The sequence below is a fragment of the Telmatherina bonti genome (genome assembly GCF_933228915.1).
Source record: "Telmatherina bonti genome assembly, chromosome: 1".
Taxonomy (NCBI): Eukaryota; Metazoa; Chordata; class Actinopteri; order Atheriniformes; family Telmatherinidae; genus Telmatherina; species Telmatherina bonti.
Genome location: NC_136619.1, coordinates 10,642,026 through 10,786,204, shown reverse-complemented (window position 1 = coordinate 10,786,204; position 144,179 = coordinate 10,642,026). Strand labels below are relative to the sequence as shown.

Below are 144,179 nucleotides of genomic sequence, written 5' to 3'. Positions count from 1 at the left end.
TTTAGCTTTATTGATTTCCCATTCATTAAGTTCCCCAGGTCTTGTTTTAGTTCATTCAGTACACCTGTTTCTTGTTTGGTTCCCCAGTGTATTTATACCCCTCAGTTTCAGTTCTTGGTTGCAGGATCATTTTGTTTGTTTGTTGCTTTAGTCCCTTTAGTTCCAATAAATCTCCTGGAAAGCTGCATGCCTGTTCCCTCGTCTCTGCATTTGGGTCCACACCTTCACCATCCCCTCCGCCTGTTGTGACACAGTGTGTTGATAATTTGGTGCCGTCTAGCTAAAAGTTGGGAAGTATGTTTCCTCAACATGGCAAAAATTGCTCCAGTAACGTACATAATATCTGCGTGCCATCAAAAGAAGTCACAAGTCACATAGTTTTATTGTTTAGTCATTGACACGGCAAATAAAGGCTTTATCTCTAAGTCTGATAAAGAGTGAAGTCCTTTAAAAATATCTATGACCTAATACTTTATTCATGTAAAAAAAAAAAAAGAAACATGTATCAGATATTAAAAGTACTGTTTAAAGAAAAATATCAACACATCACAATCTAAGTGCTGGAAATAGAAGCAATTTTCTTTGCTTTTCTGAGTATGAGAAGGTGAAAACTGCATGCTTAGTTATTTGGTGGTGTGTGTGTGTGAGGTTCTGAGCGCTCACGCTTGCTAGAGCCCCCTCAGTCCATGTGACCTCTCACTGCTGGCCTCCACCTTTGGCAGAACATTTACATGGCGTACCTGTTCCTCTTCAGGTCAAACACTTTACCAGGGCTTGTTAATGTATGAGCTCTCTGCTATAGAAAATTAGAGAAAAGTCCTGTGTGTGTGTGTGTGTGTGTGTGTGGGGGGGGGGGGGGGGGGGTGCATATGATCACACAATGATCATTAAAGCACCGCGCTGTTAGACAGCATAAACAGTCATTACCTCGGGCAACAATTGAGTCATAGTTTTCACAAGGATTGGAAGAGATATTAGGTGGAAGTCTGACATATTTAAAGTCAATCCCTGGTAACAGTGACAACAAAACAAATTTGCAAACTTTTTGTTGCATGCATTTGCACACACACACACACACACACACATCATAAAATGTCCACCATCAAGACCTAGCATGCCTTGATGCTTACAGTAATTTAATAAGGTTGCTGCTGACAGCAGCTTAGTTCAGAAGGAACTGCTCTGATCTGAGAGAAAGCTTCTTGTCCTGTTAAATTTACTGCTGACAGATACATATTGAATTTGAAAGTTAAGCTTATATGTTAAACAAAGACATGTGGCTTTATACTGCAGCCGTGGGAAGATTCAGCATCTTTGCTTTGTTTAACACGAAGAAAGAAAAAAATTACATAATAACAAAATGATATCAGGATTTGTTTTTACCTTCGACCGAAAAAAAGTTTTTATACACAGGAGGTCAAATATTTGTACCTTCACATATTAGCTTTACTTTGTGGAGGATTGGAAAGAAATAAAGTCATTTTATCCACTTTGATAAACAAATCAAAAATTAGCAAATTTCAAGAATAAAACAGTTTTGGGCTAAATGGCTGTAAAATACACAACTTCTCCATAATCAAAGTGACGTTGAACATTTTCCCAAATTAAAACTGCAACTTCAGGAGACAAATCTTATACAGTCAAACTAAAGCAGAGGATCCATGATGATGGCAGGAAACTTGCTAAGCTGTGGCTGTGGGACTTCAGCAGGTTGCCCACTTGTTGCAGTGTGGGTGTTTTGTTCCCATCATCAGTGTGTGTCTTGTTCCTGAGCAGGTTCACAGGATTTGCCATTCAAGAACATGAACTGGAGACTGTTTTGTATGTAACAAATCCAAAAACACGTTCCTTGTCTGGAACAGGGGTGGAAAATAATAAATTCCATTTGCTCATGGCCATGGCCTTTAAAAAGTTCCTGGATCCAAACAGTGATCCAGATCACCACCAAAATTAAACCTGTTCTTCCTTTTCACATTTCCAACAACTGGCAAAAATTTAATTAAAATCTGTTCATTACTTTTTAGTTATCTTGAACACAAACGGATAAACAGATAAATGCCGGTAAAAACGTAACGTCCTTGGTGGAGGTAAGAAAAAAGCCTTGGATCACGCAAGGAGCAAAACCAGAGGGGGAGGAGCCAAGACAGGACGCCACTTTCACATCTTGCTAGCTCCCCAACATTACCTCCCCCAGCTTTAATTCGGCTTTAAGTTAACTCTGGTCGTTTAGCGCATGCTCGTTCCGTTGTCCCGTCCCGATGACGCACATGTTCCGCTTGTTGTTCTGCTCGGTGTTTGGTAATCTATCATCCTTCTCCTTCTCAGCTGCTAAAAAAATGTGAAGTAGTATGCTCGTGTCGAGCTGCTGCTTCAAAATTATAATCAAATTAAGAGAAACTGGTTCTTATTATGTAGTTTTTGTTAAGAATGAAAAAACGAGAAGCAGGAATCGTTTATTTCCAGTAGACATCAATACGTCATGCCCTTCCCTGTCCAATCAGAACCTTTTCCAACCCACCGATCTAAAAAGTATTTTAGCAAAGACGTGTTTTCATGTAAACTTGTTGGAGAATAAAGTTAATTCGGAATTATTTAATTTAAAATAAATTGCAAATAAAAAACAAAACAAAACATCATGTCACTGTACCCTTTATGCTGCATATCACAGATGGTTCATGTCCACTGCTAGTCAAGTTTGACAACCATTCATTCATCTAACCGCTTAGTCCAATCAAGGGTCGCAGGGAATCTGGAGCCTATCCCAGCAGTCTTTGGGTGAGAGGCAGGATACACCCTGGACAGCTCGCCAGTCCATCCCAGGGCCACGTGACAAACAACAACTTGATGGGGAATTTGAAGTGATCATTCAACCTTGTCTTTGGATGGTGGGAGGATGCTGGAGAGAACCCACACGTACTACGCCACCATGCAGCCCCCAGTTTGACGACCAGTGAAAGAAAAATGCCCAGACGTGAATTGTCACTCCTTAAAGTTTATTAAAATGTATATTATGTTGGATTGGATTTATCCGTAGCCTTTGTGTACATCAGGTAACTGAAGTAACTCAGTAATTTTTACTCGACTACATTTTTAGATGGGTACTTTTACTTTATTTAAGAAAAAGTAAAGATAATTTTACATAATTACAACTTTTCAGTTTCTCCATCCCTGACCTGGAGAATAAACTTGTGTACTAAAATAGCTTAGTGTTTCGTAAACAGTTGGCTGGCAGAACAACAACATCACAGCTAACCGTCCTGTCTCGACCTCCAGCCACAACAAGGCTGCAGATCAACAGGGAGTCCTCAAAAGCCTTTTTAATACTTGATGTTTATTATTGAGTTAATATAGGCGCCTCTTGTGTTTACACTTATGTTTACCAAACATTCTGTTTATGTTTATACTTTCAGTAATGCCAATCATTCCTCTCCACAATGTCCTTTCTTCAATCAGTGGTACTGCAGCGTGAATGGGCGGGTCTTGTTCTTTATTGAATAATTGATTGGAAGTGATTGGTGGTATGAAGATAAACACAGAGAAGTGTATAAATGTTAATACGAACCTGTTTGGATTATCGATTCCTGTGCTGGATTATTGAATGTGAAATGTTTTCAATATAATCATGTTTTGTGAATAATTCTGTTGATTGATTCTTTTCAGAAATCTGTGGTGATTGGCTTACTGAATTGAGAAGTTGATGCCTCAGATATATATAGGAGGTGCTGCCTGGTACGCTGGTTGGTCTGCCCAGGGGAAACTTGGCAGCTGTGGAGTGTGCTCTCTAAAAATAAATGGATAAGTGATTTTCTACTCTGCAGGTGGACAGTGGTATTTCAGGATGTTTTACTTTGTCCGAAATTACTTATATCAATACAAAATAGTCTGATTTAGACATTTCCTGAGATTTCAAATAGGTTTTAGATACAATTTTTTAAAGATGTCCAGATTTATGTGCATATCACTAGATGAACTGCAGTACTGCAGAGTTTAAGGCTTTAGCAGATATGTGCCATATTGTATTTTCCTCTCATTACAATGTGAAAAGAGAAAATTTATGTGGTTTTAAACTGTTTTATCCTGAAAAGAAGGTTTTAGTAATTAGTTTCTGCCAGTAACAAGTCTTTCTTAAAATTGTCAGAAAACCAAAAGTGTGTTTGTAATCTTTTTTTCTAACAGAGTTCAGTTCATAATTTAAAAAAGGGTTAATTGTCTGCATCGGTGTGTATCCTCATCATGCAGAAGCATCAGACCTGAGATGATGTCACGTCTCGAGCTGGAAGATTGTCATTTTGCTTCAACGCTGTGCACTCAAAGAAAAAGAGGAAGAGAGATTCAGCTGAGCAACAGAATGTACGCTCATTCACTCCAATCAGGGCGGAAAATTGAGAGACAAGAGACCCCCTCCCTGTTGGACTTCCACCCAACACACACACACACACACACACACACACACACACACACACACACACACACACACACACACACACACACACACACACACACACACACACGCACACTGATGATGCCTGGCTTCCTGTGGCCCTGGCAACAGTTGAAAGTGGTCGGTGGGATCAGAAGGTCCAAGTTAAGCTTCTTTTGTACAAGATGACTAGAGAAGCAGGATCGCCACTCTGATGCTCCCCGCCACTCAGCCGCAGTGTGGGCGGGACTTGTTGAAGCAAGAGCTCATGTGCGTGGTCGTTGCCTTTCTTGTCATTATTTACTATCGTCGTTGTTTGGTGCTGTTGATATGCTGCTTCTTTGTGGACAGGAGGTATGATCTTAAACCATGAAAATTCTGCAAAGCTACCTGCAACGTATCCGTCACAGTCAGAAACTATTAATGTCCAGTTTGCATGATTCTTCAGAAGAGACTCAATTAATGTCATTACCAATAAATGAAACTGTCCGCATCTCCAACAAATAAAGAATTTTCTAAAAGAAAAGAGCTGCTATAACCAATATTTTGATGTAAATAGCTGACATAATGACATACAGTCAACACATAGCAGGTGTAAGTTTTAATGCAAGGGGAACTTCCTTTCACTCTCATCCTATCCTGCCATTATGTAAAGATAAAATCTAAAAAAATGTTTTATTTTTCGAGTTCTTGGTACTTGAAGATGAAATTAGTAGGCAGTTTGTAGAGTGTATTCTACGGTTCACACAGACATGGGCGGTGTTGAACATCTGAGGGAGGAACTTAATAGTTTATGACATCATAAAAAATGGAGATTTTAAAACAAGCTGTTTAGATGCTTAAAGACCGCTAAAAACTATTTAGTCCTGGGCTTGTTTTTTTTATGGGAGTTGTTTGTCTGTTCATGACTTTAAACGCTACAGGAGACCATTTTGAGCACTTAAAAAAGCGATTTTTGCATCCAATATGCCCTTTAAAGTGAAGCTAGCTACTGTTGATGTAGTTAGCTAGCTGTTAATGAGCTGATAATACATCAAATCAGAGATGCATGCTGGAGGTAAAAGTGTGGCTGTCAGACCAATGAGACCAATGGTTACATTTGAGGAAATGCTGGGATTGGTTTAACTGGTTTTTAATGCCCCAAAGTATCATAAACAAGATAAATGGCGAGGGGCAACCATTCAGGTCATTTAATAGCAAGAAGGATTTAAAAGTGCAGAAAAATGAAATTCATTTGAAAACTTTAAAAACTATGGATCAAACAATCAGGAAAATGTAACATTAAAGACCAGTTTGGTCTTTTAAGCTATAATTAAACCACTAGATTAACCAGCAAAAGGGACAAACCATAGAAGAAGTAGAAAACAGGAAGAAGAAACCACCAAATAAAAAGCAAATGAAGTAGAAGATGATGCAGAAGAAGCAACAAAGTCAACAGCTTTTGAAGACACGCTGTGTGAGAGTGTCCACATCCACAGCCACCCACCAATGTCAAAGAGAGGAAGTAATCTCTGAACTCAGCACTGCCCACTATGAGCCCATGAGGGCTGCGACATATGACAATGATTTAAACCAGGGGTGTCAAACTCCAGTCCTTGAGGGCCGGTATCCTGCAGGTTTTTGTTGTCTCCATGCTCCAACACACCTGACCGAAATCCATGAATATGTTGACAAGAAGCTGCTGGATCCATTTGATTTGAATCAGCTGTGTTGATAGAAGGAAACAACAAAAACCTGCCGGATACCAGCCCTCTAGGAATGAAGTTTGACACCCCTGCTTTAAACCAACATTGGCATTAAGGGGAGAATAAGCCTTGAAAGTACAAAGTTTCATAAAACCAATAACATCTAACTGGTTGTATTTAAAAAGAAAGCAGAACACTGACTCCACTCACAACTACCACCACCTGCTGCACTCTTTTTTTTGGTTTTAGACATTGATCAAACTGTAGTGACACCTTTTTTTTCTACCCCACTACTTATATAAAATGGCTGTTAATTGAAATCTAAATATTTTACAGCAATGTCTGTGTTGTATTTTTTCTGATTAATAAAGTCAGATTACAGCAAGTGGATGTCACATCTGAGAATCTCTACTTGAATGCTTATAATCTCACCTGAATTCCTTCTGGTTTTTGGTCAATTATGCAGATTATTTCTTTAAAGTGACGCCTTCCTCGGCTTCTCTTCTCCTGCAGGTGTCTTGAACTGCAGTTGGAATAATGCTCCATTGTCTCAGTGATGGTTATATTACTTTCATTAGTCGAGCCTACGAAGGATTATGTAGGAGCTTGGCAGCAGTGTGCATGAATGAACTCCAGATCTGCTTCTCTTTCTTTGATACTGATATTAAACCACTTTAAGCCCAAATCTCTGGAGATGTGAAGCCTCCCGCATGTGGTAAAACTGTACAACCTGAACGATTCAGGAACTTTCTGAACATACACCAAAGTCTGCATTAAAATATGCTGGGTTTAAATGTTCACTTTTTACTTCACAAAGTGATGATGTAAAAATAGTCACAGTAGTAAACAAATATGTGAATGTAAGCGAATCGCTGCTTGTTCATTTACAGCTGAGAGCTGCAAACGTTGAATAACTGATGAGAAAAAACATTTCCACTCTTTCCAAAATGACATCTGAACAAATTATTGAGTAAATTCATGACAAACTATCCTTCCAACAGTGGAAATCAGTCCCCACTTTTATTAGTGTTTAATAAGCATCAATAGATTTTATTCTACAGCTGTATCTTGATGTTGCATCTAAGCTGCCGTCATGGTGTGAATCAATGTGAAACCTGACAGCATTCAAGACAACATTCATGGCAGTTTGAATTATTATGAGGAAGAATGGAAAGTTTTCTGTAAAAGACAGCAAGCTGCTGGAATTGGATGATTACAGTAAATATGTTTCTTTTTATTTTGAACTGCTTTAGAATATGTTTGTATAATGACAAATATCCCAGGTGGGACTCTCATTTTTATATTAAGACACAGCAAAAACACTTGTTACACTATCTGCAAGCTGTAGCTCATCCACTCCTCAGCCACTTTTTTAGGTGCGGCTGTTTGTTAACGCTAATCTCTATTTATCCAATAAATGGGAACAACATAATATATTCAGTCATGCAGACATGATCAAGACAACTTGCTGAAGTGCAAACGGAGCATCAGAAAGAAATAAGGGTTTAATGACTTTGAACGCGGCACGTTTTTGATGCCAACAGGTTTGTCTTGGTGTTTCTGAAACTGCAGATATTCCGTAACACAAACATTCATTCCAACCGAGGTATGCACGTACATCTTGTTAGTCTACTCATTGGCCAACATGGCTGCCATCTTTTGAAACCCATTATTTTAAACACAGATTTCATCTCTGCCTGCATAATGACTTGCTGCCTTTGAGTTAGATTGCATATGGTTTTATGATGCTGCATATCAGCAAACTGGAAAAATGCTGAACAGCAACTTTATCAGCTGATGATTAAACAACTATGATATAGCAGTTGAGCCTGTAGGACTGTCGAACAAGGACGAGGGATGGAAAGTCCTCCATTACACTGAACACCACAGACAGAGGGCATAACTTAAATGTCTATACAGGCTCAGAATGACTAAGTGTACAGTGATGTCTCCTTTTTGATTCAGCCAAGCAGAGCCACATAGCAAATATAAAAGTCCTTATTGTCCGCAAAGTAGTTGGTGGACTAACAGTCAGTGCTTTGTTTTCTTGTCGCACAAGCCTTTGATTCAGGTCGGTAATTTGTGGACAACATGTACATCCTGTACAAGTCAGCACTGTTGAAGTGTTCCATGCTCTCACGCCAAGTTTCATCAGCATTTGCAGCTCCCACATTAGCTCAGAGTGTTGCTGTATCTGCCAACCGTGAGAGGCCATTCATGTCGCTTGATGATACGAATCAAGGTACTCTACCAGTTGTAATTTACTGGGATCGCTTGGTAAATTTATACCAAGATGTCAGGTCAGGTCAGGTAATTTTGTTTGTACCCGTTAGTAGAATTGGTTTGGAGTTGGCTTACCAACATTAAAACATACAACACAATAAATATGCAATTGCATAAAAACATTGCTGACACATAAAACATCATCATCCCCTCAATGTCATCATACCTCATGTGAGAATGCCTTCAGATCTGATCAGAAAAACATGGCTTGATGGGTTGATGTTTTAATGTTTTACTGCTAGAAGACCAAATTTCCCCGTCTCGATGATGAGCACCAAAACACTGACCATGCCGAAAACATTCAAGCCAAGCAGTAAGAAGGCGGAGAGTGTGTCCTTGGACCAGGAAAATGCAGATAAACGCTTGTAGCTAAGGGCTATTTTGATATTTGCTTAATTGATTTTGAGGTTCTTCTGGCTGAAAAGATGAAATGAGTTGCTGTATGTTAAGTCTGTTCAGTTTGGAAAACCTGCTTGTATTTTCTCCTGCCAGCAGAATCCACTCAGCTTCATCACCGACTTTCAGAGAACTCGTTGTGCTTGCCGACCCTAAAAAAGCCCAACATGGTGAAAAGACTGCATGGTGCAGCAATATCCTGCTCTATATTGTAGTGTTGGGGAACAATGAAGCTGGTGTATATGGGTGGGGGTGTAATCCCCTTTGAAATGATCTCACCTCTCTTCAGGTCACTTCATCACTGAGGCGCTGTCTTTTGTCCTCTCCTCTTACTCGCTGCATTTCCTTCTGTGTTTTTCTTTTGATTGAAAAAGCAAATTGGCTTACTAGCCAATGAACACACACACACACACACACACACACACACACACACACACACACACACACACACACACACACAATCACAGTAGTTAGAAAAGAGGAGACAGAAAAGTCAACATTGTGGTTCCCTTGGAGGACAGGGTGTCAGGAGTTTGTCTTTCCACATTGTCCCTCACTGGAGGCCAGAAACAGGGGAGGGTTTTACAGCTTCTCATGGGGCTCTCGAAGGCGTCCAGGGGGTCTGAATACACATGGAGAGGGTCACAGGAATCTTCTGTCTTAATGTACCTCAACTTTTTTGACTTTTGGTTTTGGTTGTAACAGCATCATCATTTCTCTGGAAGATGCATTCCATTAAAAATACACAAGTGGCAGATTAAAGTAAAAAAAAGAAAAACAAAACCAACAGACAAGCTAGCTCCCTGTGATATCCTCTTTAGATTTGTCTGTCCTGACAATTAAACACTCTTAAACATGAAATGAACGACGTCCCTGCGGTCCAAAGCTCGGCCGTACCCTCGCTTTCCTTCTACTTTGTGGCACATCTAACAAACAAGAAATCCATATTTATAGATGCATCAAAGGATGGCCGTTCGACCCTTGGCTTGTCAGAGAAACCACAAACTGAGAGCCATGTGCAGAAGTTAGAGGAAGAGATTATCCTGAGGAGAGCTTCTAAATACAGCAGGGCCCCGTCGCGACTGGTTGCTGAACCTGCTGGAGTTTCTGCTCCTGGCCACTTGGTGTATTTTTACAAGAGATGTTTATCCTTAGAAATGTTGGGCGAGCTGTAATTGTGGGTCTTCCATTCGTCTCTGTGTCTGTTTGTTGATCTCTTGGGGAATAAGAGAGGTTGTGGCTGCTGACCACTAGCTCAGACCGGCCTTAGCTGCTCACACAGTTTCTCCTCTGGCTGATACAGAAACGCTGGTGAAGTTGCACCACCTCTGACGTGGTCTGGGTGCCGCTTCTGTTCACTGGGAGCATAAAAGGAGAAAAGCTATTACTTTTCTTGAAGCAAGTTTAGGTCAAAATACAAAATGTAGAAGCAGTATGACAAAACTGAGTGGTTTTTTATGCTTTCCATCGCTCTGACATTAAGTCAATCTAAAACCTTCTTTTTGGTCAGGTTGTCCCGTAGGGCATTCTGGTCAACTGGTGCAACTCCGTTTCTCCATAAAACATCCCCGACAGAGCCGAGAGATGTGTTGTTGGGTATTTGATTTTATGACAGATTGTAGAATAACTACCTTGGTAGATGTTCATGAACTAATCAAATTGTTTAAACAGCTCTTTTAAATGAAGGATGAGAGCCGAGTCACAGTTGAGAACTATTCTTTTATCTACAAATGTGCCACGGTGTCATCATAAAACACACTCCACACATGATGCATCTGTAAACAGAAAGTACTGTTTGGAAACTACCATTAGTTCTAAACTGTTCTAAAATCTGCACTGATAGCTCAGTTTATTCCTGTTTTTGTTCACATTTTTACCTCTATTTATTTTTCCTGTTTTTATTTTTAAATTTTGGATTATATATTTTGTAAAAGTTTTTATTTTTTAAAAATTATTTTAACATATAATGTGATTTTTTTTGCTTCATGAAAATATTCTTGTGTGTAAAGGTTTGTTGTAGATTTGATTTGCATGGGAGTTAATTGTACTTAGTTTCTGTTGTGCGACTACGTTATTTGGTGAAAGAAAATCCCAACTATTGATTTCATTGTCAGAATAGTTCCACCTTCACCTTATGGAAGGTTCCGATAAAATCACAGGCCAAATTAAATTATGACCAAAATTTCCAAATAATTCCCACCAACCGAGTATATTGGGGAGCATGCACATTTGAAGTTTTCTGATCCATATTTCACTTTATAATTGCTACAAATTAATCTGTCCTTAAATTCTAAAAACAAATAAATTTACAAAATATAAGAAAGAGCCAGCCTTTTGAAAGAAATTAAAACAATGACTCCTCAAGATCCACTTCCTGTCAAAGAGCCATAAATCCCATCTTAGTCCAAGGTAAGAATGTAGCAATGTCACAATGAAAGTTAAAATGATTCTGTCATCACATTTCTGATGCCAGCACCACTCCTGCTGCTGCATGACATGAAGTTTATGTTTGCAGCTTAACCCTTTCATGCATGAATTATTAAAAAAACACAATGCAACATCTTTTTAAATACAGTATTTTACCTCTACAGACACATGCAATGATAATTTTTTTATTAGTGATATTTAGAATTGATCATGATTTATCATTTATTTAATATATTCTATAAATTATTTATTAAGATATTCATATTCTTAATTATATTATGTAAATCTTTTATAAAATATAGCTCAATCATTTTCTTTTCCTATTTATCACAAAGGCAAACTTGTGTAATAACAATGTTAAATGTTAAGAATGGAAACTTATTGGATGACTCATTAACATCCACTGAGGGGATTATTAACATAAAATACCATCCTCATTCATGCAAGAAAAAAAGCTTGTAAATGGGTGTCCACTACATGGCCACTATGCAAGAAAGAGTTACTGACATCAACAACTGGGAAACCTGACTAGGACAAAGCTACTTGGTGGGTGAACTTTACCCGATTCCCTTGGGAACAGGGAACACTGGATCAAACCCCATCCTGCATACATTTTTCCACAATCTTTCCCCTTTGCTTGATATGCTGTGTAGAACGAGTGTAATTATTCAAGAAAAATTTCACCATTGACGAAACTAAGCCCATGGTTTCTGGTGGCCTGAATAATATTTTGAACAGATCACTGCCTGGGGGAAGGGGACCAAACATCCGAACGCTTTGTCTGACATAGTTCCTAATTTGTAAGAATCTAAAAAAAATTACTTTTAGGTAAATTAAATTTGGTCTGTAATTGTTCAAATGAACACATTTTTTTTGTTGATATATACATTTTTGATCGACTCTACCAATCCGGCTCTACTCCATGAAAGCGGAATCCATAAATGAAGGGTGGAATGCATGGTTATGCCATACTGGCGCATGCACAGACGTGTTGGGTAATTCACAAAGTTTTCAAATTTGTGACCAAATTTTCTGAGAGTGCTGTATGATAAAATGTTCTCCTCTGCCAGAGGACACTGGCTGTATCCTAATACCCTCCCGAAGCCATTTATTAGATTTAGTAGTTTAGGGACAGAATGCTCTGTGTCTCATGTAAAGATGGTAATATCATCAGCATAGAGTGATAATTTATGATCTACCCCCCCAGTCGATATGACTTTGACTAATGGGTTTTCTCTGATACTGATGGCCAGGGGCTTGATCGCCAAGGCTAATAGCAACAGAAACGGATGCGACCTCTCTTGATTAGTAATGATTGAAGCAGAAGGATTCAAATAACCTAAGCGTACCCATGAAACAAAAGATTCTCCCAAACCAAATCTCTCCAGGACTTTAAACAGATATCCCCACTCAACTTGGTCAAACACCTTCTCAGCGTCTAAGTCTAAAATTGCCTGTTTTGAACCTACTGGAAATTTATAGTATGTAATATTTAAGACTCTTCTTGTAATAAAGAAAGAGTGTCTATTAGGGATAAACCCAGTTTGATTCCTGTGTACAATTGATTTAATCCAGACATTCAATCCACTAACAAGTATTTTAGTGAAAATCTTACAATCAAGATTTATCACAGAGACTGGACAATATGATGCTTGCTTGGAATCATCTCTATCAGGTTTTAATAAAAAGAACTATGCTTGCATCATACAGAGTGGAGGGAAGCATTTTTACCTCCATAGAATGAGAGAGAATTCTAAGAAAGAGTGGGGAAAACTTTTTGTAAAATTCAGCCCCAAACCTGTCTGGCCCAGGGGCTTTTGCGCTAGGAAATGACATAATAGAGTCCAAAACCTCCTTAATAGTTAAAGGTTGATTTAAAGTGTCACGTGATGCTGGGATATCCCTGCACAAAGTGTCCACATTCCCCTGGGCCTTTGACTTTCACAACTCTTACACAACCAACAAAACATTTATTTATTGACTTAGGAAAAGTAATGTCATTCCCAGACCTGGATTTAATCCTATCTATCGCCCTGCCATTTTGTTGCCCATGAAGTTGTCGGGCCAAAAGAGTATGCGGCTTGTCTTCAAGCTCAAAGTAGCGCATGCGTAATTTAGTTTCCATTTCCTGTGGCCTTTAACATGAAACTGTTTCATCACAATGTTTTTTTATTAGGTTATCATTCATAGTAGTTATATGTATTGATGGCATTTATCACCACCATTCTGATTGAGCTATTACCTATTCACCATCTCGCTTCGTCTGCTGTATTTCTATTACAGTTCTTAGCAAAAGGATAGTGATACTTTTAAAATAAAAAAAGAAATACAATTACAATGTACAGATGTTTCCACCGAATAATGTTTAGCACATAAGCACCATTTCTTGTAAAATCTCGTTTGTGGATTATGCCAGGTAGCCAGTCAGCGGTTTTGCTTTGGTAAATGGAAACAGTTTTTCAATTAAACTTTTGTGATATACTTCTGTATCGACATGTCTGAAAAATCCCCTCATGAGAGCGTAAAAAGTTGGCAATATTTTAGAGGTTTTTCGAAACATAGGTGTTTCCATTGCCAGTTTTTCATTGCGATATTTAGGTTTTGCACGGTTCTAGGTGCACATTTAATATGCGGCCACCAAGTTTAAAAGCCCTGTAATGGAAGAATTTGCTATAAACACATCCTTGGCTCCTGCTTGTGCAGGTGTGCGCAAGTCTCAACCCCCCCCCCTCTGTAATAATTTAGAACAAATAAAATTTAGAAAAATCTTGCAAATCAAACTTTTTATGAAAAGCTGAACTTAAATAGGGTCATTAAATGTCCAATGTACATGTTTAAAAATACAGTCCTTCACCCAGACATGACCTGGATTAATAGATACGAAGACATTCAAAATGGTAAGTAATAATTAATTTACATGGCAAAGCAGCTCGTTGGTCATTGCTTTCTGTGTAGACCTGTCCTCATACCTGTAATAATCACATCTGGTTTCCCTCTTTCCAACCTCTTGTCAACATTCTCTGTAATTAGAAACAGCTTCACAGGATTTTCAGATGTATTGTTGAACTGTGTCAGACATCTCTTTGAGACTTTGCAACACATTGACATTTGCAGCATATGCTCTATGCTGGAAACCAGTAACACACATTTCTTTTGTTTGTCCACATGCAAAAGAAATTCACTAAGAAACTGAATGCATCAAGTTAAATTCAGGCTCTGTGGCATCTTTATTTACTGCAGAGGATGAAACATTTTACGAATCCCACAGTTAAAAGATCCTTTCAAAGTGGGATCCCAACAATATCTGTCCATCAAATGGGAGAGGGGGGGGCACGTATAACAAGTGGCAGTCACTACAGACATGTGTTCTGTCACGTCCCTCTGTGACCTGAGTTATTTAACCTCCAAGACAAGAGTGAGGTAAGGGAGTATGTGGGACACCAGGACTGACTATGGGAAATCCCAGTACACTGATGGTGTGCCAGTAACCAGTGGGCCATGTGATGTCAGCGATGGGTCTGGGGTGGACATGGATGTAGAGTTGGCAGGTGGTGCACCGCAGATGGACAAAGATGAGTGCTTCTAGTTGTCGCATTGTTTGTAGCGTGGTGGAAAACACAACACTGTAAGTGTGTTACTCTTGGCCAGACCTCATTATCCCAATGGCTCTGAAGTGACTCACTGAGGCAGACTTTATCTATCGCGGGTTTCTCACTTATCTCCTCTCTTCTTACCCTCATGGGTATAATCTGCATGTTTAAGCTAAAACGATACTCCTTGAGTTACTACTATTCTGTTATAGTTGTATAATTGTTCACTTACAGGTTATAACCCTCTTAAAATAATGGAATAAATCATTTCTAAAGGTTTTCATAATACACAATAAAAATTAACCAGAAGGAATTAATCTTATGTGGTTTTAGAAAACCTTCATCAAATCAAATCAAATCAAAGATACTTTATTCATCCCTGAGGGGAAATTCAGAGTTCAAGCCAGGTCGCCCAAGGTCAAACGTACAAACATGAAACATTCATGACAAAAGGGCAAAACAGAACCGAGCTAAGCTCAGGCCATGCAGCTATTACAGCGCTGCCTTACAATAGATAAGAACAGAGATACAATAGGATCTTAGGGGGTCGAGGGCAAAAAAAGGTCATGTAACTCCGGGCCGCGCCAGGAAGTCGCGGTCCGAAATACAAAGAAAAAAAACTTCATACACCTCATACATGCTTTAGGCATTATTTTAAGAAGGTGACAATGTATCACCACAATCCGAAAATAGTTGCAACAATGAGTAAAATGTAAATGAACACAGAATGCAATGAACTGCAACTCTTGTGAAAAGATATTTGATTCACAACAGAACATGGAAAACACGCTGACAGTGAGACATTATTAAAACTTGGAATGCAGGCAATAAAAAAAAAAAAAAAACTGGAATCCAAGTTTCACTTGGAAGATGGAGGAACATGTTCCAGCTGATGGAGTTTATCATTGGCAGGTGAATAACATCACATGGTGTGAAAAAGAGCATCTTAGAGAGGCAGAGTCTTTCAAAAAGTAAAGGTTAATAATAAATAAGGTTTTTAACCTGTTAAAAAAAAAAAGACGTGGCAACAAATTGTTCAGCAGTTTCCAGAATAATGATGCTCAGTGTAAATCTGCAAAGACTCAATATTGACTAATCTTGTCCAAGTCTAATGTCATGAAGATATTCTGAGACTCTGCAGACATCTGAACAGAAAACAAACATGGCTAAAAGTCTGAACTGTATGCAGTCAGGCGGCACTGCATTAAAAACGGTTTATTCACACCTGAATGTGTATGAAAAGAATATGATTGATGTTTATATGACTTACGTCCCATCACTCCCTGGATATAAATTTCTCCACATCTGATATGACGGGAGAAATCTTAACCTGGAGGCTAAGGGCAGCTCCTTCGTTGGTGGAGGGGCTGAAAAACCAGTGGGTTATGGGCAGTGGAAGCAAGTTTAAGGCAAAAAGTAAAACAGGAATGTCTCAAAAATAGAACCCACACTAGATAGGTGAGTTTCATCGGGGGCATTTAGCATTTAGCGACTACTTCTAGTGATATTGGAGACTGTTGTTGAGTAGCGTGAAAGTATGTGTAGTTTGTGATTCTCCGTTAGATGCTGTGGCGGCTGCGTTGGCCCCTCCCCCATCCAGAACATGGCATCCAGCTTCAAGGGCAGCTCCCGTAGCAAGGGGGGGGACACCTCTGCAGGAGATGAACCCCTCTGCTGCATGACCAGACGGGAGCCTTAATGCCGTCTGTTTTACTGTATGAAATGAATGCATGCTAGAGAAAACTGAAGCTGATAGTTAAAGTATCTCAAATAACCCTTTAACTTTAGGTCTCTTCACTTTTGACCAGGAATATTTTTCATTTCCTTTTTTATGTTTTAATATTAAGTGTATTTCTCCAGATATCACTAAAGCTTGAGAAAACAATGTTAATGTCTGTGTCATCCACTAAAGTCCTTTCTTTCATTCATTCATCCATTCATCCATTCATTCATTCATTCATTCATTCATTCATTGATTATCTGGAGTCTAGAGGCAGGGTACACCGTGGACAGGGTAAAATGGATGAAAATAACCCAACCTTGGTGTTCTAGGCTTAAATAAAAAAATAAAGTTGCATTTTTGAGCAAATATTGTTCTGCCACTAAAATGCGATTAATCAAGACTAATTATTACAATGTCTGTAATTAGATTAATTTTTAATCGAGTTTTACCATCACTTTTTATGAGTGCAGGAACTCCTCCAGAAATGATCATCTGTGAGCACAGTTGACTGTCCCACCCACAAAGACAGACTGAAGCCATGAAAGAACGTGCTCTAGAAATACAACTTTCAGCTGAAGAAGCCAGAACACAGAGGAGCTGAGATTATTGATCCCTAATCCTCAGATTTGAATCAAAATGTACTAATAGGCCATTGATTGTGATTAGTGTTTTTAAATGGGCCAGAAATGAAATGCATCTGTTTGTTACCAGACCAAACATTTAAATACATCACCAGACATGAGTGGATATCCGCCTGATCATCGTACAACCCTGACCCCCCGTTTGGATTCTCCGATACAAACAACTGATCATCTTTCCCACTTCTCCCCCTTATGATATTGTTTTGATCATGCAGTCAGGAGGGGGAGATGAGAAGGATTTGATTTATTGTAAGTTTTAGATCCACTTAATGCCATATATAATTGCATTGATGTTCCAGATTTTGTGGTTTCCGCTGAAGTTTTCCCATCAAGAGATTTACAGGATCATGTTTAAGGCGGTAATCCAGGGTCGTTGTGACTTTTAGTGGAGCTGAGTTTGCTTCTGTCTAATCATCATGGACATAGCTCTGAAACTGGAAAACAGAACCAAAGCAGGGTTCCCGGGTTCCCCAGGGGAACACGATGACCCCTTTACTGCCATAAAAACTGATTGTCTGGCAGTCTTATGGAAAACGTTGGGACACTGCAGAAGCTTATTGAAACAAAGCCTCAGACAATGCTGCTGTAAGCAAAGCTGAAAAGGGTCCAACAGAATATCTGAGTGGGACTATTTTTTTAGATGATTAATGTATTTTAATACAGGTCATACTAATTTTTGACACAAGTACCTGAGCTGCACGGTGGCATAGTGGTTAGCACTGTGGCCTCACAGCAAGTTCTCCCCATGTATGCGTAGATGTGCACGTGAGGTAAATTGGTTGCTCTGAATTGTCACTAGGAGTGTGTGTGAATGGTTGCTTGCCTCTCTGTGATGCCCTGTAAAGGACTGGAGACCTGCTCAGGTCCCCCGCCTCTCACCCAGTGATTACTGGGATAGACTCCAGCTTCCCTGCGACTCCTAACTGGACTAAGCGATTAGGAAAATGAATGATTAGTTGTGACACTAAGAAATAGATGTTTCTACTTAAACTAAACTAAGAAATGTTAATATGATGTAATTAGATTAACAATATTCGTGTTCGGGTGTCAAACTTGAGTCCAGTCTGAAAGTACTGCTTGTTGATGTTATCCAAACTTCTTACTTTCTCCTTGTCTTGATGCTTGTTTAAGGAAAAAGTTGCTGTGACACAGAAGTGATTGTATAAGTCTAACATCCTTCCTGCCTCCTTTAGAGCACAGTCCTCTGGGTTGCATTGAACAAACAACCTATTAGGTCTGTGACGATATGCTTTTGTCCCAATTCCATTCAATTCTGATTTTTGGGCTTTTGATATGATTTAAATTGCGATTTTTCACCATTCTTCAATCGTGCTGATTTTTCTAGATTGAAGAAAAAAATAAATAAAAGTAATTTTTCTTGATTTCAATTAGGACTGTACAACACAGTAGTCAGACCATCATTCTGCTGCTATAACGCCCAAGAAGACAAGTAAAAAGATCAATAAAAACAATAAAAATGACATGAAGTTTTAAAATGGATTATTTTTATACATTTAAAAAAAAAAATCATTTTTAACAAGAAAAAAAAATTAAAATTGTGAAGCAAAAAATCCCAATATCTGATTTTTTTTATTTAGTTTCCCACCCCTACAACCCATTTGGTTGTTTATTTGGAGAAGTTGTAGATCTCACTAGTGGTGCAGAAGAAACGAGTAAAAAATGACGTGTCAAGGCTTTTGGCTGGTAACAAAGACAGACTCCCACCTCCCCGACTCCTTATGGGAGAAACTGGGTGTGTAAACTGGAATAATGGACGGACCTCATTTATAGTCTACATTTAAACAATATGCAGAGTTTCCTCCTGTGAAGCTGGACCTTTTTTTTTTTTCAAACAGCTGTCACACTTTCATTTAACCATTTTCAGCTCCTTCTAGTGCTGCTCTGGACAGGAGCAAAAGCAGCTTTTTCTCCATGAAAAGTCCTCATACATATGGCTGCTGTAGTTTCCTCTTTTACATTAAACAATACCTGAACTGGAAATATCTTTGCAGTAAAAAGTAATCCACCTCACCGCTCTGAGTCTGTGTGTAATCTGTTCCCAACAACTTTAGGAATAGGTGGAGGTGTTAAATGAACGTATACTTCATCAAGAAGAATGACGACTGTTTGAGAGCAACCTTAGCTCACTGAAAGAATAATAACACACTTCTCTGACTCAAGGCGAGAAGCGTCATTTAGTTTCCTTTGTAGGGTGACGTTGCCTTCTAAATGTTCCGTATTTGCTTTTCTGGAGCTTTGCTGTTGTCAGTGATGCTCGGGCACATCCCGTGTCGCTGTCTAACCTGAAGGTTTCTACTGTCAGATGTCCCAAGCGCCTCAGATTTAAAAAAAAGAAAGAGGAAAAAAAAGACAGAGATATGAATTAAAAAGTGCTGACTGGGCGGTTTTGCTGAACATTAGCTCTTTATCTCACCTGTCACCTGACGCCTGAAATGCTTTGTCTGCATAAAGCCATTCAAGCAGGTATCTGAGGCCTCCAGGGCGCCATGTGACACAAAACAAACGCCCTTCTGTTATTCTTTACCTGCAGCTCCCGAGGGAAATGAAATGAGGTAATGCTGCTCCGCTTACATGATATGTTTATATGCAGATACCATCATAAGACTTCCACTGTCTGATGGATCCACAAAGTGGGCTAACTGTCTGCTTTTCCTTTCCAGGGCATGCTCTGTCTTTGCAGCACCTGCTTCTCCATCAGATCCCCAGCTCAGGCTTGCCTTCATCTTTAGCAGCATTAAGATATCAAAGGATTACCCCCGTACTTGGCTGTGCAAATATTTTGGTCCAATGAGGGTTTATTAAAGGCTTCCTATTTTCATCGGAGAACAGATGAGGCGGGAGTTGACAGCTGTACAGCAGAGTTTATACCTTTCAGTCTTACCATCATCCGTCTCACTGACACAAATGCTCTGTTGACTCATCTCCTGACAGACCTCGCACTTCTGCCAAGTTCCCGTTTGTTCATATCATTGTGTTTTTGATGTGATGTAGTGGAGGTAGAAGTAAACACAGGTTGCTATGAGGCTGTTTCTGCATTCATTGTTCTTTGTGCACAAGCAGGAAATGTGCATATCTAAGATTTGTGAGCTAGAAATGTGTCAGGGTTGGTTCTTTTAACATGCAGACAAACTTTAGACATTAAATGTGGTAAAAGCTGCCTTTTGATTAACAAAAAAAACCTTTTGAATGGTTTGCATTGTCTTCAGTAAACCGTATTAAAGTCAACAAGGGTGTTATGGAACGGATTAAAATGGTCTTTAAGAAGAAATTTCCACATAGACAGATGTGTTTTAATCCAGAATTGAGTGGGTCTGGATGTATTTAGTAGAAAAGCTTAAGCTGCTTTTTACAAGATTTTTTTTTTATAGAAAAGTGAGGATGACTTAGTGGCTGAAATGGCGTTTATGGTATTATACACACTTCTACTTCACTGTGTTGCTTTGTCTTCAAAAATCACCGCCTGTGATAGTGGTTTTTGAGACAAATTAATTGTTTCCAAACTTGTTCAGCCAAACTAAAGTGGAGTGCATTAATCTGTAGGTTTTCTATGTTCCCCTTCTCCAACACACCTGACTCACATGAACTGGACGCAACAACCTATCAAGTTATGCACAGTGACTGATTCATTTCAGTCAAAAGTGTCAGAACAGGGACACGTGGAAAAGCTGCAGGATTGTATCCCTTTTAGGACTGCAGCCTCTGGTCTAATTTGTACTGCGTCATATGAAATAGTAGAAAAATACTTGTGACAAACTAACGTTGTCACGTACACTGCCGGTTAGGTTTGCCACCTTGCAGAAAATATAATAAGGGATGCCCACGACAACTCCAGGCGGGTGGGGCACTCTCAGCAGCGGTATGTTTTGTGCTAGTGTCTTTAGTAAAGGACTGATCAATTAATCAATTAATCTAATGTAAAGATGGAAATGCTTCATTAAAAATAAATACATTCTTTGTTGTACATTGTTGGACATAAAATTTAGCTAATTAGGCTACATAAAGCTGTGATTATATGGATCACTACTAATGTGAAGAAAGTACTTTAAAGTGCCATATGTACAATACTTAGCTATTCTAATTAATTCACCTTAAAGAAGATTTCTGTGTGCAGAGTGCAACTTTGACCTTTACAAAAAACACCTGAGTCACTTCAGAGGGGAGGAGTGGGATGACAATTCGTATGATTTATACTATGGTCACCAAGAGTTAGGCGAGTTAAATCACTGTCTTATCGTTCTGTTACGGGTGTTACCATAGCAACAAGCTAATCATCTGGTTCAGATCAGCTGACTTTTGACAGGTGAATGATAGAAACTCTCTGCAGCTTGAGGCCAACATAAAATGGTTCCTATACTTTAGCATATTTAGTGAGTTTTGTACAAAAAAAAACACAAAAAAAAAAAAAACAAAGAAAGAAAGAAAGAAACATTTGTTATGAAATTTTTTACCATGTGGGACCATGGTGGGACGCTGCACGTCGTGCCGTAAAATGTGGTTCCTTGTTCTTTATTCCTTACATATTGGACTTTATTTGTTTACTGCCTGCTTCATGACTTGCAGGGATGTAATGTCATTATAACAGTTTACAAAACACTAATAAAATAGTTTATTTAATGATCACAGAACACAGATTCCTTTAAAAATTTACATAAAGCGCTAAACATTTTAATGTAGGAAATGCATATATTTAAAAAATAAACGTTTGTTTATATATTTTTTTCTGCGTGTATTTATTAACTTTTCATCCATTGAAAATACATTTTTAATGACTAATATGATATTTATATTGGCTTATACAGGATATAAATAACTGATCCTGCTCGCCTGATGCTGTTAAATGTCAGACAGTCCATCATGAACGACTAAACAGTCGCTGACACGTTGCACAATTTGCCTTATAAACATCTTCACTGACACTGCAGCCACATCTCCTTACGTCTGTTTGGCTTTTGAAGATGTAAAGTAGGCCGACCGGGTACAGCAGACATTTTTAAAAGGTGTGGGTCTTCTGATGAGCGCAGTAATGTAGAAAACCGTGACATTCCAACATGCAGGCACAGAAGGGACGAGGCTGAGACCTGCACAGATTCTGCCTGAAAAGACATTTTTGCTGGTTGTTGTATTTTCTGTTTTATTTAGTATCTTTTTTAGATTGAGTGTTGATGTGTGGGACTGACATGGGTAAGCTGTTGGAAAGTTATGTAAATACAGAAGAAAGTGTGTCCTGTATTGGTTCAAGCTGGGACACAACAGTTGTCAACAGGACAATTCTGTATTTTAGTGGATGAGTGGCATCCATAGACTGTATATAAAAAGATGGGCGGAGCCTCCGTGACGTCACCCGTAGGTTTCTGAAGAGCTGAATTGAAGCTCGGTGGGTGGTTCCTACCATTGCCATCTTGGCAGGGGCATGCACGTCATCTCATCCGGAAAATAAAAATATGGGCAAAGAGGTGGAGCTGAGAGGGGGCTGTGAACGTCATGGTGGATGATTGACATTGAGCGAACTCCAAGCTGCCTGTAGCTAAGAGCTAACCGAGCTAACCCAGAAATAACTGGAGCTAACCAGCTAACGGAGGTAAGCGGGCTAAAGCTAAGTCACGTTGTTAACAGCTTAAAAACCGCGGTTGTTCTACGTTCTTCTTACTTGAAGCAGGAGATTGATACCCGTCAATCAAAAGGACACGCCCATAAACATGCAGAACTTCGAGATTAAATTACTTTTAAACGGCCGTCTCGTCTCGTCTCGTCTTCGTGCCGCTTATCCGGGGTCGGGTTGCGGGGGCAGCAGCCTAAGCAGGGAAGCCCAGACTTCACTCTCCCCAGCCACATTTGCCAACTCTGCGGGGGGGATCCCGAGGCGTTCCCAGGCCAGCCGAGAGATATAATCCCTCCAGCGTGTCCTGGGTCTTCCCCGGGATCTCCTCCCAGAGGGACGTGCCTGGAACACCTCACCAGGGAGGCGTCCAGGAGGCATCCTAACCAGATGCCCGAGCCACCTAAACTGGTTCCTCTCGATGCGGAGGAGCAGCGGCTCTACTCTGAGCCCCTCCCGGATGACCGAGCTCCTCACCCTATCTCTAAGGGAGAGCCCGGCCACCCTGCGGAGGAAACCCATTTCAGCCGCCTGTATACAAGATCTCGTTCTTTCGGTCACGACCCACAGCTCATGACCATAGGTGAGGGTAGGAACGTAGATCGACTGATAAATCGAGAGCTTTGCCTTCTGGCTCAGCTCCTTCTTCACCACGACAGACCGGCGCAGAGTTCGCAATACTGCAGATGCCGCACCGATCCGTCTGTCGATCTCGTGCTCCATCCTTCCCTCACTCGTAAACAAGACCCCGAGATATTTAAACTCCTCCACTTGAGGCAGGACCTGACTCCCGACCCAGTCCACAAAGCACATGTAGACTGTTGGGCAAACTCCCATGCCCCCTCCAGGACCCCAAAGAGGGTGTTGAGGTGGTCCACTGTTCCGCGGCCAGGACGAAAACCGCACTGCTCCTCCTCAATCCGAGATTCGACTATCCGGCAGACCCTCCTCTCCAGGACCCCTGAATAGACCTTACCAGGGAGGCTGAGGAGTGTGATTCCCCTGTAATTGGAACACACCCTCTGGTCCCCCTTCTTAAAAAGGGGAACCACCACCCCGGTCTGCCAATCCAGCGGCACTGTCCCCGATGTCCACGTGATGCTGCAGAGGCGTGTCAGCCAGGACAGCCCCACAGTATCCAGAGCCTTAAGGAACTCCAGGCGGATCTTGTCCACCCCCAGGGCCAATGAGCTTTTTGACCACCTCAGGAACTTCAGCCCCAGAGATAGGAGAGTCCACCCCTGAGTCTCCCAGCTCTGCTTCCTCATCGGAAGACGTGTTGGTAGGATTGAGGAGGTCTTCGAAGTACTCACTCCACCGACCAACAACGTCCTGAGTTGAAGTCAGGACGTTGTCTCCACTGTACACAGTGTCGATGGAGCATTGCTTCCCCCTCCTGAGCCGCCGGATGGTGGACCAGAATCGCCTCGAAGCCGTCTGGAAGTCTTTCTCCATGGGAAGAGAGGAATTGAACCACAAGTCCGAGTATGTCTTTTCTTTTAACGATAAATGTAATGTTTTAGATACAAAGCATCACATTTTTACACAGATCTAAAGTCATGTTCAGTAAATATCAGTTTTGTTTTTTGCCATGCCGCTCCACACAGACAAGCGTGTGTGCAAAGCACTGTTTAGGATTTAACGGCTCAGTGCTCCTAAATCAAGCTGTGCAGATACTTAATGTCTTAATGTTTGCTGCAGTAACTTTGCATCATGAATGTTGTAGCATTCAACAGCGTCAAGCTGAAGCAACATTAAGTTCAGACAACCAGCAGCGGGGGAACTTATGCAAGAAAGATTTTTCTCTCTCTCTTGGCTTCAGATTAACGTCGGATGAAGCAACAACTCTGCAACAAGGAGCATCTCTGCATTGTTTTAAGAATTTTGCAATAACCATCATGCCCATAAAGTAGGCAGTGGAGAGTGTACCGTGTGTGTATGATTGGAAGCCTGCCACATAAACTGAGACCCGAGGGCACTACCAGACCGTATCTAATGGGAATTAAACCGTGTATTAAAAACATAACCCAGCCATCTCTCTGGCCAGCCATCATGACGGAAACCTACCACGCTTTGCTTCTGAACAAGCTCAAGCAAACTCTGAGCACTGCATGGTGTGTGAATGATGTACCTGGTCATGTTAAAGTCTACATTCTCTCCTCTGACAGCTTGCACAGATATTTTACAAAACATGTTTAAATTATTGTGCCATTTCACAGGCCATGGCTCAGGAGATGTAGCGGCTGTCCGACAGGACTCTCCAGTCCACATCTCCACGAACAGCAGGTTTCACAAAATCACCTGACTGTTTTTATGTCATGCTTTTCTGCTGTTTGTACTTTAAATGGTTCTGTGAAACCAGAGGATGAAGCTTCTGTAAAAAAAAAAAAAAAAAAAAAGATTTACTGGTGTTGTGTGCACTATGTACCATTTATTACGGCGTAATATTTCAACATTTCACTAGAACAGACTTTAGGTATGGAACACATGTATCAGTGCTGTTGTATACAGCAGGGTTGATACGGTACATTAGCAATTAAATTTAACTGGTCACAAGTCTGGAAATAACAAGTGTGCACTGGTGAAAAACACAGATAATAAGTGCAAATGTTCTAATTATTTATGAGAGAAGAAGGCATATTTTGTCCATTTTAACTACTGTCTTATCCAGAGTAGGACAAACACCGAGAGCTTCTCACGCTGCAGATTGTTCCACATATTTCTGGTTATGCCCTCATGTGGAATATAGATAATGGAATCACACTGTGTGGACCTATGCAGATTTTGCATAAAATATTCTTTTTCCACCTCCAGTTAATTAGAAAAAATTGCTCCGTAACTCCTTTTCTAGTCAAAATTTACATTTTCTTTTGTTTTATTACTTAAGATTGGATTCAAAAGAAAATTTACAAAAAGAATAAAATTATAATTTTCTTTATATGTTAATATTTACTTAAAAATAAGGAAAACATTTTCCAGGTTGATCAGGTTGACAGTAATTTGAAATATGTAAGATATTAAAAAAATGTTTCTAGTGTGTTGTAAATATGTATTTATAGTAAATAAAAGAGATTAGTCCATTTTCTGCAAAAGAAAAGGCAAAAACATGTTTACAGAGTTTCCATCTTGAATGTCTGGATGTAATTTTTGGCCCATCATAGAGTAGCTTTAAAGCTTAAAGTTTCTTGTTTGATGAACCGGTATTAAAAAAAACAATGCTTTTAAAGATTTACAGCAGATGCTGTTAGATAAAATGGAACAACACTCATCTGAACTATGCATAGATCTTGCAAACCAAACAGCTTGTCACTGATTCCTTCTTGAAAGCACAATCACATTGACTTTATTTATAGACTTTCAAGGCAAAACTGTCTAACAAACTGCTTGCTGGGTTACTAAACAAGCAAAAGTCATGTAAGAGTGTAGACGTGCTCGTCTGACATTCCTCATGAGCTCAGCAGAAGATATTAACTGTGTCAATACAGAAACAGCAGAGTCTTTAGAACAGTCAAGATGGTATGGATCTCTCAGAAGAAACTGGTATGCAGGCTCACTTTGATTTCACATTTCCTGCTGTAAGCACAAAACATCTGAGTACAGTTAAGCAAAGGGTTACATCACTACAATATTTTAAAACCAAGCTGGTGCATTGCAGCTCACAAACACACCCAGTCAGCGAGCAGTTAGCACCTTTACTGGCACAGAGCCGGCAGACGTCATCAAAGACAGGAATTGCAGATGCTGATGGGAAAGGAAATGCTGACGGACTCACAGCACCTGGCTGACAACTGCTGACATCTCCCTTTCATGTAATAATCCCCCTGGACTTCAAAGTGAAAGTAGGGGAATCCCATCTCAGATATGCACACGTGCACAAAGCATGCCGGCATGTATTTATCTCCTTTCTTCTCTTTCCCGTGGCAGTCCACAAGTTGTTATGGTCCAGATCTATTTTCCAAATGTTCTTTAGGTTTTAAACTCTGAAATCAAGGGTTTAAAGAAAATGAAAATTGTGGCATAATGGTTCAAAATCTTGTACAAACCATTGTGCAAATTGTAGAATGAACAAGTACTGTGATAAATAAGCCAATGTGGTAGAAAATAATTAACTTTTCCTTCTTAAAATGAGGCATTTTTATTGTTAATAAAAAAGCGAATTACCTTTTCTTTTTCAAATCTGTTATGTGTCACTATGCTACTTTATTAGCCTTTCAAAATTATGACTTTGCATGGTTGTAATGTACAGAATTTACTTAAAACTCTACTCAGACAAACAATTACTCACAGAAAAAGGTTGCTGACATCTTCCAATTCAGAGAAAGGTAGGTTCAAAGGTATTTACATAAAATGATGGGGAAAAGCGCTTAAATGTAGACATCTGGTTGACTTAGTTCATGCATTCAGTTGCTTCTAGTCAAGCACAGCTCCCACAGATGAACATGAAACTGTCTCCAACTTCCTTTTATCAAATCACTTCCTCAAATACAAACTTATCCTCCTTAGTGTATGTATGATAGTAACTGTACAGAAGCACCACTTTATAAAGTTATTATGAGATCATTTTTTGTGTGGAAGTTGATGTAGTTTGATGATGGATGAGCATGACAGCCATTCTGTAGATTCATTTCTATCCAACCAGCTTTCTGATAAGACTTGAGTTTAAAACAATGTTTTAGTGTGAAAAGCTAAACAAGTATGTATAATCCCTAAAAATGATCTGGCAGGAAACTCTTGAAAAGTAGTACCTCAGTCTACCTGCATTTGCTTTATGTCAAAGCAAAGAAAAAAGGCTTTTTTCATCTATCTATATAAATTATTTCTACAAAAATGATGAGTTATGTTTTGTGATTGATTCAATTGGCATAAAAGAGCGAAAACATTTTAAATGCAGTCATGACAAACTAATTCTAGACATTAATTTCATGTAAAAATGTTCATTTTCAGTTTTCACAAATAAAATTAAAATAATACTTTAAAAATCCCAACCGTCCATCCATCCATCCACCCAGTCGTCTGTCTGTCCATCCATCCATCTATCCGTCCATCCATCCATCCATCCATCCATCCATCCATCCATCCACCCACCCATCCACCCAGTCGTCTGTCCGTCCATCCATCCATCCATCCATCCATCCATCCATCCATCCATCCATCCATCCATCCACCCACCCATCCACCCAGTCGTCTGTCTGTCCATCCATCCATCTATCCGTCCATCCATCCATCCATCCATCCACCCACCCATCCACCCAGTCGTCTGTCCGTCCATCCATCCATCCATCCATCCATCCACCCACCCATCCACCCAGTCGTCTGTCCGTTCATCCATCCATCCATCCATCCATCCATCCACCCACCCATCCACCCAGTCGTCTGTCCGTTCATCCATCCATCCATCCATCCATCCATCCACCCACCCATCCACCCAGTCGTCTGTCCGTCCGTCCATCCATCCATCCATCCGTCCATCCATCTTCATAACCACTCGGTTCCTTAAGGGTAAGGTAGACCCTGGACAGCTTCCAGTCCATCACAGGACACATTATAATGTCCTAAGAGTTATTGTAAGTGTATTATAATGTAGTTTTTTTTTTTTTTTTATTAGAAATGTGGCAATTTGCAGCTTCATCCCCCTTTAATACATTTAATAAAAAAGTATAAACTTTGTGAGGATGTTACTTTGAACTCAGATGCTATTTGGAGAATATTTGAAAGCAGGATACAAATGTTCTGTGACTTCACCTCAAGCTCTTCCATACAGGTTAGTTTTAAGTCTGGTCTTTCAGGGATCAGCGTTTCACACCCAGCCTGGGAACTGGTTACACTGGAGTAGAACCGTGCAGCTGAGGGCTCTGCCTCCCACCGAGATTTTAAAATTCTGGGGACTGTATGCTCGCCTGCACTATGTAAGTAAACAGAGCTGTGAGATGACGGAGAACACTCAAATCTTTGAGGTTTTTGAGCCACAAAGTTTGAAATGAATGTACCGATTTATATACGTAAAGGAAACATAAATAAGCCTTTACTGTGGAGTTTATTCATCCACTCTCTAAGAAATGTAGAAGAAGAAGAGGTAAAAAAAAAAAAAACTTCAGTCAATTGGAAGACTTACAGGCTGACATCATTTTTATTACAAGAGATTCATATGGCTAAATCTACAATAGATGTACTCAGAACACCTCAATTTCCTCATGTTTTCCCAGCCTGTAATAACTCTAGACAGAGAGGCGTACAGAAAGGCCATCCTCTTAAATAGGAAAATAGAATTTGACCCTAAACAGCACAGTGACAGACCCTGAAGGTAAATCTATTATAGTTAACTTGTCCACTCAGAATCTTAAAATATGCGTAGCTAACATCTGCCAAATTCGTAATTCATTAGCCAAATTATCAAACGTCATAATAGTTTTAAAAGCATCAATATTAGTTCATCTCTGACAGCCTGGTGGGAATTCCCATGTAAATATACACCCATCTGGAGGATATAACTGTAATCAAACATTTAGATCATTTGACATTTTCACTTCACAACATGGAATGAGTAGCAACAAATTGGGGGGGTGGCCTTGCTGCTGGTCTGGGTGTCCTGGCTCTCCACAGGCATGGGCTGTACCCTCTGCCTGAGGGGGTCGGGACTGCTTTCAGGCTCTTGGGGCCCTGGGGCCCGCGCTCTGTCTGCCCTGGGTGGCCGGTGCCTGGTGGAGTCGGGCTTGGTCGGTCCAGGCCCGCTGTGGCCTGTTACCCCTGACCGTGGGGGGCTCTAGCTGCCACCTCTTGGGTGGGTGCATGGCTGGCCCCGGAGCGGGGTGGTTGGGGTGTGTGCTTGGGGACAGCCTTCCTCTTGCCTTTGTGTGGGCGGGGCCACATTGGCATGATCACTCTTCTCTGAACACGTTCCACTCTGTATGTTCTGCATGTGACACAGAGTCGTCCTGCAGGTTTATTTACAAACAGCAGCTAGTTTTCTTTCTATGTCTGATTTAGCTTGTTAATTTCTGTCTTCCTGACAGTTGATGGTTTCATCCTCCTGCAAGGGGAACATGACTCCAATGTGTATAGGTGTATGTATATGTGTTTGTAGGAGGGTGGATATGCGTATATGAAGGTTGTTTTTACTCTCATTCTTTCCTTCTCTCTCTTTCTGTTTTACTCTCTACAATGTGTTTTTTTGTTATTTCTTCGTTTCGATTCTCTTTCTGTCCCTCTTCTATCATCTCCAGTCCTGGTCCAGCAGTATAACTATGTAATACAAACAATAATAAATACAAAAATAAGATAGAAATCCAGAACATCAAGGGGAGCTTTATGGATATAATGCTCCCCTTGGCAAAGTAAAATGCTCAGCAGAACACAGCATCCAGATAATCATTCTTCGTGCTTAAATACTGGAAAAGACAAAAAAAAAAAAGTGTAGAGGAAGGCAGAAGGAACAATGCGTAACTGCAGCAGGTAACAGAACCTGCTTTGTGCTCTTTTCCGTCTGCCTGCATGTTGCTTTCTACTTGTTCACCGTCAGCGTTGTTATGTTGGATCAATGCCTCATCAGCCGTCCTGGAGAAACAAAATATGACTTTTTGGATTACCTCCTGCCTTCTGAGCTTTCCACCCAGGTGCCGGCTGGAAGAAATCCTCTGACAAGGCTCGAATGGGGAAAGCAGACATTCTTAGGTGTTCATGTGTAAAAAATATCTTGATATTCAGCAGCCGTGTATGTAACAGACTTTTTGTATCAGTCTTTTTTTTTTCTCTTGTGAGTTTTTATTAAGCCCTGTTTAATCTGTTATAAATGAATGAGCTTCCCCCTGCAGGGCCGTTTACCCCAAACTGCAGTCTCCTCTACATGACTGATATCACAGATGCTGTTTCAGAACTCTAAATGGGACGTCTGTGAGCTAAACCATACCAGTTTGTGTCTTTGATGCTCCAAGTGGGGGGTAGAGACGGATGCCAGAAGGCCAGACTACAGAAGAGCTAAAAAGATGAAGCTATCAGGGATACTGACTAATACTAGAAACACACATTCAGAGTCGTGCAGTGACTGCGTGCACGCATCGCTGCATTTGGATTTAAAGCACTGCTCATCTGTAAAAATAAGTTTGCACTCTGATCTTTTTTGTGTAGATATTTCAACCTATATTCACAGCATTTATGCTGTTATTTCTGGGTTATCAAACTCTATGTGTTGACACATAGTGTGTTGACACTATGTGTCAACACACACACACACACACACACACACACACACATCCTGTGTGCGGTTTGCCTATGCTTAGTTTATTTTGGTCCACACGCAAAGGATGAGACGTGAGTGACAGGCAAACACATGTCTGCCACCGTGGCAACCACTGGCATGGTTAAAAATAATTCTGGATGGACAAATAGACAGAAAATGGCCACCAAAAATTCCCCAGATTGAAGCAGGAGATAAATTACAAGGTCTGAACTGAGGCAGGATACAGGGCAAGAGACGATGTACTCTGGAGCCCACACAGAAAAAAAGCACTGCCTTCGCACCAGAAAAACAAACAAACAAAAGCAAATGAGAAGAGGAAAAATCTGAAGAAGAGCTAACATATTCCCCAAGTTGCAGCTTGTGCTTCTTATAACTTCATCCAAGCGTTTGACATTTCTGTAAATAGGTCCAACGTCTGATTGGAAACAGAAAGCGTCCACTTTCTTGGCCAGTCATACACCCAACGTAGAAGGCAAGAGGTCTTCCCTGTGGGTTGCAGTGTGGCGATGTGTAGTGATGAATGTTACTAATACAATCCAGCCAATGCCCAACAGCGAGGTCCCTCTCACATGGAGTGGAGGTTAAACGATGCAACATACGTTTCTGTAACATTTAATACATGAGACATGAAGACATTCCTGTACGGAATTAGAGCAAAATCTGCTGCTGCAGAAGTTATATGTACATATTAAAATCTTGCAATTTGTTGTAACCAAAACAATTCAAAATACACAGAAAAGTCTAAATATAATGCAAAAAAGATTAAACCTCAGTTTTCATTTCACATTTATTTATCATTACTGGAGTCTGAGTCTGAGTTATCTGAGGTTCGCCCATATTTAACGACATGAGTTATAACGTTGCCATGCAGGTGCAGCTTGACAGATATCAGTAAAAAGTCCTGCTGTTGGAACTGCGGTTTGCCATGGATTAGACCTTTTCAGATGCTCGTGTTCAGTGTTGCAAACGCTGAACAGTTGCCACCTTGCAAATAAGTGTTCTCCCATCTTTCTTGTATTTAGTTACCTGTAAAACAACACGGTCTGTTCTTTCTGAGATACCAGCAAGTCATCATGGGGTCTCTTTACTCTGGCTCCACTCACATCATGTTCTAAGAACAGAAGACTTGGGGGATGGCTCTCGTCTCAGTGTGGTCTCTAAATCTTACAATCTATTTCCATTCATGGCCAGAAAACCCCAGCTGCTTATATTTCCAGCTGCAACTGGATATGTTGCATTGCTTTTGGGTAACGAACATCAGACCGGCCTAACAGGCCGTGGTAACTCTACAGCCCAACTGGGGCAGACACATTAAGAGGAAGGAAGAGGCTGCTAAGAGCTTTAGACAGTTGGTTTAGTGTCCCGTAAATAAACACATTGTCTGTCAACACAGTGGCACGGTGCAGCGAGCTGTGGTGTGCCAATGTTTAACAATATTCAGATTTGGATATAAAAACATCTGTAGCCACCGTCAGGCATCTGTGCAGACAAACCAAATGAACAGTGGAGCTATAATAGCTACAGTGGTATCAAGGGCAAAAAACCGCATCAGCTTCTCTTAAAAATCCCTCTTTTCCTAAGAAATGTTTTCTACTTGTAAAGTACTTGGTGGAAAAAAAGCTTGGTTGCCGCAGAGTAAACAGGTGGAAAGCTCGGTATCAGATATCGACACTGAACAGTTTTCTATAACTAAGATACCATCACCTAATTTCCGACTACAAGAAGTTCCCGACCAGCTACCCCCAAACTTATACCCCAACCTACCCTTCACCAAAATGTCATACAACAGGTCCTTGTACTGAAAAGCTCACATCAGTTGTTTGTTCCATCCATCCATCAAACCATCCATCCATTTTCTACCACTTATTTGTGATCGGGTCACTGGGGCAGCAGCCTAAGCAGGGAAACTCCAACTTTCCTCTCTACAGCCACATTTGCCAGCTCATCAGTGGGAATCCCGAGGCGTTCCCAGGCCAGCTGAGAGATATAGTCCCTCCAGCATGTCCTGGGTCTTCCCCGGGGTCTCCTCCCACAGGGATGTGCTTGGAACACCTCACCAAGGAGGCGTCCATGAGGCCTCCTAACCAGATGCCCGAGCCAGCTGGTTCCTCTCGATTTGGAGGAGCAGCGGCTCTACTCTGATCTCCTCCCAGATGACCGAGCTCCTCACCCTATCTCTAAGGGAGAGCCCGGCCACCCTGCGGAGGAAACTCATTTCAGCCGCCTGTATACGAGATCTCTTTCTTTCGGTCACGACCCACAGCTCATGACCATAGGTGAGGGTAGGAACGTAAATCGACTGGTAAATCGAGAGCTTCACCTTCTGGCTCAGCTCCTTCTTCACCACGACAGACCGGCGCAGAGTCCGCATTACTGCAGACGCCGCACCGATCTGCCTGTCAATCTCGCGCTCCATCCTTTCCTCAGTCGTGAACAAGACCCCGAGATATTTAAACTCCTCCACTTAAGGCAGGACCTGACTCCCGACCCGGAGAGGAAAATCTACACTATTCCAACTGAGGACCATGGTTTTGGGTTTGACGGTAATTTGGAGGTTTGTTTCACATAATGCTAATGACATGACGGAGCAACAAAAGAATTATCACATGAAATCACAACATTTGTGATAATCCTTTCTTCAAGGGACTGACATGCACCATCACACACTGATACGACACACTGGCAGAATTTTGCGTCCAGATCTGCTGCTACAACCACATTTTCAAAAACTACAAAATCACTCGCAGAGAGCAGACTTCCACTAAGCAGCTCATTTCACCCCTACTGTGATTTCCAGCTGATGTTTCTAGACCTACAGTATGTTCATTTTATATAGATACACTGATAGATTCCAAGATTTATTGATAGAATCCACAGTGTCTTGGCTATATTGTGGTGTCTGTTGCATGTTGAAATATAAATCTTTTCTCTTGCAGTGGTAAAAAATACAAAGATACCCCTTTTTTTTGTTCTGGATGGTTGCATCCAGAATTTTGCCTGATGGAGGTAATAAATATGATGCAGTACCTTGATGTGGCAGGTCTGCAATTTGGAAGATACTTTAAGAAGTCTAGTGCAATTAAAGTTATATATTGAGAAATTACTCTCTGGTTTGCAGCTTCTCCAGTGTGCCCACAGCTCTCTTTGTTTGGCATGCTTTGATGCGTTGCTACGAAGACTCTTTTGCAATGATGGGGTGATTGACATGCCGACAAGCTGGCAGCAGCAGATCCTCTGGCAGGCGTAAGTAAGCAAGCTGAGAGTGATGTAAGCTCAACCAAACCTACAACTGTCTTCTTCTTTTGCATGCTTCCACTTGCAAGATGGTTCTGGTTGCTACTGCATCATAAATCAGCTGCATGATGTGATCATCTTCATGGCATGGTGACTCACTCTCCAGGGACTATACCATGACTTGTGGGTAGTAGCTATATTCAGTGGAAGAGCAGACGATAGCATGCTCTTCAAAGCCAATTTATCCTTTTATGTGTATAAATATCTGTGATGGACTGGCAAGCTGTCCAGAGTGTACCCTGCCTTTCGCCCTGCTGGGATAGGCTCCAGCTTCCCCGCGACCCTTCATTGGACAAAGCGGTTAGGATAATGAATGAATGTGTATAAATAATTAAGTCCAACTCAAACATAATTCTTCAACGCATCCTTGGTGTTGGTGTGGTTGTTAGGCAACATACCCATCGGAGGTCAGTGCAGAGTTCAGTGGTCTGACGTCACTTTCAGACAAAAACACGATGGTGGTGGAGGGCATCGAGATCATTTTCGCTCTCAGAAATGGAGATAAACAGAGGTAACCCAGAAGACAGAGAAGATCTGTGCAGTCGTTAAATGCATCATGATTTCACTTCCCCCATGCTTTCTGGGTGTACCACTCCATTTGCTGCATTGAAGTATGTATTTGCAAGCTCTCTGAAAATGAATTAAATTACCCATGAGACAGAAGATAGACCGAACCGCTTAATACAGGGATGCCCAAATCTGGTTTTAGACTTTTACATGCAACCCTTCTCCAAAACACCTGAAGCAAATTACTGAAATCCCTCATTCGCAGGTCATGCAACTCTGTAGAGGCCTGCTGATGAGCCATCCATTTGATTCTGGACTCAAGCCTCCCTGGCTTAATCCAGTTCAGGGTTGCAGGGAAGCTGGAGCCTAGCACAGGAATTAACCAAGGCAAGTTTATTTTTACAGAACATTTCATGTACTAAACAGTTCAACGTGCTTCACATAAAAACATCAAAAGCTTTACAGGTGTTGTGAAGAAAAGAAAGCAGAAATATCAGAGACCAGAATGAAATAAGAAGGTAGATTTGGATAGATAAAAGCAAGATTCTGGTCTGGACTCTGGTCTGGCTTCTGGTCTGGACTCTGGTCTGGACTCTGGACTTGACTCTGGTCTGGTCTAGCTGACCTGAGTCTTCGGATCTAGAAACTCTGCATGGTTTATATTTTCTGAACGTATCACCGATGTATTCCGGTCCTAAACCGTTCTGGAATTTATAAACAATCATCAGAATTTTTAAATCTATCCTGTGACTGACTGGAAACCAGTATAAAGATGTTAAAACTGGTGTGACATGTTTAGACCTTTTCATCATAGTTAAAGCTCCAGCAGCAGCATCTGGATGAGCTGTAGATGTTTATTGCTCTTTTTAGGAAGTCCTGTTAAAAGGCCGTTATCCAGTCTACTGGAGGAGTTTCTACTGGTCTTTCTGGGAAACTAAACGTTTAATCCTGTTGATGTTTATGATGGTGAAAAGCTTCTTAGTGAAGCTTTCATGTGGCTGGTTACAGACTTGGTCAGTAGTTTTAGCTGGTGAGATGCAGGTACATCCTGGACAGGTGAAGAATCATCACAGTTCCCAACAGGATTTACATATCCTCCTGACTACCAGTAGTTCAATTTGTCCTCTGTGGAGGACCTTTGTAAACCTAAATATTTTCATCTCCCTGAATGCTACTGAACCAACACCTTTTGGTCTTTAAAGACATTTGGTGCTTTTAAATGGTACCTCATTTGTGGGGGTAGGGCTTTGTGAACTTTCTTTCTCTCTTCAAGAAAAATGGCCTCCATTGCAACAAGCATGTTTTATGGGAAGAGCAAAAGTGCATAATACCTTTCTTTGTGCTGGTTTTTACTTGACATTTTGTAGTTATATTTTCATTGAATATCTTATAAACACATTAAATCATTTCTTAGATAAATATAACTATATTTTACTACAATATTTAAAAGTTTAAGCAATGTCCTCCGTAGTGGACATTTGTAGTTACACATTTTTTTCCTGGTAGTCAGGAGGATATTTCTGATTCTGAAACACATGCAGGTCATTTCAGTGAGTTGAATACAGAAAAAAAAGTTAAAAGTTTAATAAAAAGTTAAATAAATTCATTAAACTGCTCTGAAATCAATCGCTGGCTGTAAATTTGAGGTCAGATCAATGTTTTCACGACTTGTTTCTTTTAAGCCAGTGTTTGTAAATCTTTAAACATTTTTTCTGCTTGGAGGTCAAACTCTTCGAGTGATATTAAATGAGATAAATATGACTAGAGATATACGTTTCTCTCAAAATGCAAACTGTTTCATCAGTGAGATCCCAAAAAAGCTTTATTCGCTGAGCAAATATTATGACCAAAATGTTTGAGTTATAGTTTAAAGAACCCACCATCCCAGTTTTTTAATTTAATTGTGAGATGAGTGCGATTAGCTCAGGGCTAACATGGGACGGTGAGTACTAGTGAGTACTAGCTGCAATACTTTTACTAAATGCTGCTAATAAAAAAGAAATCAGTTCGTTGGGGAATTATTTATCTGAAGTCTCGGTCCCAGGTGATTTTCAGGTCTAACACTGTTTGTTTTTTGTTTTTTTTTGTTATTATTCATCTCTATTTCACACATGTTAGTTATTTACATGTTATTTACATGTTAGTTATTTACAAACAACAACACCATCATTACAAATAATAAAATAATTTCTCAGAATAATTCTTGATCTTTTCTTCTCATTTGTGCTGAAGAGAATGAACCAGAACATGTTTGCAGATCCAGGTGACGGATCTTTTCACACTCTCAGACATTCAGTACATCTCTGAGTCCTGCCGTCTGCAGACGTACTCTGATGGACAAGAAGCTGAGCACAGAGGACTGGTCGATGAAATTGTGGCTCGGTGTATAAAGAATCACTTCATCTTGAACACAAAGACAACAAAAGAGAAGATTGTTGACTGTGGCAGGAAGAGAGAGAAGTAAAACACAGTTTACACCCTAGAAGAAGAGGTGGAGGAGGCGTAGCACTGCAGACACCATGGACTTCAACTGGAAAACAGACTAGACTGCAACACAGAAACATCAATACGGACCGGAGCAGACTCTACTTGGTAAAGCAGCTAAAATCTTTAAGTATCTGCACCCGGATGTTGCATATGTTGTATAAGCTGCTGGAGCTGCTGCGTCAGATTCAGAGACCTGAAAAGACCAAACAAATTGATCAAGAAGGCTGCTTCTGTGCTGGGAATAACTCTGTCCAGGAAAGAAAGCTGCAAAAGCTGCTGGAAGATTATTCACATTTTCTACTCAACACAGCAAGGAAAACCAGGAGTGTGTTCAGACAGAGGCTTCTTCATGTCTGCTGCAAGAGATCATTCCTGCCAGCAGCCTTCAACACCTGAAACAGGAACTTAAATGACTCATTAATGGTTTCTAATTGTTATATTATGAAAGAAGCAAACAAAAAATTTTGAAAGGCTGGCATTATTATTAATCTATGCAGATTAATATGTTGTCTTTAATCCATTAATCCATTTTATCAAAAGGCCCACATCCCCTTTCCCCCACATTTTATTATGCCTGCTGTGGTAAAACACACATCTTATGTCCCATCCCCCCAAATATCTCCCATGTTTCACTGTTTTTATGCAGCACAAACTCAAATTTATCCAAAATCTCACAACCAAGACTTCTCTTTTTTCACCAACCCAGCCACTGTTCGCGTTCCCAGACTTCCTTGTCTGGTGAAATTCTCCAGGCAGGTGGACAGGCCAGGTGGTGACAGGATGCACACCTCAGCTGCATTCCAGCATCTCATCCAGATGTCTGCAGGACCCAGCATTAAAACAGCTCCAGCAACACCTGTTTACTGACACACATGCTTTAAGAGTACAGGCACGTCAAGCGTTCACTGTGTCGCTTTAAAAGGTCACACTCAGTTATAAACCTTTACTTTCTATATTTTATCTGACTTACATGCAGAGCTAACTAAAATGTGTGTGAGGAGATGACTGAATAATTAATGCAGACTTCAGATTTTTTATGTTTTTAGATCAGCAGTTTTTAAATCTGCATTTTTTTTTAGAAACCACTTCCTATCAGATCTATTTATTTCTATATAATTACTCAATATGATCTAATGTTAACAATAACCAGTTAGATGAGGGGATAAAAAAGTACAAACAAATACTATATACTTTAGTTCACATTTACATTTATTTCAGATATGTGTAACGTAATAATCACATCACAGTAAAAATGTTGAGGACTTGCTTCCAAGCCTACATGACGACACTCCAGTAGACAAACTGGGAAACAAACCTAAAGCTGTACTTGCTGGTTGACCTGATGAGCAAACACTCTCTATAAATTATAAATGCAACATTATTTACAAGTAAAAGCTCTTTAAGCGTGTTTTACATTCAGAACCGTGCAGGACAACCCTTGTTTCTCACACTTTGGCTTCTAAAGCACCAAAATTTCTTGTAACTTTTGAACCTTAAAAAATATTTCCTTTTACTTAAAATTTTCCAAACTTTTCTTCTATTTAAAGTAAAATTCAATAAGTGCAACCTAAAGTGTTTAATAGTTAAATACACAAGTAAAAATAGTGTGTTTTAGAAAAAGAACTGACATATTTTTGGACACTGGCGCTTTTTAAAAATCCATCGTTGTCTACACATAATCTATCTATGAATGCTCCACCAGCTGATCAGCCTTTCAGCTGTTCCAGTCTTTTCCAACACTGCAACAGCCACCAGGCAGCAAAGCAAACAGCAATAAAACGCAGATCATGGCTGCTAACTCACCGAGTATCAGAGGCACATACTGCACAGATCTCATTGAGTTTCTGCCCAGTAGCGGTTCCTGGTCACGACCACCTCAGCTGTAGTAAACATCTGCTACAGTTTGCACCTCATGTGGATCCTTCTTCCTGTGGTGTTTTTGAGCCGTGTGCCACAGACACCGGGTTTTACGGTTAAATGAGCAGCTGCTGGTTGCTGCTTGAGGCTTTTACTCTGGTAGCACGAGTTGCAAACAACAGAAAGACCAACAGAAACTTCCTCCTCTGTATGATCTGGTTTCTCCAAGGTAAAAGAATAGCATCACTCTTTATGGTGAGATCAGTGGCGAGTTTATTAGATTTCTGAGTCGTAGTTTAGAGTTGAGAAAATTAATCGCTCTGCACTGCTTTGCCAGACTCAGGTGATCTGGCAGTGTGTCCCCAAATATGTAAAGTAAAGCACCTATTGTTTTATTACAGTTGAGTCTTTACATCATGATGCTGCAGCCGGTTTTGCTGACTTCTCTTGTGGCTCAGTCGTCATGGTGACCACAGAAGTGAACAGAGCTCAGATAAATGGTTACATCTGACTTGTGATTATTTTGGAGGTGAAACCTGGTGGCTTACTGCTTATTTGTGCAAAAACATTTGGAAAAAATGCAAACCTGCATCTTTTATGGTACTCTTGATGAAATACAACAAAGTCTCCAAATAAACTAAACCCACTTCTGTTATTGATGAACATGATTGAATCAGACACGAAGGCTTTACAGGATCTGATTTGATCAGAGTCATAAACAGAACAGAACACATCTGCTGGTTAATGCTACGTTGTTTCAACACTTTGTTAAGCAAAGACACACAAGCTGTTTCTGTTTCATCTGTCACTTCTAAAAAATGCCAAAGATAACAGTTTAACAATGTATAAAATACAATGCTTTAAGGCATGTAATTGGGTTCCCAAAGAGCCTTTAGCTGACATCTTGGCTAATGTCCTGAAGAAGGAAAGAATTAATTTATTAATCAATCTTTCAAAAAGTTTGATCAGAGATGATCCCTGTTGAAGGGAAGGGTGTGTGTCAAGCAGCCACGCTGTGCTGCATGAAATAATAATGGGCATTTCAAATATTAATGTTCAAACTTTTTACAATTATGCAAAGTGATTTTGTGTTGCATGTCAGTTCATGGTTGCAGATGTTTTAATAAAGTGCTGCATCTATTTCTCACTTTCTCCAGGTAAGGAAATGATGGGTGGCTCAAGGCTTTTGCACTATTTGGGCTACATGAACGCATAGCAGATGAGCAACATTTTATTTCAGGGATGTCCATTTCCAGTCCTCAACACCCACCATCCTGCAGGTTTTATTTGTCTTCCTGCTTCAAAACACCAAAGTCAAACCACTGGACCATTAATGGGATTGCAAAACAGGACAATCTGATTCATTTAACTGTTTAAAATCCATGACATTTATTTAGATTTTGTGGAAAAATAAACATACCTGAGCCATCGCTACCACAACGTTGAGGCATTTCATACCAAAAGTGAGTCTTTACAACTCATCATGCAAGTTTCCCCCATGTTGCTGTTCTCACTGTAGACTGTAATAAACTAGTGTTCTCAACCATTAGTTTATAAACTTTGATTTTTTTTTTTTTTTTTTTTGATCAGTCGAATGGAAAAAAAAAAAAAGTTTTTTTATTAGTTAAACTTCATCTAAATCAGGATTGTTGGAGCAGAAAAAAAAACGTCCATTCGGCAGAAAAAAAGTTCCTGGAGGACTAAAACTGGATGTCTCAGCTTGATGTAAACCTTCTGGTAAAGTTTTGTGTACCATAATCTGCATAAACTGTAAATCTTTTCATTTGGAACAACAGATAAATACTTCTCAAGAAGTAGATAATACATGTTTTGCCTTAAAACATTAATAAACCAAAACAAACTAACTTTGTATGGACTTACTATTATTATTATTATTATTATTATTATTGTTGTTGTTGTTGTTGTTATTATTATTACTTTCTGCTGTTGTAGGTATGAAACATGAATGTCCGAGCAGCCTGTGAAGGCATCCTCCTGTCAGGAGGAGAATCTCTTTCTTCTCTTTTATCTGCGCGTGGCAGATGATGCTGCGCGCTGATTGGCTGCCGGCAGCTGACTCGCGCTCCATCCCGCATGCCGACCCTCGCAGAGCTTCAGTCAGTCAGCGCTCCTCCCGGTGATCCCCGACACCGCTGCCTCCTGCTCCTCACACACACACACACTCACACAGATGAGTGCGCGTCGCGTGTGCGCGCACGGCCGGCCGCTGCAGCCAGCTGACTTCACCTGAACGAGCGAAGCGGCGGAACTGAAGCAGCAAACAATGCGAGCCGGTTGCATTATGCGCTGCCGCAGGTTGTTGCTACTTCTGCGCTTTTCCAGGAGGTAACGGGGGAGGTGGAAGCTTGCATGCCAGCACCATGGACTGCCTTTTTCTGCTCATCTGGACTTTCCCCATCCCACTGGTCGGCTGCACCTCTCTTAAGCTGCTCTCCACCTTCTTGTCCTGGAATCTCATCAAGGCATGTTGCTCTTATTCTGAATATATTTATATGCAAAACATTTGTCTCTTCAGTCTTATCCATGCCAGCAACACGTTGTCCGGACTGTTACTGTGTCATTGTGCTGAAAAGTGATGCCAAATTAAAGTGAAGTGCAGCTCATGTTTCAACACAGGAACTCCATTTATCACCACTTCTGGCACCTTCTTCTCCCCTGCTTGCAACCTGTCGCTACCTGTCCATTGATGTGTTTTTCCTTTTTTTCTTTTTTCTTTTTGCAGACTCTGCACATCTACTGCACACACACCTCCCACTCTGTTCTGGCCAGCTATTCTTTCAGCAACAGCCACGGATTAAATCACGGTGAGTGCTTGTCTTTTGACATCTATGGATGTTTAATTCCAGCTGGCGGAGGTCCATGTTTGTACAGCGAATGGGAGTGAAATGAGCTACATGGCAGTGATGGCTGCAGTAACTGGATCACTGGTCTCCCAAAGAGAAAGTCTTAAGTGGAACAATTAGGACTGCTGCAGCCTTATTGTTAAATGAAGATGCCTGTCTGTTGTTGATGTGGTGAAAATGTTCTGAACCTTTGTAAAGATCTTTTTATTGCTGCAATTACCATGAAAGCTTTACAAGAAAGTGCTATAGTCGTTCAAGGATCCCCTCCTGGCTGCTTTGTCTTGTAGGGATGATTTACATTCTCTGATTTACTCCCAGAGTTGCACTGTTGAATGGTTTAACAAGGAGAGAGGAAAACAATGAAAGTCTGTCTGCGTTACTTATGTGTCTCCGCTGACACATATAATCACAGGCTGAAGGCAAATTATCACACTCCTCTCTGCCAGAGATCTTCTGAAAGTTGGAAACAAACATTTCCAGTCATCAAAACCCACCGTCCTGCAGGTTTTATGTGTCTTCCTGCTTCAAAACACCAAAATCCAACAACTGGATCATTAACAGGACAGCAAAACCGGACAAGCTGATTGATTTAACCCTTTAAAGTCCATGAAATTTATTTAGATTTCGTGGAAATAAACATACCTGAGTTATTCCTACCACAGTGTTTCGGTATTTCATACCAAAAGTGAGTCTTTACAACTTATTATACAAGTTTCCTACATTTAGCTGTTCTCACTGTAGACTGTAATAAACTCGTGTCTCAACCATTTAGTTTAAAAACTTTGATTCTTTTTATTAGTCGAATGGAAAGTAATGGATTCAATATCTTGCACTTTACAAGAAGCAGCTGATGAAGCAGGATGTCGGGAAGCTGAAACGTTTTCTCCTGACGTGTCATCTTTCCCCTCAGATTACGTGTTTGTGACGCCCGTGGAGGTGGACTCCGACGGCGCGTACCTGTCGCATGACGTGAGCAGACGAAGCCGTCGCAGTAAGAGGTCCTTGTCCCAGGTTTTGCACTACCGTCTCTCCGCCTTCGGACAGGACATGCACCTGGACCTGCGTCCATCCTCCGTGGTTGGTCCGGGCTTCACCGTGCAGACCGTTGGCTCGGATGGCATCTCCATGGTAACGACTGATGCAGGCTTTCACAATTGTCTGTATCAGGGAAATATCCGCAACCGCTCGGCCTCCTCAGCAGCCATATCGACATGTTCTGGTCTGGTAAGTGTCATGCAGTAATTTCTTTAAATATTTTACTTCAAATGATTATTGGCTTTAAATCATTTACATGTTTTTTTTTTTTTTTTTACAAAACTTCTCCAAACTGCTTTAGATGACCTCAAAGGGGCATACTGCTTCCTCAACATCGATTCCTTTACAGTATTTAATGACAGCCTGTCTTCTCGTATCACCTGCTGCAGTCAGGCTTCTGTAATATCTGCAGTGAACTGTAGCATGACATCCTTACCAGGAGTCCTCAGCATCACTTTCTGGTGATTTGTCAGACACTTCTTTCAACATCTGAAGTGGAAATAATGGAATAAAGAGATAAAAGCAGGGAGAAAGTAAGCTAATAATTCATTTAATCTTCTTACTACTGAGAAAGCTCTCACTAAGTCAGGAGCGTGACTTGTTGAACGCTTACAATAAAATAAGCAATTGACCGTCAGACGAGATGTGTTCACGTTCAGATTCAGTTTATACTTTGCAGCAGGAACACACCACATCACAGACGACACAACAGTTAACAAAAAGCCGGCTTGAACCAAAAACGAGCTTTAATCATCTCCCTGCTGTGGGTCTATGCTAAGTTCTAGCCACAGTTTTCATCAGCTAGCTAAATCTACTGAGAACCTGAAACTAGCGTTACCGCCTAAAAAGTTTTCTAAGCTTTTATACCTCCAGCTTTCGTATTTTCACTCTGCTGCTCGAGAAAATAAACAAATCTCCCTGTTTTTATGTACCTATATTTATTTATTTCTCATTAGCCTAAAGGTTTTCACGTTAAATACACATGGACGGAGCCTTTTTCATTCATAACGTGCACATTTCAAGACTTTTTCCGAGAGCTTGTGGATGGATACGTAAGTGCAGCAAACAGAGCCGTACCGCCGCACCTTGTTTAGGCAGCGCTGCACAGTATAGCTCATATCCAAGCAGGTGAAAGAAACTGCGATGTTGCTTGCCTTTGCAAAAGGACAGAGAGCCGTCAACATGTTAGCTATTGTCTGAAACTGACTTTGGAACGAGGAAGTAAACTCTGAACTCTGCAGACCTTGTGGTGGATGTACGGCATTACAACCACGGCGTCACATAGCGCGCATGTGGGCAGTGATCAGAGGAGCCAATTCCTGGTCCAGAAAGTAAAAGTCCAGTCCGGCAGCTGTTCTGACCCGTCACCAAACGAGCTGAATTTAATGAACAGAGTTTATTTGCCAGGTAAAGGAGCCTGTTAGTGAAAACACCTGTTCTACATGTACAGGTAGATCCAAACACATGGCAGGACTTTTACTGTCTGGACCAGGAGTTGACACCTCTGGCAGTGATGTTTGACAATATGAAACAGACGTTCCTGTTTATGTACGTAAGGTGATCATAAATGAACCCGTAGAGGAGTTTGACTTTCCATTATCCATCATGCTCAGCTCTGCTTGTATCATATCTGATAAGTGATCGTATCCTGACTCCTGGTCTGTCGTTAAAAACGTTAAACTGGTGTTAATAAGAACGGAAACCATTAGGAACATTCCCCAAACTTCTGAAAATTGTGTTCTGCTTGGATCCCATAATTTATGGCGTTCTAATTCCTCACCCAGATATGACAGAGCTCCCTCATCTGTAATTTCACTGATTTATACCAACTCTTCCCATTCAAGAGACATAGAGTTTTTTTTCCCTTTAAACCACAAGAACTCTGTAATTACAAGATCCTCCACTTTCATTTGTAGTTTATGATGTCTGAACCCAGCAGAACTCACACATTCCTCGACACATCCCACACCAGCCTGGACCAGATGGACACATTACACCACCGTAAAAGCCATCGGTCCATCTATCATCCAGCCTCCGTATCTCCTCGTACCTCCAGCTCCTGCCGTTGCTCTGCTCTTTTGTCCTCTGTATGCCCTGCCGCTTTGTCTCCTCTTGTTTGCAGCAATTAAAGCCAGGGTGAAGTTTGAGCCGCCTGGCTGGCACTGCTAATCTTCACATTGTTCCTTTCATTAGGCTTGCTCCCACTGACAATAAAACATCACTCAGCCGTTCTCTTAAGAGCGCTGCCGTGACACAGTGTGATTGGGTTGTGATTGCATGTGAATAGGCCGTTTTGATCTATTTTTAATCCTCCTGAACACAAGTTCCTTTTGTTTTTTTTCCATTTTTCATCTTCCAGATCTGACCCTGGGACCAGTTACTGCTGGATTTCTTCACTTAGATGCTGAATTTTTTAATTCTTTTAAACTTAGCAGCATTTTTCCACAAGCAAACAAGTAAAAAAAAGCTAAATAAATAAATGAAACTTTTTATTTAATACCAGTTTTTTTCAGAAAAGACTAAATATAAAAATATTACAAGAAGAATTGGAACAGTAAAATGGGAATAAACTGATGGCGGGAAGGAAGTAAGAAAGGGAAACGACTGAAAGGAAAGCATAGTACAGAGAAGAGCAAGAAGATGAACTAATGAATGAGAAGTGAACTCAGCTGGGCTGGAAGCGGCTGGAAGAGGGTGAAAGCGTTGTGCGAGAATGATGTGAATTCACTGTGTGGGGATGAAGCTCCCAGGGAGGCCGGCTGGTCTCTTCACAGAGAGTTGAAGAGATGAACTCGGTTCATGTCAAAGGCCTTTGGAACAGACATGGAGTGAGAGGAGGAGAAGAGACGATATAAAGAGAGCTTCCCCGATCTTCTTTTTATTGTCTCCTTTCAATGGAGAGGAGGAAAGAAAAGGAGGCTGAATTTGAAATAGGACTCCTTGGCCTGACTCTTTTGATAGCTGTGGAGGTGTCGGCACCGGCTACTGGGCCAAACCAAGGCCAGACTTTTTCCTTTTTTTCTCTGTAAACAGATGGAAGTGGGATTCATTGTGAATTAAGACGAGGGCGAGAAGGTATTAAGAGCAGAGCTGGATGGATTGATGACAGACCAAGTGGGATTGTCTGCTGTAAATCCCCATTAATAGCACTTGGTGTTATGTACTTGTTTGTAATCGCTCTCCCTGTCCTCAGAAAACACCATACTTACGTTGTTTTACTGAATAAAGTTGTCATTCCCAGCTTTTTTTTTTTTTTACATGAGATGAAACAATCCCAGTTCAGATGCAATACTCTTGGATTGGTAAGAGAAGCGCATGGGGCTGATACTGGGTGGTGGGGGATCTTTTTCCTTTCTTTTTGAGGGTCTCTCATGTGAGGTCACTGTGCTGCTTGACCTCAATCCTCCCTGCTTGGGTATATGGGGGGTTGGTGGGTGTCAGCCTCACAGGTTCTTACTATGGAGTACAAGTTCAGAGCTGCTCGCCACTGAAGTGAACGCAGCAAGCTGAAGTGATTTACAGCTCCCCTCTGTCCTCCCAGCCCCCTCCCAGGATAGGATTCTTCTCTCTGGGTTGACTGGAGCAGACCTGAGTCTTGCACTGAGAAACCTGTTCAAGCTCTTTCTTGGAAAACAGTCAAACATAAAGACATTTATCACAATCACATCTGATTTAAAAGATTAAACCAAAGAAGCAGATATTTCTATGTTAGAATCCTGAATGAGGAATGGATGGTAACTTGGTAAAGCTTATTGGGAATATCTTTCATAAGAACTGGGTTAGTCTGAATACTGCACTTGTTTTAAAAAGTTTCCCTGTTTGATGACTTAAAAGGCAGTTTTAATGACATGGTTGTGTTTGAAACAGAAACATTCTAGTCTTGGACATGCTCGGCGTCAGGCTGCCTGTCTCAGGTTGTGGAAGAGCTGACCATTACTTTTACTGTGACCTTAAGCCCTAACAGACCAGGCCGGAGACAGGTTGGGCTGACTGGAAAGTGAGCAGTCCGGTCCAGAGTCAGCAAAGTGCAAATGAAGAGATCAGCTTTCCTCCGAAACCTCTGAGACTTAAACCTGCTACGTACTCCACGAGAAGCAAGGACTTTTTACTTGTTCTCGAGGCCCTGAGAAGAAAATCACGTCATTTTCTTCTCGCAGATGTGATTAAAGACAGCTCCCAACACTTTAAGCAGGCAGAACTCTGAGAGGTGATTGGTCAAACATTGGAGGTGGGCGTGGTCAACACGGAAAAACATGAAGCGGAAAGTTGCCAGTTGCGCATTTTTCCGGCTGCAGATCAAGGTGGTGTGAAAGTATGAAGATTTTTACAACGTGTGGTGTTGACACACACAGACTCAGCCACCCTGCTGTGGATGAATTTGCTTGTTAAATATGAAACAACCAGGTTCATTGCACATAAAATCGCTGCGCGCAGTGATCCCTCCCCCGTTTGCAGACGAAGCTTCTCGTGGAGTATGAATTGACTTGACGAAAACTATTTTTTTTTTTGTTCTTGTGGCCTTGAGAGCAAGAACAACATTCTCGCTTCTCGTGGACGATAGAACAAGCTTTAAACACCAAGCGCAGCATCTTCAAACGACATTTTAATGCTTGAAGTCTAGTTGTGAGTTAACAGAAAAGATTAAGGGTGCATTCACATCAATGGGGGGTGTATCCATTTGGATGGAGATCATGTTCACTTTGGTCAAACGAGTCAAACCACTGAAATAATATATCCCCATACTCACCAAAGGTGGCGCTGCAATGACATTTAGCACAAGACTGGTGTCCACGTGAAGAAGAAAACTCCTCTTGCGAGTCAAACACAGAGATGAAACTATGGCTGTTTTGGGTTTTTTATGTTGTCTCATGCAAGTATACTGCAAAAACACACTGCAACAATGGACGCAGTATGAGCAACAGACGGGGCAGAGGACTCTTAATGCCGTCGCTATGATTTACCCACAATGCAATACTACGCCAAATGCAGAAACTGTTTTTTTTGTATTCCGCTTCCTGTATTTGGTCCATTTGAACCTGGCAGAGACCTGTGTTTGTAGGTGGACTGAGTCCGCTTCTTTGATCCGAATCATAATTCGTTTGGCACATTCACATTTCCCCAAACGAAGCGGACTTTCTGAGAAAACGGACTCAGATTCGATTTAAAAAGGCTGATGTGAATGAGCCCTAAATGCATGTTAAGGCTGAGAAGAGCCTGTCCTCCAGAGCTTGTCAGGGTGGTATTGAAGGGGCTGCACTATTGCAGTTTGTGAAACTGCTGGAAAATCTTCCTCGTTTCCTCTGTGTTTAAAAGAGACCATCCCCTCTGCGAGTCCGGAGACTCGACATTCCTCCCTCCAGCAACAATCTCCCAACAACCTGTGAACCTTGTACTTCTGAGCCGTTCAGGTAGCGGTGTCAGTTGTTAACTAATCATAGGGTTGGTGTACTTTTTTCCTGCTCCAGCTGCCTACATGCAAACTGACGAGTCATTGGCGAAGGAATACACACACACACACAGAAAAAACACATGATAAAATGATGTAAATTTGTCTTCTGTTGTAAAGAAAGAAAATAAATTCTTGGTCTTTTTCTTTTACTATTAATTAAAAGTGCATTGATATAACATAATTAGAAAAACAACAACTTTTCTGCCTTGAAATATCAGTGGGCTTCATTCATCAAAATTACCTTCCGAATCTTCGTAAATCTATTCTTGTAGTCATCACCTACGCTTTTAGCAGCGTCGGTGCGTATTTCAGTGCAGCCTCCGGCCTCTGGTGTGACTGCTTTGGGACGCGTAAGGGCCTACGACAGCACTGTTGCTCATTGAGACGAGTAAAGCTCGTTACATACTCCACAAGAAAAACAAAATGACATCATTTTGTTCTCACAGATGTGATTGGCTGAGATCTTGCGGCTGTAGCTCAGGAGGAAGACCAGTCATCTTTCAATTGGAAAGTTAGCAGGTCGATTTCAGGCTTTCCCTGACTGAGGCTTTCCCTGTCCCGGGGCAAGACACTGAACCCGAAGCTGCCCCCCGATGTGCCTATCGGGGTGTGGGTGTGTAGTATGAGTGTGTGCGTGAATGTGACAAGTAGTGTAAAGCACTTTGAGTGGTTTGCATGAGTGGAAAAGTGCTATATAAGTACAAGTCCATTTACCATTTTCTTGACACATCAGCTGAGCTGAACTTTATTCTTGTGGGGATTTGAAAAGTATCGTGTGATTGGTCGGACATTTTCAGTGGTTACTGCAGAAAAGCGTGAACAGATAGTTTTAATCAGCAGCTGATTGAGGCAGTGAGAAAATACAGAAATGGATACAACATGTCGCATTTAGCCAGACGTACAACCCCGCCTTTCCACAGACAAAGTTCTTTGTTAAATATGAAATAACTGAGTCATTTGTTCATTGGACATAAAAACGGACATTACCTCATAATAACCCCTGACCTGTTGCATCTGAAACTTCTTGTAACAATGGCAAAGTAAGCTAATAATTCCAAATTGTACGTTCTACGAGATTGCACATCAAGATGTCTCATCACCGCATTGTCTTTATTAAAATCTTTTATAAAACATTTTGTGTTCCTTAAGGTTTTAATGTAAACAGCAGTGAGTTGGTGTTAATACTTACGTTGTTGCAGTGGTCTTGTTTGTAAAACACAACGTTTGTAGATGCTCACAAACTGGCAGTTTTAAAGGTCCCCCTTTTGTCCGAGTTGGTGCAACTGGAATGGAAACTACCTGGTAATGAGGCTGATTGGAAGCCTGAGACATGAACGCACAATTCATTGATCAGACCAACAAACTGCTTTTTTCGTTCTTGCAGCCTTGACAAGAACCAAGGTTTTGCTTGCATGTAACAAGCTTATTAGAAAAAGACAAAAATGCGCACAAAATGTTTAACCTTCATTTTTCACAAAGAAAAAATAACCTATTAGCTGATGAAAGCTCCAGTTTCTTTTATTAGTACCAAGGATTTTTTCCAGCCTTTTAAGAAAAAAAGTTCTCTTCTCCCAGAGTTTGTAACAGATTTTCCTGTTGTGCGCACCGGTTTGACTGAAGTGTTGCCTTCATACTGTCCACCATGTGTGTTGAAGAGGCGGTGGCTTCACTTGCATCTGTGATGCCAGTCGCCAGTGATTTTTGTGGCATAGCCCAGCCCAAAGAAATGACAGTGATTAGGATATTGCGTTTGTACATGTTTGAAAAAGTTTCCTTACTGCATGTCAGACCACATACATCGGTATTTTATCAAGTATTACAGGCTTGTAAAGACAAGAAGAGCAAATATGAAATAAAGTTTTTCTTTTTAATCCTTGTAAGATGTTTGAATTGCTGACTTCATTCCACACTTTGCGCCAGATTGTTTAACTTTCTCCGGTCAGTCACATTCACTTACACTTTTATAGTGACGTGTTTGAAGTTTCGGAGGCTTTTATGTTGTGCAAACTGTGCAAACACGGTAATCCAGATATGCCTGTTTGTGGTGACATCTTTTACTTCGCTTGGCTGGAGATTAAACTCTTAGATGTTTCTTAGGTCATAGTGACCCAGCATCACCCCTCTGGTACCACAGTTTATGGCTTAAATGTGTTTGCACACTTAAGTGTCAGACTAAAAACGAAGGGAAAGTGTCATTACGCACCACTTCCCGCCCTTCTCAGGCATCTTAGATCAAACTTGCTGTCTGATGGCCGTCGTTGACACGGTGCCGCGTGTTGTGGCAACCAGCAGTGACTGTTGTAAGAGGAGAGCTCTGGGGAAGAAAAAGGGGGGGGGGGTGGTGGTGGTGGGGGGACTCCCTGTGGTGTGAAGACGGTGCTTGCTCTTTTCCCAGGCCTTGTTGATGCTTGGTGCACTTTAAGGTTGCAGAATTAATTAAAAAGGGAAATTGCAAGACTTTCATCATTTTGCATCTCTTTCAAAATTGATGGTTGCATGAAAACCTGTAACAGCACAGGAGACGGGACCCAAAGTAACCAGAAGACCTCAGGACTGATTACAGATTTTATTAATAACGGGGGATAAGGAAGCAGGAGGCTAACACAAGGATGGCTTGAAGTCCTCTTAGAGGATCCCAACTCGGTCCTGCTGATGATGACAGGAGGGTTAGTGAAAGATGGCACACAGGGAGAATCCAACTCCAGGAAAAAATGCCCAAGAAAGAAGAAAAGGAGTTCCTCTCACCCGAGGTTATTGGGGGTTTGTCCAGAATCCAAAATCCAAGTCCAAAATCCAGTCTAAGGTCCACACACCAAGTAGTAACGTGAGGGGAAGAGGCAAGGGAAAAACTCTGGGCAGGTTCTCGGGAGACGGGGAAACAGGGCAGGAATACAGGGTTATCTTGAGTCACAGAAGGCTGGAAACGAACGGAGAGAATCTGACAATTTGGCAACCAACAATCCTGGGCTTGCTGCTTAAATAGAAGGAGGCACAGGCGGTAATCATCAGCTCATCAGCACAGGAGGGTGCCTTCAGGGACGACTGGGAAAAATCATGACAAAAACCTCTGAGTTCTTTGGGTCTTTCTTTTGATTGATAAAACTTTTAGAATAATTGATTATTTAAAAGAAGGGGAAACAAACAGCATATCTTTAAACATCCACTGACTCGGTTTGAAGATTTCATATTTTCTTTTTATTCTCGTTCGGCTTGCTAATGAGCTGAGGCAATAGAAAATATATATAAATCCATAGTGCTGGGAATTAAGACAACATATAACGTGTCTTGTTCACAGTGTGCACCAAATCCCTGAAGCCTTTCCAGAGTTAAGAAGACCTTTGAGTGATGGATTGCCAGTCGACTCTTAGGCCATTTGTACCTGTCCACTTTCTGAAAAGGCCAACAAATTGGAGCCTCTTTCCCTCATGATACTCTTCTTAGACTTGGCCATAATTCAGCCACTGGGTGTCCAGGGCTCAGAGCTTGGCACTACAAGAGGAGAGTGGCCCGAAGGTTTTCCCTGGTGGTCTTGATGCTGACAGTGATGTAGTGCCCACAGTTAGATGCCAGTAGAAGAGAGTCAGGCTCTCAGCATGAGTGTGGGATGGTGTGTGAGTAAAATGCAGAGAAAAAACAGACAGTGTTTGTGTGTGAGCTTCTACGTCCTTTCTTGTCTGTGCAAGGTCTTTCTCACACATGATTAATGGCCGCTGTTGAAGTGTTCAAGTGGATGTCGTAGCTTCCACAAACACAGCTCATGCATCAAATCTGACCCACCATTGTCACCATCGAACTCCACCGACTCGTGTTTTTGTGTAAAATGATGAAGATTAACAAGCAGTTTGGACAGTTATTAAGCTTTCAGAAAGGTTTATATAGTTTTTCTTCCGGCTGTGTTGGACAAAACGGAAGTGGATGTCAACGTTTTACCGAAGAGAAACCAGTTTCTAATTGGAACAATATTAGGCTCCTTTTAACATGATTTCCTGAGATGTTTCTGAAATGATCCTCTTCAGTCTAAACACCACTGGGATCAAGTCACGAAAAGCCCTTTTCAGGCCTGTCTGAAAATCTCTTCTTGCCAGTTTAGGAAAAATGTAAAGCTACTACTGAGGACTGGAAGATGCCTCTGCAAACAGGTAAATAGGTACAGGTACATGATGTTTTTTAATTCCGAATTAATAATTTGGAATTAAATAATTCGGAATTAACATATTCTACTTTGAGTTTACATGAAAATAATAATTCTGAATGAAGGTTTACATGAAACACGTCTTCACTTTAGAGTGGCAGGTTGGGAAGGGTTCTGATTGGACAAAGGGTGCACATGATATATGACGTATACTGGAAATATACAAAGTTGGTTCCCTGCTTCTCGTCTTTTCAGTCGTAACTTGTAAAAACTACATAACAAGTACCAGTTTTGCCGCTATTTTTATTATAAATGTGAAGTACCAGCTCAACACGAGCATACTACTTTAATTTCTGCAGCAACTGAGAAGGAGAAGAAAGATAGACCACCGAACACGGGAGGCAAAATAACGCGGGTCATTGGGGCAGGACAAGGTAACGAGCATGCTCAGAACAACCGGAATTAACTTAGAGCAGAATGAAGGTTTACATGACAGAGGAATTAAATAATTCGGAAGTAAAATGCGAATAAACCTCAGAACATCAGAATTAAGTTTAATTCCCAGGAGAAATTTGCATTAGGTATTAAGTGTTCGTTTTTCATCAGTTTAAAGTGGAATTAACTTTTATAGGGAATAAAACAGGAATTAAAACTCTGTGCAAACACATGGAATATATTGTTAAACATGGGAAACTAAAGGGAAAATCAAACCTTTTATCATCAACGAGCTTGACTAGATTTCCAAACTGTATAGTTTTCTTCTACTTGCCAGTGTGAGATTTGGAACAACTATTGTAATATAGCAATGGATAAATGGATGGGTCAGGAATCGCTGCTCTGAAATATGTAGGATTGAAATGTTTCAGTACACTAAAATCCTGTATTCAGGAAACATCTTATCTATATCTTCATCATTTAAGACACAAAACACGTAGCACGTGTAAACGTAGCAAATGTCCACATTTACAATAGAGTTCATCTTCCAAGTAAGTGGCTGGTTTATTGTCATTTCAAATCCGAACTGATTCAATCAAGTAGTCTGTCTTGCTTCTTCTCCTCAGCTGCTGGAAAAAAATGAAGTAGTACCCTCGTGTCGAGCTGCTGCTTCAAAATGATAATCAAAACAAAGGCAAATCTGGTACTTCTTATGTAATCTTCCATGCTGACCAAAGAGATGAGAAGCAGAAAGTGAACTGTATTTATTTCCAGTAGACATCAATACGTCATGTCTGCCCTTTGTCCAATCAGAACCCTTCCCAACCCACTGATCTAAAGCAGAATTAAGTAATGATATGTTTCCATGAAAACCTCCATTCGGAATGACTATTTCCATGTAAACCTACAGGAGAATAATGTTATCTGGAGTTATTTTGTTCTGAATTAATAATTCTAAATTAAAAGCATCATGTAACCGTAGCCAATAACCTGTAAACATAAAGATGCAGCAAGTGGTGGCAGGGTCTTCCAGTTCTCCTGGATCACAACTTTATTGATTGCAATAGAAATCAGGGCAGTCAGATTAGGTTTAAAGTGTTCAAAGATAAAACTCAGGATTCAGGCTAATGCAGCAAAGTTGATAAGTTTATAAGTTGATAGGTAGATTAATGTAACCAAGGATCGACTGAAGGTAGAGAAGTGGAACTTTCTGCAGTCCAAGAAAGCTCCACAAGAGGGAACTGACTGACCCCACCCCAATCAAGCTACATTTTACCTTCTGAACACAAAGCAAACGGCAAGCAGAACCATAAACAAGCACTAAATGCTAAAAGAAAAACTGGAAAGTATTACAAAGGATGAAATTTACGTTGGAGACTCCATGATGCTTTGTGGAAAATACATACACTTTCACATGACAATGTTTATTGTTCTAATTAAAATCTATAAAATAAGATAGTGGGTGTAATTCCTAAATGTGTCCAAACATTTACGTACGATGATCCTTGCAGCATAATTTTCTCTGTTCACAAAGTGGTGTGACCTTTCAGTCATCTCCACCTTTCCAGCCCCCATCTCTGCAGCTGAGGGATGGGCCACCATTGTTGGGAAATATAACAGAATTATCACACACATCGCACACATCTTCAGCATGTTTTATCATATTTTTGTTTCACTCATCAAATTTGCAACAGAAAAGTTGCCTATATCAGTAAACTGCACCCTAACCCAGTTAGAGGAGAAATAACAGCACTGTGGAAGAGGCCATTTCCATTTGGATGGACTGGTGTGGGAGTTGTCCTCCTCTTCCCTGCTGTGTCTACATGGAAGAAAAAGTGGGATTGTGCCCAACGGCTCCAAACTGACAAAAGACTCATCCAGCATCATCAGTTTCTCTCTTTGTGTCTGCTCTCCTCTGTTGTGCTCCCTAAACATGCTTAAAGGGTGTCAATAGGTTGTTCAAATATAATTAGCTGTGACAAACGAGGGCTGGAAGACCTCTGGCTCATTTTCATCCTAATGAGTTGTGTTATATAAAAGTTATCTTTAAATACCATCCTAATTGGGTGATTACAAATGATCCAGTCTAAGTGAATCAATGATGCTATTTTTGTATGAATTCTGCGCTGTGGTGGGAAATATTCATTCAGAGTTATAGGAGGAGAAACTCAGGGTTCTGCCCTGTCATCGCAGTTTGACTCTTCTCTTATTCCGATCCAAGACCAAAATTAACATCTCCTATTTCCTCCATTCTTACTCCATTTAAAAGACACATAATTGACATGAGCCAGCTGTAATTACTCAAAGTATGATTCCATTGAGTGTGTTAGATGCCTGAAGGGCCTCCTTTGCTCCAGTATGATTTTTACCCCTCCCCACCACACACTGCGCTCATGTGGTCTCTGCTGAGCTGGAGTGCAGATGTGCTTCAGAGTTCGGTAATCACCAGCTTGGGGCTTCTCGCTGCTCGGCCCCAGTCTTTAACAGCATGTAAGCACTTACTCATTTGCCTCGTAATATCATGGTAGGAAGCCTTAAAAGAGACTTGTTTATATGGAGACAAGCTAAAGCTGCCGTCTCCCCTGACAGAAACTGAAACAGAGCCAAGGAAATGGGATTGGTTAAGAAGTTCATATTGGCGTTACTCAAAGAAAAAGAAAATCCAGTGTTTATATTCTCCTCTCAGGTACAGAACAGTGACTGTGGTGAATAGAGGGGATTTGGCCTAACCTGCTGTCTGAGTATGAGATTATGAGAGTGTGAGAGTCAAAGAAGTGTATGAATCTGCATGGGTATCGGGGAGGAAGCAAAGTAGTGTTTAGCAAAGCATCTTCATCCCTTTAATCTAACCAAGTCTTAAGTATTAATGTAAAGAGATAACTAAAGGTCTTTATCATTGCCATAACAACTTGCATATCTCTGTGGTCTTTAAAAAGGGCGTCTGAAAGACTCTATACAGCTCAAATACCATGTCTAGTAATTATCAGATATACAGCAGCAACTGAGGCTATATTTATATGTTGAGGTTTGATATCTGCATGTAAGGTTTTTTTTATTGTGTTGCTTTACAAGCTTTTGTTTTGAGACTAAATGTATACATATAGAATATATTCATATAAATATTGATAAAAATGAGGTATTCAGCACCTTTGCTTTGAAGTCTTAAATGTTATTTACAGTTACCAGTTTACATCAGATGGCAATGATTACCTAAACGAGACCCACCTGTGTGCATTCCAAGTGTCACATGATCTTAGTGTGTATACACACCTGTTGTTAGAGTTAGCACAACTCCGAACACATTTCAGACCAAGGAACTCTCTAAAAAGGTCCCGGACAGTTCTAAGGAAGTGCCAATTAGGGCGTGGATATAAAAAACAAAACACTAACAATCTTTTTCCCTCAGCTAAATATAGCTATTTAGCCTATGCAGGGAGCTGAACAGACCTTTTACGGATGAACCACATCCTTGTTAGGTAGTGCATTTAGCCAATATTCCAATGCACGGAGAGAATACTTAACACAAACACAAAAATAAAAGATAGATGCTACATGCTAACACATCACAAGCTAAATGGACCAAAAGGCTAACGGCTAGCTTCCACTTATTAAGTACAACGTTCATGAACAGAAATTATGACGATAGCTTCATTATGTCACATTGATACACTCCATAACAGACAAACTTACAGATTATGCCTTTTCAAGAGGATTGGATAAGAGGTTTGGCAGAGACACAGCGTACAACTGCTCACTCTGAGAGCTTGGAGAAAAATAACCCTTTAGCCACTAAAAGTAGTGAAGCTGCTGTTTACATTGTTTGGCCAGAAGATGGCAGTGTTGATTATGAAACTCGGGATACGCAAACATTTTCAGAATAATTAAGAACAGTTTACATTTAGCTTGTCTCATAGACAACCTAAGAAGTGAAGTATGAAGACGTAACTCATTTGAGAGACAGAACAAACATGATAGTAACATAACTTAGCTGAAAATGCTAAAAAACAGAACCTCCAGAGATGATAAGAAGGGACTTGATTAGGAGCTTAGAAGAGTTAACCCTAAAGTGTTAGTAAAGCTTTACAGTAGCAATGAATTGTCTGTCCATTGAATCACTTTAGATTGTGTACTTCACAAAGATGCGTTGGTGTCATAAAGTAAAAGAAAAACATTGTTGATATTTACTCAGAGACTTCATATATGCTACATTTGGTAATAGCTATTAGCCACTCTAAGGCCGTCAATCACCCAGCGGAGCATGGTAGCTGCATCATCATACTGTGTTAATGTAGCTCATCAGTAGGGCCTGGAAAATTCCTTTTCAGTCTTTGAGCTTCACATTTCACAAAAACAGCAACCTAGAGTGTTTGGTAAAAATGACATTTAAGTGCTTGAAGTGCAAAATACTCCCACTTCCCTGACATTAAGTTGGGGTTGGCGAGATTGATCAAAATCTAATAATGGCATACACCAAAAGACTTACCAAAAAAAAGCAAAAGAGAAAAAAACGTTGAGATTACAAGATGCAAACTCCCAAAAATATCAAACTATACACATAAGTTATTCAAGTGCAGACTGTGAGGTAGAAAACATGCTAAACACAGTGCATCTAAATACTTACATCTGTATTACCTTTCTTTAAGGATTTTCTATGTTCTCCTTTTGTCTGCACTCCTTTTTTTTGCCCAGGTGCTCTGGTTTCCTCTTAAAGCAGGGGTACCCAAAGTTGGTCGAGGGCTCCTGTCCTGCAGGTTTTCGATGTATCCCTGTTTCAACCCACCCAACTTCCATTAAAGGGATCCAACAGCCAATGAAGTTCTGCACAATGACTGGTTTGTTTCAGTCAGGTGTGTTAGAACAGGGATACATAAAAACCTGCAGGATTGTGGCCTTCTTGGAGCGGAACTGGGCACCCTTGTCCCAACGACAGTTTAGCTGATAAATGACTGCAGGCAAGAATTTCAGTGTGTGTGGTTGCCTATTTATCTGTATCAGCCCAGTGATGAATTGGTGACTAGTTCAGGGTGTGACGTACTTCACCTCTTGACCTGTGACAATCTCAATAAGGCTCCAGTCCACATGCATAGATGCTCGGAATAAAATTCAGAATAAAAGTTAAATCTGCTTTTATTTGGTGATTTTTCTTGTAACCACTGTTACTAGAAAAACCCCCATTAAATCTAATTGATTTCTGCCATTTTCTGACTCAGCAGAAAATGTGTAGTTGTTAAACGTCCTAAACGAGCTAATGTCCCAATCTGTTGGTTGCAAATGGTCATATGGAGTTGTCTTCCCAGCCTGCTGTTTTAACTTCACAGCATTTGGTGCAGTTCTAGGGGTAATGGAAAGACGTGACATTGTTGAATTATTAATATTAGTGAGCATGAAGCTGTTGAAGCGGCAGGTTTAACCACATTATGTCCGGTAGAGTTTTACAGCAAGTGACAAAGTTGCAAAATGAGCATCTGACAAAGAAAAAAAAAAGAAAACAGTGTGATTCAGATGATGACTTATTGAAAGCAGATAGGCAGCCTGTAAAATAAACAGGTTACAGGTGTGGAGCACAAAAGGAAGGAGACACAACTGAGATGCACAACATACGAAGCTAACTGGAAATCCCAAAACCAGAAGACAAAATCCCAATATGAATAGACCTAAAACCACAGATGATAGACCAAATATGAACCATGTCCCCCCAGTATTACATACTGTTTTGTGTGTGTGTGTTGCAGCTATTAGATATACTTTACTGTTGTAAAGTAAACTATAAGTCTTACAAGAATGGAGTAAAAATACAAGAAACAGTAAAATAAAGTGATAAGTTAAGGTTTAGGTGCTGCAAAAGTAAAGCATTTTGATTCTTTTAACCACTTCACGTGCACAGTGTTTCCTGCACTGGTGCTGCCGACTGACTTTACACATACTCTGTGCATTTGACATGCTGATTCACTCCTGCAACATCTGTTCGCTGGTGTAACTCAGCTGTAAGCAAGCAGGCATAAATAATCTAAAATGACGCCATGCTTCGGTATTCACTAAAACATATCGTACATGCTGACAAAAGAAGATTTAAGCTACACATACACGCAAGCGCTCTCTCTGAGCACCATTATTGCCATTGCTGCAGATGGAATTCATTTCCTGTCATCATCATCACAGACACTTCCATCTGCTAACGGCTGGGAAAGAAAGTGGGGAGCCGGCAGATGTGGTGTTGCAGAGGAGCGAGGAAGAAACATTTAGCCATGAGTTAATGAAGTTTATATAGCTACCTTTGACTTTTTGTGATTTTACTGTGGGAATTTTGTGGTTGCCAGGTTTGTCACTAATTACACTTTTTGCATGATGGGAAACTGAAAATCTCATTCTGAGTTAAACAAGGAAAATCACCAGTTTTTCCCTTTAATCTCCTAATGAAGGGTTAGATGAGAAACATGAATGATGAAATCATCCCTTCTCGTCATGGACCGACGGCGTAGATATTGTTTGACAGAAGGAACTGTCAAGAGACAAATGTGTTGCATCTTTAGAAGAAGGAATATCTGATGAGGTGTGTGTTTGTACAGGTCAGGTCTCTGGTAAATGTTAGACAGATGAAAAGAGGAGCAAACAAGAAGCGACAGCAGTGTTTGCTGATAAGAGACACCTCCTTTGACCTTTCTAGCTCTCTTGAATTCCAATCTATTTTAGGAAGCGGTAGTCTATTTTCACCCAGGGTGTTTTTCTTCTTTTTATTCAGATCTTTACGTTGATATATTTTATTCATGAGGTAGAGGGATTTTTTTCTCCTCTGTCTGCTTTGCAAAGCAATGCCGCTGGAGCTGGAAGCCCGGAAGTATCAAACTTAAAGGTTTTTATTTTTTTGGCAGGTATTGATGTGTTGGGGCTCAAACCATTGACACCACAAAAAAGACTTGCCAACCTATGGACTATGAGGACCTTAGAAGTTGTCAAAATGATGATTTGTGACACTTAGCCTTGCATACAACTTTACCTTCCACCTCGGAGGAGTGATGGAAGAAACAGATGATTTATGGCCACATGAAAGATTTTCGGGCAGCTGGATGGGATGGATGCCTGTATGGATGGATGAATGGAGGGATGGGTCTGATGATGGCAGTCTGCCATATATCCAGCCACTGTTTTGACAACAAGAGCCTCACCATGGCTTCCCTTTTGTCCAGCCTCTGTTTATTTTGCCACCTGCTAGTCTGGGGGGAATGGGGTCAGTTAACTGGAGTAGGGTGCTGTCACACACACATGTGCACACACATAAATGCTGATGATGTAGGACATGGCACATGCACGGATAGAAATGGGTCAGAGGTCATTGGGTCAGTGGGCGTGTGCGCGTCTATGTGTTTTTATTAAATTCAGTGAACGGGTGTCTCTCGATTACTCAGCTATTTTGTGTACGTTTGGAGAGTCGCAGAGTGAATTAGGTAGAATTCGTGGTCAGACGGAATGTTTAAGGTTCAGTAGCTCGATCTGTCAGTTCAGGGGGCAGCTCAGGGCACTTGACAAAAACAGCGAGCCGAAACAGCGCAATAGCCCGCCATGGTGCCTGGACAGGTCTATGTCGTGTTGGAGACAGCTGTGCAATGATATCCCTCATATTTCTAGTTCATATGTGAGATCAAAGTGAATTTTGATGCTAACATTCTGTTAAATGTCGCTATGCACCCACATGTCTTCCAGTAAAGATGAAACTTAAGAGTTTAAAACTGTGAGGTGCTAACTAGCTTCTTATATGTAATCATATTATATTTTCTATTTGCTTTGTGCAAACTCCTCCATTCCGTTTGCCACTTTCCTATTCTCTCTGCTCACAGTTTCTTTTGTCACTTTGAACGCCCTGCAAGGCTTCTGCTCTGCTCGAATGAAATCCTCATGCTTTGAGCCCAACATCGTCCTAGATAACTGTCACTCACTTAAATCAGTGGCTGTGATGGTAGCATCACAGCTGCGTGAGAGGGGGAAGTTGTTGGGTCTACTAGTCAGAAAGTTGCCTAGTGCTTTTTTGCAAAACTCCATGTTTCTTCCAACTGAAGTCACTCCAAAGGCCAGAAGAATCAAGCAATAAATATACCAAACTGACAAGATGAGTGATGAACTACAGGTAGATAAAATGTTAGTTGCCTAGTATGTAGTTTATTTATTAAAACTGTACATACTGTGAAAGATAAAAACATTTTCATTGTGCAAGTGTGCAGACACAACACCTCAGCCTTAGTCTTGTTCTTCATGTCATTCCTGGGATGTCCATTCAAGGATGAAACTTGTAAAGACTAAATATGCAAGTGAGGCTAATTTGGAAACACGTTTACTTAATGTACAAACTGCAGAAACTGAATGCTTCTCATTACTTTTACAAGTACAGTTGTTGATTTCTGTTTGTGTGTGTGTTTCCAGTCAGGTTTGATCCGTGTGTCTCAGGAGGAGTACCTTATAGCACCATTACCGCAACATCTGGCCGAGCAGCACAACTACAGCGCCCCCAATGGCCATCACCCTCATGTTGTCTACAAGCGCTCAGCCGAACACATTGTGCACAGAAGATCTAGAAGCTCGTCTGTCTCTGAATCCTCCAGATCTGACAACCCTTATTTCCACTATCATCATTATCAGCAGCAAGGAAAGCAGGATCGGCAACACTTCTGCGGGCGCCGCAAGCAATGTATGTAAGGGAACCTTCTATTCCTAATATCCTCATTTTTTATCCTGTGCATTAATTCTTCATGTAGAACCTTCCATTTCTGAAATAAGGCTTGCATCCCGGTGCAGTTTAGGGTGAGGCTTTTATAGTCTCTTTACATTGTAACGTTTTGCCAGAAGTTTCAGAAATGATCTTTGTTCGTGGTTCAGCCCTACTTTTGGCCTGCAGAAGATAACGCGTGCAGGCAAACAGTTGGTTGGATGGATTTGACTAAAAAATGTATCTGAGTACGTTGTAACCTCCATAACAGCTCAACACCATGCCGCTTCCCCTTTACGGTTAGTTAGGTTTCAAGGTAAGAGGAAGTAGCAATGGGAGGATATTTCCTGTCATTTCAATGGCAGGGCGTGACCTTCAATCATCTGCCACGAGCCAGGAAAGAGATAACTCATTTGACCTGCTGCAAAGTTTCCTCACTGTCTGTATTATCTGTCTCTACCTTTCATATTCCACACTCCCTTCACCTTTGCTTTCCTAGACGCTCCCAAGCCTCCTGCAGAGGATGGCTTCATCATGCCTGATGAATTTGCTGTGCCAGAGGTGGAGGAACCAGGGAGGACAAAAAGATCACCCATCAACTCTAACCGAGTGGGAGGACTGAATGTGGAGACCCTGGTGGTGGCAGACAGGAAGATGCTGGAGAAACACGGCAGGGAGAACGTCACCACCTATGTCCTCACCGTCATGAATATGGTGAGGGTGGGAAAGATACGGGAGAGACAGGAAAGGTGGAGCTGCTAATGGTTCACAGATAAATAAAAAGTCAGTTTCTCTCTGCTTTTTTATACCTCTCTGTTATGGGGGACTCTCAACCTGTTAACATGGCTTGCAAGGCAACAGACACATGAGCAAGGTGCTAGCGCGCTAGCGCTAACACTCATGTTAGCTAATGTTTTTTGCTAATTCCAAAACAGATAAGCTAAAGTTATGACTCTTCTCTCAGTCTCTCTAAAAAAACACCATAGAAGTTTTAAAACATAAAGTACTGACTTATTTTTTTTATGGCACAATTTCACTTTTTAAGAAATAACAGCTCTTTCATTGTTTTGCATTATAAAGGCAAAATATTTACTTTAGCATTTGGTGTGTGTATATATATATATATATATATATATATATATATATATATATATATATATATATATATATATATATATATATATATATATATATATATTTCAATTTCATATTTCAAATATTTCAATATTTCATAACTAAACTGAGTCTTCTTTTAAATTATTATTGAAGAATGCACCATTTATAAGATTAAATTTCTTTCTTTGCCCCAAAACCTTTAACAATTGATTTCATCTGACAACATTTGCTCAAAGTCTTGCGTTTTTTTTAGGGGTGGCACTTTTTCCATATCACTTCGTGACAAAGATTTTTAGTTTAACATTTTTGCTTAACTTAACTTAGAAAAATAACCTCTATTGTAGCTGCCTGTTTAAGTTTTAAGTAGGAAAATCTATGAAATGGAAAACTAAGAAACATAATGAGCAAGTTTGGTATATAAATAAATGTCTTGTGGATATTCCTCACTTTCAAACTACGAAAAACTTAGTGCTGTCGCTCAGTGCATTTTTGTCTGTACTAGACATACACTGTCAGCACTGTCAGGCCCTTCCTTTAAATGCTGTTCGCCACAGGAAGAAAAATGAATGGATGGCTTTTGATAGGGACAAAAAGTTCAATCTCATGCTGACTGCAACCTTGATTTACCAACATTATGCTGACAATGTTTGCATTAATACCAGTAAATTCTAATTATTAAATTGCAATTCATTAGAAATACATTAAAAGTATAAGAAGGATTGGTTGGATCATTTACGATACTAAACACAACTCCACAACTCAAAACTGAACATTATTTCTGGAGAGGAAAAGCATTTGACAGTCACATAACTTTGAACGTTTGATTTCATATTCAGAAGGTGTGAAGTTCATTCCAACCTTGGACTTCTGTTGCAGCTCAAAGCTTTTAATTTCTGCGCGCTTTATTTATCAAAACTTGCAAAAAACCAAACAAGTACAACATAAAAGATGTTTAATGTTACTGACAAACAGTCTGCAATTCCGCTGCAGGTTTCCAGCCTTTTCAAAGATGGCACCATTGGGACCGACATCAACATAGTGGTGGTTAGCTTGTTGCTGCTGGATCAGGACCCGGTGAGTGGATTCAGACTGACAGCATAACTTAACTTGGTTCCTGTTTTTTGTTGTTGTTTTCTATCCCTGGACACTGATTAGAAGAGCCTCACTTCTAACACTTTATTTCTGTCCTTTTTTTCCAGCTGGGTTTGACTTTGAATCACCATGCTGACCAGTCCCTCAACAGTTTCTGTCAGTGGCAGTCAGGTTTGGTGGGGAAAGGAGGTAAACGACACGACCACGCCGTTCTCCTCACTGGACTTGACATTTGTTCCTGGAAGAATGAACCCTGTGACACCCTGGGTAAGACAGTATTCACCTCCTCCTAACAAGCCAACATTTTTGATATAATTACACTGTAACATGGACTGAGGGAGGCCAGTATGACTGAGCAAAAAAAAAAGAAAGCCTGATTCCCCCCCTCTGTGAAATAAACACAGCTATTAGCCCCTCAAGCATGATGCTTTCCTTGTGGGATTTTACCTTTCTTACAGTTTTGTAGACAGAAGGGCATGACAAGGGGCAACAAATGTCCCGAATACAAACACGAACATGATTTATTGTTACTGTGGAGTTAAAGAGCTCATTAATTATCCTGTTATGGCTCTCTGTCAAGTATTTACTTGGATTAAAAACAAAGAAAGCGTGTACAACATCAAAGACAACACAAAACTTGTCCAGGTTGCTTAAAAATTAATTTAGTTACTTCAAGTCTAAGCCACATTTGATAACAACAGACATTCTTATGTTTCTGGACCCTTCAGGGGAGAAGTGCTGCCAGCTAAAGAGGAAAAAACAAGCACTACTACCTAATATTTCCACTAGCTTGTCAGTTACAGTAAATCCCACATCTAGGATTAGTTATCTTATCCCTAAAGCTGTCAGGTCCACACCTGTCCAGGATGTTCCCTGCCTCTCCTCCAGTGGCAGCTTGGATAGCCTCCAGCAACCCCCTGACTGGAATATGGCGAGTATAGAAAATAGATGGATGGAAGTCAGGTTCACAAACGGCAGTAGAGCTTGCTGATCTGTTCTTACAGTCTGGGAACAACTGGACCATCAATTATCTGGAACTTGTGAGACTGCACCAGGGAGCTTGTGTGAAACTCAACTTCTTCAAGGCATGTGCATGTATATCAGCCATATGTGGCAGACGTTCGATGCCTGCCAAATCTGTGCTGAGAGCAGCACAAAGAAAGAAACAAGGGATTTTTATGCCGGCTTGAATAAATTCGATGTTTCCTTACAAGTACGTGAAGCTGACTATAACTTGACTGATTTTTCTGTTGTATCTTTGCAGGTTTTGCCCCTATCAGTGGCATGTGCAGCAAGTACAGGAGCTGCACCATCAATGAGGATACGGGCCTGGGCTTGGCTTTCACCATCGCTCATGAGTCTGGACACAAGTATGTTTGACAACAATATTTAACTTGCAGTTTCTGGACACCTAATGCCAGAAACCTCCCTTCTACATTTATAAAACGTTTTTTTATTGACATGTTCAAAAACAACACTTGGACGGAAATTGCACCAACAGACGACTGTACTGCCATTGTAGAGTGGTCCAACACTAAATTTGATTTGTGGTGTGAAAACATGCGATACATTGACATGAAATGACAAATATAGTCTGAAATAAAGAGATAAATAGAGTCTGAAAGACGGCCCCACTTCCTCCTCTGCATGACACTTCATGAAAGAAGAATGGAAACTGCTGGAGGCAGCAGAGGCCTTTGTTTATGTTTTATATGTCTCCATAGGGAACGGGGGTGACACACTATTTTTATCTGTAAAAGTCTTAAGTTTCTTACTTCATCCAGGTGACAGCATGTCATAATAGCTATCAACTTCAGCGTTTTAAAGTTTAGTAAATTAACAAAGAGGCGATTGTTCAGCACATGACATGCTGATGAAAAGAAGAAATCCCGGTGCTTCTCACAGAGAGTTCACAGAAATGCCATCAGGATCTTAAAGTAACCTTCAAGTCTTTTACTATTTCTATTTTTTTTTTTTGCAGTTTTGGGATGATCCATGATGGGGAAGGGAATCCTTGTCGTAAGACGGAGGGCAATATTATGTCCCCCACTCTGGCAGGTAACAACGGAGTCTTCTCCTGGTCCATCTGCAGTCGACAGTACCTCAGCCGCTTCCTTGGGTAGGCCTTACAGTCATACCCTGTTATATTAGCTATAAAGTTGTTGTAGCTGCCTGCCTGACTGGCGTTGTTGGTGTGCTGTGTTCACCAGAACAGCCCAGGCATCCTGCCTCGGAGACGAGCCCAAGCAGATCGGTCAGTACAAGTATCCCGAGCAGCTTCCCGGGCAGCTGTATGACGCAGACACCCAATGCAAATGGCAGTTTGGCTCCAAGGCTAAACTGTGCAGCCTTGATTTTGTCAAGGTAGGATGTTCGACAAATGTTTTCATTCTTTACATTTTTGTCGCTACAATCACCACAATATACAAGCAGAATGCAAAGTTGATTTATTTTGAGAGCACAATATTCAGTTTATTTTTTGGTATTGACTGAAAAAACAATTTGGCTCCACGGCTAAAATTTAATACGTTTCTGTAAGCTGAACCAGAAAATAAATTTCATGTAATTTAATCAAATATAACTGAGAAGAATGAACAACATAGAATTACTGTAACACTGCTAATAGAATTTACCCAATATCTATCTATCTATCTATCTATCTATCTATCTATCTATCTATCTATCTATCTATCTATCTATCTATCTATCTATCTATCTATCTATCTGTCTATCTGTCTATCTATCTATCTAAATATATATGTATGGGACCTTAAGTCTTCACCATCATTTATTTTAATCAAAGAAGGCTGTGGAGACTTGTCTGTGATAAGTAAAATAAGAAATAAACCTGTGGCCCCACATGTATATCATACATATCTCTGGTTTGGTCAGCATCTATCATTTAGTCCCATCAATAAAATTCACATAATGTAAGTTTGAAAGTTTGTCGCTCAGTAGCCCCTGATACCTCAAATTAGCCAAATCACAGTCAGACTTTGGTAAAACAAGCTGCAAAGTTTCAAAGTTCAATATTTTTCATCTCTCATTTCAGAATGTGAAACCTATATATTGCATTACACATAGACTGAAACATTTCAAACAATTATTTCTTTAAATTTTGATGATTGGGGCCTATAAATAACGAAAACCCAAATTCCAGTGTCTCAGAAAATTTGAGTATTACATAAGATCAATGAAAAAAATGATATTTTAAACGGATATGTCAGGATTCTGAACAGTATGTTCATTTCCATGCACTCAATACTTGGTTGGACCTCCTTTTGCATGAATTACTGCATCAATGCGGCGTGGCAATGGAAGCGATCAGCATGTGGCGCTGCTCAGGTGTAATGGAAGCCCAGTTTGCTTTGCAGCCTTCAGGTCATGGTAGTTGGGTCTGGTGTCTCTCATCTTCCTCTTGACAATACCCCACAGATTCTCTATGGGGTTCAGATCAGGGGAGTTTGTTGGCCAATCAAGCACAGTGACAACATGGTCACTGAAGCAGCTTTTGGTACATTTGGCAGTGTAGGCAGGTGCCAAGTCCTGCTAGACAAAAAAATGTAAATTATATATATTTTTTTTCCGGTTAAGGTTACAGAAACGTAAACCAGCTGGATAAAATGTTGTCATCTGACTGAAATACATAAACTTTGGTAGTTGGACCAAATTATTTTTGTTAGTATACCTCTCTACAACTCCCTTAAAATGACATCCTGCATCAACATCCTATCTTCACCATTCTAAGTCTGTTTATATAGGATAAAAGTATTCTGCATAAGCAAATAAGGCTTTATCTGAAGGAATAACCTCACTCCGAGATTATCTGGTCATTATCTAGTTAAAAAATGTTAAATAGAGAATCTAACCTGCAGCAGGCTGTGGTCCAAGCAGTCTCACCTGGAAAATCCTGGAGGAATTCTGATGGGAAAGTTACGCTAACAGCTTGGACTGTGGAAGTGAAGATTTCACCATCTTATACATCCCAAAACTCAATTTTTAAAAAGTACTTAAAGCAAATACAAGATATAATGACTTTTATGCTGAATCACTTTTCCATTGCCATTATTTTCTCAACAAAGGAAAATGTCCATGTTGCTCTACAACACTTCAGGCTAGCGGTTGTTCAACACATCCTGCAGCCTGTCAGCTGCCAACTGCCCTGATTTAATCCAAAAATATCAAACTATGAGACTATGAAAATACACCTAATCTGTATTAAATCTTTAGAAAGCTAACGAGGCATATTAATGTTCCCTACAAGCCTAGTATGAGCCAACGGAGCATCTCCAAATCATCAGGAGACTGAAACAGACTGCTTTACATCACTGATGATCTGGTGTTAAACTAACAGTTTATTAATTAGCATGATCTTTGTACATGACACTCAACAACCCCCCCTCGCTTTTGACTCACCGTTAAAATGGATTCTATTGGCTGAATGGGTACCCCACACAACTCCACCCTGAATCATTGTCATCTTTGATTCTGGGTGGGGTTTCCTTTATGTAAGCAGCATTCACATGTTTATTCACATGTAAATGTTCCTGAAAATGCTACAAGTGCAGCGATGCTGGGAAATGAACTTTGACAAAACGTGTCACATGACGGCAACTCGGCTTGTCCCAGATTCCTCCTGTGTTTCCTAACTGGAGGTCTGCGTGTCTCAGACCTGTGGACAAGATAGTTGCTGGTAAATGAACCTGCGTGTTGATTCACAGTGGATTTGGGAGCAAACTTTTCACATATTTTCTCCATTTGTTCCTGTCCCTAAAGGAACAGTTTTTCAGCATGCTGGTGTTGCTGGAACCAACGTTCTTGATATATGGCAAACAGATCTGCATGAGGACAAAGGATTTAACACTGTCTCCCACTTCTTCCCCCTGGTTCCTCTCTTATTACCAGTTGCAGGTGGGCGCTCTGCCAGCCTGCACCGCCTGTCTTTCGACCCCAGCTCTTCTTCTGGGCTCAGTTGCTTATTCTGTCTCTGTTTGAATAGGTCAGATGACACGTACAATTACAGTCGGTTTCATTGAAGAAGTATTGTGATTAAATTTGACACAGAGGCTTTGTAGAAAAGCATGTCGGACGCAGCGGGGGCTTATAGACCAGCTTGATGGTGGTCCTGACAAGAAGCAGGTGCCGTAAGGTCAGGACAAAAGAAAGCCGGGGAGGGATCAGCGGAGCAACAGGTGACGACACCTGAAGCCCATATGTTTGACAGATGTGTGTGTTTTGTGTGACAGGATATCTGCAAGTCGCTGTGGTGTCACCGCACGGGGCATCGATGTGAGACAAAGTTCATGCCTGCTGCAGAGGGCACCACCTGTGGCCCAGACATGGTGAGGAACGTTTCCTGTTGTTGGGAAGGCTCTTACTGATGTCCTCATTAGATAACATGCACCTTTTGAACAGTCAATAAATATGTTCCCAACACTTATGTGCAAACCCCATTCCCAGAAAAGCTGTAACATTTCTTTAAAATGCAAGAAAACTGAAATGTCATCAACATTGCACTGCAAACAGTGGAGAAAGAGGCAAGTTTACCATTGTGTTACATCAGAATTCCTTTTAATTACACATTTTAGGTTATTAGGAGTTGATAATGATGATTGTTGCAATTAGTTAAGAGGTATCTGTGCTCGTTTGAGCTGAACACACACTTTCTACCGTCGCAGCCTCACGTGTCTCATGGCATGCCAGAATCACACAGTCCCAGTCAGTCCTGGTTGGAAGAAATAAAACTAAAGATTAACTCAATTAAACTTAAATATTCAATGTAAATAACTTTGATTTACTATTTAATATCCATCCATCCATTTTTAAACCACTTAGTCCAGTTTAGGGTTGCAGGAAGCTGGAGTCTATCGCAGCAATCATTGGAAGACAGGCAGGGGACGTCATGGACAGGTCGCCTGTCCATCGCAAAGACAAAACAACGCTATTTAACGTAAAGATTAAAATAAAGTTATCTCCCTAAAAATTTAAATGAGTTTGCCTCATCCACCACAAATCTACTGTTTGGATTGTTGTGTTTTTGGTTCTCTTCGTTTTGATGCCCCATACATCTCCATCCAGAGACCAATCTGGACTGAATGCGGCCCAGTGAAGCCCACAAACTGGGGTTTGGTCCTGAGGACATAACTTTGTAACTCTCGAAAAAAGTGGTGATGCTCCCTTTTATTCTTACAAACACTATGTTTTTGCAAAACTGGATAGTCTTTCTTTCAGGTCCTTGTGATCTACTATCCTGCAACTTTCAGGTGCAGCCCTTCTCTAACACACCTGAATCTAACAGCTGAATTTCCTTCATCCACATGTCATTGAGCTCTGCAGAGGCCCGGTAACAACCCATTCGTTTGACCCAGGTTTGTTGGAGAAGGTTGTATCTAAAAGTTGCTGGATAGTAGAAGATTGTTAGGACCGGACTGGCACCCGTGATGTGTGAGAAGTTCTTAGTTGTCCTCAAAAAACGAACAAAAAAAACGTAGGTGAAATAAAAACTTATTTTAGAGCAGAATGTGTGTCCATTGTCTTTGTGTCCATCTGAGATGAGTTCTTGCATAGTGAATGTTGTTATTTTTGCACAGAGTAGATGTGTAGCTCCTTTCTTAACACTGCAAAAACTCAGCCTTAAAAAAGAAGAAAAAAATATACAAAAATTCGGTAAATGTTGCTTAAAATAAGATAAATTATCTGCCAACAGTACAACAAAATTTGACTTGTCAAGACTTCCCAAAACAAGTAAAAATACTCTTAAAACAAGAGGAATTCTCTGGCATAAAAACTAAGAATTATCTTACCTTTAAAAAAATAAGCACATATGTACTCAATTTAAGATTTTTAATCTTACTTAGATTTCAGTTTTTGCAGTGCTATGACAGTTTCAGGTTACATTTCTGGATACAGAAAGAGATTGTGTTGAGTGTCAGTCGTATTCTAAGGTACTCTCAAGCACACGCTTATATCCAGGTACTGCAGATTAAATGAGTTGGTTAACCATATACATTCACAGTAATGTCAATTAATAAACAATATTCCTGTCAAATAAACCAGGAATCGGGAATCTGGTCCTTCAGGCCCACTGTCCTGTAAACTTTCAGCATTTCCTGTCTTCAGCACACCTGACTAAAATTAATGGCCCAGCAGCAGACATGTGCAGTTGTCAGAAATTCAATTAGTTTTAATTAATTATGTTGCAGCAGGAACACATCTAATACCTGCAGGATAGTAGCTCTCGAGGGCCAGGGTTGAGTGTCACTGAAATAAACCAATAAAAAAAAATAAATGCATCAATATTAATCATCGTGTGGAGGTATTGTCATTTTGTGCTTCTACAATGCTTGAAGGTTACAGGAATCTAACAGCTGTTTCCCTTCTCGTCTTTACACGCTGAGTTTTCACTAGATAAACTTCATAAAAACTTAGGCAGTAGACACATAGATGATGACTAAAGTTATGAATAACCTTGCAAAGTTTGGAAGTTTGCAATAAAATCTTGTGTCACCATTAATCATTGCTTGGAAATGTGAAGCTACTAGTGAACATGCCTTTTATACCCAATCCCGACACCCGTACATGTCACCAGTCACTGATGTGGTAAAATCTTCCCTGACCTTTCTGTCTTTACCTTTTGCAATGTTGTGTCAATGTGATGCTGTCATCTAGTTTTGACTTAGTTTAGATGATTTAAATGTCACTAAAGTCTTCTATAAAAACTTCTGTCATATTTAAAAGAAGTTATTATTTTATTTAAGAGACATTTATTTGAATGAAATTAGTTTTTTCCGCATCTAGCACTAAAATTCAAACACTTATTTACAAAGAACTATCAGTAAATGTTGCTGACACATGCAACAGTATTTTGGGTACAGTAAAGTTTCTCAGGTGAACTGCTGGAAAGTTGATCTGCAGAAGGAAAGAGACGTGGTGAAGTGTGTGAGTGCAGCTTTTTGGCTTGGATCAGCTGGGACGTGAAGCACAATGGACATGCTTGTGTTTGGGCTGTAGCTACAGTGTCTGGGTGTCCAGGTGTGGTGTTGGGCTCTTGTCCAAAATGTGAAACTCAGGCAAGACACCCGAGTACTGATAAGCAAACTATTCCTGTTCTCTTCTCCTCTTTCGTTTCCTCTTCTTTTCCTTTTTTTTCCCCAGTGGTGTCGAAGAGGTCAGTGTGTTAAATTTGGTGAGTACGGTCCTCGAGCCGTCCACGGCCAGTGGTCAGCCTGGTCTCAGTGGTCCGACTGCTCCCGAACCTGCGGAGGAGGGGTCATGTACAGGGAGCGCTCCTGCACCAGCCCAAGGTAGACACACACTTGCACACACTCGCATAGTCATAATGTAATTCATCACCTTCATGCCGATGCTTTAGATCAGATTAAGTTGCCAAACACATGACAAAGTGATTCATGTTGTCATGCAGCTGACAGTAAAAATCTGACCTGCAGTTTGGGGCCAGAAAGTAATTCTTGAAGGCCTCACGTCCTAAAAACTTTCCTTTCTGATCACCTGAGAGAGCTGTCTGCCAGGTAGCTGTCAGCGTGGATATGTCCATGCATTCTGTACACACACACACACATGCATGCATGTATTGATAACAGCTCTCATCTGTCAGGCTGACAGTCCAGACAGACAGACTACCTCTCCCCATGCTCCAGACAAAGGGAACCTCCTAAAAACACTTTTTTTCCTCTGAAAACTGCCAAGACAGCCAGTAAATGTCCACTATTGCTCCTCACACACAAGTTTAGTTGTTCAGAACCCTGCAGGCCCACATCCCACGGTGCATATCTTTATTAGCAGAGAGCTTTGTGCGTGTCATTACAAGCAGAGGAGAGATTCGTTGTTGTGCATCCCCCTGTCGTTTCACAGAAAAGTCTAAGATTTAGTAGATGTTTTAAGACCTTTATTTCACCTTCATGCTATAAAGTTTGACATATTGTAATTCTTTGCAGTCTTCTGCTTGAAGAACAGTTTCTAGAACACTTTATTTGCAGTAAAGATGCTTTTTAAGATGAAAAAATGCTGCTACAGAAATGTGCTTTTGTTACAATACAAGCGATGTGTCTGACTTGGTATCTGGTATCACTGTCTGTTGCCTAAACTGCAGTTTTTCTTTTACTTCCCGGGGATCGTTTTGACTCACGGCTGTGTTCGCCACATGCTGCCAGGTTGCTATTTCTGTTTATTTTAATGAACACTTAACTACAGTGCAACTTTTTCTTCTCAAGTCTTATAGAAACCTTTAAAATGGAAATGTTCAGCTGCGAGCGCTCCAGCAGTCTCACCAGAGATCAGTTTTTATCTCGTTTGTGACGTCTCTCCAGCTCCATGTGGAGAAGGATGCTCAGATATTCATGGCCTTTTACTTCGCTGCCGTCCTCTTTGCTCCGCTGCCTACTTAACAGCGCTGCAGACGCTGATGTGACTGCTCGGTCCACCTCAGCCGACTCGTCTCCTAATCCCCGTGAGGGATCAAAGACGTTTTCAGAGCCAGTCTGACCCTCATATGATACACATTATACACCATGCCTGGTGGAGTGAAAAAGGGCCGCAGAGCCTTTTAAACCAGGTTAGCTGTCATGTTCATTTATCATCCCTGTGGCACTGAAGGGAACTTTAGGAGCAACTGCTGAAAGAACGGATTGAAGCTGCTAAATGGTGACCTTTGGGGTCAGTTGGACTGAGACAGGGATGGGAAGACGGTGAGGGATATATATGTATAAATCCAATAATGCAGAGTCATGATATCATTATAAGAGAGTTGACTGAGATCTCAATGATGGTGCAACATTTTTTTCACTTTCATTAACAAGCTCAGTCCAACACATCTCCACCCAGACAGGTCACACTCAGGCCCTGTCCCAACTGGAACACGCACTCCTGAGTCACGTTTTGGTGACTCATGACATTCATAATGTTTGTCCCCAATAATCTCTGTAATTTTTCTGGCCTGTGCGCTTAATCTGAGCAGAACAACAAGGATTAGCCTGAATCTTTTCTCTCATGCCATCTTCAACCCCAGAACTGAACTGTCTGGACACTGTGGGACTGTCCTCCCCACAAACCCTGACAAATCCAGGATTTCTATGTTGATTCATCGCTGGACAAAATCTACAGCTTGCTTCTGTTTGTGTTGTGTATATTTTGGACTTGCAGGAGCAAGTCTCAATCTCAGTTTATCCTGCACAAACTCAGGCATGCATGTAACTTATCCCCAGTAAAGCATAAAAGGACCAGCTTCATTTGCTTTTCAGGAGCTGATTTAAACAAAAAAAAAAAAAGACTGAATCTTCTGCCCTTCCCACCCTTTACCCACTTCCTTTCCTGCTCCTTCATTCCCCGAAGACCACCTGCCAGATCAAACGCAGTCAACTTAATCCTCACCAACAAGCCTGAGAGATTAGGTTCATGATCTTGACCTGGTTTTGTTGGGAGCACATTTTGTTACACACTTGATTTAACAGAGTGTGCAATGCAATGGCTCTTGTTTAGAGGAGACTTATAAAAGTCCTTACTTGTCAGCAGCACAGCAGAGGAATGTGGGTGTCTTTGCATGTGTGAACTGCAGAGTGGGAAATCCAGAGAGGGAGCAGGTGAGTCACGGAGAAGACGAGATGATGACCTCTGACCCACAGGAGTTTCCGCTTCTGTCGCCGGGTAGATTTATCAGGCTACTGGGACATGTAAGCACCCTGAAGGGTCATGAGGGTCGCATACTAAAAACTTGTCAGATCTGCTTTCTGTCCTGTTGTTGTGCAGCTGTAATGACAGTACATGATCCACAAAGGAGGAAAAAAAGGATGATGAATTGAAGAGGGGAAGGATTAAGGACTGTGAGTAGGCAGTCCATGGTCAATGAAGTGGATTCAACTCCCTTCTCAAGTAAATTGTCCATCCTCAGTGCTCTGATCAGGAGGACTTGACTGATAGAGTATGTCATGTAGTCCCCCACTGGCCTGCAGAAAGCACATTACCATATGGGCTGTGTTTGTCTGCCACTAAGTCCTAATAGGATCAGGACTATGAAAACCTGGGCCAAATTTCCCCCCATCACCAAGGGAAGCAAAACGGGTACGAAGCAGATTTACACACACACACACACACACACACACACACACACACACACACACACACACACACACACACACACACACACACACACACCTTGAAATGTGCTCTGTCACTCTTGGCAGCCAAGTCATCCTGTGATTGAGTCCAGTTCTAAACTGAGGGAATGAGCAGTTCAGTGGAGAACAATTCGATCCAGCAGTCGACATAAGAATGCGCTCCTCGCAGTTGCAGACATCTTCCTCGTGCAAACATTTTCCGTATCGCTGCAGAAAAGTCAAACGAAAGACGTGGGATTCAGCAGTTCTCACTTAGTTTGCCTCATTTTAACGTTAAGCGCACAGTTTTTATTAGATGCAGTGCGGATCCTCAGGCTGTGGATGTGTGTCTATGTGTGTGTGCAAGCCACTTTAGGAAACAACTAAAGTCAATTTTCTCTGTTGGTGGCTGCATCGGAACGCCTGGCATGAGTTAAAAAAGCCTGGGAAGTTTGACATGGCATCCTGGTGTTCATTAAAGGCCTTTCCCCCCCCTTTGTTTAACAAGTGATTACTCCTTTAGTCATATTGGTGACATGTTAAAGCTGCTTTATGCTCACACACAAGTTTCCCATCTGCAAAAGTGAAATTTGAACTTTGCTATGGCCAACAATGCATAGACAGATGGTGCCACTCAGTTAGTTTAGTTTAGTTTACATCTTTTATTGAATTTATGAACTTCTCTTCATCAACGAGGGAAGCTAATGCTTACAGTTTGCTCATCCACTACGAGGGCCAAACAAAGTAAAGAGTTTGTCTTTTTTCATGAAAGACACGATGCAATCCATCAATTAGCATCTTTCCATTTATTCAGAAACCATTGTCGACTCAAAACTCAAGTCTTCACATGGTTGTGTCCAAAAGATAGTGATCAGTTTAAATGTAGAGCTACAGATGACCACTGTTTTATTTAATCAAACTTCCAGTCACACTAAGGTCTACCTCTGAAATCACCTAAAAGTTCAAATATTTTTATGTCCCCAACTAAAATTGTTGTGTTTTGGTCGACTGTCTCAGGTGTGAATAGACTTTCCATTGATTCATATAATGAGACACAAGCAAGAAAACTTTTTCCTGACTTGGATTCTGAAGTGAATATGCAAACACTGTATGTCTTTTCAATAGCTCAGGCCAAAGGGCGACGACCTGTGTTTGTTTGACATGCAACTGCTTAAAATGTAGACTTTTTGCTTTTACTGTTGTTGGTTTTTACTCTGAGAAAAGCAAAAGTTCATTAGATTTTATGACAAAAGGGAAATAATGAGGATTAATGATTCTGAATTCAGATAAACATCAGTGAAGGTGTTGGATGCGATTGTGCATGTGAGAGAAACATTTCTGGGTCTTTTTTCTGATGTAAAGATTTTAAAACTATTGTGATGTGTTCCTGGTTAAAACTTCAGTAGCAGCATCTGGATGAGCTGCAGATGTTTACTGTCTTTTTAGGAAGTCCTGTTAAAAGACTGTTACAGTAATCCAGTCTACTGGAGATGAGTGCATGGATGAGTTTCTTCCAGTCTTTCTGGGAGGCTAAACTTTTATTCCTGTTGATGTTTCTGATGGTAAAAAGCTGAAAGTCAGATCTGAGTCTATCAATACTCCAAGGTTACAGACTTGATTGGTAGTTTTAAGAGCCCGCGTCTCCGGGTGTTTACCAATACTGACCCTCTTCTCTTTGCTACCAAACAGAATAATTTCAGTTTTTCATTAATTTAATTGTGGAAAAATGTGGTCATCTGGTGACAAAGACACATAAAGCTGTGTCATCTGCACAACTGTGATAATTGATGTTAAAGTTCTGTATTATTTGACCCAAGGGAAGCAGATACAAGTTGAACTGAAGAGGTCCAAGGACTGACCCCTGAGGGACTCCACAAGTCATGGCCACTCGCTCAGATTCATCGCTATTGACTGTAACAAAATAACTTTTCTAAATAGGACCTGAACCAGTTAAGGACCACTCCAGAAAGTCCAACCCAGTTTTCCAGCCTGTGCAACAGGATTCTGTGTTCTACAGTGCCAAACGCAGCAAACTGAGATCCAGCAGAACCAGGACTGATACTTGACCAGAATCAGTATTCAACCCAACGTCATTTAAGACTTTGACCAGAGCCGTGATGAGGTCAAAAGCCTGACTGGATTTATCAAGATTTCCACTTTCATTTAAGAAGCCGTTAGGCTGGTTCCACACAACTTTCTCAAGTTATGGATTGATGTATTAACAAATTCTAGATCAAATAAATATTGGTATATTCAATTAATCAAAATATTTTAAACCAAATTTCTACCAGTTTCTCCTTCCTTGGACCACTTCTTTAGTCCACACTGCTGGTGACTGGGAACCAGTCATCTCACAGTGTAACGTTGCAGGGTTTTCATGTCACCATACTGCACTGATCTGCTTGGTTGGTCTTACATATCACAGACTGCCACATTCAACAGGAAAACAGAAAAGAAAAGAAAAGAAAAGAAAAACAACATTATAAAAAATGTCATCAAATCAGATGTAATGGAGAAGGGCCATTAGACTCCAGTAACTGATGGTTTGTCTAAGCTGTGAGGAGCAGAAGACAAAAGCAGTCATGTCCACTGACCTGCAGCCTTTAAAGCAGTCAGTTGCAGAGTTCATTTCAACCTTAACTCAAGTGATACATTGTCAAAAGGGGCATTAGTACTAAAACAAATGTTCTTTGTCTTGTTTTCCACCTAGACCACAAAACAATGGTAAATTTTGCTCAGGCTCCAGTCGTCTCAACCAGCTGTGTAACACTCGGCTATGCCCCCCCAACGCTGTGGACTTCCGGGCCCAACAGTGTGCCGAGTACAACAGCAAGCCCTTCAGGGGCTGGTACTACAAGTGGAAACCTTATACCAAAGTGGACGGTAAGGTGGTCAATGATTCATTGTGTTATTAGCAGATAATGCGTTTTTTTTTTTTAATTCACAGAGTTGTAAAATACAATGTAGCTTACAGGTTGCAAAGGGCAAGCGTTTTCTTGTTTTAATTCAGCCTGTATGTTCTGCAATGCCAACCTCTATTTACTTTAACAATGATTTGGGCCAAAAAGCTAAAGGAAACCATAGCTGCATGAAATGTGCATTGGAGACATGTAGCCACCTGTCCCTGAGACACAGTGAGGATGGATTTAAAGAGGAAGCCTTCAGGCCAGCTTTATTACACTGAGAAGTGAGAGAGTGCAATGAGGACGAGCACAGGTTTTGGCTTTGGTCCCGGCTCCGTTTAAGCTGATGATGAATTAGGGGGCGATGTAGAGAAGAATGGATTCTGAACTGTCGTATGGGACCTTAGGCCCAAGTCACCTCCACCATCATTTATTTTAATCAAAGAAGGCTGTGGAGACTTGTCTGTGATAAGTAAAATAAGAAATAAACCTGTGGCCCCACATGTATATTATACACACCTCTGGTTCGGTCAGCATCTTTCATTTCAGTCCCATCAATAAAATGCACACAATGTAAATGTGAAAGTTTGCAGCTGGGTAGCCACTGATACCCCAAGTTAGCCAAATCACAGTCAGACTTTGGTAAAACAAGCTGCAAAGTTTCAAAGTTCAATATTTTTCATCTCTCATTTCAGAATGTGAAACCTATATATTGCATTACACATAGACTGAAACATTTCAAACAATTATTTCTTTAAATTTTGATGATTGGGGCCTATAAATAACGAAAACCCAAATTCCAGTGTCTTAGAAAATTTGAGTATTACATAAGATCAATGAAAAAAATGATAGATGTTGATTCTTTCGAGTCAGCTGAGCATAAAATCTGAAGCAAGCGCAAACAAAATGGGAAGACTGTTAAAGAAAATATACAAGTTGACCAAGCGAACTTAAAGCAATATACATTTAAAGTAGAAAATTCAAAACAAAAGATATAAAAGGAAAAAGAAGTGGAAGAGTCAGTGCTGTTGGCTGAATTATACACATCCAGCTGAAGGAAATGGGATTTCCATCCAGAAAATCCCAAAACAAACCATCACTAATGGGAACCGAGAAAAGTGGACAGTTTGGGGATGACTGGATGAAACAGATATCAGGTCATGAAATAAAATGGCAGAACTTTTGTTAAGGTGGAAGTCAAGTTCAAAATGTTGCGTTGACTGCCTAAAGAAAGCAAACATGTTTCTACAAACATCAGAGACGCTGAGTTGAGGACATTTTTAAAACCAGAAAAAATCGACAACAATACTGTAAATGTACAGTATTAAATTTGCTTTCCATCATCTAAAGGGAGGCTTGGTGATGCTTGACAGAGCAACGACTATTCCAACTTAACTTCATGAAGGATCTCAGTCAAACTGAAAAAAAAAACCCTGTGATCTTTCAGCCACTACACTCTAAAGATGAAGAATATTTGGTCTTTTTTTTCCTTAAGATCCAGTTCAAGCTGTCATAAATACCAGAGGATGTACAACAACAAAATAATTTTTTTTTTCCTCGTAATTCCATTTTTTCTTCAACTTTATCCAAGAAAGAGCCCTGAATATTACTTATTAACATTAGTATAAATTTGTCATGTGTTTTGTTTATCGTTGATCAGATAATAAAAGCTTATTGAACATCCTCAGAGTTTGGTCTTTCCATCGTTTTGGCCAGCCATTGCGACTTCTTTCCTCCCTATGTGCAGATGACGACATCTGTAAGCTTTACTGCATCGCAGAAGATTATGACTTCTTCTTCGCCATGTCCAGCAAGGTTAAAGATGGCACCTCCTGCTCTGACCAGAAAGGAGACGTCTGCATCGATGGAGTATGCGAGGTCAGCGTACGGCTTGGGTTCTGCATTTTTGGCTTTTGCTCTTTGTCATTTATTTTTGTTGTTTCTTTGTTTTTGTTTTTTTTTTTTTTTAAATGTTTTTCTCTTGTCCCTATAGATACCACTACCTTTATCTCAGCTTTATCCACGCTGATGGTTGTTCCTGTGTGTGTGTGTGTGTGTGTGTGTGTGTGTGTGTGTGTGTGTGTGTGTGTTTAGGTTGTGGGCTGTGACCAGATTCTGGGCTCCAAGGCTTCTCTGGATGCCTGTGGAGTCTGTAAGGGAAACAACAACACTTGCAAATTCTTCAAGGGCCAGTACACCCTTCAACACCGGGCTAATGGTGAGCTTCCCTTAGCTTGTAGCGTCTCTGCAGGTTGGTTTGTACACTGAGCATTTTCTACATGACAAAGGAAGTAAGCTTACAAATAAGGACACGCCACAACCGCAAACAGACTCATGCTGATCCCTTTAAAGGACTGACTCAGAGAAAGGGCTTGAGTGGATGGTAAAATAACAGCAGGATCAAACATGAAATCAGATTTACAGGCAAATAACAAAACAGCAATGATCTTTTTCCTCAATTCTTTTCACATTTCAGAATACTACTCCATGGTAACAGTTCCAGCTGGGGCTCGAAGCATTCACATCCAGGAAATGGAAGTGTCCACCAGCTACCTGGCTGTCCGTTCCCTGAAAAGAAAGTACTACCTAACTGGGGAGTGGACTGTGGATTGGCCGGGGAAGTTCTACATTGGTGGGACCGTGTTTGACTACCAGCGCTCTTTCAACAAGCCGGAGAGCCTGTATGCTGCTGGACCTACTAATGAGACGCTGGTGTTTGAAGTAAGCCGCTGCTGCTGGGTGACGTTCATTTATAGCAATTGATTATGACAAGATCTCAGAGCTGCTGTAGCCTGTTCTTTTTATAAGCCTGGGCATGATGAGGCTTAGATACAGAAGGATGTTTGGGTGGTATGGAGGACAACGCAGAGGATGTAGCTGCAGATCTTGTTTTGGATGCTTGGTTATGGCAGGGATGTGGGGGCCTATTGTGAATGGTTGTAATCAGAGAAAAAGACAATAGAAAGGTACAAGAAAAGAAAGTTTTTGTCATATTTGGTGCTGTTAGCCATCAGCGGCGTTAACTTTTGCCTGAACATAGACATAATTAAGGTACATGTGTGTCTTTAAGCCTGTCTCTCACATGTCTGTGTATCGGTTTAGTCATTTCATAACACTTCCTGCTTGAAACCAAAGAACAGAAATTATGCAACAATGAGCAAATACACTGATGGATTTTTGGGGTAAATTAAATAAAGTAGTCCTCCATGTCACTTTTTCTGAAACAACATTTTTCTGGGCTACTTTTTTTCGGTTTTTAAAACAAGGGCAAAAAAAAAAAAAAAAGAATGTATACTCACCTCTTGGGGGGGGGGGCACTATACCACGGCTGTGCACCATTATAAATCAAGCTCAAACGGTCACTCAGTCAGTGGTTTGTAGTGGAGAAAGTGATTTTTTTTTTCTTGTAGTTTATGTGAACCAATCATTTAAGCATCAACAGAGGAATAATGCAGTCATCACAGAGCAAGCTGTGCCACAATTAGTCCAATTCTGCCTTTGTGCTGCTTTCACTATTCAGATCAGTCTCCCATGGCAGAGAGTTGCGTGTTTATAAGCAGGACAGCTTCTTGGTACTGCCAGATTCAGTGTAAACACTGTCACGTGTTCACATCCAAGTAGTCAAAGCCATGGATGTGGCCCCTGTGCCCACTGACCTCAAAAATGCTTCGTTGCTGCCATGTGATGGGAGGCTAATAGAGCAAGTAAAATCCTTAAGTCAACTGATCTTTAGAGGCCGACATAAAAAGTATAAATGGTTGTCTGGAGTGAGATGTTCTGCACAGTATAGCACATGATTTATGAGCAAGTTTTTCTCTTTCCTTATATTTATAATCTGTGTTGTGTCAAAAAACGGAGCTTTAAGCAGGGTGTGAGTCTTTACCTGTCCTAATGTTGCAACATATGAGGCTGGACAGACACAACTTCCTGACAGCTAACTCCCCATTTAACGAGTGGCAGTCATACAATGGTTTCAGGAAATGCTGGTGAGATGTGTGTTTGTGTGTGTTTCTTTCTGCAAAAGCATCTATTTTCCCTTGACTTTTGATCCCTGGATGTGAAAACATAATTAAAAACTGAAAGCTGAAGAGTAGACATTTTATTTTCCTCTTTTGTCCTCTCCACCATCCATGAAGGGATATTCATGTAAATGCTAGTCTCCAGTCAGTCCCTACTGACATACTGTGGTGAAAGGAGGAATGACTGGCCTGTAAACCCAGGACAAACACCAGTTTTATATTTCTAACGTGCTTGGCTGGCCATTTGGTTGACCACCAGGAAATATCCAAGTGTTTGTGTTGCTATTTTAGTGAAGAGGCTTGGTTAAGTTGAATTGCTGTCGTAGTTGCCAACTGAAAATGAACTCTGTGTCCTTACAAGATTTCTGATATGTCTATATATACATTATACTTTAGGAGTTCAATCATTCTGTTACATTTCATGTTCATGATTAGCATGAATCGAGCTTTATATCAATAGGCCAAATTAATATTGCTGATGTGCACACAAAAGGATTATCACATCAAGTATATACAGAAGCTTTTAACTGTATTCATATTATTTATTATTTTCTGTAGATTCTCTTCTATTGCAGCTGTCATTTTCATGGCACCATTTTTACTACGGTGTCTCTGAATGGACAAACAACTCTGTGTGTAAAGAAAACCAAGTATGATGGCTGACATATAAAGGAACCTACCGCATGAAGATCTATCTATCTATCTATCTATCTATCTATCTATCTATCTATCTATCTATCTATCTATCTATCTATCTATCTATCTATCTATCTATCTATCTATCTATCTATCCATCCATCCATCCATCCATCCATCCATCCATCCATCCATCCATCCATCCATCCATCCTCTGCTGCTTACCCTTGGTTGAGGCAGCAGCCTAAGCAGGGAAACCCAGACTTCCCTCTCCTCAACCACATTTGCCAGATCATCAGCGGGAATCCCAAGGTGTTCCCAGGCCAGCCGAGAGATATGATTCCTCCAATTCCTCCGGGGTCTCCTCCCAGAGGGACGTGCCTGGAACACCTCACCAGGGAGGTCCAGGAGGCATCCTGACCAGATGCCCGAGCCACTTCAACTGGTTCCTCTCGATGCGGAGGTGCAGCGGCTCTACTCTGAGCCCCTCCCAGATGACCGAGCTCCTTACCCTATCTCTAATGGAGAGCCCGGCCACCCTGTGGAGGAAACTCATTTCAGCCGCCTGTATACGAGATCTCGTTCTTTCGGTCACGACCCACAGCTCATGACCATAGGTGAGGGTAGGAACGTAGATCGACTGGTAAATCGAGAGCTTCACCTTCTGGCTCAGCTCCTTCTTCACCACGACAGACCGGCGCAGAGCCCGCATTACTGCAGACGCCGCACCGATCCGTCTGTTGATCTCACAACAGACGGATCTCCATCCTTCCCTCACTCGTGAACAAGACCCCGAGATATTTAAACTCCTCCACTTGAAGCAGGACCTCACTCCCGACCCGGAGAGGGCAATCCACCCCATTCCGGCTGAGGACCATGGTCTCAGATTTGGAGGTGCTGATTCTCATCCCAGCCTCTTAACACTGAGCTGTGACAACATAATAAAGTGATAAGATGCCAACAAAAACTCAGTTTTTAATAATGTATATCATTTTTCTGTTATTAACTTTCAATTAATTGCATACTGCACCTTTAAAGAGTTAATCTTTATAATTGTAGAGGAAGCTTGAATGGTATTTCCTCGAGCTCGTGTCCTTTCAACACTGATATGTGATATAAATCTGGAGTTATGAGGCTAACATTGCTGGACTCTTTATTAACTCCTTCACTGCTGTGGCCCAGACTGAAATATTACTATAAATTTGGGACGGATATCCACGGAGCTCACAGAAAGTACATTTTTACTCTAATGGACATAGAAAGTGTATAGCTCATCAACAAACAGTGTTTTACTTTAGTTATCAAGATCCTTACCAGATGGACTGGCACAACATGATGAATATTTGACGTTCATTGTTCCCAGATCTCTGTCTTGGCATTTGGGTTTATGACCAAACACCCACACGACTTGCAGAATTCCCTCTGTCTCAGCTGTACTTTGTGTTTGGAGCATTGCTAAGGCAAGACCAGCAGGGGAAACTCTTAATGTGCATGTGGACCGCACAACCTGGAAACACATCCAGAAGCTACAAATGTTTTGGCTCAAGCGCCACACAAGAAATTTCAGTGCACTCGTGAGGAATTGGTGCAACATGTGAGCATGTTTGTGCCCGTTTAGACAATACTTATGATCTTAATGACTTAAGTGAATGGCCACTGTATTTGACTTCTGTATCTGACGCTATTTAATTAATCTGTGGAGTACAGCAGCATATTTATATATTAAGAAGTTATTCTGAACAGTTTAAATATTTGCAGTGTTATAATGTTGATATGCTAGGGTTTTACTAGCATTAGTTAGCACACATTTTGCTGTGATTTCTCTGTTTGAAAAATCAGATTTTACCTGTCTGTGTAGTGGAGTAAAACATTACGGTCCCATAAATCAGTTTTTACAGAGTCTGAGATATACTGTAAGCCAAACCAGAAGAAGGGAATGAGTCGAGTCCCAGTCTCTCTGTGATAAGATTGTGTATTATACCACCAAATCTACAATATTAGAGTGCACACTGTAAATGTTTTTACTGTTGAGTTTAGTTTTGTTATTTTATTAAACAGGCATTATGTACAGCGATGTTAATCACAGGGGAAAATATACATTGAACCAGTTTGTAGCTCTTTGAACTTTTCCACCTTTATCTCCTAAAACACACCGTTACACATAAAAAATACACACACACATATAGATAATAAAAATAATAAAAGACAGTAAAATAGTAAAAAAAATAAATAAAAAAAATAAAAAAAGTAGCAAAAACAGCAAAACACCTGGTAGAAATAACTTAAATAAAGTAAACACAAGTTTAGCCTTCTTAACACCCCTCATGTTAGCAACATGCTGAATACAAGGTGATGTCATATAGTACTGTAAATAAGATTACAATACTAACAGTGTCGCTGTTATTGCCTGCATGTTTTCCTACTAGCTCTGTCTGACAGAATGCAGACCATAACACATTGTTAGTGTGCACTTAAGTCATTGACTGAGAACATTAGTTCACAAATGTAGCTCAGAAACTGCTTCTGCTCTGCAGATCAGGACCAAGTAAAAGAGGAAGAGTGAGCAGCTGTGGGGCTGTTGGACTTGTTTGGCAGCAGATTTTAGCCATTTTTATTAAGAATGGTTCTGCCAGCAGCTATATGTACAGTAGCAACGTATCTGTTGAGGAAACAATGTAAGATTATTTACACTGATGTTTGTGCAACTGCAGTTGTCTGATTTCATGTCTCAGCTGAAAATAAAATGAAAAAGTACAGCTCTCAGCTCAGCCTGTATGCGGGTTTTGGTTACAAGTATTTGAAATGACAATGACAAATTTAAAGCATGAAAAGTTTACATTCCACCAACATCACCGTGACTGCATCCAGCTCGTACACACCGTCCGTGCTGCACATATCTGAGGTAATGCTGCTAAAATGAAAGCGTTGGGGAAACGACTGTGAACAGTATCAGAAATGTGGCTCCTGAAAAGCTTCCAGTGGGCACAGGAAGCCTCAACAGAGCTGCGCGGGAGCCAGAGAACAGCTGGAAAGCAGAGTGATTATGACATTGTTATTGGCGAGTTAATTGCTGGGATCTGAGTGTGCAGCAATATCGCTGTTGAAAGATTTACTTGAAATAACTCTGGAAGGAAATGAAAAGCAAACAGTGAAATGAAAGTGTCCGTCACGCACCATCTAAATATCCATTGCAGTTTAGAAACTGGTTTCCTGGTTCAGCGTTGGTGCACCCGCTGTGGCAGGGTGCATTCAGGTCTTTTTAACTCGTGTTTGGTTCCAGTTTTGTTCCGTTTTCTAGCTTTACCTCCTCTGTGGCAGATTTGCTTCCACATCTCCACCACAATCTTTGATTGAATCCTTAGCTGTAACCAAAATCTGGCTAAATCTGGCCATGCTCTTCCTGCTTGTCTATGTGTCCCAGGGATCCATCTGTCCTGCAGAACACTTGGGATACAGTTGATTTGCAGATGACGTGAGCATAATCTCTATAAGTATGTCCTGGAATTACAAAAAGGAGACAGAGGCTGACGAAGTGAGAGGAGGATAGAAGAGGGGAGGGAGATTAAAAGATTAAGAATTCTGCAATTGAACTCTGGATGTGAGAAGTTGAGGTCTGAGCACAGGGAGACTTTAGCTGCAAATGAAGCAAAGCGAGTCTTCATCTGTTTCACACATTCTGCTTTCCTGGCGCTGCGACAGAGAAACGGAGAGGCGGGGGAGGATGTTTGCACGGATCACTCGCAGACCCTTACTCAGCTTGAAACATTGAAAGGAAAACAAATGTTGGGGAGTGCGAGCGTAAACTGTTACAAGGTGTTCACATCTGCACAGCCGCTCAGCTGGTGGAGAGGAGGAGGGGAAGGGTAGCTGACAAGGGGAGAAGGAGGAGGAGGAGGGAAAAGACATAACATATGGCTGCTTCCGGAGTGGATACCAAGTGGGATTATTCCTCCCCTTGGAATTGAGATTCTTGCGGTTTGGCAAGGCGAGGTCATACCAGTCCAGGGCAAAGCTTAGTGGGCCTGATATCTGGATCCGCCACATCGTAATTCATCATCGTCTCATCTGACTTGATGAGTGGTGTGGTTGTCGGGTTGTGAAAACCAAGATGCTCCGTGGTCTGCTGTTGCAGTGTTGTAAAACCGATTGACATCAGTCACACAGCCTCGAGATGTGCAGCCATGTTAGTAAACAGAAATCATCCAGAAGCCAAATGTGAATATAGCCAAGTTCAGAAAAGACAGATAAAAGAATTCTATAGATTTCTGATTTATTTGAACTTATGGGGGATCTGGCTACTAGGCAACAAGGGAAGAGACAGGGTACATCCTGACCAATCAGTTCCAGGGCCAACAAAGAGAGGCAAACAACCACTAACACTTCACTCCCAGGGAGAATTTAGAGACCTCAGTTAACCCAATAAGCACCTTTTTGGACTGTGGGAGGAAGTCAGGGGAGAGCGAGCCCCCATATGCATAGGGAGAGGATGCAACCTCCACAGCTGACGTTCAGATCAGGAACCATCTTCCTACAAGGAGTGGGTTATAACCACCGTACCACTGTAAACAACTGAAGTACATTTAGGCTTATCTGAGGATGAAAGCTTGTTACATCATGTGTTTAGGTTGGTCTCTACAGGACAGAGTAAAAGTACACAACCAAGGCAACTTTGAGGGTGCAATCTTGCACAGAAAATGCCATCATAGCTGAAATTTCTGCTGTAGATGTTGCATGCAAACGCAAAGGTTTGCCATTTAAATCCAGTGAAACAGTGTTGCTACCAGATTAATACCAGAGCAGAGTACGAAATGAATGGCTTCTTTCTATGCCACTTAGATGAGTATTATGCAATTCATCAGAGTAGTATTTGCATAATATTGCTGACAGGCAGCAATAAAAACGTCTCTGCTTGGACTCTGCCTCAGTGGCAGAAAAAATGTAGACAGAATGAAAAAAATGCTGAGTCAGCTGGACTGAATCAAAACATTTAATATGATCCGTCATTTAATTTGTTGTGGTTTGTGCTTATTTGTGTTACATTAGACTGAATTTGAGTGTTTTCTTTTATATGCCTTGAAGTAACTTGTGAATTAACTGGATCAACTAGCAGTCAAGTTAAATTTAAGCTACAAGTTAACTCACTGGCCACATTTACATGATAGTTTAATTCTTCTTTAATTCTGAATAAAAGTTAAATCCACTTTAAACAGATAAAAATGACCATGTAAACACCTAATTCTGAATTGAAAAGACAATTTGAAATGAAAAATAAAACTGGAGGAGGTAATGTTGGAGAGCTAGCAAGATGTGAAAGCGGTGTCCTGACTTGACTCCTCCCCCTGTCTTGGCTCCTCCCCCACTGGTTTTGCTCCTTGCGTGATCCAAGGATTCTTTATTTGCAGCTTTTTCCACCAATTATTTTCTCTTTCTCGGCTGTTTAGCTGGAAATCCTTCCTGCATTTTCTCAGCCATGTTTACCTTCTGAGGTTCTTCTTCACTACTTTGTATTTTCATCCTAACATGCTGTTTATATGCAGGGTGTGGCTATCAGGTATGCGCTGCTGGAGGGGGAGGAGGGGAGCCGGGAGAAGAATCTTACAAAATATAAGAAATGAACAAATTCAATTCAGCCCCATCATTTTTTTTGGTCAGTTTTTACAGATTTACAGTAAACTAAGGGGTCTAACTATATTTCTTATTGTTCATGATTACAAAATGTACAGACTACTATCAGGACAAGGAACCACTTCACCCAGAGTAAAAAAAAAATGTCTCTGAGATTACCTACCCCAGTTTTTATTCCGAAATAGTGCCTGGTTTATTCTCATTCTGTCCAGTCTTCTGCCTCCCGTTTCCAGTACTTTATCTTCCTGAACAAAATGACTGCTTGTGTCGAGCTGCTGCTTCAAAATTATAATAAAAGTTAAAGTGAAAATGGTTCTTATCATGTGGTTTTCCATGTTTTAACCAAAAAGATGAGAAGCAGGAATTGTAGTTTATTTCCAGTAGACGTAAGTATGTCACGTTGTACGCCCTCTGTCCAATCAGAGCCCTTCCCAATCCGCTGATCTAAAGTGGATTAAGTACAGCCGAATAAACGTGTTCCTGACTTTAGTCCAGTTTCCACCAAGGGGTCCGGCTCAGGACGGGCCAGTTTGGTACAATTTGGTTTGGTAAACCCTGATCTGTGTTGCGCTTCGACACACAACAGTTGGCATGCAGAGTATGAGCCCGATAGTGATATATGTGACAGCTACGTCATAGCATGGTGTAACGCCTTCCTTTGACGATAATAAAGAAAAACGTGACACAGAAACAAAGTAGGAGATTAACGGACATCCAATGTATTGTTTTTATTACTGTTGAGTCAAACAGTAAAGTGACATCTCTTTTGAGTTTTACTCTTTAGGGACATATGGAAAAGACTGAGGGACCACAAACAAATAGGACAGCTTGGATGTTGGATTTTCTGGGACCTTTGCGAGTTTTTTGCCAGTGGAAACACAGAAAAATACTCACCGACCTGTTCAGACTCATTGGTGGAAACAGGACCTTTCTGTGTAGTTTTTCTCATGTTACTGGTCTCTGGTGCTGGTAATGCAGCGTTAAATGTGTTCACAAAACTTTTCAAGCATTTCATTTATTCATTTTTTGTGTTTTAATACTGAAAATGTTCATGTTGAGAAATAACAAGGTCTGTATTGTCCAATAATCATATACTCACAAATCGGAGGAACAATATTAATAGACTGCATAAAAAAAATTACAGACTGTATGAAGACATAACCAGGATGACATAGTCCCGTGGTTTGTGGACTCCCTGTTTGATGTCTTGACTTTGGCTGATGCTAGCTGTCACCATTTTGTCCTTTTCAAACCAAAGCGTTCCCAGCTATGGGTGCGGCTTCCCAGAGCATACCTTGCTCCTTTAAATGGGACCATAATTTACAGAATGAGGAATTATGCTGCATTAAAGAAGACATGAAACTAGAGATTAAGACCAGAAACCCTTCGGAAAACCTCGTCTGAGGCAAGAAATAAAGTAAGGAGTGGATACGTATTCTCACTGACTTCCATGAAACCTGACCTCTTTTTTGCAACCACAGAGGTTGCATTGCCAGTGTTTGGTCACAATGATGCTAAAAATGTGCAAATAATATCTGCATGTCCAAAACTGATTGATTGCTCACATGTGTCCCAGCCGTTGCAGCTGTTGTTGGACAAATGATGTGAAAACACTGTGGTGACTAACTTATTGTTTAGAGAATGCTAGTACCAGTTTCCTGATGCACCATTGGTGATTCACGTCCCAGTATGAAAACCTGTCCAGTTAGATTACAGTGGACAGGTCTGCCTGCCTCTGGTACTCTGTCTTCTTATTACTAAACGTTTCTGTTCTGTTTCGTCCCTCCATTTATTAAGAAGTCTAAATATCCCTTTGCCTGAATATGCAGCTGATAGCAGACAGATTTTTTCTTTGCTTGAAATAAACATCTGTCTTCCTACTTGTGACCGGCTCAGGGCCAGCTGTACCCACTGAACACTTTTCAAGCATGAGAAGGTGATGGGTTGAGTTGGTGGAAGCCCTCTGGGACCTTTGAGGTGGATCGAGCCCAGGAGGTTCTTGTTCTTGGCTTTCCAAGGTGAACGGTTGATGGTGGATTCCTTTACTCTGTAGGATACACCCCAAAGAAAACACACTTGTCAAAGCTGCTTATCCACATAGTGATAGATGGATAATGTTTGTCAAGCATGGAAACCGATGATGACAGCTGGGATAGAGGATCATCCTCTGAATAAAGCAGCAAGGCTGACCAAAAATACAGCAAAGTGTTTAAAAATGGTCTGAAATGTCACACTATGCGCTGACTGTGTAAATAAACCCCAAAGAAAACTCTTCCCCATGGCTGTTTATTCTCATGAGGTACTTTTAATGATAGCTTAATTCCTCTCCTCTAATGGGTATGTCTGCTTTTGTTCATCCGTTAGTCTGTGCTTGACTTGAATGTCCAAATAAATCTCTCACACAGAAAAGGTAACCAGGGAGTGTGAAGGATGTGGTAAAAGACATAATTTCCCCCCCCCCAAAAAAAGAAAGAAAAGAGAAAGACAGCATGTGCACTGTGCAATGAGCTCTACACACATTTTTTTTTTTACTTTAGTGGCTGCTAAGTAGGATCTAAAGTTTGCATGTGTTGTCAGTGCATCCTCCCAAGATGACGCCTCTCTGATTGCTCGTTGTCTTGTCTCACAGATCCTTCTTCAGGGAAAGAACCCGGGCGTGGTGTGGGAGTACACCCTGCCTCGCACTGAGAGGAAACCTGAGTACAGCTGGGGCGTGGTGCGCTCCGACTGCTCTGCTCCATGTGCTGGAGGTAAGTCTGCTTCCATTTTGGCTTGTATGAGGCCAGAGATGCAGGCTTCTCAGCCAAACACAGAAAATGTGAGGAAATTTATCATATGCAAAAGGATAATCTCAGATTGGCTACTTTATCTGAAACCCTTCTAGGAAATGGCCTTTAACTGCATCAGACATACATAGAGCTTGATGTCTGATGTTCTGCTGTTCCTCTACGCTGACTTGAAATTGTCCAATCACAGCTTCGCTTCTCATTCTGAACTCATCAAGCAGTCAAGTCTATTTGATTTATCTGTTTCAGGTCGCATCTCCACCAAGGCTATCTGTCTGCAGGACCAGAAAACCCAGGTCAACTCCAGCATGTGCAATCCCGACACCAGACCGACGTTGGGCTCCCATCTCTGCAACACACAGCCCTGCCCTGCATAGTAAGTACTGCTCTGTGCTGCGTGTGGGTCTTTGTGTACAGCTGGCTGTGGGATTTGTGGCACAGCGACTGATGTTGCCAAATTTTCAGGAACCCGTGGATCTGTTTTTATTATAGGTGCGCCCACACAGACACACATCCACTGTGGCGGAGCCGTCTAGAGGCTGCAGCTTGCTGTGGTCAGCCGCCACTCTGCTCAGCCTGTGTTCATCTCTGCTCAGCGCACTCTCTAATTTTTTCCTTTTTTCCGTCGTTCCGTCTTTAAAAAAAAACACACACACACACACACACACACACACACACACACACACACACACACACACACACACACACACACACACACACACACACACACACATGAAAGCAGTCTGCTTCTCCTGTCCCTTTGAATCAGTCTCACTTCTTACAGCAGGTGCTGGCGTCTCATGTCTTGTTTTCATGTGTGTATCTTTGGTCTACCGCTGAATGTCAGTGAGCTCTGATCTTTTTCTACTCTGGTGATTCAAAGAGATGAGTCCAGATTAGAGAGTGAGATTAGAATCTCCATTATCCTCACATTTCACTGCATCTCAGCCCTTTCAGTGACTCATAATCTTAAACTGCTGTATAACTGCTTAGAGCTACTTTTTTATTGACAGATAAAACTGATTTGCCTCTTTGTTTAGGAAGCGCTCAGAACTACTTTTAATGTTAAAGCTCCATTTTTTTCAGTCCCAGTTTGTAAATGTTCTACCTCAGCAATGGACATTGTTTATGCTACATTTGGTAGCAAGTATTTTAAATAAGACACTGCTTATGTGAAATACCGTCAAGGCAGAAACAACCTGCCTGTGTTTTTGAACAATAGTATAACGTTATCATATTATTTATAATGACTTAATACAAGACTATAAAACTGATCTATTTTTTTCTGTCTTGCAATCCAGGCTTTTCAGAAAACATTTGGGGCTGTAGCCGTGAACATGCCTAATGACAGGTTAATCATATTTTTACGATCAATAATGACTTAAATAACCCACTACCTGCAAGGGCATGACATGACACAGTGATGTGACTGATTCAGTTTAATGTATTAACCTTAGACTGAGGCATAATTTTAGCACAAATGCCAGCTTGTGATTCTGTTTTTGTTTTCTTGGATTCATAACTTTTCAAAGTCATGTAATGTGGGTGATGTACACATTGCACGAGTGTGTAGGTTTCTCATCAGATGTGGAGCTCAGAGCATGATTGATGTCACTTATGTTGTACTTCTACACTTGCAATCCGTATATGTGTGTGTGTGTGTGTGTGTGTGTGTAGTAATAACATGCTTGGAACATAATCACATATAACTTGTTTTATAATTTACATCAAGAGATGAGGTGACCTAACACTTTGTCTAACATGGGGAAGATGTGTACTCAGTGTTTTTAGGTCAAGGCGAGCACCTGACCTTCAGGTTTAGGTTCAGTCCAAGGTGTGTGTCTCAGGGCTGCAACTTATCACTGCCTCTACGCAGCTCCTGCAGACATTTGATTAGCTTCCCACTGCCACATGAAAGCAGTGTTAAAAAACATAAAAAAGCTAGGAGCGTATCTGCCTCTTGGTTTTGTTTTTCCTCTTGTTGGTTTCTGCTCTGACGCAGGACACAGTTCATTAGCTTTAGTGGAGAAATGTAAAACCTTAAAAGCCAGAGAACGTTGTTAAATGCAATTCCTTTCTGCTCTTAAGGATGACATTATTATGCAGTTTGTTGTAAAAGTTGTATTTGTTGGCCAGCGCAGGATCCTTCTGGCTCAGGTTAACTTTCAGTCAACATGTTGAGCTGACACACTCTCCAGGATCTGCATTGTTAGCTTCTTAAAGGATACCTGTCTTTCTGCTGTGGAAAATTACTCAGAAAGCTTCAGTCAGCAAATACTGCGAGCTCTGCAGATGTATACCATATGAAAGTAAATCATAGATACTCACATTGGGAGACATAATTTCAATTCATTAAAAATTAATTATAGACCTTTAGCATAATGTGCTAATTAGTAAATGTAAAATAAAAGTATGCAAACATGTCAGTAATATAAAGGATGTGTGCATGCTGAACAAAGGCATGTTAGCACTGATGTTGCTAGCTTGCTAGTGACATTAGCATGCTGCATAAATACCCCAAACTTTTAGTGTGGTCAGTGACTGAGATATATTTTAGATGGTATGCTTTCTTCTAGCTTTTTAGTTGCAACCATCTCTAGGATCTCCTGCTGTGATCTTTGTTTTATCTTTAACATGTGAAAATGCTATTTTTACTGCAAAAACTGCTGAAGAAAAGGAAAAAAAAGGAAATGAAGCTAAACAAAAGAAAGAACATAACAAAGACCTTGAACTGATAGTTTTTCTGATAAAAACTCTTCCACGTAGTTTCATCATAGTCCTACATTTCTCAGTATGAAACTCATGCCCATGTTTACCCTCAGTTGTGCCAAAAGTGTGTTTAATGGCAATGTATTTTTAAAGGTGATTGCAGTCAGGGACCACTGCAGAAAACAAAGAAGGAAACCAGGCGAAAGTGCAGCAGAGTAACAAGTTGAAACAGCACAGAATAAATGGCCTCTCTCCTTCATTATGTAGGTCTTTGGCTGAGGGAACTGGAGCTAGCTTGATTTACAGCACTGCCCTAAAGAACAAGCAGAGAACAGTGTCTTGGGTTCACAGAAAGTACACACAGTTTCACACAAACACAAATATGTTGTGCACACTTACAGTTCAGAAGCACATACCCTTCTTTTTACATACATGATGCAGAAATATTGTGTTTGCACTCCAAACCACAAGGTAAAAATAGAAATAGGAGCTGCTTGTGTTTGATGTTAATGATGTGATTTTGTTCACTATTAGCCATGTTGCAACAAGTCTGGACAGAACTTTCTCCGATGTCAGGGTCTGAGCAAGCCAGACAGCTATCGGTTACACCTCCAACATACAGCCTCTGTTTCTTGCTAAGTTTCCCACCACCCGAGAGGACATTTCCTGCCCCTAATCTTCGGCATACCATTTCTCTTATCTTGGCGAAAGCTATTAAACAGCCTTGTTGTGTGTCCTGACCTCGCTTCTTTTTTTCTGAGCGGAGAGAATGGTATAGTCCAGATATCAGAGTGGTTATCCATTCAAGAAAATAAAGCAGTTTGACATCCATGGATCTCATTATGTACACAATGGTGGACACCATTCCTGGGCTGGCTGTGTTCAGGCCGGCGTCCGGGGGCTGCACAGGAAGAGTGAGCAGCATGAAAGCTTTAATGACTGCATTAAGATCTCCAAGATGTATGGGCACGCACTCAAGAGCCCGGCAGAAAAGAAAAATTGACAATGAGGTTGGATGGTTCTGTGTTGTGTACGAGTGTCTGACAGTCGGAGAATGTAAAAATGGCTGTTTATCTGCATGATGTGTATCGAGCGTGCTGACAGCCCTGTCCATGTTTTATTGTGCAGAGACAGCGGGATTCCCATGAGGCCGGGTCAGTCTAGCCGTGGAGAACCAGTTGTATCCCCATGCACACGCCTGCACCCTTTCATTCTCACACAGTCGCTGTAGCTCAAGGCTCACTTTAACCTTCCATACCCACATTACCAGGAAGCTGGACTGCGCTTTGTGCTGCATTCTTAACATAAAACAGGGATGCAGGGAGAATTTTAAAAAGTCAGTTCAATCATCCAGGCTTGCTCGGAGCCCAGTAGATGTGGTCACACACTTTTCTGAAGTCTGTGAAATTCTTCCTTCTCCGCTTCTCCTGTGGTTCCATTTGCTGTTTGACATCATTTGACTTTTTCTCCTGACAGACTGCATCTTTAGAGCCATTTACCTCAGGCTGGGGATTTCTCTGTTCACATCTGTTACCCATGTAAACAAATCAAAATCACACCTCTGCAACCTGAAAAAAGGCACAGACAAAAGACAATGGATGGGATAGGATAACAGGATATTTACTAAACAGAAATCACGACAAGATAAGGCAGTACATCAAAGCAGGCATGAAGTTTAAACATACAGAAAGCATGTCGCTAAAAACTTCCCCGCTATCTATAAACTCTGCTGTGATGGGATTGCAGCACATGGGACAATCCCTTTGAATAAATGAGATCAGTGCTCGCATTGTTTGTTTTATTTGCCTGTGAATTACCATAAAAACACAAAAGGATTACTAATAAAGCAGACATTTTGTTCTCAGTTGCATTCATTCATTCATCCTCTGTCAGTTTAGTCTAATTAAGGGTTGCCTATCCCAGCAATCATCAGGCGAGAGGCAGGGTACACCCTGGACAGGTCCCTAGTTCTTTACAAGGCCATTTCAGTTGCATTTTTAACTTAATATATAATACATTTACAGTTACAAACATTTACCACAAAGGGCATGCTTTGATTTTGACATTGAAAGGGATGTAAAAGTGGCCCACAGGACTCAGGAAGGTAATGCTTTGTTGCACTTTTAAAGGATGAATATGTGGAGTAGAGTTGGGCTGATACTGATATTAGTCACAGATCCCGCCAAAAGTAAGGAGATCTGAACATTCCTAAGTTTACAATATCATAACTGAGAGGATGGGACTTCTGAAAAAGCAGATGTTTATTAAGCAGTGTTTCATTGAGGGACTGACATCTGGGGTTTGGTTATTTGGCCAAACCAGGGATGTCCAAAGTTGGTCCTCATGGGCCACCGTCATGCAGGTTTTCTTTGTATTTCTGCTTCAACACACCTGACTCAAATTAAATGGATTTAACGGCCGATGAACTTCAGCACAATGATTCATTCATTTTATTCAAGTGTGTTTGAGCAGGTATAAATTAAACAACCTGCAGGATTGTTGCCCTCGAGGACCAGAGCTGGACAGTCAGTCAGATTAGTAAGAAACAAAAAGCCTAGTAACCGTAAGAATAGCATAACTTTGATTAGTTTCTCAGTGAGGAAACTGGATTGTTGCTCCAGTATATGAGGCAGTAGCAGTAGGGAGTAGCACACAGGTGTTGCCAAACAAAACAAAAAAGTCTGTCCAAAGACAAGTTATGCAAATAATACCTTCAATAAGTTCAACAAGTTAAGCTAAATAAGCTACATGGGAGCTAAGCAGTTAAATACACAAAGTAAAATAAATATGAACAGAATACATATACATATACAGGATGTAAATGTGTAAGTATTTGTAAATCAATGGCAGGAGACTGTAGGGAACTAATTATTGCATAGGACAGAAAATAATGCACAGGTTTCAAAAAGATTTTTGTATTGAGATTGCACAGGGCCATTCATAGCAGGTGCGGGAAGTTATAAAGCAGGATGCATCTCAGCAACGTTGCAGAGAGACAGCGCACAGATCTCACTGCTCTTTATGCGATGGGTAATGATATGGACAACTCAGTTGTTGCTGGACAAATGTAGGAACATGTCTGATTATATGCCCATGTTTGCCGTCCTGCTCTTGTAACTTACTCTACAAATATTCCTGATATCAAATATAATGATCCAGAGAAATTAACATATATACATACTTTTTTTTGTATTTTTTTGTTTAAAAGTGAGGTGACATGACTCATGTAAGTGACTGGAGTTATAAAGTGTCCAGCTCAGGTATTATGAGTGTTCATGAGTCTTATAAGCAGTGATGAGAGGGGAAGAAACTGTTTTTATGGCAAAAGGTTCTGGTCTGAATGGACCGTGTGCTTTTGTGTGCTCACATCATCATCATCATCATCTTGTCATCCACTATCACCATAATAAAAACTAGAAGAAAAGGATTATCGTATTATATCCATATTAACAAGGAGACCAGCTATAACAGCCGGTTAAGCAGAAATAATTATGCAGATTATCTTAATATAAGCAAAACATAATATAAGGATAAGATAGTGAGGTCGTCTGGTGGTCTGTGGTCGAAAAGGGCTCCTCAGAGCCTCCCTCGCTCACTGCAATCTTCCTGCCCTAAAATATGTTTCCTTCTGAGACATTTTAGATATACAAATTACAGCTAGGTCAGTGGTGGTTTGCAGCAAAGCAGAGTGGCCCATCACCCACTTTCCCCCAATGATATATTGTTATTTATAAGTCAGGGAAAACAGAGGGGAAAAAAAACAAACAGCTCACAGGCCGAAAGTCCCAAACCAATGCTTTCTGCTCCCAATGGTCCACAGCTTTTCCATTTCCAAATTGCAGTTCTGTCCTGCCGCTTCATTTGTCTGCGGCATTTGAAAAGGAATTAAAGCAGTTTTTCCCTCCCTGAAGCAAGTGGGCAGCATGGAGGCATGGTCTCTGCGGTAACATGTCGTCTCAGAGCTGGACAGAGCCATCTGTCCATCTCCTCCCTCTCTCGTTTGCTCTCTCTTTTCCGAGCATGTGGTTGTCAGACCACTCATTTGTTGAAGTCTCCCCCTTCGGTCCTGATGCCAAGACAGGAGCTACTTTAGAAAGCAGCAATTGGTTTTCTGACGGGGCAAAGCCAGAATTCAAAGACAAGGAAAAGACAAGTGTGAGGAGATTGGAAATCAAGTGATGAAGGCCGAGAGGACAGGTGTGAAATAAAAACCAAAACACAGGAACAAGGCACAAAGGGGGGAGAAAAGCGAGGCAGCCCACATCTGTCTTTGCCCTTATTGAGTGGTGTATATTGTGGTTGGCTGAGGAAATCTGGGAAAGCTGTTATGGAGAGTTGTATACAATATGGTTTTCATGTTTAGTTTCTTAGGAATAGAAATGAATAAAGGTGGATGGAGTGGGCGGGCCATACAAATATATATTCAGGCTTGTGTATTTGCTTTTCTGAGCTGCACTACCAGTTTGTACATTGACAAAGATCAATGTCTGAAACTGGTGAGAGCAGTTTGCCTGCTTCTCTTAAAGTCATAACATTTAAATCCTTAACAAATTTCTTAGGCCCCTTTCCTAGCGATGCTTTATAGGGCTGCTCGATTATGGCAAAAATTATAATCACGATTATTTTGACTGAAATTGAGATCTCGATTATTTACCACAATTATCCTTTTATCTTTAACAACATGAATTTTTTTTAACATTGAACCGTGACTTTTTTTAAAAAAAAAGTCTTTAGGATCCCATATATTTTAGAAGACAAACAAAGTGCAAATACTGATGTAAACTGAATACATAAATTTAAGTAAGGATTAAAGAACGTTGTGCGTCGTGGTGTTCTCGACTCCGCGTTGGGCATTATAACCATCTAACACACGGTTACGAGTTGTTTAATCAGCTTATGCCATGGACACACACAGTAAATATCTTATAACACATTTGTATATCTTTTCTACAACATTTGCTGAAGTATAGGAGTTATTTTACATTTGCCTCAATGTACGTTTTATGCCAAACAACCGCTGTCAGGCTACAGCGCATTTTTCTCATTCACCTGTTAAAAGACAGCTGATCTGAACCAGCTGATTAATGCGTTGCTATGGTAACGCCCCGTATCCCCATAGGGATATTACAGTGTTTAACTCGCCGAACTACGTGTGCGTTTATACAAAAATAATGCTGCCAGTTCTCACTGACAATAGTATAAACTATGTTGTAGTGAACTTACACAACCTACTGCAGTTATTCTACATTGACCTGCAGCCGGAGCCGACTGAGACTGGCCGCCTGGGAGTGCTTTAGGATGGGAGAGGCTCCCGCTGCTCCTTCCTTACAGTAATTGCAGAACAATATGTGCCTTCAAGTCAGTCGCCAAAACACCAGAAAAGTCTCTAATAACTCCAGTAAAAATTTGTTGCTAGTCGCTTTTAACAAAGGATTGCACAGGGCCATTCGTAGCAAAGGACTCGCTTTTTAAAAAAAAAAAAACTCGCCAAGTTGGCAACAATGTCTGAATGAAAGCAAAGCGGCTGTGGGAGGAGTTTACAGAACAGCGCTGCAATGCCAGAGACGCTCGATTAGCAGCTGAAGACAGCAGGAGAGGAAACTGTAAAGAGAAAAATAATGGCGCCCTTTCATTTTTATGATCGTTGAAAACCCAGATCGTAATTGAGATTAAAATCCGATTAATCACCCAGCGCTAGTGCTTAATCATTAGTTGGAAAGGGAATATTACCCCAATAGCCTTACTGAATACAGATATGAAATTACTCCCCAAAATATTAGCAAATATAGCTTCCCTGAATAGTCACAGAGGATCAGACTGATTCTGATCAGGTAACACGAGGAGACTCCTTCATATCATTCAGCTATCACAAAGTTACAAGGATCCGTCTTTGGTGGTCTCTTTATCAATGCTGAAAAACGTTCATATTCAAAGAATTTGGTTTCAGTGAAATTTTCCGAAATTAAAGTTCTCTGTAACTCTGGAGTCGCTGCTTTTATAACCACTGGGATGTAATTTTGCAACGGACAGGGTGACCCTCAGTCCTCTTCTCTGACGTTGCTTTAGAGCTGCTGGCCGGGTCATAAGTAAGGTTCCCTTAATATCTGGTATCGGTACAAAGAGGATGCACAAAATCTCCCTACACACAGATTATGCATTGGTGTTTATTTCTCGTACTAAAACCTCTATTCCTCGTCTGATTAAAGTAATCTCATCCTTTGGTGATTCTCTGGTCACAAAACTAACCTAGCTGAATCAGAGGCTATGCCTCCCGGACCAATGACGTCAGTTCCAGACACAACCTTTCCATTTCGTTGGTCTCCTGCTGGCTTCATTTACTTTGGGATACTGGCGTCTCTTTATCATCAGTTGTTTAAGCTTAATTTTGTGTCCCTCCTGAATGTCATAAAGACAGATTTAGAGCTCCTCTCCCCATCCCTTGCCTACGCAAGGTTGTCTTGATTAAAATGTATGTTCTACCTAGACTGTTATATCCTCTACAAATAATCCCTATGCTGTTGTCTAAAAGGGTATTGAGGTGTTGGAAGACTGGCTAAGTGACTTTAAATGGAGCAAACAGCAGCCCAAAGTCAGGATGCAGATGCTTCATATGCTTAGATTCACCTAATCTCTAACTCTACCAACTTGCAGTGTGTCTTCCAGCGATAGATCGGTGACATATGATCCTTTCTCATATTGGCTCGATGTTGAATCCAGATTTCCCCTTCTCAATTAGTTGTTTATCACAGAGATCAGTGCAGTCAAGAAAGTCACCAGCCACCCCATCATGCTGAGTTTGGTTAAAGCCTGGAGGTCTGTTAGTCTTTTTAAAGGCCAGACCCATCTAAACTTTCCTTTCACTCGTATTTTTGAATGACCCTTACTTTTTGCCAGGTTGTCATGACCGAGGTTTTAAGGTCTGGAACAGTTCTGGGCTGGTTAATCTGGGTGAGGCTTAGAGGCCAGATTCCATGTTTTTGCCTATGAAAGGATGAATTCTTTTGAGACACTTTACTGTGAATAACACCAACTCCATGACAGACTCTATCATGTATGCCACAAAAGACACTTTATATTTCCTACAGTCTAATAAATCTATCAGTTCCTTTAACAGAGGTCTAAACTGCAGCTCAGCTCCGAGCACCAAGTCGCTAAACAGGCTTTAGAGAACCTTGGCAAAGAGCGAAGGACTCGAACTGGCAAAGGGCTTTGGGACTCCTCTCAAATATTTTTGTGTGATCAGATTCAATTCAGAGTTGTCCATCATGCATATGTCACACCGTCTTGGAAAATTAACTGGATACAAACTCCTGCCATTATGTTGGGTCCTGCACTAGAAGAATGTACGTAAGAATGCACTGCATATGGATTATTTCTGGGGATGTGAATCCAACAACAACTCACAATTTAATTTGATTCCCATTTTTAGGGTGACTATTCGATTCAAAATCGTTTCTCGATTCAAACAGATTTTCAATTCATATTCATTACCAAGTAACAAAAGGTGCTAATTTGCCAAGTAACTTCATTCTTCTTTAAGATAGAAATAACTGAGAAAATTTTAGGCCTGATTCGACATTTTTTTTGCGCTTCATTTTTCTTAATTTCAATTAGGAAAACACAACACAGTAGCCAGATCATCATTCTGGTGCTATAATGCCCAAAATGACAAGTAAAAGATCAATAAAAACTTGCCAAAACTTTTTTACGATAAAATATTTTTAACTAATTTAAAAAAATAAAAAGATTTTTAGCAAAAATATCCATTTTAAAATTTTGAAACAAAAATTTCCTAAAAGAAAAAAGCCTATCCCAGCAGTCTTTGGGGGAGACTTCATCGGACCAAGCTGTTGGGATAATGAATGAATGATTAAAATAGACAGTTTCAGCTACTGATTTTTGCTGCTGGGAGGAATATCCTGCCCTCCAGGGACAGGCTGGCAGTCACAAATCCTGCCATAACATCATAACAAGCTGTATTCCCAATGAATGCATTCATGCTCCGTTCCACTTGTGCTCTTTCCACAAAATCTGGGACCCATCTCCACACTGACTTATATTTTCCAGTTAACTTTTTGACTTCTGGCTTTGATTCCTGATGGGCAACATTGTCATTTTGCCTGTTTAATGTCTTTATTTATCCATGTCACAGAGCCATGCTTTACCTGAGCTGTGTTGTTTTGTTTTGTTTCTCTCATTTTCATTGTTTATGGGACTGCGGATGGAAATCAGCAACCTGCTAAATCCGGCGTATTTACGACCATATTATACGTTTATGGCTGTCTCTTTCAAATAAATGGTTAATAAACATATTATTAAATTGTTTTTGTTTTTCTATCAATGTTATTTTGAAAAGTGAATCAAAAATCATTTAAAAACAGATTTCATCCAGGTTAAATCAATATTTAAAGGTTTTAATCACCCTAAAACAAGCCGCTATTAGAAACTGTTGGATTTGTATTATTAATAATTTATGGATTAATTCATGTTTTGTTTGGTTTCATGATTAAGAGTAAAAAAGCCTTTTTGCCGGACTCGTCTTGTTTTCCAATGTCTGCAAACCCTCTATGATCCCTCTCTTTCTCCACAGTTGGGCGGCCGGAGATTGGGGGCCCTGCAGTCGCTCATGTGGAGGAGGCCAACAGACCAGGATGCTGCGCTGCTTGAGGAAGGTGACCTATCAGAGAGAGGAGGTGGTGCTGCATTCCCTCTGCCCTGTTATCTCTCCTGCCCAGGTCCAGCCATGCCACACACAGGCCTGCCCACCAGAATGGAGCACCGGGTCTTGGTCTCAGGTAGGCACATATGACATAAAACCTGAGTTGGCAGGATCACCCAGTTCAGATGAGGATGGATTGCAGAGGAAGTATTTTACTGGATGAAACTCTTATCTGGATGCTTTATATTCCCGCTCTCGCTGGAAAATGCTCCAAACTCAGAAAAGTGACGGCAGAATGTCTCTCTGACATGTGCAGAGGCCTTCCGCCATGTTGACGTTTCACCCCTGAGAGGAAAGTCGAGAGTTAAACAATCAGAACGGATCATCTTCTTTAGCAGGTTGCTGCGTTGCCAACGGTGAAGAAGCATTTTGTTGCCATGGTTTCCAAAGTTTTCATCCGAGAGGTCAAGTCTTACTTTCTCCTGAGGTTTTTCCCCCAAACTGTTTCCACTGCTGGTTCGAAGCCGAGGCCTGACTTAGAACCAGTCCTTTCTGCATCGACCTCACAGAAAACTAGTTCCACTCAGGAACCAACTCGTTGCGGGGCCAAAGCGAAGAACTGGACTGGAAGTGGGAGTAAGGAGACAACTAAACCGCTTTAAACATTAAGACCACCATGTTTAAAACCCAGTAGTGCATCCTCTGCTTATTTCTAAAGAGAAAAACTAAAGTCTGATGTAAAGTGATAGCAGCAGGAGAGAGAAAAATGTTACATATATAACCTGAATAAAGAAATAAATGTGAAATTCTTGGAAAAAAAAATCCCATAGTAGATTTTTATAGAAACTTCAAAGCTGTTTTTCTAAATGTCTTCTTTTCTTTTTTTTTTTGCTCTAATTTAGTTTTATTCAGCAAGGCTTATGTGAAAAATGGCTCTTTGGATCGTAGAGGCTGCAGCCCCTGCTCTGTTTGAAAAACAAATTGGTTCTTAGCTGGAACCAGCTTGAAGATGCAGAGTTAGATCAGTAGCTCTGCTTTAACTCTTTGTCAGATCCAAATTGAAATATTTTAACCAATCTGTGATAAATAATACAAATTTTATGTTTATTGTTTGAAATAATAAAAAAGAATCATACCTGCTGCTGAAAAGGCGTTTAGCTGTAACCAGGAAACAGACAGATGACACCAGGAACTCACATTACTCACTTTAGAGGTTTGGTAGTTTATACTTCTGACTCCCATCATAACTACTGGAAAACAATTAGGGTTTTATGTTTTATTGCTCCAGCGTTATTGCTTTCTTGTTGTTGTCCATTAAAATATAGCAATAACTTATGCACGCTGTGCATCCATGAGCCACTGAGCACAACAGCAGAACAGCATGTCGGCCACTTTACTGCACCGGTTAAACAGAAAACATGTCGAAACAAAGCAGCTGCTTACTTCCTTCCAGTTGTTGAGCTTGTTAGAAGACTTTTAATCACAGCAAAGCCACTTCAGGTTAAAACACAGTGAAATATTTACAAATCTGGATGATAGCAAACCTCAGAGACATACACACACCTACACTCACACACACATAACCCAAATGCTGTCAGATGTTGAAGTGAAACGAAATGCTCTGCTGCCCTCTGTTGGACATGTGGAAGAATGTTTCCTTTCGACACTGCACTTAGTTTTCAGTTTCTTGTGCTGATTCAACCTGCTTTTATGAACCAGATGCAACTATTTGTAACAATTCCACAAATTGTTTTTTGTAAGTTTTTTTTTTTTTTTTTTTTTTTTTTCGGCAAACCCACTCAGACTGATTCAGCTGTTTCATTTCCGCCTCTGGCTATTATCTGGTTGTGGATCAAAGTGCATAACACATCAGACATCCTCTCCCTGCTCATATTTCTATACCAGCAGCCTGACAGCCCATCTGATAGGTCGTCAGAGCCTCTGGAACTGTTACCTGCTGTGACTCGTGCCATGTGGACATCCGGCTGCCTTTCACTCACCTCTATCGGATGCTCGGGTTGTGCACATGCACCGTTTTGTAACACCAGTCCAGGTTCAGTCTGCGGTCACACAGAGATGAGTTCAGCCTCCCTGAAAAGATCAGTCGAAGCTTTCAGTGTCGGGGGGGGGGGGGACGAGTGGGTTGTATGCAGTTGTGCATGTAGATGCACCGGCCTGTGTGTGTCTTTTGTCTGATAAATGAATGGGACGTTGTGGGATAAACGGCCCCGCCGGCAGTGGCTGCCCGTCCCGGCGGAGCACTTTGACTCCGTTGTCCGTCTCTGTGAAGTTCACATGGAGTTTACAGCGGTACCGTTTCCTGTCGGTCCAGACGTGGATAGGGTCGCATTCCTCTCACAGCTATTGGCTCATTGTATTTAATGAAAGGCCATAATGTGTTGCCATCAAAGCGATGCCCTTCGGTTTGCTTGTCCACCCCGTGGTGAATAACAGATGCATTCACAGTATCTGTGCCAAGGATTTCACCTCTGTTAACGTGGCCTGAGGCATGAGCGTGATGAAAGCTGAAGGTTAAAACTATCAAACGAGATCCTGAAGTTGCATATTTCCTATCAAACCTGTCATCAATCATGTCCTTACTGAAGGAAACATCCTGAGAAACATCTGCATCTTTGACTTGTACGTCCTCCATGTCCACTCTCAGTGCTCCAAGTCTTGCGGCCGAGGATTGAGGAAGAGGAGCGTGTTCTGCCGCAGCACTGATCCGGGTGCCAAAGCGGTGGTGGTGCCCGACAGCATGTGCAGACAGCACCACAGACCCAAAGCCGAAGAGACCTGCGTCCTGCGGCGCTGCCCCAAGAACGACAAGCTGCAGTGGATTCCCACTCCCTGGGGAGAGGTAAGACAGAGGAGGAGACAGAATTTAGTCAAGTTGTGGCAAAGAATCTCACTTTCTGGGTTTCTTTAGTCGCGTAATGTTGTGTTCCTGTCCCTTAACATGCAGACACAACTTCACTAAGAAATAGCTTCAGCTTTGAAGCCAGTTTCCTGAAAGGTCCAAAAGGAAAAACTTCTTATTTTGCATCTAAACATTTTAGGAACCATTTATGGAGAGCAGAGAAGACAGTTTCACTGCCAGCAGCCTGGGTGGAAAACAACACGCTTCATGAGGAGTTATGGTAACTGCTCGGCTGTAACATGCTGAGTGATGCTGGTAAAAGCTCAAAGTGAGCTGCAGGTAGAGGACAGCAGAGGTGTGGGAAGTGTACGCATGTAACTGGAAATGTAAAGAAACAGTGGAACAGATTAGAGCAGAAAAAAATATTGTTTTGACTTGACTGCACTTTGATTATTCACAACTTTTTAAATCAGTTTCATGAAGCAACCAAGGATTTTTCACCACTATAATAACCGGATTTCCAGATTTCCAACAGGATAGGTTTGTGGTCGTGGTGTAGCACACATTTTGTTTACTGGATGAGTAATTGTCTAATTGTGGCAAATAATGAACATAATGATTATGAATGGGTAATCAGTAACGGTACTGATGGTTAATTACAGAATGAAAAGCTGTGACACTAATGTCGTGTTTGGAATGGGCAGGAACTGTGTGTGAAATTTGACTTTCTAACTAAATTGAAACTAAAAAGGAATGGAAAAAAATGAGTAATTATTTTCTTTTGTTTTGTTATTAAAAGACAAGTTTCCTGGGCTCAGGTTTCTCATGTCACATCTGATGATGCTTGAAGAGCGAGTCTTAACGTCAGGAATACTTTTAGTCTTCCAGGGCTCCATGAAGGCTCTGCACTGCCAACGTTAGGTTTGCATGGAAGATGTCTGCACTTAGAGGGGTGCTTGGCTTCAGTGTCCCATGTGACACACAAACACATGGATTGTATGTGTGTATTCTGCCCACCATCCATATGCACATGCACCGTTTAACCCCTAACAACACCCCATTAAGGCTCATGTTTTTCCTTTTCTTATGTAAATATAGACGTCTGTTTTAACAACGGATGTCACCACCCTCATACTTTTATGCACCTTTTACGTTGCCATGGTTATGAAGTCAGTTTATCCACTAGTTGGCTGTGCTGAGTTCAGAGGTCACCTGCAACTTTTGACGCCATTTGGTAGCTGTAATTGACCGCAGTAAAGTTGTTTACAACCATCCAAAATCAGCTGAAGAAGAAAACCATGTTTTTTCTTTTTTCCTCAAACTTCTTCTGGTGCATTTTATTTGGAGGTTTCTATGTTGTCTTTTTCCTGTTCCTCTTCAACTTCTCTTTTTTGTTCCTTTGTTTGTTGCATGTCAGCTCTACAACTCAGCGCATTGCTCCGTTATTTTTACGTTAAGCTAAACCCTCCTGGAAACCGACAAAACTATGCAGGTAACCAACGCAGGAGACGGACGAAATGGTCTGTCTTCTGCGTCGAGCATAAGTCAGCTTTAACTGTGTTGTTGTGTGCACTAAGTACAAATCATAGTCCAATATTTGAAAATGATCTCTGCAACTGTGAGCTCTAAAACGGAGAGTTTGAGTTCAGAAGTCTCCAAAATGGCCCTTTTGGTGCAGTTTGGCATCACCTGTCCTCAGTTTTATGAATATATTAATTATTATTTTTCTATTTGAAACAGATTTAAAAAAAAAAAAAAAAAAGAAGTCTCTTAGAGATTACCTTAATAAATCAAGGATAAGTACAATAAAATAAAATGGTAGAAATAAAACTAACTGTAAATGCTTCCCTATCTGTAATGGAGTTCGTCGTTACCGTGTCCAACTCAGGTTGCCAGTTTTAAGACTCAAATCAGACCTTTAGTTGGGGAACAACCCAAAGTACAAAGTGATTGTTGCTAAAAAAAAAATAAAAACAAGAGTTTTCTTTGTTGCATTTGAGTGATTTGCTTCGTCTGAACATTAGGAGGAAGAGATCCGTAACGTCAGAAAAGTAGCTGCACATCCAGATATAGAGCACATGAGTTTGGATCGCATATGGCAGCGGAGGCCTTTAGATTGTCTGGACAAGTAGTTTGAACAGTAATGAGTCCAGTATGAGGAACTCGTACCAGTTAAAAGTCACTGTGGAAGTTGTGCTGGTGTCTGAATGTGCTTTTTTTCTTTTACTTCTATGGACAGAAAGTGGTTTTATGTCAGCAGCTAAGTGAAAATTCCCATGTTCATGTGCACAAGGCCTGACAGGTAAACCAGACACAGCTTATGTCTATGTAGCATATAGAATATAAAACAGCTCATGGTTAGATTGGACATGATTCCTCCTCATTCTGGAGGAGGAATATTCTCATCACAATGTTTCACTCGGAGTTCCTCACCCAATCATTTTCTCCTCCGGTCATCCTCTCACACATGCTTCTCTCTTACTGCCACATTTCCAGCTCGAATGCATCTGTAAATAGTTTTTTTTTTCTCTTATGCTGGCTTTGTATTCTGTGACACACTGGTATGTCTGAGCCCACACACCAGCCTCATACCCTCCTGATGAGTGGATTAAAGATTCTCCACATCCTCAGAGACCACAACTAGACAGCTTCATTTGAAATCTAAATTGACCCCCAGACCCTATTTTCATCCACCCATCCGTCTATTTTATATATCCACTTACTCCAAGACAGGCCTGCAGATGGGGGCCAGAGCCTCTCTCAGCTGCTACGAGGCAAGAGACAGGGTACGTCCTGGACAGACGCCGGTAGACAGAAAAACAGCAGGTAGAGCCAAGAGAAGGACTGGGACCAGGCCTTGGTGATATGAATTTCCATGGCCGTGTGACAGAATTTTGCTGTGGCCGCAGACTCTTGGACCACCCCACTTCTCTAACAGGCAATCCCACCAATAAATTCTGATCTGCTAAACAAACCTCTGTGTTCTCGTTGAGGTAAAGTATGGTAGTTTGAGTGGGAGAAATGGGGTCTACAAGCTTTAAATCTCTGAATCTAAATCTCTGAAAACTAAAAAGTGAAAAGTCTCAAAGCTAGCAGGGGAAAAAGTACAGACAATTATACTGTCTGTCTGCTCATAATAAATATTAACTGTCAAATACTCAGTATAACATGTAGCAGTTTGGTTCTGTTATGACAATGACAAGTGGGCCTGTTGTGTCTGGTGCAACAGGAAACCTCCACATCCACACACACACACACACACACACACACACACACACACACACACACACTCTCAGAGTTCATTTTCTAAAATGGCACCTCCTGTCTGCTCTATGTTTCAGTGCTCCAGGTCTTGTGGCTCAGGCATCCAGAGGAGAGAGCTTCGCTGTGGGGAGAGAGACTCACAAGGAGGGTATGTGCCTCCAAACACACACCATGTCATCCTCTGCACCTCAACACACCTGCACACACACTGGAGAGCCCAACTATGTCATCTGTGTGCCATCAAGTGAATCATACTTTCTGTGTTTTTTAAATGGGAATCTCCGTAGGAATTGTAATTTTGAGCAGACAGTCTGTCTTCTCCTGCAGGTACGTGGAGTTCCCCATACGGAGGTGCAGGAATATGGCCAAGCCTTTGGTGGATCTTCAGCAAGTGTGTAACCGAGGTCCATGCCCAGAGCCCCCGCAGGTGGTCCCTGGCAGAACAACCACCAGCGCTGTGGTCTTAGGATGGTACTCATCTCCCTGGCAGCAGGTACATCTGCGTCCGCTTTGGTCCAAAACCATCTTCACACGGTACTTTTAGTGCTCCATGTGGGCTCCAGCTGAAAATCTGCCAGTTTGGAAATTTTCTCCCACATGTGTAACCCCATTCGATGATTACACCTGCGATGTGTTCGTACCATGCTGCCAAGAGGGATTTCATATCACTTTGTTGGGAATGTGGCTTGGCAGTTAGGTAGTGAGGTGTTGCCGCCATTATCCCACTGGGTAATCAGCAGCTTGCAAGATTAGATTTGAATCAAACTAGTTTAAAACAAATCAAAAGGTTAAAACTAGAGCTGTTTGATATTGCCTTTTTTTTTTTAAATAATACCCACTTTACCTAATTTGTCCAACTCTTAATTTCCAACACCAATATCAACCGATACCACTATTTTGGGAGTGAGTTGTGCCAAACAAACAAATAAATCTGGAAAACTATACATGACATCTCTTATATTTTGTCACTTTGAGTTAGAAGAGACGGAGCTGATGAGTTTGATATCTGGTTTCTGTATGTTATGTAAATGTTGAGTCATTGAAAAAGTAGAAACCAATACCGATAAGTTCCAATATTGCATTTTAATGCCAATATTGTCCAACACTACACTGATAGTATCACACTTCTGTAAATAAAACCACAGTATATGTTGGTATCCATCAGGCAGGGCTCCTTAACCTCCTCACCAGGATGGGATTGTGGGTTGTTTCAGCACGAATGTTTCTATCCATCCATCCATCCATCCATCCATCTTGTACTGCTTATCCGGGGTTGGGTCATGGGGGAAGCAGCCAAAGTAGGGAAGCCCAGAGGAGGAAGCACCAGGGAGGTCCAGGAGGCATCCTAACCAGATGCCCGAGCCACCTCAACTGGTTCCTCTCGATGCAGAGGAGCAGCAGCTCTACTCTGAGCCCCTCCCAGATGACCGAGCTCCTCACCCTATCTCTAAGGGAGAGCCCGGCCACCCTGTGGAGGAAACTCATTTCAGCCGCCTGTGTACGAGATCTCGTTCTTTCGGTCACGACCCACAGCTCATGACCATAGGTGAGGGTAGGAACGTAGATCGACTGGTAAATCGAGAGCTTCGCCTTCTGGCTCAGCTCCTTCTTCACCACGACAGACCGGCGCAGAGTCCGCATTACTGCAGACGCCGCACCGATCCGTCTGACGAGCTCACGCTCCATCCTTCCCTCACTCGTGAACAAGACCCCGAGATATTTAAACTCCTCCACTTGAGGCAGGACCTCACTCCCGACCCGGACGGCAATCCACCCTATTCCGGCTGAATGGTTAAATAATAATAATAATAATAATAATAAACATTTCTCTTCCTCATCATAAATAACTGGAGTTTATCAGGCTCTCTCTCTTTTCAAGCTTCTGCATGAATAGGGCGTTATCTAGTCATGACCAAAACTCCTCAGTCCAAGACATGAGATCAGCGGTGGTAACACTTCTAGCTCTGTAACCTCAGAGGCAGACTGTAGAGCGTAGGTGGTAAACTGACAGATGTAGTGTAGTTCTTTGCCAGCAGGAGAATAATGGCCACGGGGAATGGCCCTCACATGGAATCCAAAGCTTCACTCTCTTTCAGAGTCTTTTTGGTGGTAGGTTGTGTGAGCTTTGTGTTACATCATCTATTATGCAAAAAGTCTTAGGGGCAACCTCTTTTAGCACAGTGGCTCATTCTGCTTGATCTCAAGCTTCTGATGCCTGTATGTTTCCATCGGAGAATATATCTCTTGAGAGCTTGCTGGGGGGCGAGTACATGCAGCTTAGGATGTTTGTATTCTTCATCTGTTCTTTGTCTCGGCATAGACTTTTCCTCCATCCATCCATCCCCCTCCTTCCTGTCTTCCTTTTATGACGAATGCTTTTACTCCTTGTGCTTCAGAGTTTCATCTGCTTCTCCTATTTGTATCTCAGTGCCTCCTGTCAATTCTCTGTTCATGCTGCTAAATCTTTTCTTTCTGTCTCCCTGCTGCTTATATCCTGCCCATGTCTTAGTGCTCTGTGTCCTGTGGCGGGGGCGTTCAGACTCGAACCATCCAGTGTCTCCGACAAGGTCGCCCTGCAGCCGGCTGCCTGCACCACCAGAGGCCTGTCACTTCGAGGGCATGCAACACACATTTTTGCCCCGCGGCTCCCCCGGCTCCAGCCCAACGGTCCGGCAGCAGGGTCATAGCTGCTGGACCGACACTGAAAGGTAAAGTCCTCAGAGAGAAAAAGGCAGACTTATCCAGCTTCCAAGATTTCTCCTCATGAATTCCTCCCCATCTAAAAACATAGTAGCTCAGCTGGGTTTTGCACTTTCCATATACAGATTTGTTCAATTCCCTGACCTTTAGCATAGATAAAAGTCAGACAATAATCATGGGCCTCAGCGGGTGAGTCATAGTCTAATCTAATGACCCATTATAACTGACTTTTGGTGAAATCTATTAACTATCTTGATTATTTCCTACATTGTTCTTTGTGCTAGATGACTTTTCTTTGCTACATATTCGCTTGCTGTCATTGTTAAACCACAATGCTCCATTCTATTCTACAGTCATTTGGCAGATGTTTTTATCCAGAACGACTGACGTGATAAGTAATCACTTAATCATAGCAATTAACCTAAGTTTAGCTCTATTGCATGCTAATATGCCAAATCTCTCCAGTCTCTCTAGCATCTTAGCAAACGAAGCTATTATTCGTTGGCTAGTGTAACAGTGTAACCTACAGAAAATGTTAATGATCGCTTTATGGGACTTAAATGACTCTGTCAGCAGATATTGGCAATGCAAGGGGTGATTTGGTAAGCTATCTATCACAGTGTTTTTTTACACTGTGAGGTTGTCCTAAAAAGGTATTTTGTTTAGGGAAATCTTGCTGACAGAGGTTCGGTAGGAGGTAGCTTGCTGTTTAAATAAGCTGTTTGCTGTGGTGTCGAAAATGGTTAGAGCTAATTAACAAGTCTTCATTAGCATTTAGCTCACTCACTCTGGTAATTAGCAACTTTACATTATATAAAGTATACAGTCATGTTCCTCTCAGAAGCTGCTTTCAGAAATGCTTGAAATATGGTAGAGATGTTAAACTTCCACAAAATCTGCTAATGAATAAGTTAATATTGTGTAAAATTCTGATCCCTGTGTTTTTGGCTAATTTATCAAAGTAAACAAATTATACTTCCAAATAAATGAAAAAAGATTAGTTCATTTTATGGAATCTGTTTATGGATTTATGGATTTTCTGAGACAGTAAGTGTTTTAATAATGAAATACATGTAAAATGCATATTTTTAAAAGACAGTAGACGGATATGTTAAACATTTAGAGACAAAATTTGACCATTGTTTAGCATTAAAGTTAGGTATAGCTTTGACTCTACTGTCATTGAACATTATTATTATTATTTTTAAAAGTACTAATAAAAAAGAATATGTTATATAATATAATATAATATAATATAATATAATATAATATAATATAATATAATATAATATAATATAATATAATAATTATTAAAATATTATATAATTATATTAATTAATTATAATATAATATAATATAATATAATATAATATAATATAATATAATATAATATAATATAATATAATATAATATAATTATATTATATTATATTATATTATATTATATTATATTATATTATATTATAATCACGTAAACACAAATAGTCATAGTAATAGTATAATAATAAGAATAGAAATAATATCCTGATGCTAAAATCGTATGCATACAAAGCAAACAGAAATCCTATAAATACAGTCTAGGTAAACAGATGTTTGATGTCAGCTTTATGTTCGATATGAACAGACAGATGCAGCTTTCGTATCAACATAATTAGGAGACTCCTGTTATTCTCAGCATGTTGCAAAGAAAACAGGAGTTTCACAGCATCGTTTCTGTATCGGCAACTGTGGAAAAATATGTGAAAATAACTAAAGTTGCTACTTTTTTGCAGGCTTATTATGTCATCATTGAAAATCCTTAGACTGTCACCACATTTTCTGCGTACTTCAGTAACATTGGCAAAAATAATCAATATAATGAGCCGCTGCAGCTTTAATTATTTATGTTTTTTGCTTTTTCCTGCAGCTGAACACTGCGTCGACCACTTTGGTTGGTGTCACCTGGTTCCCCAACATGGTGTTTGTAACCACAAGTTCTATGGGCAGCAGTGTTGCAGGTCCTGCTCCAGCAAGAAGCCATAGACCTCCGACACTTCTGAGTCTGCGGCATGTGGCCTCTGAAGGAATCGCTGCCACAGAAGCCATTCAGGGACGAATGCTCACCACACACAAAAACTGCATCCAGTGATGTGTGTTTACCTCCTGGAGTACTTGACCAATGCATTTTGTAAAGAAGAAAAACAGAGAACTCGTAGAGAGCAACTGTGACTGCTGATGCTCCCCTGCCAAAGTGGTGTCACCAGGTCACTGATTACATTTGAACTGGAAAGTTGGTGAAAATCCCATTTGAAGACATGTTGATGTATTATAAATGTTGTCACTTTGTTGTGCATTTTCCTTTTGAATCCTCTGAATCTAGAAGCCATCATGAGAACAGAAATGGACTATACTGTTTTTAGCTTATGTGTTGTATATTTTTAAGGCATGTGGTTTCATATGCTTGTATTTAAGTTATTATGGGTCGTGATATATGATTTTACATTCTGTCAGTTTGTGCCAGTCACCCTTGCATCTGTGCGATGAGATTTTCCATGAGGTATTATTAATCAGTGATCACACGTTACCTGCTTTCCCTCTTTGCTGTTGCTGATTCACAGCAGGTCACACAATTTCTGTGCATTCCATTCATGTTAATGCAATGAAATCAAGCCTATCTCTGTATGAAACACGTTTTATTCAGCTGCTCTGTTTTGTTTGTCTTTATCTCTCCTGCATCACAATGGTAAACAGCGTGACCATGCAGCTCTCTTTCTACTCTTCCCTACATTCTCTGTATTGATTGCAGCCAAAATGAGGTGAATAATGAGTAAGACTATCTGCAGACCTTCGGGAGAGAAGAGGAGGGTGAAGAGGGAGAGAAGAGGATGATTGCCAAGCAGGAGTGGGTGTAGTCTAGATAGCAAAAGAGGTTTTTGCTCGTTAAGAGAAAACAATGTAGGAACGCTCTCCACAGATGTCTGCTGAAAATGTGGAGATTTATCAGGTAGAGTTTGAGATAAGAGACGACACTTTCGCATTTTGCATGATGGTAATGAGCTCGCAACACATCAGAAAACAGTGTGAAGGCATCACTTCACTTGTGGACACAAACGTGTGTCTTGCTCTCTCTTCAGGAAAAACAAATCGAGTGATAATTTAGCAAACAGTGTCTCCCATTGAACCACACTGCTATCCCAGCAAGCACTGGAATCATCTGGATTTCATTGGGATGCATTCCCATCAGCTGCATAATCTACATGTCAACAAGAAAGACTAGATGAATATTAGCTAAGTGTTTGTGTATTGAAAATACAGAATACAGCATGAATATTAACTTTTTACTGCCATTGTTGGGTTTAACTATCACGTCTTAATGAAATATGAGGAAGCTTCTACAAAAATAGATTCATTCAATTAGAAATTAAACTCCTTATAAAGTTTATATTGGATATTTTTCCCTGTAAACAAAAACTGAAAATGAAATAATTCTCATTTTACACTACAAAAAAAAAAAAAAACAAATCCACACAGTCCAGTCTTACTCTAATGAAACTCAGGCTGTTTGTTGCACCAACTTACAGTAACTATAAAGCTTCTATGGGTACTTTATATGTCCTTTTATTGATAATAAAATATATATGTGATGTGAAATTAAAAAAGGAGAATATTTACATTTCACTTTGCATTTTTTTGTTACTGACCCATAAAATAAAAGTAAAAATGTGTAATTAAAAATATGATGCAAAGAAATTGTGAATCATTTGTTATTTATATTAATTCACAGCATGCAAATGCTTGTTGTAAACCAGTGAGGTCGTCTGATTGTGGTGGTTACGGTCTGCTGTTGGGGTCCTTTTCCTGGCTTGGTTTGGATTCTTTGAATGGTAGAAGTCACGGAAATCAGTACAAACTTGTTCTAAGTGACTAATAATTTAAGTGTAATCTAAGTGTAATCTAATCTAAGTGTAATCTAATCTAAGTGTAATCTAATCTAAGTGTAATAGCAACTGTTATCCAGGGATGACACGTTTATCTATTCTGGGACAAGAACGATCCGACACCGAAGAGGTTTACCTGAATAGGCTGATGAAACCTGACCTCATAGATAATAAAAAATCTGCTGTGCTCCACAAGACAATTTAATTATGAAGACTTAAAACTTGTACAGATGTTGCATCAGTTTTGATGTGTCATTCCATCCTTTTGTCATGACATGTTGCCTGGCTTTACTTGACAAGTAAAGGCTCATTTATGCTCGATGCAGAAGACATGCAGACGGACGGACAGGTAGTCCATCTCCATTGGTTGCATGCATAATTTGCTTGGTTTTCAAGGGTTGCTGCGTTTCTTTGCTGAATCAGGCACGTTTTGTGTTCAAAACAGCGAGTGTAATTTCTATTGCGAAGCAAAACTCAGCTTCAGCGTCACGTCGTGTCATATACAGTCTATGCATTGTGTCCTGGATGTAAAAGTTGTACAGTGTCAGTGTTGTACAAGCTGTAGAAGTGCACATAAACGATGTCACTGTGTCATCAAACAAGTACGAAACGCGTAGTTTTAAGGTCAAAAAGTTGTACAATACGTCCTTATAGACAGGGCTGACTATCAGTTTGAAAATTATAAGAGCTTCACTGTCACCAGATTTAGTTAAAAACCAACCAAGATTTCATACAGAACTTATGACATCATCTTAACAATATTGTGGTCAGTCCCTTCATGGAGGTACAAAAGGCACCAGGATAGTAGCATCTAAACTTGTAGCATATGATTTAATATCCTCACCTAAAGTTTACAATAAGATTAAGCCTTTTGTGAAGAAATCATATTTATGGAGCATTTTTTAGGTTTAAAGCCAATCCAAACAATAAACTTTACTTTTCTGGTTTACTTTCATTGCTATAACCAAGCTTTAATATATACACTTAGCACCAGCTGCCCAACACCACATGGCAGTGTTAGCATACATAGCAATTAGCGGGTGGAAACAATGCAGCGTGTAGCAAAACAAAAGCTTCATACTTGTATGTTTTCTCTTTATTTCTTACAAATTTGAGTTCTTTCTCATTTCAAACTAGCAAGCAATAAAGGAAATAAGGAAGAAGGAGCCGAGGAAAAAAAGCACTTCACTTACAAAAATCCTGACGCTGGTATATTCAATGTTGACTGTGCCAGTTATCATAAGTCATAAATCCAAATTCTCTGCTTTTTACATGTTATGAGTCAGTCTTTTTATTTTATCAGGGAAACAGTTTTCAATAGATCTTTACTTTGAGTACATTTTACTGCGTGTGATGATTTGTGACACTTTTTATACACTGATGCCAAAAACAACACCTGCACTACATCAAGACACCTGTCTCTTCATTTCCCTCTCCTCTTTGTGAATTTCAGGGATTCAGAGAGGAACAGGGAGGAAGATGACAAGGCACAATGTGGAGAAGTAAGAAGAGTTGCTTTAGTTGTCCTTAAATCTAGACTGCCTAATAAAGTTTGATGATTGTTACTCGGAAAGAAGGCAGTGTCCAGCAGAAAAGCTTCCTAAACCTGTCAGAAAAAAACTGAAAACATTACGGGTGCAGGTCTTAGAGCCAAAACAATGTCCTTAAAGACTGCTTGGAAAGTTCACATGAACTATAATATATCACTTTCACTCTATAGTTGCTCTTTTCTGTTGTTGTTTTAATGAACTAATGGCGCAGCCTTTAAGTTTGCCCTGCTTTTCTCATGAAGACCGTGATCATACCGAACAGTCTGGCCACTCAGTGGAGGGGGGGGGGGGGGGGGGGGGGGGTCTGCTACATTATTGGCCTCTTAGCAAGTTTAGACATTTGAAAAGTTCTTGCACCCCCTTTAACAAAACTTCCACGGCGAGAAGCATGCTGAGACTGATGCTACCAAACAGTGTTTTCTTATGGTGATTATCCCACTCTTTCTCACACTGTGGGGGCTCCGATTGCTCTTTAATCAAACCGTCTGCATGAATCACAGAGCCAAGAGTACTCACTTCAGCGCCATGCTGTTTATCGGCATGCTGTGACCTAGACACCTCAAGCTGGGGATTCATGCACAAATATCATGGCTCCAAACGTACACACAATTCTGTGAATTTACTCAGCATTACTCAGATTTTAAAGATGAGCTACAAAGAGCACGCTCGTGTAATTTGGGAGGTCCCTACACATTTTACATGCATACCCCCCCTCTCCAAATTCATGCCTGCTTTTACAACTTAAATCCTCAAATTTCCAAGTTTGTTAGTGTCTTTAAGGCTGAAATGGAGTCAATACATATTTATGTTTCTTCTATTTGACTTGTGTTTCCGCTTCTCAGTGAGGCAGTAATTTCACAGCTAATCTGATGTGATAATTTATAACTTCTTCCAGCATCCTACCCAAACTGTCACTCATTTTGTGTCTTTTTAGTATTATATTAGTAGTTCATCATAAAGCAGTGAGGTTCAAGGCTGGTGAGGCACTGACGTCTCAAGAGTCAGATTTACAATTGTAAGAACTGGAAAAAACAGCACCTTGCCACACAGCCAGTCTTTTTGCTTGTATCACACAGTTTGAAAAGAGCGACTCTTTGATTCAGTTTGAAGCAAACTTTTAGCTCTGGTGTTGGTCTTCCATCACATATCACCTTCTGTTTGGACTGGAAATCAAGTTTTGACACATTTTTTAGTGTTGAAATCAAGCGGCAACCTCCGGTGGTTAAAAGTGAAGCCTATGCGGAAGTGCATAGACTGCAGTTCCCCCTTCATCCGCTAGGGGCTGCAAAAAAGAGCGAATCCCCATAGACTCCCATGTTAAAAAGTCCAACTTCACGGCAGAAATACACATGTTTACAGCCTGGTTCAAAAATCCATTTTCGGTTTATAGGTCAGGTTTACCTTCATGACAACTGTGGGGGGAGTGGATTTTTTTCTAACTCGCTCGTTTTAAAGTAATTTAATCTCGAAGTTCAGCAAATTTAGGGGCGTGACCTTTTGATTGACAGGTACCAATCTCTGGCTTCAAGTAAGAAGAACGTAGAACAACCGCGGTTTTTAGTCGGTTAGCAGCGTGACTTAGCTTTAGCCCGCTTACCTCCATTAGCTGGGTAGCTCCTGTTATCTCAGGGTTAGCTTGGTTAGCTTTAAGCTACAGAAAGCTCGGAGTTCGCTCGATGTCAATCATCCGCCATGATGCTCACGTCTGCCCTCTCAGCTCCACCTCTTTGTCCATATTTGTAATTTCCGTGCGAGACGACGTGCATGACGCTGCCAACATGGCGACAGTAGGAACCGCCCACCGAGCTTCAATTCAGCTCTTCAGAAACCTACGGGTGACGTCACTGAGACTCCGTCCATCTCTTTATATACAGTCTATGGTTGAAATATAATCCTCCACAATGAGATGGATCAGGCCGAGTATTAAATAGCTGCTGGCTTCAGCTTGGCGCCGATTTACGGTCAACTCTGCTGAAGCCGCTGGAGCTAGAAAGCACCTGCCAGATTGTGTATGCCCCCTTGAGGTGAGGCAGAGTACTGTGTGCCTCACCGGCCAACTTTTCTCTGCATTTTATTGTACGATCGGCAAGGATAGCTCTTTCACACACACATAAAATACATTAAACAGATGTAGAAAGTCATGGTGTATAATTAATACTTATGTAAAGTTTATATTGAGAATAGGCCGAGGAACAGAAACGGGCACGCATCATTCTACCCAGTTTGTATCGTATTGCGCTTTCAGACGTGAGGCACCGCTTTCACCCATCGGTGATAACTCAAATTTGGCAAATGTTTTTGCGATAAAATGTAAGAAATATGCATATAGTAATACTGAAAATGTATTTTAAATACAGATTAATGGAAAATATTACCATTTATTGTATGTACTTTTTCCCGTTTTTTAAATTCAGCCGCACGTCACTGTCATAAAGTAATTATTGTTTTATGCTGAGTTACTAAAGCTTAGATTCAAATAAAGCACAGGAAATAAAACATTTTTATGCTATTTTTTAAAATATTTATGTATGTATGTAAGAAATGTTTCTGCACCTTTTGCATAAAAACCTAAGTAAGCAACACTTGCCTGCCAGGTTCATGCACCCCAAAGCGTTTTTTTCCATTGTAACAAGTAAAATCTTGTGGTGTTAATCACTGCTCTGTGTCAGGTGTGTGTAAGGGTTGTGTATGAAGACAATGTTTTTGCTCTAAATTGTTATCTACCTATAACCAGCTTGTTTTCCATACTGACCATTACCTGAGGAAGCTTTTTCGAAATGGGACACATTGAAAACCTACAGAACAGCGGTCTTCAAAGACTGAATTTGGACACCCTTGGTTTACATAAATGGCAAGCAGCAAACTGGCATGCATGGAGGTGATGGTTGCATTGTAAAAAGAAGGGATTTTAGTGCTTTCAGACCTCAAAAGAATAGTTTTTATTTTTAGGCCCTAAATTTAAATAAATCAAATGACGTTTTCAGCTAAAATCAACCAGAAAACAAGAGTTTGGCCATGACATGAAAGCATGTTTTTATCCCAACCCAACCAAAAGTATTTCTATTAAGTGTTTTTTGGTAATTATTTCCCAGATATAAATTAGAAGTGAAAAACATTTTTGTCTTTAACTTGAGTTATGGACACATTTATGTTTTAACTTACGGATCTCTATCAGATCATTGATTTAAAACGTAGAAACCGGTTAGACCGTAAAACTAGTCATTAACTAGCTTGAGATACATTTGTCAACTTTCTGGCACACCGTGTGGCCTCTCTTCAAAATCCACTGCAATAGACAAATATATTTACATCCTCAGGGCAGATTTCCGAAGAATCTCGTAAAGCAGGAGGCTGAACTGTGAACACCCATCACATCGACTAACTTTGGGTTAATTCTATACAGACACATGTAAATGAGGCATATGCTGCCTTGATTACACGGTACCAATAAGAGTTGTATTTAAAGATAGAATAGAGCAACTGGTAAGACCATTGTGGTTGATGGACTTGTGGTACTGACTAATGTGTCATTTTTCAGCAGTGGCTCAGCTGGTAGAGCTGCTTGTCTTGTGACCTGAGGGTTGGCACTTTGAGTCCTGCTCCCCTACACTGCTGCAGCCACAAGGAGGACTGTTCTGTAAGGGCCGGTCCCAAGCCCGGACAAATGGAGAGGGTTGCATTGAGAAGGGCATCCAGTGTAAAACGTGTCAAATCAGGCAAGCGATGATTCGCTGTGGCGACCCCTTCAGGGGGTTGAGCTGAAAGGGAATCAGTTTGATGTAATCATGTGGAACTGAGACGTTTGGCATGTTGTGGTAAATAACAGAAAAAAGCAGTAATCTTTCTTAGTCCTTATGTCAGGACACATTAACACATTAACACACTGAGAGGATTTGATTGCTGTGGGCAGGGCCTGTTTGTCACATGAACTTTGAATCTATTAAAAGACTAATTCCAGCTTAATAACTCATTGTTTGGTTTATTTGGTTTATTCTGAAACAGATACAATTTAGAATACTATGAAAGATAATTTTCCTCTACAATTTTATAATAAAGTTGCATCAGCAAGAGCAATGACTGTCTAAGCTATATGCTAATTAGCTTTACGCTAACTTCTGACTTGTTGATTCCCAAAGTCGTTACAATCCACAATAAGGCCACAGTAAGGTTTTTTTTTTTTTTTTTTTACAAGCTTTGGAGATCGAAAACATTTATGGAGATAACGAATGAGGATCTATGCTGGTGACAGTGTTTTGGACCCGCTATGCCTTGTGGTGCAGCCTCACACACGGCTGCTCTAAGATTCATCCAAGTTTCTGCTTTAGCTACACGTATCTATGAAAAGCCCGTGTTAACGTTAAATGGCTCACTCTTTTAGGAAAGCTGGGACACACTGTGCACACCAAACCAAACCCAATACTCTGGTCTGTCAACTCCAAAATAGGCCTGCCTCTCTTAATACCTTCTCCAGCCAGGCTGATCGATACAGGTATTTCTTTCCTGTTTTCAGCGTGCTCTAGGGCTCCTTCTTTTTTTCCTTGTTGGCAAAGCCCCAGTCGTTGTCGGTCCAGCTGTAAGTCAAGGCCAGTTGTTATTTCCAGCTTTGACATTCCTCCACTAGCAGTCTGTCAGGCAGACTGGCTAAGAACGTCGTTTGTGTGCTCTTGGCGTGCAGTGAACCTTGATAGGACCCTTCACAACTGACAGCCAGCCTAATCACATCTTAACAGAGTACCGTCTTTGTGTGTGTGTGTGTGTGTGTGTGTGTGTGAGAGGAGAGAAAGTGAGAGTGATCTCTTTATTTCTTGCAGGGCTTACTCCGAGAGCAGGCTTCACAAGTGAGAGCTGTCATATTTTAGCTGAACCTCTCCCATCAGCACTTGTGTGTAAGGCAGAGTTCACCGGGCACGTGCCCACACAGACAAAAAGATAGCAGATACACCCTTATCCCTTTCTTCATCTCCACCCCTCCTTTTCTACAGTGACACACACACGCTGTGGCTGGCTGCATGGCGGAGCCCTGGTATTTGCTGCAGGGTGACTGCAGGTAGATCACAGCATTGGCAGGGCTTTAGAGGCGTGCAGCTAAGTGGGAGTTGCTGTGTGGGTCTCATTTGTTGCTGCCAGGCGTCTCCTCTAACGTTAAGAGATCTGTCCAACGCAGATCTCCATGATTAAGAGCTTAAAGGACGACTGGCAGCTCTGCGTCGAGGCAAGCCTTTGTGTCTCTGTCACAATGGATGATTTAAGAGTCGGGTAAAGAGCCCTGGATCTCTCGCTCACGCCTTGCTAAACCTCCTCAGCTCTACTCAACCCTCGCCTGCCATCCTGGCCCGATACAAACTCCCAGCCTGTCTCTCATTAGACCCTCCCACCATGCATCTACATCATTTCATTTTTTTGTTTTTGCATCCCTTCACCTCATCTCTCTCTGACTCCTCAGAGTCCTACACCTGCAGTAGGTTTTTCTAGCTCACACCTCTGCTTTTGTGCCTGGAAACTGTGTAAAGTTTGTAGTGTTTGTCTTATGGGACACCCCAAATGACCTCATAACCCCATCTGATTCATGTTCTTCCTTCTTTTTTTGAGGATCCTCTCAAGTTAATCAGTTCAGAGAGAAATAATAGTGTCCACAGACGCTGCTTCATACAGAAAAGTCCCTGCTTACTCGTACATTTGGGAAACAGTTCCTCGTCTGTTTGTCACAGAGCAGCAAAGCACTGGGTGCACCACGATGTGATCACTGCTTCCTCTTTTCTTGTTGTTGTTTTATTTTTTCTGCTAATAAAAGCTTACTCCATCTCGCTCTCTTTCTCTCTTCGGAGCATGAAGGTGCTTTTCTGAGCATCCCCTCTCAGATCCATGTGAGTAAAGAGCTTTTACTTAACGCATTTTCTCCTCGAAGCTATGAATATTATTGATCTGTGTGTTTACAACCAGTCGCTCTCATCTATCTTCCTTTGAATGGTGGTTTCTCATAACTTTTCCCCCAGAAATATAAGAATTGATCACGATCCTTGGGACCCTGCAGGCACCAGCTGCCGCTGTGCCCACTTCCCTGTTAACCCTGCGCCCTTGAGAGAACGACATCCGAGTAGCTGCAGACTGTACAGCTTTGTTATATATTTTTTGCCTTTCTACTGTTCATATTTGCTCCTGTTGTGTGTTTTTATGTGAATTAATCAAGGTAAAGTCATCCATTTCGTTTCCCGAGCCTGACACCTAAACCACCTTCTCTTCCAGGAGATGAATTGTTTTGCATTCCATCATCTCATAAATAAAGAGCCATCTGCCATACATACGCATATATACACATCTGCACACGAGCTGCCTTCGAATTGATGTGGAGCTGCTTGAAAAGCTTCTGGTGATCAGCATGAAAGAGACAAACAGAGCAGTTGAGACCACTAGAGGGCAGTGTGCACCCATTCATTCCTCAGTGATGTGCTTCGTCTTCTTCTCCCCAACATTTTAAATGCAAATTACAAAACAAAACAACATATATAAAGAACAACAACAGCTAAATAAATCACTCTCTTACACTCCTGGATATAACATCTATGCAAATGGACTCCCCTTGATTCTTCTCATTTAAACGTGCATTAATATATTTGACCTTTGTTGCAGTTAAACACGTCACTTTGTGCACATTCCCCAAACTGCATTTGGACAGACGTCCTGTCAATGTTTGTTGCTCATTCGGTCATATTTTATTGATGAACTGTGCACTCAAGCTGACCGCGGGGAATGCATCTGCACAACAGATATGTTAATTCCAAACATATCAATTTTTCAGACCTTTTGTCCGGAGTGCCGGTTGTATCTGCGGGGCCATCATTCAACTTTTGCCCCTCATGGATACAAAGATGAATAGGCAAAAAAAGAAAAACAAAGCTGTGCTTTTACTCAGGTAAATAAGCTGCTCTCCAGCATTTTGAGGGCAAAGCTGAATTACAAATAATCACGGAGAAATGTCATCGTATTCAAAGAAACAAGGTCAGACAAATAACCGATTAAATATTACGCTCTTTTGCAACGCAAGCAACAAAAATGTACGAGGGGGGGGGGGGGGGGGGGGGAGCGTTCTCCTTCACTGTGGAAAAACAGGACTGTGTTTGGCGTGGAAGTAACTGGTCAAGGTTAAAAACCTTGATAAATCATAGAATACAAGCACTTCAAACAAGGACGCAGCAGTAGTCACATTACAACAGATACGTTATATTCCGACACATTTAAGTCCCCGGCATCCTCATACATAATGACTGTACTTTTCATTAGCAGCTTTCCCCCCTTGACCTCTGTCTGTATGTTCTGCTGACTGGCACTTACACAGCAGGCTCAATTCAGCAAGACTTTAATCTTTTTCAAGCCTTTATGAAGCCAAAGATTGTGTTTTGAAAGCAACAGAACGTCTGCTTGAACAAAACGTTCATGCAGCTGAGTTTTTTTTTTTCCACTTGCTGCCATTTTATTTAAATTGAGAACATTTCTCTGAACCATTTCGAGAGACCAAATTCTCACATCGCTGCAGTGTGAACTTGATCTTTGGCAGTTCTGACAGATCAAAATAACTTAAGAAAATCTTAAAAGATGGGGCAAAAGTGGTGTCCTTCAAACCGAGGCTAGTTTGGACAAATCGCTGCTGCCGCAGAGTTAAAACATTCAGCTCCCTGTGGAGTGGGTTTGTGTGTCTTTCAAATCGAGAAAAACTTTAATATCTCAAGAAAAAAGTTGGTGGAAACTGGATTTTGTGCTGTTATAGCTGAAGTTTGGTACAAAGCAGTGCTAAATAACCCAACCAGCAGCCATTTCCAGCAGTTTCCACGGCAAGTTTCGCTCATGTTGGCAGCATTTCATGCGGGTGCAAATTTCAAAGTTGCGTTATATCAAAAAAAAAAAAAAAAGGGACCCAACTTTCTTTAAGACAATTGAGGCAACTGCAAGTGAATCTCAGCATGAAGAGTTTCTATATGTATAGAGACAGGAGAAAAAAGCCTGAGACAGGCAGCGATGGAGTGAGAGAGAGGAGTGTGACAGATTTCTGTGGCTCCGAGCCACTTTCTCAATGCTTTTAACCTCTCGCCTCTGGTGAAATCTGCACATAAAAAGTGATGGAGGCGTCACACGCAGCCAAAACGGCGAACAGCACCTTTACAGAGACAACTGTCGTCTGAAGCCGTAGTGTGTGTGTGTGTGTGTGTGTGTGTGTGTGTGTGTGTGCATTCGACGGCTCACCTCACGTTACACGGAGCAGATTGTTTGTTTGTTAAATGGTGAGAAAGTGAAAAGCATAAAATAAAACAAACCGCTCCCAAACTGTTAGACAAACACAATATGTAAAGTAGATTTTTAGAAAGGCTGGGAGCGCCGAGCGTTCGCTCTGTTGATCCCTCTGGAATGTCGACAGCAATCCCATCGACGTTAGACAGCAATCAGATGAAGCTAATCAGTCGAACCGCATGCCCCTCTTCCACTCCCCTCATCATCCCCTCAACCTTTCCCAACCTGCCTCCCACTGGCAGAGAAAAATGCTCTTTAATGAAAAAGTTTGTTTCATTTCGGGTCAGGTTTCCTTTCAGAGCAGTGGGGGAGGCGGTAAAGGAGCAGGGAGAGGTGGGCAAGTGTTTCTGGCTGTGCGGGTGAGCTTCAGTTTCATTGTTACCTTGGTACACCTCAGCTAATCATCCAACTCAGTGGTCGGTCCAGCAAGCGGGAGAATCCAGTGCTTCATCCCTCCCTCTGCTTTTCCCACGTTGGCCTCAATTAGTGAGGAATTAAAGTCCCACTTCATGGATAGGATTCATGCGGGACGCTTCTCCTTAATTACAGCGGCTCTCCATGTGCTGCTGGGGACTGATTGCAAGGTAAGACATCCTCCAGCCCAGCACCCTCCACCCAGCCCTGTTCTGCTTTTCTGGAAAACTGTTGTTCCAATCAGCAGGCTCTTGCAGATTAGCTATTCACATGATACAATGGTGCACAGCTACAAGTGTCACTGCAATTTCTTTACCTATTTATCCTGCAGCCTACGGCAACTCCATGAAGACGCTTTATTTAATGCAGAAACAGACAATTGCACAACCGTAAAAAAATTGTAAAAAGTTTTGTTTTCACTCTAGTTTCATTAAAGTTTCTATAAACCAGAAAGAAGTTGTCAACAGGACTTTATGTGTTAACCGATGTACCTAAAACATACGTATTTAAACAACCAGAGTGGTCGATATTTTCTAGACTAAGACTGAGATGAAGATGCTTTTAAACCTTGTCTTCATGTAGGAAACCGGCTCCTTTGTGAGTGAAATTGTTGTTCTGTATTACACTTGTTGCTGGAGGATGCCACTAGAGGGCGCAATGGTAAACTCAGACTAGATAGAGTTGCTGAATTTGTACGCTATAAACAAAATGATAAACATGGCGACAACACAGGGCATTTGGTTATTTTTGAGTTCATGATTAGAAAATATACAGTAGTGATATCGTAGAGAGTATGAAGTTTTTAAACCACACATAATGTATCAATTTATTTAAAAAATGTTCTGAATTTTCCTACAGTCTTATCCTCAGACCGTACATCCGGTCACACTGCCCTGTAGGTTAGCTGCATATTGCAGCTTTGAAAACCAAAGTGTTTACTGTTAAGAACCTACAGAAACAACACTTCAAACAAACACCAGCATGTATGTCCGGAGTGAAAAACAAGTTTATTTGTGGCCTGGCTGTATATTTATAAACAAATACTTAATATAGATCTGTTAGCATCAGCACTAGCTTAGCAATATTGCCATGTAAAACAAAGGCAAGATGACATAAAACCTCTTTTCCACTGCAGGAGCTGTTTACATCTACCCTAAAAAAAAAACATACTCTGAACTTAAACTAAGGAGATAACAATGTGACGTGTGAACCAGTTGCTGTTCCAGTTCACATGTAAATGTTACTGCTGGAGTACATCTGCAGCCCTACTGGTTGGAAAAGGTTTAGTTTTAGTGCCTAAACAGATACATTTGTTGAGTTTTACATCATATAGAACTACTTCCTGAGGTCTTTTCTACAACATTTTCCAGTAATTCTCTTAAGTTAATATTTATTTCATGTTATTAATGACAGGCATGATAGTCTTATTTATTTATACCAAAATCTATACCTAATATTTGATGTTTTATGTTAACTTTTTTTGCACAATATATGTTGCCTCAATCCCTAATGGTAAAAAAAGCATAATGAATTGATATATTGTAATTACTTCTGTTCATAACCACATAGGAATGCAAACAGCTATATATATATATATATATATATATATATAAACTAACTAAACCTACACTTGATGGTTTGAAGCTGTAGCCTGCTTCTACGACCCACATCTCGGTGTTGCTTTTTACAAAAAGGTTGGAATAATTGCTCTTTGTCTCTGCACCTGTGTTGCACAGAAAGGCCAGAAACTCTCCTTGAATTTCTATGAAAAAGCCCAGAAGAGCCACTTGTGGTATGGGAACAGGAACGGGCTGAAGTGGCTGCAATATTCTGGAATTAGCAGGGATAGCTGAATACAAGTGGGTACACATCTTCTTATGATATTTTTACATTTCATGTCAGAAAGAACAAAGAAAGAGTTGTGAGAGGAAGGAAGGAGGTGCTTGCCTTTGCTTTAAATCAAATGTATAAGTGTATATTTGATGTTGTTTATCAAGATATGATGCAAAGACACACTCACTTATGCCAATTATCTGTAATTTAAAGTTGTATTCTAATATGGTATTGCCATTTCAAGGTTCCCTTTAAATAGAGGAGTCTTTGGTGAATTAACTAAAGGACATCAAGGTTGAGTCGTAGCTGCATGAACAGCAGAAATGGCCTATTTTCTCTTACTGGGAAACTCGCATGCAGACTGGTTCCTCTGCAAGACAAATGTCACCCGGCTACCTTCCACATTGGATTTTGCATTTTGTAACAGTAGTTAGAGAGGTTTCATAAATCAGCTGAGACTAGTTTTTTTCCAATCTTCTGAGAAGTTAAATTTACGGCGGCCTTAAAGGTGGCATGAGGGATGAGCACCGTTGTCATTTCTTTAAGGGAAAAGGGAATTAAAGATAGATGGATATGTGCTGCAAAAAGATGAAGGAGTGGGTGCAGCGGGCGCAGTGGAGCATTTGTGGTGAAAAGGGGAAAAGCTTTTCTTTTTTAAATAACTTTCTCTTATTAGCCCTTGCTTAAATGCATATTAGCAAACATAAATGTAAAGGACCATATGTATATTGCACAGGTTCATGACCACGTGCATGTGCTTGCATGTGTTTGTGAATAATCGTACAGCCAAGTATTATTATTCCAAATTGGTTTTAGATCCAATTATTACCTAAAATCACTGTTGTTTAGTTTAGTTTAGTTTAGTTTAGTTTAGTTTATTTCGGATCCCCGTTAGCTGTAGGAAGCTATAACTCTTCTTCCTGGGGTCCGGCACAATTATATCAAAACAAAAACTTGTAAAAAGTTACACAGCACATTAATATTTCAGTACAATCCTGGAATACAAGATATTTAAGTCTTCAAAATCATCTCTACATCCATTTTACATAAGTAAATGTATGCATGTAATGTCAATTCAATTCAATGTAATGTTGTTACTTGATATGAAGCTGAATACCAATAAGTCTATTTAAAACTGCACCACAAAGCCTGATGTTAGGAGGTTTTGTTCACCAGGCTAAGAAAGAAAACTAGAGCAACACCTGTAATTAGTGGCACTAATAGTAAATGATGAATAAAGACAGAATTAAGGTATCATAAAAAGGAAAAAAAAAACAATAGTTTTTTCAGTGAGTAATTCAGGCAATAACTGGGCCATTTCACATCATTCTGTGGGAATCCATGATCTGATTTCATGCTGCAAACTGCGTGAGTGTGGGCACAGCAGGGCACTGTGAAAGGAGAGTTATCTTGTTGCGAAGTTGGAGGTGCGCAGCTTGTCACCTTCAGTTCTTCATCTAACAGCTCACTAGCTGCTCCTTCTTGTTCCATTACTGTCTGTTTTTATTTCACATCCTCCCCAGAAAAATGCTTGAAATATTTCTCGCTATAAAAGAAAACTTCTTGACAAGAATTTTCTTACCTTTAGTCAGGTAATCCCTTTGTTATGATACATTAAGTTGTTCAGAAACTGGATCAAAATGAAGTAGTTAACCGTAGCAGACTGAGGGACAAAAGGCTGGATCATTTGCAGGGAAGTTCTGGTCAGGTCATTGGAGAAATGCGCATGCTCTGATAGCAGATCTGGACTGCAGCACTCGGAAACACCGCCTGAAAGGAGGACTGAGGTCAGCTGCAGAGCACAGCAGTACATCAGAGAAATAAAATCCCAGTTACCTTGTGTTTCATAGTGGTTATGTTTTAAAGTACAAATAAAGCTGTCCACACCTCCACACAGATGCTCTCAACGCTGCAGGAAAATGCTGCGTCAGCACATTCAACGTGCATGTTCCTGCTCTGCTGATTGAGTCTGAATGTTTGTAGCAGAGACCTGCAGAAAGAATGAAGGTCCTTTTCCAAAACATTAGGGGAAAAAATCATGTTTTTTTGTTTTAAATAAAAGTTAACATGTCTGTGAAGGTTCTCCTTCATCCAGGTCCGGGTTTCCAGCGCAGCTGGACTTAGTCTAGATCCTGAAACTTTTCTCTCTTTTAGAAGAGCTCTGTCGGGTCTGACTGAGGCATAGATCAGTCTTTACTGATTGATGTTTGAAAATAGATTTTTCAAACTAATTACCAGAGGTGTAAAAAGTAGAAGTAGAAGTAGAAATAAAGTAGAAGTCATGTTTTTGGATCTACTGATGCATTCAGAACAGGCTCGTCTACCTGGATGCTGATCACATTCACCTGAGTTAGCGACTGATTGGAAAGAGCTGCTGGACAGGACTTCTACTTTCTACTTCCACTTTAAACACCTCTGCAAATTAACATTTGTAAAATTCAGCGGGCTGGACATGCAGCATGTGCTCCAAAGTTACGTTCACACTGCAGGCAGAATCTGTAAAATCTGACTTTTTCGTGGTTCATATTGGATCTGAACAGCACAAATGAATTAGTTTCCAGGCCAGTTTCATATGCGGTGAACTTGTCCAATCTCTTTCAGAGCGACATCAGTCTGAACGGTAGTGTGGTATTTCATCTGAAATGAGACAAACATCACACTTCTGCACCAAAAGATGCAGGATGCAGCGAAATCAAACGTAAACGATGGATGGAAGAATGTCTTATCATTCTGTTGGCTCAGATTGCACAACTGCTAAACGGATACACGCATGCCGACATGTGTGCGGCATCCATGTTTATCAGAGTGCTGCATGTTACATCATGTCTTCTTGTGTCGTTACTTCAGGATCATCTGTGTTTATGATGGACTGTAATTGCAATCAAATTAAATCATAATGTGAACAACCATATGAAAATAACCAACTCTCAGCCCTTCACGCCTGTATGACGGCACCTGGACTACAGTCCAGAGAAATGGCCCAGCTGAGCTTTAAAACAGATTTTTTTGTGAAGCCAAACACACGGGACACAACAAACAGCAGCAGTGTTGCACATAAGGCTCTCAGATTGCATGTCTCCAGAACATATGATTGGTTATAATACTGCAGGGAATTTCGGCACTTTCACTGTGATACATGACAGATAAAGCATGAAGAAGGACGAGTCGGGAGATCTTGCTTAAATGAACAGAAATCTTGTTGTTACGTCTACAGAAGAAAAAACAAACATGGGTGCATCCTATTTTAAAACCAAGGAAACATCCTGGTGAATATCCTCATCTGATGTCAGATCTCGAGGCCAATCCAGAAAAGTTCACGTTCTACCTTATCAGCCACTGAAACTCCTGCTGACTGGTTGTAGTGTTGCACGACAGCGACAAAAGTTGAATATTTTTCAACTTTCTTGTGTCTCATCGCAAGCCGGGTAGAAGTTTCACATGGATGAATGTCGCCTGTTGCTTGACTGGCCGAGGGCAGCAATTTTCACCTCAGCTCACAACTTCCATACTGAATAAATGGAGAAGAAGCGACCTCGCCCCCCCATATGATGAGCCATTATATGTAAGTCTAAATGTTTTTATTCTTTAAATTCAGGAATATTCTACCATATTCCAATGTAACATTTCTTCTCAAAGACTCAATGTCTTTTACAAGCATCCTATATGTTGGCTTCAGTCCTGTTTTGCAGACATGTTGGCAATTAATTAGCAATAAATGCAAGCCAGATAAATGAGTGAGCATACAAATAAATCAATAAATATGCATGTCAACAACAAAAACAAAACTTTATTGAGTTATATTGAGGGTTGCAAGCAAATAACAGTGAAAACACGTCATTAACAAGCACTTAGCAAAGTTAAACTTGAATTGTTATTAAAGTGTAAAATAAAGAAAATATATAGATAAATAGACTTTAATTCTCTCTCTCTGTTGAGAGCTACATAAGTTTGTATGAATCTGAATATTTTTGAGAATCAAGGGGTTTGGTTTTTCTCTCTCCGCATTCTTTAACAAAAACAGACTAATTGTCAGAGATGTCCAACCAACTTGCAGCGTGACCATGTCTGGTCCAAACGCAGCAGTTTGTGCTGGTTGCTTTGTCGCTGGAAGGTTTTTCTATGTGGAAATGACTCCATAATCAGTTCCCTATCCCTAATATACTCGGAGAGTAATTGTACCGAGATGTAAACAAGTTCTGCTAGCAAGCTTAGCACCAGAGCTAGCTTAGTTAAGTTAGCTTAAAGGTGCACAGCTGACAATGCAAGCCAAAGAAAATGAGTTCTCCACTCCACTTTTACATGTTACAAGTCAATGTCTTTGGTGTGAAAAGCTCTTGAAAAATGTCTCCTTTTAGTGCCTGTTAACTACATTTGCTTATAGATTACAGGCACAAAAATATATTCAGTTATCAAAATCCAGTTGCAGCAGTTCTGCTGCCAAACAGTGAAATAGGGCTTTGTTTGCATGGTTAATGTATTTCATCTAATTCCATCCCCATGATACCGAGATTGCATCAGAACAACTCAGAAACTAATTTCTCAAAATCATAGTAGAAACTGTGTAGAGACCAGAGTTTATGTAAGATGTCCCAATAAAATTAGAAATCTGTTCATCTCTTCAAAACGTAAGGCAAATGTGAGGAGAAAACAAAGCTGCACGTTGCCTCAATGAGAGAAAGACACATCCAAATTAAACATTGCTTTTCTACCATGACTGAATGCTGACATGAATCCTTGAGCATCAGCCACCAAACAAACCAAAGGTGGCCTCTGTTCCAGCGGTGTCTAAGAATAATGCCAATCTCATTTTTCCTGCTTGACACCCTCTGTTTCATCCTGAAAGAAGAAACGTTGAGGGTTTGACAGTTCAGACAAAAAAACGAGGGAACAGGAAGCAGTGGGTTTGTTAGCAACACAAAATTAAAATGTCATTATGTGTCTCTATTCTTAGCTGAGACTGCTGCAGGGATCTCCCACATCTCTGGCTTTGTTCAGCAAAGTGGCATGTGGTTTCACAAAAGTTCACAACTGTATGAATTCCTAAAGACTAATGTGCCATTGTCTAACAGGAATTTAATAAGCTGTTCACAGAATGTAACACACATGAGTGCACAGGCAACACCCTCTAATAATAGTTAGAGCTGTGAAAAGGATTATCTAGACAAGATAACAGCAAGGTATCGAGATGTCAGAAGAGACTTTAATAACCTAAAAGTGATATTTTTATTGAACTGCTGCAATGCTCTGGTGACCGGAGATGGAAAGATCTTATCAGTATTATAAACAAACTTGTAGATGAAATCACAATTTTATGACCTCTGTGTTTTTTTCTGGCTCCTCAGTGACTCAAGTCGGTTTGCTGCAAAAAAAACCCTGAGCATCAGCAACTTAAAACGTGATTAAAATTGATTTGCAATACTTTGTCACTTACATCTGGATTCAGTGTGAAGATCTACTCATTAAAACAAAACTGAGGAATGTGAAGGATTTGTGTTGAAAAGTAAAATATTGTCGGTTCACAATTAATTTACTCTAAAAAGCAGCAAACACTGCTCCTTATAGCAGCGCTTCTCAAACTGGGGGTCAGGACCCCCATAGACTTCACCACATAATCTGAAAACATTTTGGGGCTACTTTTATCAAATAAATGTGGTGTTTTGTTTTGTTTTTTTTAATCAGGGTTGCCGACATTAAACCATTCATTCAGAGGTAAAGCTGCAAAATTAACACATTAGGGTACAAACAGCAGAGACAGTGCTTGCGGCATATTAAAAATCTGAATTTAGTATTATCTCTGCTAGACAGATAGTGCAGTTTCTGTTTATGAGCCTTACATTTAGAGGATGGCTCCAGGATGATGCATTTGATTTGTCACACAATTAATGTGGGCTGGGAACACCAACATATGTTATCTTGAGGGCTGTGGCTCAAAAAGTTTGAGAACCGCTGCCCTAAAATAACAATGTACCTTTCTATCTTTAAAAATCTGTGCTTCCAACTAGTTTTGAGGGAAGACTGACACTCATTATGTACACATCCTGGAGCCAAAGCTGAGAAACTACATTTCACAACTTTTTTTTACTATTTCCTGGAGAATCTCATTTAACTTTGCTTTACAGCACCACAACATGTACCAGAACCTGGTTAGCAACACATGTGTTGAACGTGCATCATGACAAAGAAATGCAAGAGGAAATCACTGATTGAGACAAGGGAAAGAAAGAAAGTGACAGAGGAAGAGATAAGACAAGAGTCAACATCACATTGACTTTTAATGAGAAGAGACAGGATGCAAGATGGATACCAAATTAGGCTTATTTAGGAGGCACCAAAGAGTGATAATCTGCTAAAGTTCATGGGTGGATGGGGCTTTAACAGCAGAGAGATTCATTTAGACTAAAGTTTTTCATTACTTTTTAATCACATTGGTTGTAGGAGAAATGTGAATCTGAAATAACAACTGTTCAGTGAGCTGTTATTTTAACACAAATATTAAACTTAGAAATCTTTCTGGCCTTCCTAAAAATAAGCACCAGTAAGAACAAGCTTTGGTACTTTGAGTTTATTGTTTCACGTGATGAAAAAAAGCTGGCTTGTTGAGGTTCCATAGAAGAGCTACTTTAATGTAACATAACATAAACATGTAATGTAAACAGCGCTTTTAAATATAAAGTGTCAGAACACATAATTCATTGCAGCCTGTTGCACATAACATTTATAACACCTGTTCAGATCAAACAGAGGAAGCTCAGCACTGCATCAATGTGTGCTCGCACACACAAGCTGCTTAATCAGCAGAGTTACTGCAGCAGATGAGAGTGGTGAGTTCTATTTCGTGATTGTCTGTGTTGTTGGCTCAGAGGCACATAAACAGCACCTCAAGCTGGGGCCCATGTTCTATGTCTGCACAGATCCAGATCTGTAGCAATAGTTTATCAGTTTTGCCTTAAAACAGCAGTGTGAAAAGAGCTAAGAAGGCCAAAGGTCTCTGTTGTAGAAAATCAATTTGAGTTCGAGGAGACACTAAGTCTGAGCTTGGAGAGGTGTGAAAATGACACGAGCTTTCTCCTGACACTACAGGACACCAAACGTCCTTTTAAATGTGTGACCCTCATGGTTTCATGTTCCATAAATACCCAATTATTCATTTCTTGTGTTTAATTATTTGTTCTTTTTCAAATCCACATGTCCATCTCTCTTTTCTTCTCATTCTCCCTGCCTTTGTGGTCATGTCATGGAATTTGCAACAGCTAGCTAAGGATTGCCGATCCCAATCGTTCAGGATTTCTTTTCTAGAAGACGATTGTTCCCCACGTTCGTTCCGGTTATTAACATTTTGGATAGTGTTCAACAGTTTTTGCAGTTTCTGCATCTCCTTAGATGTTTTCTTTGACCCGTCCTACTAACATCTTTTACATGACCACGGGATGCATCTTTCAACACGAGACACAGTTCATTGCATCAGTCTGGTTAGATACCTTGTTGCCAGCGGAAAACTAATTAGTCATGCAGTAATTATCCAATGAGAAGCTTGTACCTATTTGTTAAGGTAAATCCAGATGTCAACTTTTCTTTCTTTGGCCATGCAGCGTACATTAATGCTGGTGTGACGCTCTTAGGTAACTTCTATCTTTCAGCTTGCACTGATGCTGCCAGCAATCCTCTTTATTTCACCCACTTGCACAGAGAGCTCACAAAAGCCTTTTCATTTTGAGCTATTTTTTTTCTCTATTACCATAAATGCAGACTGTCAGTTTAGACTTTGTATTTTTGTTCAGTGTTGAATCCTCCTCCTTTCTTCCCTCTGTCCCATAGGCAGTGTCGTGGGTGTAAAAAGCAGCCTGTTGAGCAGCCATCAGTCTGCTGGCATTTGATCAATGCCCAGGTCCCTTTGTGCTGCTAAGCGACAGATAAAAGAAACTGTTATCAGCTCCACAGCATCGGCTGCTGATATCTACGTCGCGGTGGCAAAGCGGGCCAGTAGAGAAGGAGGAGGAGGGAGAGGGTATGCTTCAACAAAGCGTTGATGGGGAAATTCATGGAAGGAGGGGCAAAGGGAGGAGGGGGGCATGATAGGGCAGCACATCATGGGTCAACACCTTGATACAAGGTTTTACAGCTGTCACAAACCCTCTGGAGAGAAACACAGGCTGGGAGGGGGTGCAGAGGGGGATGGAGAATGAAAAGATTAGGGGAAGAAATGGTGCAACAGCCACGGAGAAGCTGCTGGAGAGAGAACTGGACTCTGCCATTTGGTTCAACTACACTGTAGGCCTTGACATCTAAAAGTAACTGGTCCAAATAAGAAGAGATCAAACAGGAACATTCATGGATAAGATAAAACGGTGTGAATGCAAAACACTGCAGAGCACCACTCCATGAAAATGTCAGCATCTGTGTTATTCGCTAAATAAATAAGGCTCAAGTCCCTGTTATCCTATCAAGCCTATCAAGTCTCTTTCGCTGCCAACATTTTCTGGCTCCATCGTCATCAAACACTGCCCCCCCCCCCCCCCCCCCCCCGAACAGTCAATAAGCTACATTGATTGGGATGTTCACAAGATTTCTTTTCACAAAGATTTTGTTGACAATTTTGTCAACATCATCTGCCTTTTGAAAAAGACAAATATATTCAATTTATGGCAGCACTTTGACTAAAGCTAACAGAAAACTTTATACTTTGTAAACAGCCTAATGGATTGAAGTGTCCAATTCTGCAAAGCGATTGATGGTACAAATGAGCGACACGGAGGAATAAAACGGATTCTGAAGCAATGCATGACGAGCAGAGTAATGACACAACGCTTGGAGGGCTTCCGTTTTTGATGTGGATTACTTGGAGCGACAAAGGAAACAATGCTCTGACAAAAGGCTGACAAGATAGCAGATATCAACTGCTTTTTAAAAGACCCCGAGGTGCAGACAAAAATAGTTGCTCTGCTTCCTTATTTGCTAAAGATGGGAGGGGAGGGAAGTTTTCTTTACAAGATCTTTGATTATTTAAAGAGATAAAGGTCAAAGTGAGAAACTACAAAGATACAAGTGAGATTCAGATGCAGACGTATCCTCAAAGATGATTGTATCCTTCATTTTTACCAGATTAGGTGGCTTATTGTTCAGGACAGTTATATTACAACTGTATAAAGTTATTGGACATGTAAACCAAGCAATCATCTGGACAGCCCCACGCATTCAAACACGTTTGTACTACAGAGCATGAATGGGTATAAAAGTTCAAAATTTGTCATTAATCATATTTCATGAATCATGGAACACACTAAGACATCAAATATTAATAAATGTCTTTGGTATTGACATATTTAGTTGAGTTTTGTGCAGGGATCCTTAGAAATTCTGTTTAATTCCATGTTTTCAGTAATATTGCTCATACTGACAGTGTCACAAGAAATGTGCATTTGATTACAAAACATTCACAGAAAATGAAGATGGAAAGTTCAGTTACGAGCACATCCAGACATCATCCTAGGGTTGGAGGAAGTTACAACCTGGATCAAGGGTCTCCAACAGGTTTACCATCACAAACCTTCCCTTTTGCAACTATTGGTATTGTGCATATCTGAGACTAAAATCGGAGTAAATGCACTTTGGTGAAGCAAACCAAACCTTTACTATAATATGTTCCCATTCTCACCAAAGGAGGCGCTGCGCTACTTTTTAACAAAACCACTACAGTTAATAAGACGCAAGTAAAGAAGAAAACTCCATCGCGAGTTAAACATGGAGACGAAACTATCGCTGTGTTGGTTTTTTAAAATTTTGTCTTATACAGGTATACTGCAGAAATACTCTGCAGCAATGGAGGCAGTGTGAACAAATCAGAATTTGTTTGGCGCATTTCACATTTCCCCAAATGATGCAGACTTTCCGAGCAAACAGACCTGGATTCAAATCAAAAAGGCTGATGTGAATGTGCCCTAAATATTTTGGCTTTTTTTTTTGTGACATTTGAACAAATCTCACTTGGCACACTGGAATGCAAACGTTGTTTGGAGTTTTTCATTGCTCCAAAACCTGGGAAACAAGCAACACACTGGCTGGAAGGAAGCTCTAGCACAAACTAACCTAGATGAAACATTGGTTTGGGGTTCATTCCATCATCTGTAAAAGGAAAGAGCAGGAATATTCCAGTCAACATTTACTTAATCTGACTTTGTAATTCTGAATAATGGTGAGTCAATCTGAAAGGCTTCGGGAGCAATAATAACAAACGTTGTACAAAGTAATCACATTTAGCATAATTTCATAACTGCAGTGTGCTTGGAGAAAATGGAAGTAGTCTGCAGTGGCAGGTATGTTGTATCAAGCAGCCTTGATTGTTTGTTTTGTTACTTGTTTGTCTCCTTCACACACCCAGTGTAACAGCTGATTACCATAGCACACTGTAGCCTCCAGCTTTTTCCTGGGAGTAGCCACAGAGTTTACTGCTGTGAAGAAGAGCTATGACATAACCTGGCAGCGGATGAAGGACACATCCACCCGTTCTTACTGCCAGGGTGCCAAATAAGTCTGAACGAAACTATGAAATAATGCTCCTGGAAAGGAAACTGGCCAGACACACAGAAAGCAGTGCCAACAAAGGAAATCGGTGCGGCCTTTCAAACACTGTCAGTGCACTGGATGGTGAACCGGTTGTCATTTAAACTCCTGATAATTCAGGTTCCAATTTCTTCCCTTTCTTTTAACTGCAAAAGGTCAGTGTCAGCTTACCAGCTTCCCTTCAGGGATGCACGATAATTTCAGCCTGGTTCAGGTTGGTGTTGAGGGTATTGTGATAGAAACAGCTAAGAGATGAATGCTTTAATGCTAAAGGGAGAATGTGTGTATATATATATATATATATATATATATATATATATATATATATATATATATATATATATATATATATATACATATATATATATATATATATATACATGTATATATATATATATATATATATATATATATATATATATATATATATATATATATATACATGTATATACACAAGATTGTGAAGAAAAGAGTCATTTTGTCAATTTATGGTTCTTATTTTGCCCTTTAATAATTTATTAATTGGCATTAATTTTTTGTATATTTACCATTTATTACCATGTAATATGTCAAAATTAATGTAGTGGATCATTGCATTAATATTGCACCCACCAGGAAGTAGAAGACAAGTATCAGATTGTCCACAGCAGGGTTTTGAGTCATGTTTTACCATAGAGTGATGAAAAGGTCTCATAAAACAGTAAACGCACACACACACACACACACACACACACATATATATATATATATATATATATATATATATATATATATATATATATATATATATATATATATATATATATATATATATATATGGACATCTTTGGTTACTCAGAAATGATCAATCTCTCAATGTGCATCTCAAAATATTTTCCACTTTATAACCAGACAATTAAAACTTTAAACATCTAATGAGTTGCCATCTTGGTGAACTCTTCTCTGTCGGTACATCAGTCAGTCAGTGAGTCAGTGAGTCAGTGAAATTATTGATGAGGTGAAATGTGGTTAAGGAGAGGCAGCTACATAGTTTAGGACAGGACTGGCCTGAAAACTTCAAATTAAGAGATGATGAAGATTTAGAGACTTAAAAGTGATTTTATTTCAGCCTCCCATGCATGCAGAACTTTTACTGTTTGGGGGAAATCAACAAATTAATGCACTTTCTTTCCCATATAAGCACCAGTCAAGTGCCTTAAGGCAATTTGGGTGCCAGCAGAAGCAGACAGGGAGCAACTGCCACATCTGCAGATGGCAGCAAAATTATTCAACCCCCTCCCCCACCCCCTTAAATATTAGGTTTATATTACATTCCAGCTATTTGCTATAACCAAATCATACAGAAGAATTATGAATACGTAAATACAATCAATATGACAGGTATTTTCTCCAAACTCATCACGCCTTGCTTCTTCTAGCGAACTGCGAACTGAAAAATGTAATCAAGCCCCTGGCAAACAATTGTCATAAGTGCAAATATATGCATGTCAAGTGTTTTGAAACATTGCACCAACCTTTATAAGTGGCCTGTAAACTTACTTTAGCGATTCCAAAAGTTTCAGAGCTCCAAATTGCTTTCTGATGAGGTTTAAACCTGTGTGGTGAATTTTACTGAATTACCAGCAAATGGCAAAGATAATAGAATTGGCCAGGAAGTTAAGAGAAGATATCGTTGCCTTAGACGACCAAGTTAAAGAATGAATAAAATGATGTTGCGAAAATGTACCAAAATCATACAAAGATAGAGCTGGCAGCATAGTTGGCAAGCTCAAGGTGAGAGGTGTGGGCGCCACGCCACCTGCCACAGGGGTTTATTTCAGAAGTCTTGCAGAATAACCTGCTGGTTGCAGCCATGGAGGTTTTAGTTGATGCAATGAGGTTTACACATCACATGAAAGGAGAACATGCCAGAATCCCAATATGTGAACCACTGCTTGCCCAAAAGCACAAGAAAAATCTCTGTGCACCTGGAGAGGCCACAAAAGTTTTTTTTCTAACTTTTTTCCTTCATTATATTCAGGCAATAAGCCTAATATGCAATAGGGTTTGAATAACTTTGCTGCCAAACGCAGCTACTTCATCTGTGAGTGAGAAGTTGAAGGTTGTTGAGGAAAGTGTAGGTTCCTCGTCAGCTTCCTCTGCATAAATAAAGGTTGAAAGTGGTGACTCCTCATTACTTTATTCTCTCTTCACCCATTCTCTCCTGGTACTCATTTACACCTTCCTCTTTCTGTCCTAAAAGTCAGCAGTTTGCCCAGTAACATTTAACTACATGCAGTTAATGATGCTGTCCACCTGTAAGTTTAATTCACTGTCTGTTTCAAGTGTTTATCATCTCGGGACTGACCGGCAACCTGATTGAGCACACGCAGGAAAAACACAGCTTCGACAAGAGTTCTTATTAAACAGGCTTGTGAAATTATCTCTAAACCCTCCCTTCACTGCTTTTAAACACCTTCCATCACTTGCAAACTGCTCCCATTCAGCAAATTTTCCCAAATAAAGAGGCTGGAGAGAGAGCAGTTTACTTCACACTTAGTCCTAATTCATTAAGTCCGTGAATGCACTGTGAATGTCGGTCACTGCACCATGATTGTCCAAATAAAGCAGTCCTGAATTGTCAACCACACAGCAGACGTGTGTGTGTGCCTGTGTGTGTGTGTGATCCCTGCTGACAGACATTCAAGGGCATTTAAAATTTTCAGAAGAAAACAGACAACAAGGACGGCAGCAAGAGACAATAGGAGACAGGAGGAAAGTGGGAGATGAAGACAAAAGGCAAAAAACGGGAAAACAAAAGCTCTACAAAAACAGATGCCTTCATCAGTGTGTGTTTGTGTCTTGGCATCTCCTCTTGACAGCTGAAAACTCACATGAATTTGCAGAAAATATCTCTTGAAAATGAGCATATCTACTGTCTCAGAGCCCACTGCCTCCATTCTTGTCTCTTGCCCTCCTTCATGCCATGTTATTTGCAGGATAATGTGTCAAAGCAGGTTGGTCTAGCTCTAATTCACCCACCAGGAACATGACTTTGAAGGACTCGACTCGAAGTGACTTGTGTGACCTGTTCTGGCTTAAGAAAAAAGTTATTGTTCAACGAGCATCTGAAACTCACCAATAATTTCATGCAAATGTTTTAATTTCAGGTTTACTGAAAACCAACGGATGGTGTAGTGGTCAGCACTGTGGTCTTACAGCCGGGAAGTTCCTGGTTGGAGCCTCAGCTCAGGGAAGGCTCAAACAGTGGCCTTTCTGTGTGGAGTTAGCATGTTCTCCCTGTGTATATGTGTGGTTTCGTTCCGGGTACTCCACATTCCTCCCACTGTGATGCATGTTTGGTTAATTGGTTACTTAAAACTGTCCCTAGAAGTTAGTGTGAGCATGAGTTGTTTGTCTTTGTGATGGACTGGTGAAGTGTTCAGGGTGTATCCTGCCTCTCACCTGGTAATAGAATAGGCTCCAGCTTACCTGCTACCCTGAACTGGACTAAACCGTTAAGAAAATGGATGGATAGATGGATTTAAAAATGTAATTTTGGTAAAAGTTCAGAAATGTCCCACCTACAAAGGCTTCTTCAGACCCTATTAGATTATGACTAACAACAGTTGCTACCGAAGCCTCTCCATGCAAATGTAGTCGTTGGTTTTGTAAACAGACAGCACAAAGTTATTCAGTGCAGAAAAGAGGAATATAGACTAAACCATGCTATGGTAACACATACATTATGTGATTTATGAAAGAAAGCTCATTTTGTCAGATGTAGATGGTAGCATGTGGCTCCAAAATCTTCTACAAACAGGCATGACTCACCAGACTTTTCTGGTGAGTCATTTTCTGACTTTTGATTCAACATTCAACATTCTAGTGTTCTCAGAAGGTGGTAAATAACCTTATAGTGGTGCATTATCCCTACCAATACGTGCCGAATTGTGAAACCGAACTCTGAACTCGCACTGCCCACTAGTGAATGAACTGATTTAACAACTATGGCAAATTAAAAGACACAAGAAAGCAAGAAGGTGATGACATAAAACAACATTTGAAACGTACGCGAGGGAGTATAAAAGGGCCTTCAAGGTCCGATGTGCAATCAGCCAGGCAATTTGATTGGCTGTTGCCACTGCTAATCAAAGTCCATGTGGGGCCTTTAACTGACGCTCATCATGATGCTTCACAAACTATAGTTTTAATAAATACTATGAAGTGTGTAAAAGACACTACTACTACTAAAGTGATGTAACCTGTAAGGAAGTAATCTTTACGAAGATGAAAAAATAGGAACAAGCATATAAAATAGTGAAAATAACTTCTAATCTAGTGGCTTATGTAGATAATGACAACTTTAAAGAAAACAGCGATGAGAGAGGAAAAAAACAAGACATAAAAAATAGATTTCCCAGATTTCACTCCTCCGTCTGTTGGTTGCTTTTCCTATTAGGTGCCTCACAGCTTTACCCCATCACTCTGAACACCTGTTAAGATGAATGTGACTTGTGACAGCAGCACCCCTCAGTAGATGGTCCCCCAGACGACTGCTTCTGTCGCCCATGGAAAGGAATGGCACCAGCTGGTGCCTACGCTGTCACTTGAAAATTGAACTAGTTCTCAACCTTGGTTATGGATAAACATTTGGGAATTCTAGTGTTTTTAGTATGTCTAACTCCATTTTTCAGAGACTCATATGTGGAACTGAACATAATTAATAAATGTTGGTGAACTGGTAGTATTAAATGGGGAAAATAATACGGTATTTTAAAAAAAGTGTGATTAACACCTGGCTTTTAGTGCGAAGGAGTCGTTCAATCTAACTTTGCTGCCTTGTCAAAAGACACAGTTTACTGCTAGTAATGGAAAAAGGAATAGTTTAAATGGTTAGGCGAAAAAGTAAGCAAAGAGAGGGACTTGCAGCAAAAGGTCACCGAACGCAAGTTGGATCTGGATGCATCAAGTGCCTTCAGCCTTTATCCATTTGGCACCTGCTATACCAGCTGCGCTACCAGCAGCCTGATGTGGAATTGATCTAAATGGTCTATTATAGCAGGTAAACCCCCTTGGAAAACAAAAAACTTGAATAAACTATCTCTGGATAGAGAATCAGCTTAGATTATGCCCTTTGCAGAGCATACCCTGCTCCTTTGGACGTTCAGGGGAAATTGATGTCACTCACCGTGTTAGCTAGCAAGTAGCAGAGAGCTACTTGCTAATGTGATTGGCCATCACTAGTCACCGAGTTCAAAAACTTGCTTTTTATTTAACTTCTTAGCATTTATTAATGTAATGTCAGTTGACAGAACCAAAGTTGCCAAACATTTCAGAGGTGAGGGGATGCAGAGGCAGGTGAGATTTACCTGGTAGGTAATTTTATCTTTTGCTGCTCCAAGGTTTTATTAGGTTGATGAATTTGAGTAGAGGATTTCTGATTAAAGAATATTTCTGAGGCTGGTTGCATTTAAGTAGAAACTGCATTGCCCTCTCTGGGTCAGGAGTGAGGTTCTGCCTCAAGTGGAGAAGCTTAAATATGTCAGGGTCTTGTTCACAAATGAGGGAAGGAAGCAGCGTGAGATCGACAGATGGATCGCTGCGGCGTCTGCAGTAATGCGGACTCTGCGCCGGTCGGTTGTGGTGAAGAAGGAGCTGAGCCAGAAGGCAAAGCTCTTGATTTACCAATCGATCTACGTTCCTACCCTCACCTATGGTCATGAGCTGTGAGTCATGACCGAAAGAACGAGATCTCATATACAGGCGGGTGGCCGGGCTCACCCTTAGAGATAGGGTGAGGAGCTCGGTCATCCGGGAGGGGCTCAGAGTAGAGCCGCTGCTCCTCCGCATCGAGAGGAACCAGTTGAAGTGGCTCGGGCATCTGGTCAGGATGCCTCCTGGACCTCCCTGGTGAGGTGTTACGGGCATGTCCCTCTGGGAAGAGACCCCGGGGAAGACCCAGGACACGCTACTATACAGCTGTGTGATGGCTAAACAACATTGATGTGAAACAAATAGATAAAGAATACAGATAAAATAACAGAAAGCTCCAAATAAATTAATTCTGTATTCAGTTTAGATAAAAAAGCCTCAAATAAACTTATGCTTCTTCATAGGTGCGAGAAAACATAAACGTTACCTCCAATGTCAAAATAAAACCCATGCCTTTAATAGAATAATTACTAAACTGAATAAACTTTAGTTTCCATCTGTTTTCTGAGAGAGAGAGAGGGACACAGCAATGGCCAGTTTAAGACGGTAAAATCACTTGAGAACATCCTTCCAAAACTTTCAGACCAAACCTCCAGTATCATCTTTTATCTGTCTAATTATATCACAACATATAAAAATTTAATTAAAAAAAAAAAAGAAGGTCAAACTTAACAGGGCTAAGACACTT

The 144,179-nt window shown here is 40.7% G+C and overlaps 1 protein-coding gene across 1 annotated transcript; it reads left to right on the top strand.

Annotated features, from left to right (window-relative positions):
• Positions 1–41,541: 41,541 nt before the first annotated feature.
• On the top strand, positions 41,542–113,268 carry adamts18 (ADAM metallopeptidase with thrombospondin type 1 motif, 18; the record flags this gene model as incomplete). The annotated part of the gene is made up of 24 exons (XM_079238498.1): positions 41,542–41,643; positions 41,904–41,985; positions 42,935–43,248; positions 61,488–61,752; positions 62,270–62,484; positions 63,877–63,960; positions 64,086–64,245; positions 65,243–65,348; positions 65,960–66,097; positions 66,189–66,342; positions 69,225–69,320; positions 72,133–72,281; positions 77,797–77,969; positions 79,737–79,867; positions 80,084–80,207; positions 80,466–80,710; positions 90,899–91,019; positions 91,305–91,431; positions 102,355–102,559; positions 105,089–105,283; positions 108,625–108,695; positions 108,875–109,040; positions 111,057–111,255; positions 113,153–113,268. The coding sequence occupies 24 exons, from the start codon at positions 41,542–41,544 to the stop codon at positions 113,266–113,268; spliced, it is 3,738 nt and encodes a 1,245-aa protein (XP_079094624.1).
• Between the last annotated feature and the right edge of the window lie 30,911 nt (positions 113,269–144,179).